The 144,179-nt window shown below is 47.8% G+C and overlaps 1 protein-coding gene across 1 annotated transcript; it reads left to right on the plus strand.

Annotated features, from left to right (window-relative positions):
• Positions 1 to 2,140: 2,140 nt before the first annotated feature.
• On the plus strand, positions 2,141 to 111,166 carry LOC144768893 (cell adhesion molecule CEACAM16-like). Its single transcript, XM_078652907.1, has 4 exons — positions 2,141 to 2,210; positions 8,996 to 9,346; positions 110,845 to 110,982; positions 111,063 to 111,166. The coding sequence occupies exons 1-4, from the start codon at positions 2,141 to 2,143 to the stop codon at positions 111,164 to 111,166; spliced, it is 663 nt and encodes a 220-aa protein (XP_078509033.1).
• The last annotated feature ends 33,013 nt before the right edge of the window (positions 111,167 to 144,179 follow it).

Raw genomic sequence — 144,179 nt, forward strand, 5'->3', positions numbered from 1 at the left:
TGGTTTCCAGATGGGGCAGTCAATTATTGGAGGGATGATCTGTTTAATGATATACATGCCACACAATTGAAATCACGTCCCAGTATCCTTGAAGCTGGCAAGGATATACTTAAGTGTGATGCCAAGGATTCCAGGAATGCGGTCTAATTGATACTGGGGGGCATAGATGCTGCCCACCTCCAAAGGTCTCTGCAAGGGTGCCAGCAAGCAGTACACGTGGCCCTTCATCGTCAGTGAGGTGGGACTCACAGAGGAAGTGTACCCCTGCACAGATCCATATGAGTATCTCCCTACGAAAGTGTTTCCTGGAGGAATGCGATGTCCACCCCCTCGGCACCAAGTAATAGTGTATCAGGTGTCATTCATGACCAAGTGCATCCCCATGACATTGAAGGTGAGGATCATGTCACAGAGGGTTTGCGTGGATATATGGGGTGTCTCCTGAGCATTTTAGTATCACCCAGCAGAAAGCCATGGGCCACAAACACATCGAAGCGAGGCCCAAAATTATGCCAAATACATCTCTACAAGTCTTTGTAGACATGAGCCTGTGACACAATCCATGGGTGGATGCACAGGCATGGCCATGAACCATTCGTTCAAAGCTTCCCTAAAGCAGAGTAATGCAAGGCATAGTATTGGCCGGCATTAGTGAAAAAGTGAAAAAGTTTACTGTTTCAGTTAATTATAACTATAACAATACATTTTATAAAATCAAGTGCTACAAATGAAACTCTTAGTGTTTGTCTACATTCTGTTTCCCTAAATCATAAAACTTTCTGTTTCTAGTGCGAATGTTTTCTTTTGGCCGGCATTACTTTTGGTTACAAACCAAAACAAATCACCATTTGGATTGGTTTGCGAAGAACAACCTGGATTTTGCTTCAGGTCTGTGTTAGATAAGTGATGCAAACTAGATGCGAAATCTTTCTGGATCTGGGATACAGGGTCTCCATGTCCTGTGTGATGTAGCAGGCCTGCAAAAGTTAAAAATATAACCAAAGGCGTGGGAACCGTTTCCTGCTAGAGAGGAGGAACTGACTATGATGGTAAAGTAAACCCACACAGAAGTTTTCTGCAGAAGAGTGACCAACTCTAACCACAGAACCTGGGTTTTGACAGCTGGTGAGAGGGGAGGAGGCATCCCTGCAGCAGAGTGCTGGACGAGACTGTCTGGAGACAGGGCAAGAGCAGGCACTCTCACCACACAGGAAAGGATCAGATTGTGGAAGGCTCAGGAGTCCTGTCTCTGCAGACAAGAAAGTATACACGGAAAGAGAGACACTAACTGCACACAGGACCGTGAAAGAATTGGATTGAGAAAAGCTCAGGAGTCATGTCTCTGCAGACAAGAGAGTACACAGCGTGAGAGAAACACTCTAACCGCACACAGGAAAGGATCGGATTGTGAAAGTCTCAGGAGTCCTGTCTGTCGGGACAAGGGAGTATACAGGGTGAGAGAGACACTCTCATTGCACACAGGATTGTAAAAGGATCGGATTGAGAAAGGCTCAGGAGTCCTCTGTCGGGACAAGGGAGTACACAGGGTGAGAGAGACACTCTCACCGCACACAGGATCGTGAAAGGCTCAGGAGTCCTGTCTCTGCAGACAAGGGAGTACACAGGGTGAGAGAGACACTCTCACCGCACCCAGGATTGTGAAAGGATCGGATTGAGAAAGGCTCAGGAGTCCTCTCTGTCGAGACAAGGGAGTACACAGGGCGAGAGAGACACTCTCACCGCACACAGTATTGTGAAAGGCTCAGGAGTCCTGTCTGTCGAGACAAGGGAGTACACAGGGCGAGAGAGATAAACCCACCTCACACAGACTTGTGAAAGGATCAGATTGTGGAAGGCTCAGGAGTCCTGCCTGTCGAGACAAGGGAGTACACAGGGCGAGAGAGATAATCCCACCACACACAGGATTGTGAAAGGATCAGATTGTGGAAGGCTCAGGAGTCCTGTCTCTGCAGACAAGAAAGTATACAGGACAATAGAGATACTTTCACTGCACACAGGTCTGTGAAAGGATCAGGAGCCCTGTCTCTGCAGACAGGGAGTGAGGACACAGGGCGGGTTCTGCACACTCAAGTCTTCTTCCAGCTCAAGAGTGAGCTCAGCTCGTGGTGTTTGAAGCACAATGGTGATTTCACTGAAGAGCTGGAGGCAGAGTGGACGAGTTAATGGCGGCTGGGGCTGGATTCACACAGGTAAGGCAAGTGGCAATGCGACACTATGACCGGTGCTTGTAGTTTCGCAACACACAGGAAATTCCGGGGGCATGCATTGCGTCATCTAGAGGTAGAGGACACTGACCTCACATCATTATTAATTAATTGCTATGTCTGTAGCTTCAAAATCTAACATTGTGGAAAGCCGTGTCTCCCATGAATGACGTAAGTATGACGTAGGCAGGGAGATAAAAGAGGCAGGCGTGTTTCTGAATTGTTCTTTAATATGTTCTTTCATTGTTTGTATAATGCACTTAAATGACCTTGAGAAGTCTTTCAAGAACATAGGTTGGGAATTAAAGAGGTGATGGAGTAACACAGGTTGAGTGTTCCTACAGTTAGTGCACTACTGTTACAAGATGTGCACTATTTGTGTGCACTATTGTTCCTAATTGTGAACTATTCGTGAACCATTGTTATAAGGTGACTTATGGCCTCCTAATCTCCAAGGTGACAGTTGTTTACTGTCCATGACCTCCATCCGGAGCCATGTGCCCTGTTATCTGGGAGACCTTCATCTCCTTGCATGACCTTCATGAGACCTTGATCCACAAGGAGATGAACTGGGAGAAAGGTGAAGAGTAGGGAGCCTGATGTGTGGACAGAGCCCTCTCCAGAAAAGGACCGCCTTCAAGAACAGTTGTGGGTGGTCTTTGAGACCACCACTCTGCACTGAGGATTCCCCCCACCATCCTAATTTGTCAGGCAGGGCCCGCCACCGCACGGCTGGCGGTGGCGGGCCATCTGACATCGTAATGATCCCCTATATTTTTACAAATGATATTAAACACTTCTATATCCACTTCAACCATCCAACCTGATCAAAACGCTCGATAATTTGCTAAAGGAAAGAATAAAAACATGGCGTCCTTCTGGGGTGGCGCGACCTGTGGTACACGCTGTGCCCCACAGGTGCGAGATTTGTCTTTGAGTGTGGGCAGGCCTTGGAGGAGCCGGTTGGCGGTAAGGGTGGTTGCCGGCCTACGGAATGCATCAAGTTCTCCTCCAGAGTGTTCATTACCATGTGGCTGCAGGCACACAGCACCGGGCTATTAGAGCAACCACATCACACAGAAGTTCTGTGCTCCGCCAGGGCTCCTTCAGATGTACCAATTATAAATTAACCTCCACAGCACTGCGTGCGCTAGGGTGTGAGTGTGTGCGTGTACTTGTGTGCGTGCCTTCGTCTGTGTATTTGAGTGTGCGTTCATGCACATGTGTGTATGTGTAGTTTTGTGTGTGTGCATCTGTGTGCACGTGTGTGTGTATATTTACGTGTGTGTGTTTGTGCTCTTCCATGTGTGTGCATGCATGTATGTATGTGTATTTGTGTGTGCGTGCATACCCCTGACTTTGAGTAACTGTACATGGTACAGTTCTGTGTTTCAGAATCATTGAAGTGGCCTTGGAAAACGTTTCCTCTAGTGATCACAATGGGAGCTTGGAGGACTTGCTAGGGCCTAGTTTGGTCCCATGTAATAATGGGGACTGTCCGAATGTAACATCAAGGTCAAAATTCCCTTGCCCGACCACAAGATGGCTGACACAGTGGTCCCTACCATGTTATGCTATTGGTTATGCTATTGGTCTCGTACAAAAACCGGACATCACCTATCCCCCATCAAGACGTAGAACCTGCTGAACTTTCCTCCGACCGAGGAGACCTAGCTATCAGGCCGATGCCCGTTGGAGCTACCTGATAGCTACAGAGAAGATGGGTTGTGGACTTCCCCCTCGACCTTCACCTACCCAGCCGGACTTTGGACAGTCTTTACTTCGTCTCTCCGTTGTACCTCCCCCTCACCTCTTTACCCTAACCCCCTTCCCCTCTACGTTCCTTTCATCTCATCTCCTATGCTCTTGAAATGTTTTTCAGTGGCGACCTAGCCATTTGGCCGATGGCCGGTGGAGCTACTGGATAGCTATTGAGGAGATGGGCTGTGGACTTCCCCCTTGGCCCTCACCTACTCAGCTGGACCTTGGGCAGACTTTCCCTTCGTCTCTCTGTCGTATCTCCCTCCTACCCCTTTTACCCTATCCCTTACCCTTCCCTCACTCCATTTCCTAGTCTTCTATGCGCCTTAAATGTTTTTGTCTGTTACTTGTGACAGTGGAGACCTAGTTTTCTGTCCAACGCTCGGTGGAGCTACCTGGTAGCTAAAGAAGAGATGGACTGTGGACTTTCTCCCTCGGCTGTCACCTACCCAACTGGACATTGGGCAGATATTCCTGCGTCTCTTTGTCATATGCTCCCTCCTACTCCTTTACACTACACCAGTACCCCTCTACGCTCCATTTATTTCGTCTTCTATTTTCTTTAAATGTTTTCCCATTGAGACCTAGCTATTTGGCCAATGCCCAGTGGAGCTACCTGATTGCTATAGAAGAGATGGGTTCTGGGACTTCCCCCCGACCGTCACCTACCCAGCCAGGCTTTGGGCAGACTTTCCTTTGTCTCTCCGCCATATCTCCCTCCTACCCCTTTACCCTTACCCCATTCCCCTCTACACTTTCACTTATCTCGTCTTCTATGCTCTTGTAATGTTTGTCTAGCAACTGCTGTAAATTGTAACTGATGTAATTTTGTAAATTTGTGGAACTTCATGTAAAGCGCTCTGATACCTCCGGGCCTAGCCAGCGCTACATACAACTCTTAAAATAAATAAATAACATTTAAATTGATATTACTTACCTAAAATCTATATTCTTGACCACAAGGATTTTTCTGTCGATATTCCTGACCCACGATATTTTTACCACGATATTATTACCACAATATTTGTGAAATTCGATATTTCTTCCACAATATTCTTTCTCTGCACCATAACTGCCCTATTGAACTCACACTCTTTCCCATAGTCAACAGATTCTTGAAACTCTTAGCCAGCACTTAGGCCATAACTTCACCACATATTTTATAAGATTCATCAGATAAACCCTCTGCCTTTGGTTTCTCTGTCTATCGGTCCTTGATAGCCTCCCTCATTCCTCTTCGGTGATCTCCGCCTGGATACCCTCATCGGGGACAAGAAGCGCTTTACAAATCTACTGATGATCAATTGATTGATCTCCCAAGCACCCCCCTATCTCTTGCCCAACCTTCAGAATTCTTACTTTTGAAGGTATTCCTGAATGTGAGTCGAGCCTTGCTATGATCTCTCTGACGTGTAAGGGGCCTGGTGGGAGTGGAGGACCCCCCCCCCCTTGTTCTCTTGTGTGGGTTGTACTCCTCACCTTTGTGTCTTGAAAGTGTGTATTGCCATCTCCCTCATCTTCAGTTGTGCTGCTGAGAACCGTCCTTCCTTCTCCTCCTCTTGTTTGATGCTCTATTCATTGCAAGGTCCTAAATTACAGAATTCACTTCCTTTTCACATTCAAAGCTCCATCGAGCAGTGGGTGTCCTTCTTTTGGATGTTTCTGCTGCGATTCTCACAGGAAGAGATTGCAAGTATTTGGAATGAACTCTACAAGCTACGAGAATCCATGGATCAATAACATTTATTGATAAACAACTCTCTGCTGAAGACAGGATAATGTCAGGCTTACTCAAGCAAGCTTAAGAACCATGTTCATCAAAAGGGGTTGAACCCACAATAGGATAGACATTGTTCCCGTCCAATGGACAAGCAGCCTGCCTGACATGCATGTCCCTCCACCAATGGGAAGTACAAGCTGTGGGTGGGCCGAGAGATGATTTACTGTTCGATGCTCTTCAGCTCTCCTTAAGTAACTAAGCGTGGATGGTCACGAAAGGTGACACAAGTACAACGCAAAGTCAACAGTAAGTTTTGCAATGCCGTGCAAGGGGCGATTTGTGCCACATCACACAGCTTTGTAAATAAATGTAACGCAATGCAATCACACGTGCTGAGTTATAATACATTTCTACTTGGGAGGCATTTCATGGGTAGAGCGTTGCCATGCGTCCACCCATGGATGTTGGCACATTCACAGATTTACAATGATGAGTAAACCTGGGAATGTGTGAAAATGGCCGCAATGAGGAGAACCATGTTTTTTTCTCCTTGTTGTTTTCGGTTTCCACTTGAGCCGCACTCTGCAGCACACATAGAAAGAGGACGAGGCCTCAAATGATTATTTATGTGCAGGAAGGTATCCCTTACCGTACAAAACCAATCATGTCTGTACTGCAGGTGCTATTGTGCACCATGGTGCCAGTGTTGGCGCTAGGCAGCACACCGTGCATCACTGCAAGGAGAGAGCAGGAATTATCCATATCTTTGTAAATAGTGCGTATTTCTGGTCCCTCCCTTTCACGCAGCGCAGAAGCATTGCTTGATGCGCTGCAGTGCGTGAAAGTTTAGTAAATGTGCCCTACATGTGGTGAGAACCTACAGGCAGGTCACTCTGTTCCAGAGACCCTCGGATCATCAAATCCACAGATTTATTGATCCAGCCCAGTGAGGCGGCTTCGAGGTAGGAATTGATGAGATGCAGACCCCTGTTATTGCCAATATCTGCCATCCGGTCTGGTGGAGGAAGTGACACATCTTTCATAGTAGATGTGGCCACCTCTGTGACCCTACAGCTCACTCGAGAGTCACCCCTTGTGTCTGTCCAGAAGTAAAGGTTGATCATGTTAAACTCCTGAAGCCTTTTTAATGGACATTAGGGTCTGGGGGTCAGTGATGCTGCCCAGGTTTGCGGAGAAAGAGCCACGTGTGGGCTGATGGGAGACTGGTCAAGGTTTATTTATTTTTTATTTATTTATTTATCAAGTTTTATATAGCGCAAACCAGATCCCGAAGGATATCAGAGCGCTTTACAAAAGGGTGGAAGGAAGGTCAAGACCCAATATCAACATCAAGTAATAATACAAAACATGAATAATCACATGATTCACATACAGATGACACAAAGGAGAATAATACAAAAATCAGGAATATAGGGGCATATTACCAACAATTAGCAATATTTATCGCTAACTAGGCTTAGCAACAAATTTTTTATCGCTAAGCATCGCCGGAAAATATCGCTGAGATAACGTGCTATTAGCAACGTTTATCTCCAAAGCGATACATTTTCCGGCGATAGCATGAATATCGCTGAGAATACAGCGATATTCACGCATTAGCGACAAAACAGAGATATTCACGCATTAGCGACAAAATGCTCTTAGCCATGTTATCCACCTCCCATTGGATAACATGGCTAAGAACTGGTCTGAGAAGGCGTTAGTTTTTGGAGATATTCGCGCTTACCATGAATATTTCCAACGCTAGGCCTGCCCTGTTAATAGGCGATAGCGACGCTATCGACTGCTTTCAGTCGCTAACAGGTTGGGTACGCCCACTTTGCATGTCATTAGCGATAAACATCGCTGACATGCAAAGCGGGCCCAAACCGCTCGCTATCGCCTAAAAGCTGTCGCTAACATCAGTTAGCGACAGCTTGCTAATAGGGCTATAGAATTATCGCCGCTTCCGCCGCTAAATCAGCGATAATTGTCTATCGCCCCCCTTGGTAATATGCCCCACAGTGAGCTACGAAGGGGGGCACACAATGCTGTAAAGAAGAGCAGAGCCACGTGATGGACCAGAGATTGTAGGAGCGATGATTTCGAGCCAATGGACCTCGCCCAGATTAAGGCAGGAATTTGTCCATAAGGAATCTTTTGGCTTCCAGTTTGAAAGCAGTCGTTGAGGGGATTCTGTGAACTTCCGGTGGAAGAGAGTTCCATCTCTTTGGGGCCGCCCCAGAGAAGGCTCGGTGACAAGTTCTCTTTTTGCTAAGGATGAGAGGTTTCAGGAGGAAAGTGTTAGCGCTTCTTGTGTCTCTCCCGCCACAGGATAATTCAAGCTTTTGCGCTAGATACCTGCGAGTTTTGAAATGCAAGGCTTTGTCCGGCAGAACGGCAATGGTGAGCAAAAAACGATTGACTGGGATGCGGCCCGAGGGTTCACCAGTCGCTGAGATTAATTCAAGCATTCCATACATCACTTTGCCTTTGGATGCCCCAAGTGTGAGGAGTCTCCCCAGACGTGGGTCCGGTGCTCACTGTGTGACTGGAATCTATCTATTCTTGGCTGATGAGCCAATAACAAGGAGGAAAACAGTCCTGGCTTGCTTGTATTCCGGAACAGGGAGGACATGGCCTGGCAGGTCGGCAGGACTGTTCCCATTGGAGCAGGGGCAAGGCTGATTTGCATATAGCTGGGTCCAAACTGAGGTAGCATGGTGGGTGAAAAACAATAGATTGGAATACGGCCCAGAGTGGTCGCCAGTGGCTGAGATTAATTCAAGCATTCCATCAATCACTTTATTTTTTGATGTCACAAGTGTTCAATTGTCTAAAGGAATTCTCACAACTCATAGATGTCATAATGTTTGCTATGCTAGGGTGAAGAGACAAGACCCTTGTTTACACCACACTCTCTGTGAGAGCAATACATATGCTGAGTTTTAGGGAGTTTGATTAAACTTTTTTTTTTTAGATTTTGTATTATACGGTAACCCTGGCATAGGATTATGAAATTAACTGGGGAACAATTATGTATATTTTGTCAGGTAGTTTTTCTCGAATTAGTTGGATAATTGGATATTTATTTAAAATAAGTTGTATAGGACGTCAAAGTCATTGTAGCTCTGGACTGATATTGTGATGCTTTTGTGTAATCCATTCATCTAGTTAAATTTGACTTTGTCTCTCCGCACCCACTGGGGTCTGTTGTTTTTGGGGTTCAGCCGCAGCGCCTCTAATGTTGTTTCTCGTCTGTGTTTTCTTTCAGCCTGGGTGACGTCAGTCTGGGTGACGTCATTGTTCCAGTGCACAGCGGCGCAGCTGTCAATCACTCCAGATGTGGTGACCGTGGCGGTGGGAGACAACGTCACCCTGTCTGTGCGGCACAAGGGGCGTTTAGAAGGTGTTATCTGGTTCAGGGGCGGAAGGACACGCAGAGATGACGTCATCCTCAGTCTCTTTGGCAGCGATCCTCCTTTCTATGGCTTTGAATCCACCGGCCGAGAGGCACTGCTCCTGGACGGGTCTCTGCGGATCACAGATGTGCAGACGAATTACACCGGAAACTACACTGTGCAAATGTACATGAACCCCGGGAGGTGGCAGGAGGCCACAGCACAGCTCAGAGTGCACGGTAAGGTCGGTCACACATGTCCTGTCACTGCCACCTGCAAACAGTTGTCTTACTCCAGGAGCTCGGGGTCTTGTGTGACCCTCGGACACTTGTCTCACTCCAGGAGCTCGGGATCTTGTGTGACCCTCGGACACTTGTCTTACTCCAGGAGCGCGGGGTCTTGTGTGACCCTCGGACTCTTGTCTCACTCCAGGAGCTCGGGGCCTTGTGTGACCCTCGGTCACTTGTCTCACTCCAGGAGCTCGGGATCTTGTGTGACCCTCGGACACTTGTCTTACTACAGGAGCGCGGGGTCTTGTGTGACCCTCGGACATTTGTCTTACTCCAGGAGCTCGGGTCTTGTGTGACCCTCGGACACTTGTCTCCCTCCAGGAGCTCGGGGTCTTGTGTGACCCTCGGACACTTGTCTTACTCCAGGAGCTCGGTGTCTTGTGTGACCCTCGGACACTTGTCTCACTCCATGAGCTCGGGGTCTTGTGTGACCCTCGGACACTTGTCTCACTCCATGAGCTCGGGGTCTTGTGTGACCCTCAGACACTTGTCTTAATCCAGGAGCTCGGGGTCTTGTGTGACCCTCGGACACTTGTCTCACTCCAGGAGCTTGGGGTCTTGTGTGACCCTCGGACACTTGGACACTTGTCTTACTCCAGGAGCTCAGGGTCTTGTGGGACCCTCGGACACTTGTCTTACTCATGGAGCTCAGGGTCTTGTGTGACCCTTGGAAACTTGTCTTACTCCGGGAGCTCGGGGTCTTGTGTGACCCTCGGACACTTATCTTACTCCAGGAGCTTGGTGTCTTGTGTGACCCTCGGACACTTGCACTTCTCAGTCAGTGGTGATTGTGAGCCCGGGTGATGGGGAGGATACAGGAGGCCAAAGCACAGCTCAGTGTGCACGGTAAGGTCAGTTACACCTGTCCTGTCATTGCCACCTGCACATACTTGTCTTACTCCAGGAGCTCGGGGTCTTGTGTGACCCTCGGTCACTTGTCTTACTCCAGGAGCTCGGGGTCTTTTGTGACCCTCGGACACTTGTCTTACTCCAGGAGCTCGGGGTCCTGTGTGCCCCTCAGACACTTGTCTCACTCCAGGAGCTCGGGGCCTTGTGTGTGATCCCCTGCTACTTGTCTTACTCCAGGAGCTCAGGGTCTTGTGTGACCCTCGGACACTTGTCTCACTCCAAGAGCTCGGGGTCTTGTGTGACCCTCAGACACTTGTCTCACTCAAGGAGCTCGGGATCTTGTGTGACCCTCGGACACTTGTCTTACTCCAGGAACGCGGGGTCTTGTGTGACCCTTAGACACTTGTCTTACTCCAGGAGCTCGGGTCTTGTGTGACCTTCGGACACTTGTCTCACTCCAGGAGCAAGGGGTCTTGTGTGACCCTCGGACACTTGGACACTTGTCTTACTCCAGGAGCTCAGGGTCTTGTGGGATCCTCGGACACTTGTCTTACTCCAGGAGCTCAGGGTCTTGTGGGATCCTCGGACACTTGTCTCACTCCAGGAGCTCGGGGTCTTGTGTGACCCTCGGACACTTATCTTACTCCAGGAGCTTGGGGTCTTGTGTGACCCTCGGACACTTGCACTTCTCAGTCAGTGGTGATTGTGAGCCTGGGTGATGGGGAGGATACAGGAGGCCAAAGCACAGCTCAGAGTGCAAGGTAAGGTCAGTTACACCTGTCCTGTCACTGCCACCTGCACATACTTGTCTTACTCCAGGAGCTCGGGGTCTTGTGTGACCCTCGGACACTTGTCTTACTCCAGGAGCTCGGGGTCTTGTGTGACCCTCGGCCACTTGTCTTACTCCAGGAGCTCAGGGTCTTGTGTGACCCTCGGACACTTGTCTTACTCCAGGAGCTTGAGGTCTTGTGTGACCCTTGGACACTTGCACTTCTCAGTGAGTGGTGATTGTGAGCCCGGGTGATGGGGAGGATACAGGAGGCCAAAGCACAGATTGGAGTGCACGGTAAGGTCGCTTACACCTGTCCTGTCACTGCCACCTGCACACACTTGTCTTACTCCAGGAGCTTGGGGTCTTGTTTGACCCTGGGACACTTGTCTTTCTTCAGGAGCTCAGGGTCTTGTGTGACCCTCGGATACTTGTCTCACTCCAGGAGCTTGGGGTCTTTTGTGACCCTCGGACACTTGTCTCACTCCAGGAGCTTGGGGTCTTGTTTGACCCTGGGACACTTGTCTTACTCCAGGAGCTTGGGGTCTTGTTTGACCCTGGGACACTTGTCTTACTCCAGGAGCTCAGGGTCTTGTGTGACCCTCGGATACTTGTCTTACTCCAGGAGCTTGGGGTCTTTTGTGACCCTCGGACACTTGTCTCACTCCCGGAGCTCGGGTCTTGTGTGACCCTCGGACACTTGCACTTCTCAGTCAGTGGTGATTGTGAGCCCGGGTGATTGTGAGGATACAGGAGGCCACAGCACAGCTCAGAGTGCACGGTAAGGTTGGTTACACCTGTCTTGTCACTGCCACCTGCACACACTTGTTTGACTCCAGGAGCTCGGGGTCTTGTGTGTGATCCTCAGACACTTGTCTTACTCCAGGAGCTTGAGGTCTTTTGTGACCCTTGGACACTTGCACTTCTCAGTCAGTGGTGATTGTGAGCCCGGGTGATGGGATGGATACAGGAGGCCAAAGCACAGCTTGGAGTGCACGGTAAGGTCGCTTACACCTGTCCTGTCACTGCCACCTGCACATACTTGTCTTAATCAAGGAGCTCGGGGTCTTGTGTGACCCTCGGACACTTGTCTTACTCCAGGAGCTCGGGGTCTTGTGTGACCCTCGGACACTTGTCTCACTCCAGGAGCTCGGGGTCTTGTGTGACCCTCGGACACTTGGACACTTGTCTTACTCCAGGAGCTCATGGTCTTGTGGGACCCTCGGACACTTGTCTTACTCCAGGAGCTCATGGTCTTGTGGGACCCTCGGACACTTGTCTTACTCCAGGAGCTCATGGTCTTGTGGGACCCTCGGACACTTGTCTTACTCATGGAGCTCAGGGTCTTGTGTGACCCTTGGAAACTTGTCTTACTCCGGGAGCTCGGGGTCTTGTGTGACCCTCGGACACTTATCTTACTCCAGGAGCTTGGTGTCTTGTGTGACCCTCGGACACTTGCACTTCTCAGTCAGTGTTGATTGTGAGCCCGGGTGATGGGGAGGATACAGGAGGCCAAAGCACAGCTCAGTGTGCACGGTAAGGTCAGTTACACCTGTCCTGTCATTGCCACCTGCACATACTTGTCTTACTCCAGGAGCTCGGGGTCTTGTGTGACCCTCGGTCACTTGTCTTACTCCAGGAGCTCGGGGTCTTTTGTGACCCTCGGACACTTGTCTTACTCCAGGAGCTCGGGGTCCGGTGTGCCCCTCAGACACTTGTCTCACTCCAGGAGCTCGGGGCCTTGTATGTGATCCCCTGCTACTTGTCTTACTCCAGGAGCTCAGGGTCTTGTGTGACCCTCGGACACTTGTCTCACTCCAAGAGCTCGGGGTCTTGTGTGACCCTCGGACACTTGTCTCACTCCAGGAGCTCGGGATCTTGTGTGACCCTCGGACACTTGTCTTACTCCAGGAACGCGGGGTCTTGTGTGACCCTCAGACACTTGTCTTACTCCAGGAGCTCGGGGTCTTGTGTGACCCTCGGACACTTGTCTCACTCCAGGAGCTCGGGGTCTTGTGTGACCCTCGGACACTTGGACACTTGTCTTACTCCAGGAGCTCAGGGTCTTGTGGGACCCTCGGACACTTGTCTTACTCATGGAGCTCAGGGTCTTGCGTGACCCTTGGAAACTTGTCTTACTTCGGGAGCTCGGGGTCTTGTGTGACCCTCGGACACTTATCTTACTCCAGGAGCTTGGTGTCTTGTGTGACCCTCGGACACTTGCACTTCTCAGTCAGTGGTGATTGTGAGCCCGGGTGATGGGGAGGATACAGGAGGCCAAAGCACAGCTCAGTGTGCACGGTAAGGTCAGTTACACCTGTCCTGTCATTGCCACCTGCACATACTTGTCTTACTCCAGGAGCTCGGGGTCTTGTGTGACCCTCGGTCACTTGTCTTACTCCAGGAGCTCCGGGTCTTTTGTGACCCTCGGACACTTGTCTTACTCCAGGAGCTCGGGGTCCTGTGTCCCCCTCAGACACTTGTCTCACTCCAGGAGCTCGGGGCCTTGTGTGTGATCCCCTGCTACTTGTCTTACTCCAGGAGCTCAGGGTCTTGTGTGACCCTCGGACACTTGTCTCACTTCAAGAGCTCGGGGTCTTGTGTGACCCTCAGACACTTGTCTCACTCAAGGAGCTCGGGATCTTGTGTGACCCTCGGACACTTGTCTTACTCCAGGAACGCGGGGTCTTGTGTGACCCTCAGACACTTGTCTTACTCTAGGAGCTCGGGCCTTGTGTGATCTTCGGACACTTGTCTCACTCCAGGAGCAAGGGGTCTTGTGTGACCCTCGGACACTTGGACACTTGTCTTACTCCAGGAGCTCAGGGTCTTGTGGGACCCTCGGACACTTGTCTTACTCATGGAGCTCAGGGTCTTGTGTGACCCTCGGACACTTATCTGACTCCAGGAGCTTGGGGTCTTGTGTGACCCTCGGACACTTGCACTTCTCAGTCAGTGGTGATTGTGAGCCTGGGTGATGGGGAGGATACAGGAGGCCAAAGCACAGCTCAGAGTGCAAGGTAAGGTCAGTTACACCTGTCCTGTCACTGCCACCTGCACATACTTGTCTTACTCCAGGAGCTCGGGGTCTTGTGTGACCCTCGGACACTTGTCTTACTCCTGGAGCTCAGGGTCTTGTGTGACCCTCGGACACTTGTCTTACTCCAGGAGCTCGGGGTCTTGTGTGACCCTCGGACACTTGTCTTACTCCAGGAGCTCGGGGTCTTGTGTGACCCTCGGCCACTTGTCTTACTCCAGGAGCTCAGGGTCTTGTGTGACCCTCGGACACTTGTCTTACTCCAGGAGCTTGAGGTCTTTTGTGACCCTCGGACACTTGCACTTCTCAGTCAGTGGTGATTGTGAGCCCGGGTGATGGGGAGGATACAGGAGGCCAAAGCACAGATTGGAGTGCACGGTAAGGTCGCTTACACCTGTCCTGTCACTGCCACCTGCACACACTTGTCTTACTCCAGGAGCTTCGGGTCTTGTGTGACCCTGGGACACTTGTCTTTCTCCAGGAGCTCAGGGTCTTGTGTGACCCTCGGATACTTGTCTTACTCCCGGAGCTCGGGTCTTGTGTGACCCTCGGACACTTGCACTTCTCAGTCAGTGGTGATTGTGAGCCCGGGTGATTGTGAGGATACAGGAGGCCACAGCACAGCTCAGAGTGCACGGTAAGGTTGGTTACACCTGTCTTGTCACTGCCACCTGCACACACTTGTTTGACTCCAGGAGCTCGGGGTCTTGTGTGTGATCCTCAGACACTTGTCTTACTGCAGGAGCTTGAGGTCTTTTGTGACCCTTGGACACTTGCACTTCTCAGTCAGTGGTGATTGTGAGCCCGGGTGATGGGATGGATACAGGAGGCCAAAGCACAGCTTGGAGTGCACGGTAAGGTCGCTTACACCTGTCCTGTCACTGCCACCTGCACATACTTGTCTTAATCAAGGAGCTCGGGGTCTTGTGTGACCCTTGGACACTTGTCTTACTCCAGGAGCTCGGGGTCTTGTGTGACCCTCGGACACTTGGACACTTGTCTTACTCCAGGAGCTCATGGTCTTGTGGGACCCTCGGACACTTGTCTTACTCATGGAGCTCAGGGTCTTGTGTGACCCTTGGAAACTTGTCTTACTCCGGGAGCTCGGGGTCTTGTGTGACCCTCGGACACTTATCTTACTCCAGGAGCTTGGTGTCTTGTGTGACCCTCGGACACTTGCACTTCTCAGTCAGTGTTGATTGTGAGCCCGGGTGATGGGGAGGATACAGGAGGCCAAAGCACAGCTCAGTGTGCACGGTAAGGTCAGTTACACCTGTCCTGTCACTGCCACCTGCACATACTTGTCTTACTCCAGGAGCTCGGGGTCTTGTGTGACCCTCGGTCACTTGTCTTACTCCAGGAGCTCGGGGTCTTTTGTGACCCTCGGACACTTGTCTTACTCCAGGAGCTCGGGGTCCGGTGTGCCCCTCAGACACTTGTCTCACTCCAGGAGCTCGGGGCCTTGTGCGACCCTCGGACACTTGTCTCACTCCAAGAGCTCGGGGTCTTGTGTGACCCTCGGACACTTGTCTCACTCCAGGAGCTCGGGATCTTGTGTGACCCTCGGACACTTGTCTTACTCCAGGAACGCGGGGTCTTGTGTGACCCTCAGACACTTGTCTTACTCCAGGAGCTCGGGTCTTGTGTGACCTTCGGACACTTGTCTCACTCCAGGAGCAAGGGGTCTTGTGTGACCCTCGGACACTTGGACACTTGTCTTACTCCAGGAGCTCAGGGTCTTGTGGGACCCTCGGACACTTGTCTTACTCCAGGAGCTCAGGGTCTTGTGTGACCCTTGGAAACTTGTCTTACTCCAGGAGCTCAGGTTTTGTGTGACCCTCGGACACTTATCTTACTCCAGGAGCTCGGGGTCTTGTGTGACCCTCGGACACTTGTCTTACTCCAGGAGCTCGGGGTCGTGTGTGACCCTCAGCCACTTGTCTTATTCCAGGAGCTCAGGGTCTTGTGTGACCCTCAGACACTTGTCTTACTCCAGGAGCTTGAGGTCTTTTGTGACCCTCGGACACTTGCACTTCTCAGTCAGTGGTGATTGTGAGCCCGGGTGATGGGGAGGATACAGGAGGCCAAAGCACAGATTGGAGTGCACGGTAAGGTCGCTTACACCTGTCCTGTCACTGCCACCTGCACATACTTGTCTTACTCCAGGAGCTCGGGGTCTTGTGTGACCCTGGAACACTTTTCTTTCTCCAGGAGCTCAGGGTCTTGTGTGACCCTCGGACACTTGTCTCACTCCAGGAGCTTGGGGTCTTGTGTGACCCTCGGACACCTGTCTCACTCCTGGAGTTCGGAGTCTTGCGTGACCCTCGGACACTTGTCTTACTCCAGGAGCTCGGGGTCTATTGTGACCCTGGGACACTTGTCTTACTCCAAGAGCTCAGGGTCTTGTGTGACCCTCAGACACTTGCACTCCTCAGTCAGTGGTGATTGTGAGCAGGGCAGGCCCTAGGGCGGTGCGTTGGTGCCTCCGCACAAGGCACTGACCTTTGGGGTGGGGCGGATCGGCGTGTGCGTTTTCAAGTACATTATGGTTTTAAAAGCACCTGCTGCGGCGCCCCTGGCCTCCAGCACCTTTACGGCACCAATAAAAGTGTCCAGACAACTCTGGTGATTGATGGGTCTGCTGCAGAGATCAGTGTTTTGTTTAATGCAAGTTTTGAGTTCTCATAAGGTAGCGCAGAGGGTTAATGTGCTTGCTGCAATGCACGTGTACCCTACAGATCACAAAGAGCATATAATGGAAACAGATCAGTGTGTTACTGCTTCTGTCAGAGGCCCCTATTGTTACTTGACGTTTATAAGTTTAAATCCTAACAAAGAACAGTGAGCTAATAGCTGGAGGGTTCCACTAGACAAACCTCCGTCTTTTTCCAAAAAGAAGATTAATCACTGGACTTCTCTTGACAATTTACTTAATGTCTGAAAGTTGCTGGAGGCCAGGAACTAGGCAGAAGGTACTTTTAAAATGATAATAGACATTTTGAAGAATGACGCCCCCACCCCAAGTCATCGCCCGGTGCGGTTGCACCGATTGCACCACCCTAGAGCCTGAAGGAGCTTACTTTTAAAACACATTGGGGCATATTATCAAGGGCTTTATCTCTGCTTTTTTGGGCTTTAGAAACCAAAGAAGCAGAGAAAAAAATATTGCCCTATCTAGAACAGGGTGCTAACATGCAAAATCACATGTCAGCACCCTTTTCCACTACGCTTCCCTTTGCATCTCTAATGAGATGCAAAGTGGGCGTTCCAGAGCAAAATAATAGGAGAAATGTTGCTAAGCAACATTTCTACTATTATCAAGCTTCACGCTAAGCATGTTAGAGACAAAAAAAGCAGCGCTAACCACAGTTAACGCTGCTTTTTTACGTCTGCTAATTTTCAGACTTAGCCAAGTAATCCAATGGGAGGTGGGATACATGGCTAAGATCACCCTGCCCTATCAGCAAGGTTTCGCTGGTTGCAGTGTGATGATAATCACACTGTTTACCAGCTAACGCATGGATTCCTCTCGCTTGGGAGATAAGCGTTGCTGATAGCATGCTATCTCTGCGATGGAATCCAGCGTTAGCCCGCAATAATTATCCTCCCGCTAAAAGTGCTGAGCGATAATTATCGCAGGACCTTGCTAATATGCCCCATTGTTCCAGTCTGGGACGAGAGGGAGACCCAGATGGATGTAAAGATAATCTTACAGAGGGCTTAGCACCCCTTCCATGAGGAGGGCCGCACCATGGGTTTTTTATTACACGCTTGTCAATAACATTCCTTAAAGATCATAGGCATTAAAGACAGTTGTGCTCGGCCTTGGGTTAACCAGAAATATATAATGAAGTAAGTAGAATATTGTGCATTTCCAAGAGTGTCCCACAAACCTTGACAACATTCAAAACATACTTAATGGAGGAGTTTTGGGTCATTGCATCTAAGTATTTGAGCGAGAATTAATGGTAAATTTGGATTTTTAGATTATTTTTTCAGTTTTATGTAGGGCACTCCTGGCCCAAGGGCAGTGCTGCGTTTCCCATCAGCACCAGATTACATTGCACATTTATTTAAGGATGGAAGTTTAACATAGTTCCCAGAGTCACAGGATGTTGATCCAAGGCTGGGGCTTGAACCTGCTTCTCCACTTCCAAGGTCGGCCACCCTGGGGTTCGCACCAGGCTGTCTCCCTGCAGGACGTGTTTCAGGCTTGTCTTTATATTCCGACTGATCATAATATCTGTTTCATATTTATAAGTGGCCTCGAAGCTCCACTCAAGAGACCTCCTGACCAGAGCTGGTGCCCGTCAGGGACCACCAGAAGTTCTGCTGAGTCCTGCCAGGACTTGAAGATGGCAGGCAAGGGCCACGGGGCCAGCTTCACTTTCACTGCCTGTGGCCATGTAGACCTGTCTGAGGCTCCGTGTTGTGTGAGAAGGGTGGAGGTGTGGCACATGTAAACATTGGAAAAAGGGTTGGTTTGCTTCAGTCCAGTGGCTTTGAACAGCCAATGAGAATGGAGCAAAGTCTATTGGGCGACAAGCAGCCTTGACACGTCATTGAGTCTGAACCAGTGATTGACAGGCCACAGCCTCAGCTGCATCAGCATCTTTATGTGATGTTGAGTCTGTGGTTTCTTATGATGGCTGCGAGAGGGGTCATTTAGATGTTGAAGAGGGTGGGCTTTACCTGTAGCACTATGTTGATGATGTATGGATTAGTTAGTTAAACCTATATAGTCGCTATTCTCCTTCGCCTGGCAGTGGCCTTGAAAAGCATAACAGATTGAATTCTTCTTGAAGCTCTAAAGAGCGATCATTCCTAAATTCTTTACGTCGACAAATCACCCTTACTCAGTCTCTCTGTCACAAGGGGTCCCTTAAGGCCCCACTCTTCCTCTAGCCCTGTTTAGCCCTTACAGATTTCCAGCACAGCGTACCACCGAAGTGCCGAGGACTCTCAGACGCACATCAATGTCTCCACCATGGAAGATCTACCGCACCTTGCTAATACCTTAGGGGACAAACAAACCTGGTTGACCGCCTTTGAAAAATTGTGTTGTTGGATGACTAGGGTGGGAGCCTACAGCCACAGGGTGAACCACAAAAAGTCACTAAATTAACCTGTGCTTAACCCTGGGTAGGTTGGTACAAAAGAGGCAGACGTACCTTAGAAGTAATGTGAAAAGTATTTATGCAGCACACAAACAGTAAGAAAGTGAAAACACCACACAAGAAAAATCCCACACAGATTAAAAAAAATAATCAAATGTCAAAAATGATTGGACACACAGTTACTCAATCATTGATCCCAGTGAGATTACATTACAGAGACTCTCATTTTACAGATGTTCTTAAAGAAAAGCCCTAAACTGCGCACCACAATTTGCATAGGGAGAAATATCTTCCACAATATCCTCTTCTGATCCCTCTCTAATGACTTCCTGTTCATCAACCATAGCCACTTCTGATCACTCTCTAATGGATCCCTATGCCTCAACCATAGCCACTTCTGATCACTCTCTAATGACTTCCTGTTCATCAATCATAGCCACTTCTGATCACTCTCTAATTGATCATTCAGCTTCAACCATATCCACTTCTGATCACCCTCTAATGGCTCCCTATGCTTCATTATGTCCTTCTAAACTGTGTTTCTTGTTGTTGTCCTGTCACCAAAAACCATGGTGTTTATTGTTGCATTGTTTCTTTTTTTTTTAAGTGTTTTTATTCAGATTTTTTCCCCATTTTATGTTTGTACAGGGCACATATTTACATATAGGATAATAGAAATTAACATATAAAATAATACAACATAACAAGTTAATCCAAAACATATGATCCGAGAATATATCTTAAGCTATACAGGATAAAGCAACATAAACAATCACATTACAATCCTAATATATCTTCATCAGGGTGTAGCACGGTTACAACAAATTTTTTACAACGCACTACCATTACATCGCAACTTTTACCACGCAAACCATTACAACGCAATGCGCTGGGGGGCGCTCTAGGATAGGGAATGTATTTAATATACTATCCAACACCTTCCCTGCTATCCACGGGGACTGGAGTTGGAATAGTAAATTAAATAATTCACTATCCAGCGCCTAAAAGCATTATGCGTTGTAATGGACTGCGTGGTAAAAACCGCGTTGTAAAGGCATGCGTGGTAAAAGCATGCGTTGTAGTGACACCAATCCCTTCATCAGATATAGTCAGAACATAAGTACCTCCTACCCTGGATCTATGTCTCTCCATCTTTGAATAGGTTCCCATATTTCCTTACCTATTTTCCTACCATTTATACCTTTCCTAGCATAAATTGCTTTTTCAAGATTATACATAGTCAATAGCTTCATTAACCATTGATGGAATGTGGGTGGTATACGGTCCAGCCAAGCTGTGGCAATACATAGTCTCAAAACAGCCATAGCCAAGAATATGAAATATTCATAAGGTACCTGGATATCGCTCTGTTTTATTCCAAACATCACCACTACTGGGGTAAGTGTGATTTCTATCCTTAATGAGTTTTTAAAAAATAGTTCAATTTCATCACAGGTGGTTTTTAAATGGGTACACGTCGCAAGCATATGGACAAGATCAGCTTCATCGCTATCACATCTTGGGCACATAATTCCAGTTGTCCCTCCTCATTGCGCTATCCTGGCGGGTGTATGATATAGTAGGTAGAGAGTCTTATAATGTTGTGCCTGGAGTGGTGCTGAGCACAGGAGTTTCTGACCTAATTCCAATGATCTATGAAAACACTTCTTCTCAACCCCCAGTTTCTGCGTCCACTTATTCTCAAACTTTTCCAAGTCATCAACTTGGTGCTCAATCAACTCAGAGTAGAATCTTCTTATTGTACCCTCTGTACCATTCTCTATGATGTCCAGAATGGGGTTCAAATTAAATCCCGCCAATCCTCCGGTTTTTGTCGTCATAAAGCTCCTTATTTGCAGATACTTAAAAAAATGAGTTGAATCCAAACCATATATTGCCTGCAAACCAGAGAACTGCATTACCCCCTGTGCTCCCATCATATCCCCCATTTTCGTAATCCCACGTCTTACCCAATCATTAAAAACCACTCCTGAGAATATATCATCAGGGAGACTGATATTATTTTCTAACCTAGTATAAGCGTTATATCTACCCAATCCAAACTTTTTCGCAAATGAAATCCAAATTCTATGTGCTGCTTTGACTGTTTTAAATTTAGTCCTCTTAAAATAACTATGGTCAGTAATTTTCAGACATAGATTCTCAGCATGATCTCCTAAAACCAATGTGTAAATTGCTTGGGGTCCTAACTGGTCTTGTCCTTCATTTTCTCCCCCTCCTAATAACCCTGCCATGTTTTGAAGGGCTGCCGCCCAGTAATATAGTTTTAAGTCTGGCAAGGCCCATCCACCACGTTCCCTAGGTAGTGCCATAAATCTCAATGCCCTTCGGGTCTTTCCATGCGACCAGACAAACCGGTTTATCATATGCTCCAGAGTTTTGAACCATTTCGCCTCAAATAATAAGGGTATAGCCCTAAATAGGTCTAAAAATTTTGGTAGATAAATCATTTTAATTATATTAGTTCGTCCTACTATTGAAAAATGGATGTTATGTAATCTGTCTAATTCCTTCTTGGCTTTGTTTATTATAGGTGCTATATTTGCCTCCACTAATTTGTCTAGATCCGCTGTGATTGTTACCCCTAAATATACTCCACTTCCCACCACCTGATTATCTGAGCAGTGTGCTTTGCAATTTTTAATAATCTGTGTTTTAGTAGTGTTAAGAGCGTAACCAGACACTTCTCCAAACTGTTGGGCTTCCATCTCAACCACTGCCATGGCTTCCATAGGTTTAGAAGTCACAATCGCTACGTCATCGGCGTAGGCCAGGATTTTGCATTGGGTCCCATAAGTACCTACTGGGCAGATATTATTATTTAATTCTATGCGGCGTATGTATGGGTCCAAATAAAGAGCGAACAGAAGTGGGGAGCAGGGGCACCCCTGTCGCGTTCCCCTCTTTATTTTAAATGGAAGCGTATATCCAGCATTTACTCGAATGCGAACGGTTGGAGCCTCATATAATACCTGTAATGCTCTTACCAGCCCCCCTCCAAAACCCAACCTCCTCAATATAAACCACAGAAAGTCCCAGGAGACCCGATCAAAGGCTTTTTCAGCATCCAATAACATAATCGCCATCGGTTCTCCTGTTACCTATGTAGCATCAAGATGGGTAATGACTTTTCGTATATGATGGGTGGTGCATCTCCCCGGTAATAATAATAATAATAATAGGGGGTTTTATAAAGCGCTTGGGGACGCACAACGGCGTGTCCCCGCGCTAAGGATCGAGTGCTGTGGGAGAAGTACTAGGCGGAAACCTGTTACCGGGTAAATAATAATGTTTTTAACTTGGCTCTGAAGATAAGTTCTGATGGTTCTAGACGCAGCGCCACAGGAAGTTTATTCCAGCTTGACGCAGCCAGATACCTAAAGGATCTTCCGCCCATCCGAGCTTTAGACACCTTGGGAATAGACAGGAGCCCCGTATAAACCCATGCTGGTTAATGCTCACAAGTCTGTTGATGACTTTGGCAACTCTAAGAGCCAATGCCTTCGAATATATTTTTGTGTCCGCATTCATCAATGTTATGGGTCTATATGATCCAGGTTGGTTAGGGGGCTTGCCCTTTTTCAAAATTATGACAATATCTGCCCCTGCCCAACTTTTTGGGATCGATATCCCTCCCTGCGCCTGCTGCATTGTAGTTGTCAGATCCTGTTTAATTATATCCCAAAATATTTTTAAAAATTCCACTGGAATCTAGTCAGGTCCTGCGGCCTTCCCAGAGGGTAAACTAGTCAGGGCAATAAAAATCTCATCGGAACTAATAGGGTCTTCCAGTCCCTTTGCCTCGTTTTCCAATAAAATTGTTACTGGGATATTTCGGAGGTAATCGCCTATCTTAGAGGCATCCGCTGGGTTCTCTTGATTATATAGTGAGGTATAACATTTTCTAAATACTTCTCTTCTTCCCTCTGTATCCGAGACCGTTGTTCCTACTTCATCCTGAACCTCACGCACTTGACCGGTAGACACATTCTGCCTAGTTCGAATAGCAAGAGTTCAACCCACAGATTCATTAAACTCGTAGCATCTCTCTCTATTTGCTAAGTATGTTTTAGCAGCTTTGTTGGCTATGCTCTCCTGCGCTTCCATCTTTGCCTTAGCTATTTTTATTAAAACCTGATCTAGAGGTGCTCCCCTTATAACGTTACTAGTTAACTCATCCTCCACTTCTACCACCGCTTTAATAAGGTCTTCATCTTTTTGCCTTTCCCTCCTCCGACTCGCTACACTATAGCTTATTGTCTCCCCTCAAATAGCTGCCTTAAAGGCATTCCAAACATTCCCAACTTCCGTACTGCCTCTATTGATTCTTTAAAAAATCAGTAATCCACTCTTTCATATGGGTAATATATGCCTCATCCTTTAACAATCCCCTCTCAAATGTCCAATTACGATCCGGTCTTTTACTGCTAGGGCTTACTGTTAAGATAAGAGGGTTATGGTCAGAGATTATACGTGGTAGCTTTTCGATTTTTAGTTTTGATTGAAGAGAGTTTGAAGCAAAGAAGTAGTCTAACCTAGCACATACCCTATGAGGTGCTGAGTAATAAGTGAACCCCTGTTTGTCAGGATAAAGTGTCCCCCATACATCCATCAAAGCATTATTCCTTGCGAGGTTACCCAATGAACACCAAACTCTCCTTTTTCTACCCTGATACCCCCTATTAGAAGCCAGTCCAAGGCCACCTGCCCCATTGATATTAAAATCCCCAGTTAAAATAATAGTTGGTGACCATGTGGACAACTCCAAATCCAGAAAATCCAAGATATCAGGATCATCCTCCGTTGAGCCATATACACACCCTAAAGTAAACCATTGCTCATTGATTTTATACTCTATAAGGACCCATCTCCCCCATCGATCTTCAAGTTTTCTCCTTATTGTAAAATCCCTTTGTTTAGACAAAATTGCCACACCTCTATTTTTGGCACCCTGCTTAGTGTAGGCTAGAACTTGATATCCCAACTGATCTAACAAATGCCCCTGCTCTCCCGCTATATGCGTTTCCTGGAGACACACCAAGTCCACATTTAAAGATCTTAGCCATGCCGCCACCCGCTGCCCCTTGGTTCGATCATTTAACCCTCAGACATTTACAGTAATTATACGCGTACCCATTAATGTAGATTGGTTACCTGCCCCACCAAATTAACCTCAACAGCACACAATATTCTGTCACTTCCTCCTCGAAGTGATCTATCCATCCACTGAATTTTGCATATTTCGTGAAATCTTCCCTGTACATAAATATTTAGACAAAAAACATCCAAGTGCCCTGTACCCCTCCCCCCCTCCTCACCCCCCACACCCCCCTTACAGGCAAATAGGTCAGTCCTGACCTATGCGTGACAGCTGTAGCCCCGGGTGCCACCCGCTCCTCCCTCCCTCCCTCCCCTGCTCTAGTTACCATCCATTTCTTTATGCCATTATACCATTGCTCTTTTATTTCAGACACATATTTTAAGTTTTTCCTTTCAAGTAATCCACCTTATTGTTAAACTCTTTGTTTTGTCTGGATTAGTGCAACTACCATATTTTCTCTTCTTGTGCCCCCTTTTCTTTGCTTGATCTCCTCAAGGTACTCCTGCGCTTTAATCTCAGAGAAAAAGATCTTGGTCTGTCCCTTATCTATTACCTTAAGACGAGATGGGAACAATAGATATGCTTCGCAACCCATGTTTTGAAAAGGGGTTATCATGCATTGTTTCTAATGTCTGACATGTAACTCAGTGCTTTGTAAAGTGCTGTAACTGTCTGTAGAGCTATGCCACTGATATAAAAATCCACAAAGAAAATAAAATCAATGTATCACTTACGTCATCCAGGGATTTAAGCAGCTAAAGGCAGGCATGGGAATTTTAGGCATTTTTCATGGGACAATATGCTGGCAGAAAGCATCTCCACTACAGTGAATGCTGTCAGTCTCACCAATCACACCTTAGGTGCTGCACATTTAAAAGAGTGTCAGAAAAATGGGTTGAAAAGTGACTTTTGATATCCATACTGGATAAAGACTGTAACAGAACATCCCTGCATTGTCCAGATCAAGCTTACACGGACACCGGACTGTATTCCAAAAATAAATAACTTAATTAACTATAATAGGTTAGTTAATGTTAAGCCAAGTTAAGGAGCCCCTGTCCTGGTAAGAGGCCAGTCTGATGCTCAGTGGACTAATGCAGCCACGTCAGGAAGAGAACTTCACAGTGGGAGCTCTCTTGGTGGCCAACAGAGCTAGGACTCCCACCCACCCCTATCACTCAAGTCAAGAACCTAAAGATCGTCATCAACAGCAAACTTAACATGACCACCCATGTCAAACTCATCACCACCTCATACTTCCATACGTGGAAGATGCTGAGGAAGATTTCAAATGGCTCCCAATCAACATTGTGAAAACCATCATGTATCTCTTTGTCACAAGAAAGCTGGACTACGGGAACATCCTCTATGCTGGGATCACCAAACAACTCACCAGAAGGCTGCAGACTATTCAGAACTCGGTGGCCAGAATCACTTCCCACCTCCTGCACCACATTCATATCACATCACACCTGAAGGAGGTTCACTGGCTCCCCATACATGAACGAGCACAATTCAAACTCCCCACCAACACTTTCAAGACACTAAATAACACTGCCTCAATTCAATTCCATTCAATTCAAGGAGCTTCTTAAGTGCATGGCTACCAATGGGCTTTCCAGAACTAAAAACCGGGGTTAAGAAATTTTAACGTTTTTAGTGTAAAACAGTGCCTAAAAGAATAAAGCACCAATCACGGGTATCTGGTTGTGCATGATCAGGGCAAAATCAAAAGTTAAGTCTGACCACGATGGGACCCAGTCTAGGCTTGCCTTCAGACTTAGAAGATAGAGTTCAGCAGGTTGGTCATCATCGTCATCGATGGGGTGCCAATCACTGTCGAGCTAAGTGAAGATTTTTACCATCGGACTTAGACAACTTATTGGAGTCAAAAACCTCCAACGAGACGGAACTGGATGGATACCATTACTGAGAGGTCCAGCTGAACAACATTTACTGCTACGGAGAAGAACATAGAGGAAGCTTCCATAAAGGCAGGCTGACCAGTGACACAACTTGGGTGGATCGGCTGGCAGGTGACCCAGACATCTGTTGTTTCTTCTGGCACTTTTTAATAAAAGTTTTTCTAAATCCCAAGTTTTAGGGTTAGGCGAGAGAATTACCTCTAACATCACTTCCAAAGGTCCAGCACCTGGGGGCACCACTTGTGGGTTAGGACTCACTCCAACAGAGGTCAGCAGAAGGGTTCAAGGTCTTTGGAGCTTACAGTCCTGTAGCTCACACAAGAGGCCAGCCAACCAGCCCATGAAGTCACTTCTAGCCATCCTCGGTTCAAGGAAATGGTTCAGTTCTTCATCAAGCGGCAAGACAGGTTTCCTACCAGCAGCAGGGCAGCCCCCTTTGGAACAAGCTAGGCCTCAGGCAGCAGAGAAATCCTCTAGTAACAGCAAAACAGTTTTCTAGGGAACTAGGGTGGTCTTAAGCATCAGGACAGTCTTCTTGGAGTCTAAGTAGTCCTTCTAAAGTCTTCCACAGGCTCAGGAGTGTACTGAAGAAGTGTTCTAAGGGTCCAATATTTACAAATCGTGCCATTCAGTGAAGTGGGTGAACACCTTGACCTATACCCACACCTGGCTCTGAAAATTACTTGTAATGATTCCAAGATATCTGGGGATAAGAAAAGGGTAGTGTCAGGTTACTTTATGTGTGTACGGGGAGCAGCCTTTTGAAGTGTAAGTGGGGCAGGGAACAGCTCCACCCCAGCCATCCTGGGAGGATGGCCCATCCTGCCAACACCTAGCCCCCTTTTGTCTCACTGTCTGGAAGGCATACACAAAGAACAGCAGCTAAGTCATTCACAGTCATGTGACCCAGGACACTGGCAACATGCATCAAGTGGCGGTAATGTCAAGTAAATTGTAACTTTCTTAAAGTGGCGTTTTCAGAACAAAAACAAATTCAAAAGAGAATTTGGGGAAAGGCCACACCAAGGATGTCAGGTCTAATGTATGTCCCTGTCCCCCAGTTGAAAGGAGGGAGAACTATCCACCCTCATGGAAGTTCTCCTCACTATTTTTTTTATTTGCAAAGTTTTATATAGTGCTGGCTAGACCTGGAGGTATCAGAGCGCTTTACATGAGGATCAGCAGTTTACAAGTTACATAGTTACGTCAGTTACAGGAGCAAAGTATAGACACAGGAAAAAAAAAAGAGATTACACAATAATATAGTAATTAACGTGTAGTATAGCCAAGACACTGGGAAGATGAGGGGCAGGGGAGGAAAACAAAGCAGGGAGACAAGGAAGACAAGGAAAACCATGTCAGATGTCCGGCTGGGTAGGTGCCAGCCGAGGCGGTGCACCCAAGCCAAACTCCTCCATAGCTGCATAGGGCAGCTCTACCCAGCATCAGCCAAGTTTGCTCGGGTACCGCTGTAAGTACGAACAGTTAGGTATCTGCCCAGGGGGCATCGTCATAGGAGTGCATAGGAAAGGGTACTTTATAGGAAGGAATAGAGTCATGCCACCTGCACATAGAAGGACCAGGAAGTGATCTTATACACAGGGAAGGGAAGACATGGGACACAAGCAAAGGGAAGGGGCAGAGTGAGGCGACCTACAGAGGGATACTAAAAGGAGTCCAATTGCACAGAGGATGGTGTAGAGGAGCGCGACCTGCTCTCATTGCATGGAGACTCCTCTTGAAGTGAGACTCTACAAGTAGAGGGAAATGTAATGTAATGTAGGGTGCACTTATATAGCTTGACTGTCACGCCAAGGGAATCCTGGCGCTTAGATTACCAAGCAGCGAGTGTCAAGGCTGAGAGAGGCACGGTCTACTCTCTTGGGAACAATTTGGTTTTCAATTACTTCCTAAAGCATGACAAGGTGTTCATTTGTCTAAGCTCCGGAGGAAGTGCATTCCAAAGTCTAGATGCTGTGTAGCTAAAAGATCTGCCTCCCATTCTTTTTTGACATGGGGAACACAGACCAGATTTGCGGAGGAGGAACGCAGAGGTCTAATCGGAGAGTACCATACAAATTTCCTTTGTAGTACTTTAGGTCCGATTTTGTGTACTGCCCTGTAAACAATACAAAGTGCCTTAAATTGTACTCTTTGTACAATAGGCAGCCAATGTAGGTCCCTAAGGGCCAGAGAGGCCGAGGCTCCGCATGGCCGGTTTAGTGCCAGCTTAGCCGCCAGAGTCTGTACTCTTTGTAGTTTCTTGGTCAAAGAGACTGGGGCACCTAAAAGAAGTGCATTACAATAGTCTATTCTGCTTAAAACAATGCTCCGAACCACTTGAGGTCTAGTACTAGTGGGCAAGAATGGGAGTATCTTTCGCAAAGCTCGAAGCAGAGATAGACAGGAGCTCACCGTTTTATTCACCTGGGAGTCCAATTGCAAATTGCTGTCAATCAATACTCCAAGATTGCGCACTGTGTTAGCGGGCACTAAGGAATTATTAGCCGAACCAGGCCAGAAGTCTTCTAGGAGAGGACGTTGAATTCTACCTGCTGTGCAGCACAAGACTTCAGTTTTTTCCTCATTAAATTGGAAAGAATTCTCTTTCAGTCAATCTGCCGTTTGATGCAAACAGTTGTGGAACTTTTCCAGAGATACTACATTGTTGCCCTCAACAGTGAAGACAAGCTGAGTGCCATCTGCGTAATTGAGCACATTGATGCCAAATGATTTTTTTAGAACAATAAGGGGACGAAGATATAGATTAAATAGGATTTGCTGATAGCCGAGCCCTGAGGAACCCCCTGCTTAACATCTCTATGCTGGAAGAGAAACGGTGAGAAAATCACTGCCTGCTGCCTATTAGAAAGATAGGAGTGTAACCAGTCACGCGCCCTACCCACAACACCCAGTTCCTCCAATCTCCAAATCAAGGTTTGATGGTTAACTGTGTCGAACACGGCCGACATGTCGAGCAGCACTAAAAAGATTGTGTGACCACTGTCGGCCCGCATTCTCAGGTCATCCAAGACTGCCACCAGGGCGGTCTTGGTCCCATGAGCAGGGCAGAAACCACATTGAACTTCGTCCAACAGCTCATTATCCTCTACATATTTTTAAAGAGATTTGGTCACTACCCTCTCCAGAATCCTAATTGGATAGGGTAGCAGGGAAATCAGTCTGTAGTTTGAGGGGCACTGGGGATCCAGTGTGGCCTTTTTTAGCAATGGGGAGACAACTGCCTTTTTCCAGCAGTCCTGAACTACAGCTGTGGTTAGAGATTGATTTCATATGTGATATAGAAGCGGAAAGAGCTCACCTCCAAACAATTTCCAAAACCTGTGTGGAATTGGGTCCATAGGGGAACCCAAGGAAACGCCAGCAGCAATTGCATAGAAATCCTCTTGTGAAGGCATCTGAAAATGGCCCAGAACTATCATGTGTTCCTTATCATATATACCATAATTTAATAAGGTATCATTACCTGTATGTTGGCGCCCATCCCCATTCCACGGTGATTTGAGCCTTGTTAAAATGTTACTAATTGTTTCCTCGAAAAAGGTTAACGAATGATCTTGTGAAGCCAGGATATTAGACTTAGCACAGTCTGGGTTGGACAGGCCTCTTACTAGGCTAAATAGAGTTTGTGATTTTTTAGCAGAGAGATGAATAGTTTCCTCAAGATATTTAGCCTTAGCTTTGCCTATTGACTCTTTATAAGTATAAAGCAGATTTTCTTAGCTCTGCCTTATCTATCTCTAAGTAGTTCTTCCTCCACTTCCTTTTCAGCTTGTTTACAGCTAGTCTTCATCAGTCTCAGCTATTCATTATACCATGGAGCAGAAGGCTTTTTGCAGCTTTTAACATACAACAAAAGTAACCACCATGGAGAAAGAAGCTACTGGGCTCATTCAAAAGAGTACACAGCACTCAAATGCGATAGAACAGTCTTTCTGAGAAAGTATAAAGGTATAGTTTGTGTATGGGGTGACCTCCATGGAAGCACCTTTTAGCCCATCAGGTTCAGCAATGGGTAGTACAAACAGCAGAGTGTTCAAGTAAGAAAGGTAAAGAAAAAACAACTCCATCCCCTTAAACATGCCTATTTCAAATCTAATACTTTTGCTCGAATAGCTTCCATTTTAAAGGCTGAAAAAAATTTTTTTTGAAGTAATAACATTCAATTGTGTGCTGCAAAGTTTTATTTTTGACGCTGCGAAATTTGCTAATCTATGACGCAATGTCTTGGAGCGTGGGGAGAGTCTATCTAGAGTCTTCTCGCCGGAGATGTGCAACTGGTAAGATCTTCTTCATGCTGTCAGTTACATTTTAGGAGAATAGATAGTTAAATGGCAAGTATCAACAAATATTAGCAAAACCAATAGATCCAAGATAAGAATTTGTTGCGTAAGGAACTACAAATTTAGACGCTGAGTAGCCTTAGCTAAATGGCTGAAAGTAGTATGTAGATACTGCCATAGACATCCAATGTGACTGTGTTCTAGGACCATGGTTACACCCTAGAACAGTCCTGTGATCAGTGCAATCTGTTGTCAACAACAATATTTATGCGTACTTAGCGGAAACAAATAAAAGAAAAAAATAGGAGGTGAAGGATAACCTCATAATTTCTTTTATCAAAATCATGTCATGCCTCACTCAACTGTATTGTGCTCAAACTAAAATATCAGCCATCAGCAGACTGATTCCATTCCAAACCTACTCACCTATTCTTTCTATTGCAAAGGTACTGTTATTACGAGCACACAATATTGTATAGTGCCTTTCAATGTCCTAAATGGATAAAGTAAAGCCATTAGTGCTCCCATATTTGACCAAAGTCCGAACCAATTGTAAGACCCCTAAGGTTCAACTCCTTACTGTATTCATCAATGCGGTTGTCAACCCAAATCATAGTCAACATTCCCCAAAGTCTTCCAAGTACACAGTCTGTATTTAAATAAAAAATATATGCATATATAATCCTATCATATCATCAAGGACTATACCAACACCAAAACATATCAGCACCCTCACTACATCTCCCCAATCCCCAATGCACCACATCCACGCAGAATGAATATGGCATATTTGGAAGACACAGTGAAGGTGTGGACGTGTTCCAGTGTCCATACAGTCCTCGGTGATATCACAGGACTACATGTACATATATCGTATCTACAGAGAGTATATTTGGAAGACATACAACGATTTAGAATAAAGAGGATAACATATCTACAGCAACTCGTTGTGGAAACTCTGTGATTTGAATATTGGTGCTCGAGATTACATTTTTTGTGGTTGGAGGCAGTATGGTCACCTACTTGAAGGGTGCAGTGGCTGCTTAACATCCCTGGGGCAACGTTTTGGACTTAGTGCATTAAATATTTAACACAATAGTGCACAGAAATTACCCTGCTACATTACTTTTGTACTGTAAATAGAGATACACCTGGAGGTACCTACATATCGTAGGCGGTGGCCTCCTAACAATAGGAAAAGGTGAAACCTGCTTACTGACACTGTAAGAACTCTAAACTACCTTTGCTATTGGTAATCTCAACCTACCCCATACCATTAAGGTTCTACTGGGATTCATCAGCAACATCTTTCATTGGGTCTCCTCCTGCCTAGTCAACAGACACCAGTTGGTTCGCATGACCACACCCAGGGTTCAGACGATCACTATCAGCTGCAGACAGGGTTCTATCTTGCTTGGTCATCTGCAGCATTTACATGAAACTGTATGGCAACGCCAACTGAACTTTAAAGTCTAATCAGCTCCACACATCCAACACCTCAAGCAGGCAGCACCTATACCAGAAATGGAATGTAAGCATCTACTTGAAGCTCAACCCCGCCATGATGCCATTTCTATTATGAGCTACATCTAGTCCAAACCTGGCTCAAAAAGACAAAGCTGAACAAAGAGTGATCCCAACAGTCACCCAATTTACTGGGGATCCTGACCTCACCCTTAAGTATAGGGTGTGGAGAGAGACTGACATTGCATCTGCGGATGCATCAGACATGACCATCAGCATTGGAGAGCTTAGTCTCAGGATGGTATTGCATCGTGAATTCCATTTCCTGTACCAAGATGGACCACCTCAACAATTTGAGATTCTCACTCCTTATCTGCATTAGCATTCAATGACAAAGCCGGGCCAGCAGAGCACAACTGCTCTACCAGTCTGCAGTGGCTGATTGGAAAACTTGTTTTACTTCTGGGATCTCCAGGGTGGCACAGCCATTGCTGCAATCAATAAGGTACCCCTCTAACTTACTGGTAAGTTTGACATTTCCAATTGGGTACAAACAATTCAACATGCACTTTGAGATCAGGACATTGGCATTGAGGTCTGATTAGCAGTGCACTGTGAATCAAAATATCAGAAGTATCATTCCAATAACTTGGGGATGACCTCGCAAAAAGAGGCATTACCTTAAACCCAGTAAAAGAAATCTTGAAGCCAAAACAAGGCCAACAATCGGAGTGATAGGAAGATATGGGCCTGGAGATGGACCATCTGGAAGACTAGGATACCAGAGCTACAAGGACCAGGGACAGGAAGAATCAGACCTAGGGAGACCTAATCCACAAGGGCCAAGGTCAGGAATACATGGACTAGAGGAACAGGACTTGGGAAAAGAGGACTGGGGTACTGGAACAGAGTGAGAAGGATCAGGGGGGCCAGAAGGATGTGGAAAGGTGGATAAGTGCCTGAAGGAAAAGAAGGACATGGGGTAAAAAATACCCTCTTGCACTAGAGAACTCATATCCCAGAAACAGGACACTGAGGTGGGCGATTTTTTAATTTCTTGAAATTAAATGTATAGCCCATGTTAGCAAACCCCAGGTTAATGTGATCTACTGGTCAAGTGCTCTATAAGGTAATTATCTGTCAAATATATGTCATCATGAATTTTCAACAATAGTTATGCACACCTGACTTGTATGTCTTATCTTCATATTTGTCCATTTTGAAACTAAATCCGTGCAGTTTGGCTATTGCCATGCCCAAAAGGCACCTGGGGAAATCACATTGACTGCTCGGGGCATCATCTCCTCCGTCCAAACGCACAGCTGAAGTCACCTGCTAGGCCATTATCTAGTGATGCCAATTTTATCCATGTAATCCATAGCAATCCATAGGAATAAACATTGTAGTTCAACTTAATTTCAACCTTTTTTCTCCACATGCGGAGTGGTTTTGCCAATTTTCACAGTTTCGAATGTTTAAGCTGGGCCATCCGAACCTCTTGCGAAAAACACAAAAAATGCAAATTCGTCTTAGGCAGTGCTGTTTATTTTATAACCCACTGCATTTCGGGCCACTGGTGCTCTTCATCAGGGGTCGCTACAACGACAAATACAATAAAATGACTATTAATATTTAACCTTCTAACATCATAGCTGTTTCACAAATAGTTATGCAAATGGTTATACAATTATTCAAAAATATTCCACGCGATGTAACCTGCTTTCTAATGTAACGCTTTAAATCAAACAACTGCCAAAATTCCCAATTATTTCCCAACTTATTGTGTTTCCCTCCCACATACTTCCCCTAAACCCATTGTTTGTCATCTCCCCTTTCTCATCTGTAAACGTATTCTTAATGTAGCTTCTAGGTCATTCCCGGTGCTTTAATCTATTACTTGATCCGCCTGACGCGCTTCTCTTTCAATCTTGCTCCCCACAAAACTCATATACTTACACTAACCAAACCCATTTTTAACCCAAATGCCATCCACACCCATGTGTATTCTACATTCAACAATCATATGCAGTCTCCTTGTCCCTACGATATTCACTCCGCTGCCCTACGCTCCCCTTAGATTTTGCGCCCTGTCCCCATGCACACCCCATTGCATTAACATATATCTGCTCATAATCACCTATGATTACATTCACCACCATCACAAACCTCTCACACACTTCATCTTGATCCATCAGCCCTTCCCCCTAATTTCGCCCCCAACATCCCCACTACATCACCCTAAAATGTTCCCCTGTAATCCTAAACCAAATGTAGCCAATTAATATGTTCTTGTTAAGTGAGAGGAACTTATATTCCTCATATGTAGTGTATTCATCTGGTATCTGATCCTCAGTGGATGTGTAAAATACCAGTGTTGCATTATCTTCAGCTGGGAATTAAACCCAAGAGTAAAACACCTCTGTTCTATATGCTTCGTGTGCCTCTACCATGAAGGTAACGTCCCCACCATCTTGTATGAGATCATTTTTGTAGTAGCTTCTGAGTGACTGCATATCTCCAGTTCTCAGTGATGTTTTGTGCCATGTATGCAAAATTGAAGCACAAATAAGGCCATCACAGTGGGAATTAGATCCTTTTAAGCTTGAATTACCAACACATCATTTCTGACACATCATAGGGTATTCCTACTCAGCTGAGGAGGATATTCCCTACCATTACAGATGTCTCAAATTGGCAGCACCATGTCATATAGTTTCCGCTAACCAGTAGGAACTGTGTGTTTGTGGATGACATAAACTTTGGGACGGGGCCAGACTGATTCTGTGCCCCCCGCAGGATATGTTGCCACATAGATCAGCTACCTCTCAGAGCCACCATAAGCCTTCTTAAACTATGCATAGAGTAAACAGTTTTGGCAACGACTGATCATGACTACTGGTGACAGATCTAGAACATTTCTCTCACCCACTCATGCTCTCTTTTGCTCAGAGAAATATGCAAAGGATACACAGAGGAACATTTTCAATGTTTATAGAATCAACATCATTCGTATATAGAATATTTGTCAATCAATCAATCAGTATTTGTTAAGTGCGGCCTGTGAATCAGCAACCTCGGGCCTAGGTGGCAGAGCCTGCCCGACCACATATTTCTGAGTTCGGTTTGATGGAGAGTTCATAATAGGCGAATTTGATAATAGTGATGAGATTTTGTTCGCTTCTGAAAGTATATCATTATACTATTATCATTGAGTTCTAGTCTGGTTTTGGTCTTGGAGGCCTCTTGTTTCCTATGGGGTGTGTCTCAGATGATATCCCCTTACAGTTGCCTTTCTAGCTGCCCAAAGTTTATTAGAGGAGTCAAATGACTCTTTATTATGTTCCCAAAAGACCTCGAGTTGGGAGCGTAGTTGAGTGTTGTCGTCGGGCAATTTGCAGTGAGACAGATTCACTCTTCATTGACTCTGAGGTGGTCTCAATACACCCAGATCAAGCCAGATATGTTTGTGATCTGAAACCCTTGGAAAGGCAGTGTCAAGTACGTGAGCCAGAAGGGTGGGGATAACAGGACGCGTAAGTGCAGTTCCAATTTGTGTGCTAAAGTAAACTCCAGGGGTCCACCATGGAGTTATCTGACATCATAAACCCAAGTAGCCTTCTTTCCGAGGCATTCTGAGAGCAAGGGTGGTCAGAATTCTCCATGTACAGATTCTGGACTAAGTTCCAGTCACCTCCTAATAGTGCATTCCTTTTTGGTTGCAAAATGGGCACCAGCCTACCATTGCTTGGAGGCCCTTTCTCATTCATGTCCGGATGAATAAAGCCTTCCTTCACACTATTTATCCAGCCGCCGGTCAAATATTACATAATCTCTCTATAAATAAACTGCAGCATGAAGATAATGAATTATCTTCAATAGAAATGTAATTGAGCCTACTTTGTCCCGAATAAGGCTCGATCTAAATTGGTTAAATTATTCATTTAACACATGGGGCCTCATTTATGAGAAATGACGCATCGCTGCGTGAAAGCAGCGATGCGTCACTTCTCAGTGCGCACTCCTTGCGACACCAATGATGCGTCATATTTAATGTATGACGCATCATGTCGCAAGGAGTTACAGATACGTCAGTATTTCTGACGTATCTGTAAGCGCAAAAGTCACGCAATGCTGGGGTGTGTCACAAAAGTGACGCAACTCCAGCAATGCGTCCTTTCACATGGGGAAAGCCCCATGTGAAAGGGCTTGCGTCAGTCTTACGCCTGCTGGGAGGCAGGCGCAAGATTTTGACGCAACAGCGTCCTAAAAGTGACGCAGTGAAATCTCATAGATTTCACTGCGTCACTATTACGAGGCTTTTTGCGGGGGAACGCCCCCTCTGCATACATTATACCTGACGCAGGTATAATGTAGCGCAGGGGTTTACAAAGTGACGCATCTGCTTAGATGCGTCACTTTGTAAATAGTGCGCAACAGGAGGCATGTTTTACGCTGCCGATGCGTCACAAAAAGTGACGCATCGGAATCGCAAAACTGACGCAAGGCCTCATAAATGTGGCCCATTGTTTAGAGCCTGCCTGCCCTTTAACGTCACCTCTAGTACATTTCAAAATATAACTTTCCTCTTAGCTCATAAAGGGGTTTAAAACCTTAGCCGTATTCCAGTGACCTTCCAAAACTCAAAAAAGAAAAGTGACTCTATCAGTTTGTTAAATGAAAATGTAGAAACAGCAGAACTGTGTACATAATCCTAAATAATTTAGTCCTCCAAGGTATTATGCCCTATTTTTTTTACAGAGATATAGCGCAAATTTGACACTACAGGTATCTGAGCGCTTTACATGAGCACAAGTTACGTTACACAAGGACACATTAATTTTTTTTAGGCACGGGGAGATGAGGTGATTTGCCCAGAATCACAGGATGTGTTGAGCAGTCATTGACAAGAATCAAATCTGATTTGAGATTCACAGACATAGCCTATTCGGCCACATCCTCTCCCCTAGTGCTTCAGTGAACTACTCTCCATTGCTCTTGGGTAGAAATGGGTTGCATAAATACATACACCATGTATTCCTTCACAATATATTTACTAGGAACATTTAGAATTGGATTGAAACTTTGGATTCTTAATGCTTAGAATGGACAATTAAAAGGCAAATGTAATGTGGTAAATGTGTTTTGACTGTTTGAAATTAGTGACAACTTGACAAAGTTTAATTACGCCATTGTATATAATTTCTCAAAGTTTAAGACATATCAATCTTTTTAAATTCAGAAGTTTGTAACTATTGATGGATTTCTTTCTGAATAATTATATTAAATGCAATAGATTAAGGTGGAGAGGGACTGTCTCTCCACAACGTTGGTTACTCTCAGGACATTGATGAGGGGTGGTGAGGAGTTTGTGATTCAGAAAATGGTGAGAGATGAGATCACATTTGTCAGTTTGGTTCTCTTCAGTACTTGATTCTTTGTTAGATATCCAAGGCATTGTCTGATACCTTGTGGTAATCCTCTGCCAGAGAGGAGGGAGACCTGGGCTGACAGACAAGAGGAGGATTCGCTGGAGGATTTCTGGAAATCTAAAGAGAGCATCACACGGTAGAGTTTGATTTTAAAATCAGAGAAAAACATGAGTGAAACCACACCAGTGAATTCGGTAAGCATTCAGTGGATCAGTCAAGTTTGTAAGTCTTTATTGAACAATTAATAAAAATCATTACAATCATGGAGAATAAAACCATCAAGTTTCTTAAAACACAGTTGTCAAAAATAATTTTGGAACAGATACATTACAAATTTTAAGATAATTCAGCGATGACATGCCATACTGGAGCCTTAACATCACATAAAACACCATAAAAGTAATATTTAGTCATTTCATTTCATTATGTAACCACTCTATATAATAATAATAAAACCTTCCATACGTTCAATGTTATCCGCCTTGCCCAGCCAAGTAATTAAACTGCCTTTGTGTAATCTCGTCAAACAAGCTATTCTTGATACTGACACATGTCACATTTAATAATAATAAACAATAACTTACAGCCTGATTCATGTACGGGCCGTTTTGCGTGGCCCTAATAGCGAATCATAGCGACTCGCTATTGAGGACACGCAAAACGGCATTCATGTAGGAATTGCTAAATAAATAGCGATTCCTACATGTTCTTTATTTGCGAGTAGCAATTTGCTACTCGCAAAAACTCCCCATTCATTCCTATGGGCCAAGAGGCCCATAGGAATGAATGGGGAGTATCCCTTATTTGCGAGTAGCAATTTGCTACTCGCAAATAAGATAGCGATTTTAAGGGTGCCAGGGGTGTCCAAAGGACACCCTGTAGCACCCCTAAAATGCACATTTGAACAGGTGTTGCGCACACACATGTCCAAAGGACATGTGTGTGTGCAACATGCAACTTAGAAAAATGCTTTTAAAAGCATTTTTCTGAGTTTTTGCTCTTTGAGTTTTTGCTATTTACCGAGAGGTCTGACCTCTCGGTAAATAGCGGCCCAAAAGTGCAAAATCGCAATTTTTTAATGTGTCATGAATAGCATTTGAGGAATCTCTAATAGAGATTCCTTAAATGCTAATCCTCGCATATTTGCTAATTCTTTAATAGCGATTTTTGCATTTGGGATCATGAATACCAAATGCAAAAATCGCACTCGCAAAGGGCCAGATTCTCAGAATCTGGCCCTTTTGCGAGCGCTGTTAGCTACATGAATCAGGCTGTTAATCTATAAAGGGCCTCTGTGTCTCTACTCGAAGCATAACAGCATTTTATTGGGATCATATACAAGGAAACCTATGTTTCAGAACACATTTCTGAAACTAGCCAAAGGAGGACTTCTTGATAAATTCAAATAAATATCATTAAAAAGTTTGAAATGTCTACGCGTGCCTTCGTTCTTACAAAAACATTTTTTAAAGGAGCAAGTTAAGATTGATACAAATTATTTGACTAATTTTGGGTAGTTCAGCAGCTTGATTATCTGGTCGTAATGAGCTTTACTAATTGCAAACAGTAAGGTTTTACCTTAACTGACACCCATCTTACATCGATACAATAGCAATAATAATACAACAACAAGGTTATTAATATAACCATATAGTATTCCTGTAACACAGGCAAAATCAGTCTGGGTCAGTTTTTTCTCAGCTATAAGGATGAACTTATAAATGGGTTGTTAAACCGGTGGTATTCCCTAGGAGGAATATATAGGAAGATATAATTGTTTTGCGGCACATTCTTACTCCTATTTCCTTAAAAATGTTTTTTAACAGTGTTTGTCTCTCTTGTCGCAATCCAGAGCAAATAAATACAATATGCAATAGCGTTTCATTGACACAACCACATAATCTACAATTTTGTACTCATCTCGGAGTCCCATCCTTTGTTGGATAGCGACCAAATCTTAACATAAGATATCTATCCCTTAAAACCAGTTTAAATGGGAGGTTAAATAGGGTTGGGGCTCGGTTTTATTGTACGAGTTAATTACCGGCCAAGCATGCTTTGTTTTGCAATCGCCACCTTATCCAATAAAAGCGGGAACAAGTTAGTTGATTGATTTAACTTCTGCTTTAAAACAATTTTGTTTCTATCCAAGTGTTCCAAAGACAGGAACTTAAAAGTGTTTAGGCTCTCCATTAATCCCTCACATGCTCACGGTGTCTGTGTTCTCGTCATAACGGCCGCAACGCTCGCACGCGGGGCTATTTCCCCCGCTGTGCTGAGCGTTCTAAAGAAATGGGTGTGGCCATGATGAGCTCAGCTCGTCATGAGCGCCGGGGCGCTGTGCGTGCCCCCGCCCCCAGCACAATGGGGGAATTCGCCCCGCAGGGAAAGGGTTAAATAGGATCTTCAACAACTAGCATAGTCTTTATTTATTCTTTCTTGCCAGCACAAGGTGACAAGAGAGACAGAATCTGATAGATAAAACGAAAATAGACATTTTCAAAATGCGGATTTTCTCACAAGAGTTTGGTTTATTAGGCAACATTCTAGTCTGCCATTGAGATTGTTTTAGGGAGTATGGGAGTAAATACAGACCTAAAGTCACTCTGCAACAATACAGGTCACGTTTTTTTTATGATGAATGTTTGCCGTGGGGACAATTTGAACAAGTGGATGATGAAGTATATTTAAAAAAAAAAAAAAAATTCCCAGTTGAGCAGATTATGACACCTTCTTGCGGAAGCTGGTGCTGGCACAGTGGATGATTGGTGATGGGAGCCATTGAGACTCCCTTGTGTGACAAACCATACAACTAAACTTTAAAGACACCTGGGCAGAATTACAAGAAACTGTACAAAGCCTGCGATACCCTTGTTCCACCATTTATGCGCCATATTTTCTATATGGCGTATCATGGCGCAAGGATTGTCAGATGCATCCGAAATTCTGACACATCTGTTGGCCCAAACGTCATGCGTTGCTGTCTTGCAAGCACAACACAACTCCAGGAATGCGTGGGGGGCCTATACTCTTTATACTGCGTTACTCCTTATGCTGCTTCAAGCAGGCGTAAGGTTTTGACACAGTGGCATCCTAAAAGTGGCACACTTTTATGAGGCTTTCCTGTGTGGGAATGCCCACCCTCCGCACATTATACCTGATGCAGGTATATTGTGATGCAGGGCTTTACAATGTGACACATCTCCCTAGATGATTCATGTTGTAAATTGTCTGCATTGTTTACACCACCACTGCAGAACAAAAGTGACGCAGCTGCAGCGCAAAAGTGTAACAAGGGGCTTGTAAATCTGCTCCTCCTTATATGTGATTACTTGTCGAGAATGGTTTTCAGTATGTCACTGACACAACTGTTGCAGATGTTAATTAAAACTGTTAGGTTGGATAGAGGCTGGAACCTTTAGTTGGGCCAAAAATAACTGATGGAAAGAAGAAAGGTTTTTGTGTAGTGGGGAAATTGCTTCCAAAGATAAGAAATTCAAGGCCCTTGTGATGCACTTCACAATTAAGTGCTCCAAAGATTCAGGAATTGAATTTCTGATTGCCTTGTAGCTCCTGAAGCTGGTGGAAATAACATCCGGAACTTCTCCCCAATGATCATCTCTATTCCTGAGAGAGGTATGTCGGAGTGAAGTTTGGTGTGAATTTCTTGTGTAACAAGGGTTGTGTGTTGCAGATTATAGGTGATTGTCACGGAAGAAGCATGAACTTCATGTCTCCTTTGGGAACTTACAAGCACTGAGCTGGACCTGCTAGTATGGGGAGCAGCACCCCAAACCCCAAAGTTTAGGCACTCTGCAATTCAGATCACCCCAAATTTACCTTTAGCGGTTCCGCTTCAACCCTCACTTTTTTAATAAAGAACCCCATCCTCATTATCAGACCTAACATTAGTTTGGCTGAATTTGAATAATTAACTGGGAACATTCAGTAACTGAGTTCGAGATCAAGAATAGGTAAAGGGTTTTATTACAACATCTCAAAATCAAGGGGTACAGAGTATTGCAAAATATGCCGTAAAGTCTCAAATCCATCATACATAGACAAAAATCCAATTATTGTAAGTCCCAACTGAACAGTTAAATTATAAGTGGAGAGAACTGGGGGGCATATTACCAAGGAATAGCAATATTTATCGCAAAATGCGCTTAGTGCATTTTTTTTAATCTCTGCCTATTGCTGGATTTATTAGCAGAGAAAACATGCTATTAGCAACGTTTTTCTCCATTGTGCTAAAATATCCAGCGATAGCGGCGAAATGCGTGAATATCGCTGAGAATACAGCGATATTCGCGCATTAGCGACGAAATGCTCTTAGCCATGTTATCCACCTCCCATTGGATAACATGGCTAAGAACTGGTCTGAGGAGGAGTTAGTTCTTGGCGATAGCGGGAATATTTCCATCGCTACACCTGCCTTGCTAATAGGCGATAGCGACGTTAGCGAATGCTTGCAGTCGCTAACAGGTTGGGTACACCCACTTTGCATGTCATTAGCGATAAATATCGCTGACATGCAAAGCGGGCCCCAAACCGCTCGCATTGCCTAAAAGCTGTCGCTAACATCAGTTAGCTTGCTAATAGAGCGATAGAATTAGCATCGCTCAGCGGCCGAAAACGGCTGCTAAACCGGCGATAATTGCCAATCGCCACCCTTGGTAACATGCCCCTGAGTCCTTGGTAGAAAAGGAAAGTCATCACATTATAATTGATATAATCACAAAAGAAACCAACAGCATCTCCAGCAGAAAAGGAAAGGCCTCCCAATAAATAGACATAGCCCCTACTAGACAGGAACGTCTTCTGGCTCACCCCCAAAACCAGGGTTTTATACACAATTTCAGAGTAATTAGCCCCTTCCCTGACTTGCCTTCCCCCATGCCACACCCTTTGGTGGCTATTTGGAGTATTTCGCGCTTAGGCCCCATACCTTTTTGTCAACATAAGGTATCCATGCCAAATTTGAGTCCTTTTCTTCCAGCATGCTGAAGATTCTAATGGTACCCAGGTTTGTGAATTTCCCTGGAGGGGACTGAGAAATTAGGCAAAATGTAGCTACATTTTGGATTTTTGGGGAAAAATGGGAAATAAGTGCTGCAGAAACCAGCATCTGTTTTTTTTCCTGCAAATGGTATCATCAAAGGGTTTGTGATGTTGACATTACCATCTTTCCAACTTTCAGGCATAGGCAGACTTTTGTCAGAAAACCAAAATGTTCGACACAGTTTAGGCATTTTACTGGGACATAGCTTATTTTTCCTATTTTTTTGTACTTTCAACCTCCTTCCGTTAGAGGTAGAAATGAGTGTAAAACCAATAATAGATCCCGGAAAGTTATACATTTCTGAAAAGAAGACAAAACTCTCAATTAACCAAGGGGTTATCTGTGTAGATCCTTTAAGGTTTTCCTATGGAAAGTACAGTTAAAATAAAAAAAAACTATTGAAATTGAGTTGAAAAAAACACCCATTTGTGCCTACATTTTCACCAGTATCTTCTTCTAACTTTGCTAGATATTTTAAAGCACTATACCATTATATCTGCAGGGCCCTTCTGGTTGTGGGGATATATCGGGTTTGTAGGTTCACTAAGAACCTGAGGTACCCAGAGCCAATAACTGTGATCCACACTAAAATGGTTTTTCATTGTGTACCGGGTATGCAACAATTTATTTGGTAAAATATAAAGAGTGAAAAATAGGTATCATTGAAACCTATGTATTTCCAAAATGGAAAGGAGATATGGAGTTTAGAAGCAGTGGTTATTTGCAAATCTATGAATTTGTGGGAAGCCATACTAGCCTCTAAATTAGGGGGAATTTTTCAAAATGTCTTTTTCTTAAACACTGTCTTACATTTAGAAGGCAGAAATACATAGAAAGACAACTGGTAATAACAGTAGTTCTACTATTCTGTATTCTCCTAAGTCTCCTGATAAAAATTGTACTTCACTTGTGTGGGTAGGCCTTGTGCCTACAAGAAGAAATGAGTCAAAATGCAACAGGGACACATCACATTTTTCCACTGAAAACTGGCCCTTTTTTGCAATGTGCCTAGCTGTGCATTTTGGGCCCTAGCTCAGCCAGCACCAGAGAAACCTAGAAAACTTGTACATTTATGAAAACTAGACACCCAGGGAAATCTAGGATGGGGTGATATGTGTGGCTCTCACCAGGTTCTGTAACCCAGAATCCCTTGAAAACCTCAAAATGTGTTAATAAAAAACACATTTTCCTCACATTTCTGTGATGGAAAGTTCTGGACTCTGTGGGGAGCCACAACATTCCAACCACCCAGCATTCCTCCCTGCCTTCCAATAAATATGGTACCTCACTTGTGTGGGTAGGGCTAGTGCCCGCAGCAGAAAAACAGCCCAAAGCACAATGAGAACACATCACATTTTTACACAAAAAACTGACACATTTTTTGCAATGTGCCTCCCTGTGGATTTTGGGCCCTATCTCAGCCAGCACCTAAAACCTAGCACATCTGTACATTTGTAAAAACTTGACACCAAGGGAAATCCAGGATGGGGGTAACTTCTTCAGCTTTCACCTGGTTCTGTTACCCAGAATCCCTTGCAAATCTCAAACTTTGTGAAAAAAAAACATTTTCCTCAAATTTCTGTGATGGAAAGTTCTGGAATCTGCGTGGATCCACAAACTTCCACCCAGCCAGCATTCTCCAAAATCTCCCAATAAAAACAGTACCTCATTGGTCTGGTTAGGCCTTGTTCCTGCGACAGGAAACAGCCCAAAACGCAACTTGGACACATCACATTTTTTCAGTAAAAACTGACCCTTTTTTCACAATGTGCCTAGCTGTGGATTTTAGACCCTAGCTCAGCCAGCATCTAGGAAAACCTAGAAAATCTGTACATTTTGGAAAATTAGACACCAAGGGGAATCCAGGATAGGGTGACTTGTGTGGCTCGCACCAGGGTTTGCTACCCAGGATCCCTTACAAACATCGAACTTTGTAAAAATGTTATGTTATGTTATGTTAAATGTATTTGTATAGCGCGTGGCTACCCCAGCAACGGGGCGTCCCAGCGCTAGCAAACGGACCAACAGTAGGGCATGGCAGGCGCATAATAGATAGGGAAGAAAGCGGTCAGTGTCCGGGAGGAGGGCCCTAGAAGGAGGAAAACAGCCACGTTTTGATTAGTTTTCGGAAGAGCAGATGGTTCATGGTATTACGTGCTTCCAGGGGGATGGAGTTCCAAAGTGTCGGAGCCATGCACTTGAAAGAGCGACCCCCAGCTCTACTCCTACGCACCCTAATGGTGCAGGCGAGATGGAGATCAGCAGAACGGAGAGCACGCGTGGGAGTGTAGAAAGTACAGAGTCCCTGCAATATTTGGGGGCCATGGCCATGAAGAATTGTGTCAGTTAAGCAGAGAGTTTTTAATTGAATTCTTTGTTTAATGGGTAACCAATGTAGTCGACGTAAAATCTGTGAGGTGGGGCAGTGTTTCGGCAAGGCAAGAAGAATGCGGGCGGCCGCGTTCTGAGCCCTTTGAAGTCTTTTTGTGACTGTCAGGTTTGAGCCAAGCATGAGCACATTACAATAGTCCAGATGAGATAGAACCATGGACTGGACTATTGTCTGACGGGTGGGAGGCTCAAAGAAACCTAAAATGGGCTTGAGAGAGCGTAGACGACCATAACAGGTGCCTGCCACTCTTTTTACGTGGGAGTCGAGAGCAAGAGAGTTGTCCAGGAGGACCCCCAGATTTTTTACTTCCTGTTTTGGAATCGGGGGTGAACCCAATGCAGGGTGCCACCAATGCTCATCCCACTTCTGTGGATCACGGCCAACCAAGAGCACCTCGGTTTTAGACGAGTTGAGTTGGAGACAATTCTCTGACATCCAGCCAGAGATGGCTAGTACATCTCCTTGAAATTTAACTCGGTCCATCTCGGCGTCACTGGAGAAGGTGAAAATAAGCTGTGTGTCGTCGGCGTATGTTGTTAATTTGATATTACGCTCCCTGGCTAACACGGCCAGGGGGCGGACGTACACATTAAACAGCGTGGGGCTGAGGGCAGACCCCTGTGGGACCCCACAGCTGAGGGGGAGCCTGCTGGATGAGTACGGTGGGGCGTGGATCTGGAAGGAACGGTCAGATAGAAAAGACGTGAAGCAATCCAGGGCCCCGCCCCCGACCCCGATCTCCCCAAGTCGCTTAAGTAGGATCTTATGGGAGACCGTGTCGAAGGCCGCACTCAAGTCCAGCAGGATCAGGACTGAAGTATCGCCCAGCTCTTGTGCAGCCCTCAGCTGTTCAGTGACTGCCAAAAGAGCGGACTCCTGTGATTAGCTCGGAAACCGTTTTGAGACTCAACCAGGATCCCAATAGTCTCCAAGTATTTGGTCAAGATGGAATTAACATGATATTCCGTTACCTTGGCCAGATACGGCAACAAAGAGATGGGTCTGAAGCTCTCTGGCCGCGAAGGATCTAAGGTGGGCTTTTTCAGCAAAGGGACCACCTTAGCGTGTTTCCAGGAGCTGGGGACTATAGCTGATTGGAGCGATCTATTGATCAGCTGCCATCCCTCGAGCAAGATGGAATCCTGGTGTAATCGGAACATCTCAGGTTTTACAGGGTCATCTGGTGACCCAGACTTCACCTTAGAGGCCAGGAGTTCCAGATCTGTCTGAGTAAGAGGTGGAAGAGTAAGAAGAGAGTAGGATAGATCATATGTGCCAGTGGCTTCACTGTAGGTCATAACAGACTCCTCAAGGTTTAATGAAGCATAGATTCCTTTTACTTTGTTAACAAAAAAACAGGCCAATTCATCACACTGAAAGTCGGAGATTATTGTGCTGCTTGTTGCCTCAGGCGTTTTAGTCATATATTTTATTAGGGAAAAGATGGTTTTCGAACGATTAGTGCTGGAATTACTCAGATCGGTATAATAGGTGGCTTTAGCTTTTTTTATCAGTCTGTGATAGGCTTTGGTGGCAGATCTATAGCTAGTTTTTGCTAGAGGGTCATAGGAGCGCCTCCAGGTACGCTCAAGGGTTTTGCAATGCTTTTTTTCGATTGCGAGTGCCTCAGAGTACCATTCCCATGATCTGACGGCTCTCTGCGATTACATCTTGTCCCCTCCTAAGAACATGTCTGATGTCCATGACCTTACAGACCATTATAACTGCTCCATGACAATTGTTTTAGATTCGGTGGCGCCGCTACAGCTAAAAAGACTGTCCTCCAAAGTCTTCAAACCAACATCTGGAGATAGTCAGCGTGCAACCACTACCTTGGTCTGATCATTCCGCAGTATATTTCACTATAACAAACCCTCATATGAGGAGGTGCCGTCGGGAAAGATCTGGTATGGTCAAATCTCGTTCTTGGAAATCCATCCAAAAAAGTGATTTGAAAACTGCTCTGGCGAGGGAGCCACCTGATGTGGCATCTGATTCCAATGCTGTAGCCAGAAACTTTGATATCTGGCTCAGTTCAGCAGTAAATACGCTTGCTCCTGTAACCACAAAGCATTCCTGAAACAAACAAGTTACCTCACCTTGGTACTCAGCTGAGCTCCAACAAATTGAAGTTAAATGCAGGCGCAAGGAGCATATTTGGAGATCGGACTATAGTGTGGATCATAAAAAGGAATATAATATCACCTTTGAGGAATACAAGGCAGCTATAAAACATGCCAAATCAGTCTATTTCGCCCCCTTTCTTCAGAATAAAGTCTGTACAGTCTATAATGCACTATTAACCTCAGAAAGTGATCCTGAAAAGAACAGTGCAGAGCTATTGGATGAGCTTCTATCACTGCATAGCTTGTCACGTTTTTCTGCTCTAGCAGCCGATCAAGTAGCAAATTTGCTGCTACAGACCAAGTCCAGTTGTCCGCTGGACCCCTGTCCCCTGCGCATATTGCATTTGGTTCCCGAGGAACTTAGTACTTTTTGACCAATCTACTAAATGAAATCACTAGCTCCAGGAAATTCCCTTCTTCCTGGAAAAAGGCATGCATCAGACCCATCCTAAAAAAGGCTTCTTTAGATCCTACGGCGGCAACACACTATTGCCCAATATTCTGCCTTCCGTTACCATCAAAAAGTCTGGAGAAAGCTATGAACTTGGAATTGACAGACTATTTGGATTCTAATAACATCCTTGACTCCACCCAACATGGCTTTAGATCTCGGCAATTCACTGATTCAGCCTTAAATATGGCCACTGAAGAGATCCTTAAAGTGATGGATGGAGGGGATAGAGCTGCTCTCATCCTGCTTGATCTGACTGCAGCTTTCAACACCGTAAATCATGCGTTTTTGCTATGCCGACTGAGGGCAGCAGGTGTTGAAGGTGCAGAGTTAACTCTACTTCATTCGTAGCATCTCGGGAACAACTGATTCACTGGGACAGCCTTCAGTCAGGAATTTTCCACCTCCCATGTGGAGTCCCACAGGGGTCGGCCTTGTCTCCGACACTGTTTAACTTATATGTTACACCACTGGCAAGATTAATCAAAGATCATTGTCTTATGTGGGGGCGTATGCAGACGATACACAGTTAGTGGTGTTGGTGATGCAAAGTGTGGATTTAACAGCTGACAGGTTTTGCAACTGCCTCACGGATGTGATGGCTTGGATGAACTCGAACTTCCTGAAGCTTAACTCTAAACAAACTGAGGTAATTGAGTTTGGTCAAAAAACGTCTGTATGGAATCAAGCATGGTGGCCCCCTGAAGCGGGTAACTGCTTGGTCCCTGTGTCCAAGGCTAGGAACTTTGGCTTTGTGTTCAATGAGGATCTGAAACTTGCCCCACAAATAAATCAAAACTCTTCTGCATGTTTCTTCACATTAAAAGTTCTGTGCAAAAATTCTCCCATTTATTCCTTTATCACTTAGCAAAACAGTAGTCGGAGCTCCGGTTCTTTCTAGAGTTGATTATGGTAATGCTCTATAGTTAGGTGCGAGCAAAGGACAGATCACTAAACTTGAGTCACTTCAAAACGCTGCTGCTTGTGTTTTGCTTGATTTACTCAAACATCACCCCATGTCTGCTAGTATTAAGCAGCTCCGTTGGCTTCCGGTTCGTCGGAGAGTGGACTTTAACGCACTCTATTTAGTGCATAAGGCGCTGTATGGAGGAGGAGCTGCGGACATTCAAACCCTATTTCCTCTATACCAGCTGCAACATTGTCTCAGGTCTGCCAATGCAGGATTGGTTCAGGTCCCTAAGATCAAACGAGCCAAATGAGGAGGAAAGGCTTTCTCATATCAAGCAGCAACCCTGTGGAACTCCCTCCCCCTGATGACTAGATTACAATCAAACAGGGCCCTTTTCAGTAAATCGATAAGACTTGGCTCTTCTCAATGCCCTAAGAGCCATCAGTACCTGTTTGGTTTCCACTCACCTCAGTGCCAAGACGCCTCAGCAAGACTGTGGAGATCCTATCCCTCCCTTGAACATCTCTACCTTATGAGATCACTAAGAAGCATGAGATGCTCAAAACCCACCTTCTTCAGAAATCAACTAGAGCAGGTAAACAACCGTCCCAAAAAACTGTTTGAACTCATCAAGTCTCAAGTTAATAGTCATCCTAGTCTCTCTGCATTTGGTCATGGGACACAGCCAAACTGCAAAGAATTTGCTGATTTCTTCACAGATAAGACTACTAAGATCGAAGCTGAGCTACGCTCAGCCCTTCAGCACATGTCGATCAGACTGCCAAACACCCTCCTTTCTCCATGGTTGGATGTCACCGTCCCTGCGCAGCCTTGCCCACCCATAAACAACGCATCTTGGAGCCTTTTTAAAACCTTGGATGAAAGCACTATACGTAAAACGCTAGTTACTCTGAAACCTTCTAATCACTACAACGACCCCCTGCCATTGAACCTCTTCTCTGAAATTAGAACCCCCTTACTATCATTTTGGACAAAGATGGTCAATGCTTCACTTCGGCAAGGTGCTATTTCGGATTGCCAAAAATCAGGGCAAGTTACCCCTATTCTAAAGAAACCATCTGCTGATCCCACAGACCTACTTAACTTCCTCCCAATCTCTAACATCCCCACGTTGGCAAAGCTCCTGGAGAAATGTGTGCTCGCCCAACTCTGTAACCACATAGATCATTTCCAACTCCTGGACCAATTTCAATCTGGTTTCTGCTCGGGTCATGGTACAGAATCTGCACTCACTCACATTGTAGATTATGCGCTAAGAATACTGGATCATAATGAATCTTGCCTATTGATCCTTCTCGACCTTTCGTCGGCATTTGACACTGTCAAACACAATAACCTAATTGACCTCCTGGAACACAGGATGGGGTTTCTGGGCCTGTACTAAACTGGTTCTCCTCATTCCTTCACAACAGAATGCAAAACTTCAAGGTGAACCAGTCTCTTTCTCATCCTTCTCCGGTCACGCTAGGAGTTCCACAGGGTTCGGCGCTCTCACCCACGCTCTTCAAACTGTTCATGGAGCCTCTAACAGAAATTCTAAAATCATACAACATTCACTATCACATGCACGCTGATGGTATCCACCTATACCTGAAGATCTCCTCCCCTAAGGACATCATGTCCCTCAACTGAGTCCTACTGAAAACACAAAGCTGGATGACACTTAACCACTTGAAGCTAAATGCTCTCAAATTGGAATTCCCCCTAATCGCACCACACAAGCAATGCTCGGTCATAGAACAATGAATAAATCAGCTAACTGCTCTGAACTGTACGTCGCACCTCGTTGATTCTGCAACCTCTCTGGGAACAATGCTAGACAAAAGTCTGAACATGCAGAAGCACATCAGTTCCCTCACCAAAGGAGCAAACTTCCCACTCAGCATCTTAAGGAAAATTAAAACTTTTCTCCCTCCTCATGACGTAAAGGTTACGGTGCAAGCCTTAGTGATCTCAAAGCTGGACTATGGCAGCGCAACCCTTTGCGGCCTTCCTAGAGCAAAGACGGACCCTCTAATGGCTGCCCTCAACTCTGCTGCCAGGATCTTAACAGGCGCTAAATATTCAACCTTATATGGCCAGATCTGCTATCCCTGAACTGGCTTCGATATGAAGCGTGGATACAGTTAAAAATTGCACGCATGGCACACAAAGCCATTCATTTCATTACCCCACTGTACCTCCCACAAAAACTGGAGCGCTCAGGTGGATAGAGAGCCTCCAAAAGCACCAGCACTATATTGCTCAAAACACAAAAATTCAAGAAAAGAAAAACCTACAATCAAGCCTTCTCAGGTATTGCAGCGGGGATTTGGAACTCCCTACCCCACCCTGAAGTCAGACTGAATCCTTCCACTGTCCTCTTAAAAGGGAAGTCAAAGTGTTTTTGATGAAGAAAATTAGATAGGCTGCTCTAATGGAGATTGAGGCCACCATCGCAGATTTGTGTCCTAAGCTGCCAGGTCTCCTGAGGATGCCTGGCTCTACACAAATGTTGTCCTTGTTTGTTATGTTTGGACTGCTTGTATTCTTCTTGATGTATAAACTGTAAAGCGCTCTGATACCCTCGGTGGTCATGTTCATGCTATATAAAACTTTCTAAATAAAATAAATAAATTTAGTTCATCTATCTTTAAACCAATATTTGAGGCCAAAAATAGAACCTTTTTGGGTTTTTAATTTTTTAAGTTATTTTGTAATGCCTTAAATAAACTGGGTGTTGGAACTGGCCCTTCTTGCAGGGTCATCCTCAAACTTTTTGCTTCTTCCTCCCTTATTTTTCCTGACCCGTGGCTGTTGGCAATAGGACTCTGCGCACTTTACCACTGCTGATCAGTGCTAAAGTGCATATGCTCTCCGTGTAAATTGTTATTGTAATTGGATATACATGATTGGCATGTTTGTATCACCAGGAAGTCCCTAGTAAAGTGCACTGGGTGTGCCAGGGCTGGTGATGACAAATACTACTAGTGGGCCTGCAGCACTGATTGTGCCACCCACATGAGTAGCCCTAAAATGGTGTCTCAGGCCTGCCACTGCAGTGCCTGCGTGCAGTTTAGAACTGCCATGTCTTCCTGGTCAGTGTCCCCACTGACCAGGCCCAACCCTTCCCTTTTTGTACACATCAGTCACCCCTATGGAAGGCCCAAGATACCCCCCTGGGCAGGGTGCAGTGTATGTGAAAGGTAGAGCATGTACTGGTGCAGGTAACATGTTCTGGTAGTGAATTACAGCCATTTTCGTTTTTCACTATTGTAAGGCTATCTTGCTCCATACATTAACATGGGGGATGCTGGCTACAGTGGTTAACAGCATTTCTTCTCATAGGAACAAGATAGGACATAAGTATCTAGTATCCCTGAACTCAGAATTTAATAACACATCTTTTAGGAAAGGTTGTTTTTAAATCCTGTGTTTGGGAACAGCACTTTTAGAAAGTTGCTGTTCTCTTGTCTGACCCTTCTGTGTGCCTGGGCCTGTTTGTGTATTGACTGTCTGGTTTGTGAGTGACAGGGGCTGGGGAATTCCCCAGCAGGATGGATGAGTCAGCACTAGGCTGAATTACTGCATCTGCAACTTGAGTAGTGGGAGGAGTTAGCACCTGGGCTGAATAGGGCTGTGCCTGCCTTCCACAAAGCTGGCTCCACCCCCCTGCTGGGCGGCTGAGGACCCTGCCCCTCACTCTGAAAGGAAAGATGCAGCCAGCAAAACAAAGTACTCAGGATCCACCCAGAACTGGTTCAGACCGGGCACAGGGCCCACATGCACAGAGAGAACAAAGACTTTAGGGGTATAAGTACAGGACCCCTGACAACAGAAAATTAGATCATCCTGGAATCAAGAAGGAACCTCTGCCAAGGAGAAAGCTGAAACTGAAGAAGGAAGATTGTCCTGCTGTTGCTCTGCTGGACTGACCTGCTGTTGCTTTGCTGCCAAGGAGAGGGGAAGGACTTTGCTGTGTGCTGTGTCCCCTGTCTTGAAGGAATCTCCAAGGGCCTGAGAAGAGCTGGCTCCCTGTTTTGAAGTCCCAGGAACAAAGGGACTTCACCCCCAGCTTCCCTGAACTCTGCTGAGAGAGTTCTGTCCCTCCTAGAGTGCTTGATCCAGTTGTGGGGCCTCTGGAGGTTGGACCTGTGCTGGGAAGCTTGAAACTAAGCTTGAGTGACTTTTGAATCTGAAAAGTGTCGCATCGCTCGCTTGCGGAGCGCATCCCCGACAGTGCGAGAAGTTTCCCGCCGCTACGGAGGTCGAGATCGTCGCAGCGCCTGACGCCGCTGCCAGAGACGTCGCATCCTTCGTTTGCGGGATGCACCAGACCGGTGCGGGAGAATCGAACATCGCTGCGAGTATAGTCGCAGAGCCTGTCGTCGCTGGGCGAGAACGCCGCACCGCTTGCTTGCGGACCGCATCACGTCGCTGCGAGTGTCGTCGCAGAATCATCGCATCGAGGAGCTGCGAGAGAAAGGATCGCCGCTGGACCGCGCATCGTTGCCCCGGAGATCGTCGCAGCACCTACGAGATTGTCGCATCGTGCCTTTGCGAGAACAGACTTCCTACGGAACCTACGCACCGGAATCCATACAAGTGGCCTTCCTCCCCATACAGACCGGATTCGTCGCAACACGCCCGCTGCTGCAGCGGGGCTGTCGCATCGCCTCCCCAGGGTCTCAGGAGCAACGCATCGCTTGTTTTCCACCGCACCAGCTTCTGCTTTTGGAACTTTGTTGCAACTAAAGGTACTGTGAGTAAACGTGACGCAACGGTGAACTTTTCACGCATCTGTGGTTTATTTTACCGCAACTTGAAGAATTTTAACGCAACCTTAAGAACTCTTTTTGAAACCATATTCTTGAACTGTGTATGTTGGATTTTTGTCGTTTTGGTCTTGTGTAGTTTAGATTAAAAATACCTTTATTTTTCTAAACTGTTGTGGAGTCAGTTTGTGGTGTTTTCACTGTGTTACTGTGAGTGTTGGTACAAATACTTTACGCATTGCCTCTGGTTAGCCTAGACTGCTCGCGCCAAGCTACCTAGAGGGTGAGCGGAGGTTATCTCAGAGGGTTATCTCCTTGCCCTGACTAGAAGCAAGGGTCCCTATTTGGACAGTGGTACCTACCTCTGCCAACTAGAGACCCCCAGATCTAACATTGGTGGTCAGGCGGTGGGATTTGAACTTGTATTTGTACTTGACCCACAGTAATTGGTGTACATCACTAGTGAGTGCAGACCACTACGCCACCACATACTGTTTGTTTTTTCCGGTGTCCTCCTGGAAGTATTTTGGGATATTGAGACTCTGGCTAAGTGTTGCACCTGTAAAATCCTGCCAAAATGGAAGTCAACTTTTTTCACCTGTGCATCTACACAGAAGAGGAGATAAAAGCCTTTTGCAAGAAAAGGGGGCTGCCCGTGGAGAAAGGTTCCACAAGGAGGGATCTGGAGGCATGCCTGTATTCCCATGAGGCCAGAATTTGGGAAGCAACATTAGCAGATGATTCTGAGGAGGAGGACTTCTCTGACAGTGAGGAAGAGAAAGATGATTGGCTCCTTGCTGCTGAGCAAAGGTGCAGAGAATTAGACAGGCTAAGCAAGGAAGGTATGATCCGGTGGGCCTTAGCCCTGAAAGAAAAATGGGATGCTCAAGGAAGGAGCTTTGCTGAGTTGGAGGTGGAGTCCAGCTCAGATGGTGGCAGCATGTTTATGATATCCAGTGCTGAGAGAAAGGTACAAACACCCAGAGATGTGGCGCCTGACTTGAGGGAGGGGGTCGACATACACCAGGGGGTTCAGGTTTATGATGTAGTTCCAGTGGAGTGCAGTGTCCCTGAAGTAGATTGGGGGATTGGCACAGGGGACCATATTCCTAGTGGTGGGAGGGACACTCTACTGACTCTAGATGAGAGGTACAGGGTGAGGGGTTCCCCCATGGTAGAAACCTTGGTGTGTGTGTGTGAAGACCAGCCAGAAGAGTGTGGGTTGTGTGACAGAGACAGTCAGATACTGCCTTGCCAGTCTCAGGAGAGTGGTGTGGGGTACTTGTGTGAGGCACTGGAGGGTGAGACAAAGGGTAGCTTGGTTAACAACTGTGGGGGGCTGTGTGATTCATTTGTTGGAGAGCATATTTTAAGTCCCTGTTTTTCAGAGCTATGCCAACACCCGGTGGAGTGTGAGTTCTCTGACCCCAGAGAGCTTGCGTTGGAGGCAGACCTCTTGGTGGATTCCAGAGAGTCTGAGGAGGCATTGGGGAGTGATCCCAAAAGGAGTGGCTTAGATATCTTCCAGACCTGTGAGGTGGAAGAGGTTCAGGGTAACCCGGTTAGGTCCCAGTGTAGTGGGAGGGGTGTAGGGGCTCATGTCCGGTCTCAGTGGAGAAGGAGTGAGTGTGGGACGGTGTGTCTCACGGTGCCCGAAACCCAGTCTCAGGGCCTGGAGGGTTCATTAAGAGAACACCAGGTTGGGGACCTAGACTGTACTTGTAGGCCATTTGAGGAGGATCTCCTAGTGTTTGTTGAACGGGGAGTGCCTGTAACCAGGCCTCCATCAGTTCTGGTGTCTGGCAGTGCCGCTCCATTTGGGAGGGTACAGAAGTCCAGACTGAGGGGTGAGAGGGGGAAGGAGTCCCCAGTGGGAGAACCAGTGGGTCAGGGACCAGTCAGAAGGGCTGAGTCCCCAGTGAGTGACCATGGTGACCTCACTTCTGTCCTGGGGGATCTTCCCGCGCTGTCAGGTGGACAGGGGTCGGGAGATCTGCGCCAGGCAGACTGTCACAGGACACATGAGTTGTGCGTCACCCTCATGGGGGTACTGTGTAAGTCCCCAGAAGTCCTGGCGTGCCAGGCAAGTGCACAACCGCAGGTATTGGTCCCTGGGTTGGGAGACCAGGTTCAGGATCTGCCTGACCTGGAAGGAAGGACATCTGTAACCAGTGTCCTGACCAATATGGTTCCCAGGGGTACCCCTCCAGTAGGGAGGGGGCAGCGCTCTGGAAGGGGGTGCAGAGGGAGGGAGTCCTTGCCTCTGACCCCGGTACAACCTGAGGGGTTAAACCCTAGGTTGGGAGACCAGTTGCTGGAGGGAGACCAGTTGCTGGAGGGAGGTCCTGAACTGGTAGAAAAGTTGTGTTCTTGGTTGTCTTGGTGGACAGGATCACCCCTGGAAGGAGGGCAGGAGTCTCACCCTGGGGGTGGACTAGGCAACACCCTTGTGTTTGCCAGGTGGGTACTGTCTACTAGTGTGGGCATATCTGTGAGTGAAGTCCTGGTGCGCCAGGCAAGTGTTCCACCGCAGGGGTTGGTCCCTGGGTGGGGATGCCAGGTTCAGGTGTTGTCTGACCTGGAGGCTTTGGAGCCTAGGTTTGAGGGCCAGGTCCGGGGTGTCCCCCCTGACCTGGAATACCAGTTGCAGGATAGAACCCCTGAACTGGTGGGTGAATGGTGCGGGACACCTGCCACAGGTGCCCTGGCTATTCTAGAAGGGGGTACCGCTCCAGGTGGGAGGGTACAGATCCCCAAGGAAGAGGAGGACCGGGTGTGGGGAAGCCCACCTCAGCCTCCTGTCCAGCCGCCGGATACAGGTCCGGGACTGGTGGGTCAGTGCCAGGATGTTAGACCTGACATGACAAGAGAGGGAGTGGACAAAGGGTGCCAAGCCCCTGGGGCTACTGCCCCCCACCCTCTGACGCCACAGGGGTTTGAGAGCCCTGAGAGGCATAAGGCCTGGGTCTCATCCCTGATCACTGGTGGTGGTCACTGTGGCTTGCTGTCAGTCTGTTGGGACACACCTGTGAGAAAATTAAGGTTAGGTGCTGCACAGGTGGTGTCCAAAGGTGAGGAGAAGGGTTCCACATGGATTGGCATGGTGGACCCTGAGAGTATGGATAGAGTGATCCAACTGGGTTTAGGATGGCGTAGAACAGGACTGCCCTGCTGTGTGGGCCAGTTTCCGTGTTCTATCTCCTTAAGCAGGGAATCCCATCGAGGTATCGTTTGCTCTACCCTGGCTTTAGGCTGGAAGGGGGTTGTGTTGGAACTGGCCCTTCTTGCAGTGTGATCCTCAAACTTTTTGCTTCTTCCTCCCTTATTTTTCCTGACCCGTGGCTGTTGGCAATAGGACTCTGCGCACTTTACCACTGCTGATCAGTGCTAAAGTGCATATGCTCTCCGTGTAAATTGTTATTGTAATTGGATATACATGATTGGCATGTTTGTATCACCATGAAGTCCCTAGTAAAGTGCACTGGGTGTGCCAGGGCTGGTGATGACAAATACTACTAGTGGACCTGCAGCACTGATTGTGCCACCCACATGAGTAGCCCTAAAATGGTGTCTCAGGCCTGCCACTGCAGTGCCTGCGTGCAGTTTAGAACTGCCATGTCTTCCTGGTCAGTGTCCCCACTGACCAGGCCTAACCCTTCCCTTTTTGTACACATCAGTCACCCCTATGGAAGGCCCAAGATACCCCCCTGGGCAGGGTGCAGTGTATGTGAAAGGTAGAGCATGTACTGGTGCAGGTAACATGTTCTGGTAGTGAATTACAGCCATTTTCGTTTTTCACTATTGTAAGGCTATCTTGCTCCATACATTAACATGGGGGATGCTGGCTACAGTGGTTAACAGCATTTCTTCTCATAGGAACAAGATAGGACATAAGTATCTAGTATCCCTGAACTCAGAATTTAATAACACATCTTTTAGGAAAGGTTGTTTTTAAATCCTGTGTTTGGGAACAGCACTTTTAGAAAGTTGCTGTTCTCTTGTCTGACCCTTCTGTGTGCCTGGGCCTGTTTGTGTATTGACTGTCTGGTTTGTGAGTGACAGGGGCTGGGGAATTCCCCAGCAGGATGGATGAGTCAGCACTAGGCTGAATGACTGCATCTGCAACTTGAGTAGTGGGAGGAGTTAGCACCTGGGCTGAATAGGGCTGTGCCTGCCTTCCACAAAGCTGGCTCCACCCCCCTGCTGGGCGGCTGAGGACCCTGCCCCTCACTCTGAAAGGAAAGATGCAGCCAGCAAAACAAAGTACTCAGGATCCACCCAGAACTGGTTCAGACCGGGCACAGGGCCCACATGCACAGAGAGAACAAAGACTTTAGGGGTATAAGTACAGGACCCCTGACAACAGAAAATTAGATCATCCTGGAATCAAGAAGGAACCTCTGCCAAGGAGAAAGCTGAAACTGAAGAAGGAAGATTGTCCTGCTGTTGCTCTGCTGGACTGACCTGCTGTTGCTTTGCTGCCAAGGAGAGGGGAAGGACTTTGCTGTGTCCCCTGTCTTGAAGGAATCTCCAAGGGCCTGAGAAGAGCTGGCTCCCTGTTTTGAAGTCCCAGGAACAAAAGGACTTCATCCCCAGCTTCCCTGAACTCTGCTGAGAGAGTTCTTTCCCTCCTAGAGTGCTTGATCCAGTTGTGGGGCCTCTGGAGGTTGGACCTGTGCTGGGAAGCTTGAAACTAAGCTTGAGTGACTTTTGAATCTGAAAAGTGTCGCATCGCTCGCTTGCGGAGCGCATCCCCGACAGTGCGAGAAGTTTCCCGCCGCTACGGAGGTTGAGATCGTCGCAGCGCCTGACGCCGCTGCCAGAGACGTCGCATCCTTCGTTTGCGGGACGCACCAGAACGGTGCGGGAGAATCGAACATCGCTGCGAGTATCGTTGCAGAGCCTGTCGTCGCTGGGTGAGAACGCCGCACCGCTTGCTTGCGGACCGCATCACGTCGCTGCGAGTGTCGTCGCAGAATCATCGCATCGAGGAGCTGCGAGAGAAAGGATCGCCGCTGGACCGCGCATCGTCGCCCCGGAGATCGTTGCAGCACCTACGAGATCGTCGCATCGTGCCTTTGCGAGAACAGACTTCCTACGGAACCTACGCACCGGAATCCATACAAGTGGCCTTCCTCCCCATACAGACCGGATTCGTCGCAACACGCCCGCTGCTGCAGCGGGGCTGTCGCATCGCCTCCCCAGGGTCTCAGGAGCAACGCATCGCTTGTTTTCCACCGCACCAGCTTCTGCTTTTGGAACTTTGTTGCAACTAAAGGTACTGTGAGTAAACGTGACGCAACGGTGAACTTTTCACGCATCTGTGGTTTATTTTACCGCAACTTGAAGAATTTTAACGCAACCTTAAGAACTCTTTTTGAAACCATATTCTTGAACTGTGTATGTTGGATTTTTGTCGTTTTGGTCTTGTGTAGTTTAGATTAAAAATACCTTTATTTTTCTAAACTGTTGTGGAGTCAGTTTGTGGTGTTTTCACTGTGTTACTGTGAGTGTTGGTACAAATACTTTACGCATTGCCTCTGGTTGGCCTAGACTGCTCGCGCCAAGCTACCTAGAGGGTGAGCGGAGGTTATCTCAGAGGGTTATCTCCTTGCCCTGACTAGAAGCAAGGGTCCCTATTTGGACAGTGGTACCTACCTCTGCCAACTAGAGACCCCCAGATCTAACATTGGTGGTCAGGCGATGGGATTTGAACTTGTATTTGTACTTGACCCACAGTAATTGGTGTACATCACTAGTGAGTGCAGACCACTACGCCACCACATACTGTTTGTTTTTTTCCGGTGTCCTCCTGGAAGTATTTTTGGATATTGAGACTCTGGCTAAGTGTTGCACCTGTAAAATCCTGCCAAAATGGAAGTCAACTTTTTTCACCTGTGCATCTCCACAGAAGAGGAGATAAAAGCCTTTTGCAAGAAAAGGGGGCTGCCCGTGGAGAAAGGTTCCACAAGGAGGGATCTGGAGGCATGCCTGTATTCCCATGAGGCCAGAATTTGGGAAGCAACATTAGCAGATGATTCTGAGGAGGAGGACTTCTCTGACAGTGAGGAAGAGAAAGATGATTGGCTCCTTGCTGCTGAGCAAAGGTGCAGAGAATTAGACCGGCTAAGCAAGGAAGGTATGATCCGGTGGGCCTTAGCCCTGAAAGAAAAATGGGATGCTCAAGGAAGGAGCTTTGCTGAGTTGGAGGTGGAGTCCAGCTCAGATGGTGGCAGCATGTTTATGATATCTAGTGCTGAGAGAAAGGTACAAACACCCAGAGATGTGGCGCCTGACTTGAGAGAGGGGGTCGACATACACCAGGGGGTTCAGGTTTATGATGTAGTTCCAGTGGAGTACAGTGTCCCTGAAGTAGATTGGGGGATTGGCACAGGGGACCATATTCCTAGTGGTGGGAGGGACACTCTACTGACTCTAGATGAGAGGTACAGGGTGAGGGGTTCCCCCATGGTAGAAACCTTGGTGTGTGTGTGTGAAGACCAGCCAGAAGAGTGTGGGTTGTGTGACAGAGACAGTCAGATACTGCCTTGCCAGTCTCAGGAGAGTGGTGTGGGGTACTTGTGTGAGGCACTGGAGGGTGAGACAAAGGGTAGCTTGGTTAACAACTGTGGGGGGCTGTGTGATTCATTTGTTGGAGAGCATATTTTAAGTCCCTGTTTTTCAGAGCTATGCCAACACCCGGTGGAGTGTGAGTTCTCTGACCCCAGAGAGCTTGCGTTGGAGGCAGACCTCTTGGTGGATTCCAGAGAGTCTGAGGAGGCATTGGGGAGTGATCCCAAAAGGAGTGGCTTAGATATCTTCCAGACCTGTGAGGTGGAAGAGGTTCAGGGTAACCCGGTTAGGTCCCAGTGTAGTGGGAGGGGTGTAGGGGCTCATGTCCGGTCTCAGTGGAGAAGGAGTGAGTGTGGGACGGTGTGTCTCACGGTGCCCGAAACCCAGTCTCAGGGCCTGGAGGGTTCATTAAGAGAACACCAGGTTGGGGACCTAGACTGTACTTGTAGGCCATTTGAGGAGGATCTCCTAGTGTTTGTTGAACGGGGAGTGCCTGTAACCAGGCCTCCATCAGTTCTGGTGTCTGGCAGTGCCGCTCCATTTGGGAGGGTACAGAAGTCCAGACTGAGGGGTGAGAGGGGGAAGGAGTCCCCAGTGGGAGAACCAGTGGGTCAGGGACCAGTCAGAAGGGCTGAGTCCCCAGTGAGTGACCATGGTGACCTCACTTCTGTCCTGGGGGATCTTCCCGCGCTGTCAGGTGGACAGGGGTCGGGAGATCTGCGCCAGGCAGACTGTCACAGGACACATGAGTTGTGTGTCACCCTCATGGGGGTACTGTGTAAGTCCCCAGAAGTCCTGGCGTGCCAGGCAAGTGCACAACCGCAGGTATTGGTCCCTGGGTTGGGAGACCAGGTTCAGGATCTGCCTGACCTGGAAGGAAGGACATCTGTAACCAGTGTCCTGACCAATATGGTTCCCAGGGGTACCCCTCCAGTAGGGAGGGGGCAGCGCTCTGGAAGGGGGTGCAGAGGGAGGGAGTCCTCGTCTCTGACCCCGGTACAACCTGAGGGGTTAAACCCTAGGTTGGGAGACCAGTTGCTGGAGGGAGGTCCTGAACTGGTAGAAAAGTTGTATTCTTGGTTGTCTTGGTGGACAGGATCACCCCTGGAAGGAGGGCAGGAGTCTCACCCTGGGGGTGGACTAGGCAACACCCTTGTGTTTGCCAGGTGGGTACTGTCTACTAGTGTGGGCATATCTGTGAGTGAAGTCCTGGTGCGCCAGGCAAGTGTTCCACCGCAGGGGTTGGTCCCTGGGTGGGGATGCCAGGTTCAGGTGTTGTCTGACCTGGAGGCTTTGGAGCCTAGGTTTGAGGGCCAGGTCCGGGGTGTCCCCCCTGACCTGGAATACCAGTTGCAGGATAGAACCCCTGAACTGGTGGGTGAATGGTGCGGGACACCTGCCACAGGTGCCCTGGCTATTCTAGAAGGGGGTACCGCTCCAGGTGGGAGGGTACAGATCCCCAAGGAAGAGGAGGACCGGGTGTGGGGAAGCCCACCTCAGCCTCCTGTCCAGCCGCCGGATACAGGTCCGGGACTGGTGGGTCAGTGCCAGGATGTTAGACCTGACATGACAAGAGAGGGAGTGGACAAAGGGTGCCAAGCCCCTGGGGCTACTGCCCCCCACCCTCTGACGCCACAGGGGTTTGAGAGCCCTGAGAGGCATAAGGCCTGGGTCTCATCCCTGGTCACTGGTGGTGGTCACTGTGGCTTGCTGTCAGTCTGTTGGGACACACCTGTGAGAAAATTAAGGTTAGGTGCTGCACAGGTGGTGTCCACAGGTGAGGAGAAGGGTTCCACATGGATTGGCATGGTGGACCCTGAGAGTATGGATAGAGTGATCCAACTGGGTTTAGGATGGCGTAGAACAGGACTGCCCTGCTGTGTGGGCCAGTTTCCGTGTTCTATCTCCTTAAGCAGGGAATCCCATCGAGGTATCGTTTGCTCTACCCTGGCTTTAGGCTGGAAGGGGGTTGTGTTGGAACTGGCCCTTCTTGCAGGGTCATCCTCAAACTTTTTGCTTCTTCCTCCCTTATTTTTCCTGACCCGTGGCTGTTGGCAATAGGACTCTGCGCACTTTACCACTGCTGATCAGTGCTAAAGTGCATATGCTCTCCGTGTAAATTGTTATTGTAATTGGATATACATGATTGGCATGTTTGTATCACCATGAAGTCCCTAGTAAAGTGCACTGGGTGTGCCAGGGCTGGTGATGACAACTACTACTAGTGGACCTGCAGCACTGATTGTGCCACCCACATGAGTAGCCCTAAAATGGTGTCTCAGGCCTGCCACTGCAGTGCCTGCGTGCAGTTTAGAACTGCCATGTCTTCCTGGTCAGTGTCCCCACTGACCAGGCCTAACCCTTCCCTTTTTGTACACATCAGTCACCCCTATGGAAGGCCCAAGATACCCCCTGGGCAGGGTGCAGTGTATGTGAAAGGTAGAGCATGTACTGGTGCAGGTAACATGTTCTGGTAGTGAATTACAGCCATTTTCGTTTTTCACTATTGTAAGGCTATCTTGCTCCATACATTAACATGGGGGATGCTGGCTACAGTGGTTAACAGCATTTCTTCTCATAGGAACAAGATAGGACATAAGTATCTAGTATCCCTGAACTCAGAATTTAATAACACATCTTTTAGGAAAGGTTGTTTTTAAATCCTGTGTTTGGGAACAGCACTTTTAGAAAGTTGCTGTTCTCTTGTCTGACCCTTCTGTGTGCCTGGGCCTGTTTGTGTATTGACTGTCTGGTTTGTGAGTGACAGGGGCTGGGGAATTCCCCAGCAGGATGGATGAGTCAGCACTAGGCTGAATGACTGCATCTGCAACTTGAGTAGTGGGAGGAGTTAGCACCTGGGCTGAATAGGGCTGTGCCTGCCTTCCACAAAGCTGGCTCCACCCCCCTGCTGGGCGGCTGAGGACCCTGCCCCTCACTCTGAAAGGAAAGATGCAGCCAGCAAAACAAAGTACTCAGGATCCACCCAGAACTGGTTCAGACCGGGCACAGGGCCCACATGCACAGAGAGAACAAAGACTTTAGGGGTATAAGTACAGGACCCCTGACAACAGAAAATTAGATCATCCTGGAATCAAGAAGGAACCTCTGCCAAGGAGAAAGCTGAAACTGAAGAAGGAAGATTGTCCTGCTGTTGCTCTGCTGGACTGACCTGCTGTTGCTTTGCTGCCAAGGAGAGGGGAAGGACTTTGCTGTGTGCTGTGTCCCCTGTCTTGAAGGAATCTCCAAGGGCCTGAGAAGAGCTGGCTCCCTGTTTTGAAGTCCCAGGAACAAAAGGACTTCATCCCCAGCTTCCCTGAACTCTGCTGAGAGAGTTCTTTCCCTCCTAGAGTGCTTGATCCAGTTGTGGGGCCTCTGGAGGTTGGACCTGTGCTGGGAAGCTTGAAACTAAGCTTGAGTGACTTTTGAATCTGAAAAGTGTCGCATCGCTCGCTTGCGGAGCGCATCCCCGACAGTGCGAGAAGTTTCCCGCCGCTACGGAGGTCGAGATCGTCGCAGCGCCTGACGCCGCTGCCAGAGACGTCGCATCCTTCGTTTGCGGGACGCACCAGACCGGTGCGGGAGAATCGAACATCGCTGCGAGTATCGTTGCAGAGCCTGTCGTCGCTGGGTGAGAACGCCGCACCGCTTGCTTGCGGACCGCATCACGTCGCTGCGAGTGTCGTCGCAGAATCATCGCATCGAGGAGCTGCGAGAGAAAGGATCGCCGCTGGACCGCGCATCGTCGCCCCGGAGATCGTCGCAGCACCTACGAGATCGTCGCATCGTGCCTTTGCGAGAACAGACTTCCTACGGAACCTACGCACCGGAATCCATACAAGTGGCCTTCCTCCCCATACAGACCGGATTCGTCGCAACACGCCCGCTGCTGCAGCGGGGCTGTCGCATCGCCTCCCCAGGGTCTCAGGAGCAACGCATCGCTTGTTTTCCACCGCACCAGCTTCTGCTTTTGGAACTTTGTTGCAACTAAAGGTACTGTGAGTAAACGTGACGCAACGGTGAACTTTTCACGCATCTGTGGTTTATTTTACCGCAACTTGAAGAATTTTAACGCAACCTTAAGAACTCTTTTTGAAACCATATTCTTGAACTGTGTATGTTGGATTTTTGTCGTTTTGGTCTTGTGTAGTTTAGATTAAAAATACCTTTATTTTTCTAAACTGTTGTGGAGTCAGTTTGTGGTGTTTTCACTGTGTTACTGTGAGTGTTGGTACAAATACTTTACGCATTGCCTCTGGTTAGCCTAGACTGCTCGCGCCAAGCTACCTAGAGGGTGAGCGGAGGTTATCTCAGAGGGTTATCTCCTTGCCCTGACTAGAAGCAAGGGTCCCTATTTGGACAGTGGTACCTACCTCTGCCAACTAGAGACCCCCAGATCTAACATTGGTGGTCAGGCGGTGGGATTTGAACTTGTATTTGTACTTGACCCACAGTAATTGGTGTACATCACTAGTGAGTGCAGACCACTACGCCACCACATACTGTTTGTTTTTTTCCGGTGTCCTCCTGGAAGTATTTTTGGATATTGAGACTCTGGCTAAGTGTTGCACCTGTAAAATCCTGCCAAAATGGAAGTCAACTTTTTTCACCTGTGCATCTACACAGAAGAGGAGATAAAAGCCTTTTGCAAGAAAAGGGGGCTGCCCGTGGAGAAAGGTTCCACAAGGAGGGATCTGGAGGCATGCCTGTATTCCCATGAGGCCAGAATTTGGGAAGCAACATTAGCAGATGATTCTGAGGAGGAGGACTTCTCTGACAGTGAGGAAGAGAAAGAGGATTGGCTCCTTGCTGCTGAGCAAAGGTGCAGAGAATTAGACCGGCTAAGCAAGGAAGGTATGATCCGGTGGGCCTTAGCCCTGAAAGAAAAATGGGATGCTCAAGGAAGGAGCTTTGCTGAGTTGGAGGTGGAGTCCAGCTCAGATGGTGGCAGCATGTTTATGATATCTAGTGCTGAGAGAAAGGTACAAACACCCAGAGATGTGGCGCCTGACTTGAGGGAGGGGGTCGACATACACCAGGGGGTTCAGGTTTATGATGTAGTTCCAGTGGAGTGCAGTGTCCCTGAAGTAGATTGGGGGATTGGCACAGGGGACCATATTCCTAGTGGTGGGAGGGACACTCTACTGACTCTAGATGAGAGGTACAGGGTGAGGGGTTCCCCCATGGTAGAAACCTTGGTGTGTGTGTGTGAAGACCAGCCAGAAGAGTGTGGGTTGTGTGACAGAGACAGTCAGATACTGCCTTGCCAGTCTCAGGAGAGTGGTGTGGGGTACTTGTGTGAGGCACTGGAGGGTGAGACAAAGGGTAGCTTGGTTAACAACTGTGGGGGGCTGTGTGATTCATTTGTTGGAGAGCATATTTTAAGTCCCTGTTTTTCAGAGCTATGCCAACACCCGGTGGAGTGTGAGTTCTCTGACCCCAGAGAGCTTGCGTTGGAGGCAGACCTCTTGGTGGATTCCAGAGAGTCTGAGGAGGCATTGGGGAGTGATCCCAAAAGGAGTGGCTTAGATATCTTCCAGACCTGTGAGGTGGAAGAGGTTCAGGGTAACCCGGTTAGGTCCCAGTGTAGTGGGAGGGGTGTAGGGGCTCATGTCCGGTCTCAGTGGAGAAGGAGTGAGTGTGGGACGGTGTGTCTCACGGTGCCCGAAACCCAGTCTCAGGGCCTGGAGGGTTCATTAAGAGAACACCAGGTTGGGGACCTAGACTGTACTTGTAGGCCATTTGAGGAGGATCTCCTAGTGTTTGTTGAACGGGGAGTGCCTGTAACCAGGCCTCCATCAGTTCTGGTGTCTGGCAGTGCCGCTCCATTTGGGAGGGTACAGAAGTCCAGACTGAGGGGTGAGAGGGGGAAGGAGTCCCCAGTGGGAGAACCAGTGGGTCAGGGACCAGTCAGAAGGGCTGAGTCCCCAGTGAGTGACCATGGTGACCTCACTTCTGTCCTGGGGGATCTTCCCGCGCTGTCAGGTGGACAGGGGTCGGGAGATCTGCGCCAGGCAGACTGTCACAGGACACATGAGTTGTGTGTCACCCTCATGGGGGTACTGTGTAAGTCCCCAGAAGTCCTGGCGTGCCAGGCAAGTGCACAACCGCAGGTATTGGTCCCTGGGTTGGGAGACCAGGTTCAGGATCTGCCTGACCTGGAAGGAAGGACATCTGTAACCAGTGTCCTGACCAATATGGTTCCCAGGGGTACCCCTCCAGTAGGGAGGGGGCAGCGCTCTGGAAGGGGGTGCAGAGGGAGGGAGTCCTTGCCTCTGACCCCGGTACAACCTGAGGGGTTAAACCCTAGGTTGGGAGACCAGTTGCTGGAGGGAGACCAGTTGCTGGAGGGAGGTCCTGAACTGGTAGAAAAGTTGTGTTCTTGGTTGTCTTGGTGGACAGGATCACCCCTGGAAGGAGGGCAGGAGTCTCACCCTGGGGGTGGACTAGGCAACACCCTTGTGTTTGCCAGGTGGGTACTGTCTACTAGTGTGGGCATATCTGTGAGTGAAGTCCTGGTGCGCCAGGCAAGTGTTCCACCGCAGGGGTTGGTCCCTGGGTGGGGATGCCAGGTTCAGGTGTTGTCTGACCTGGAGGCTTTGGAGCCTAGGTTTGAGGGCCAGGTCCGGGGTGTCCCCCCTGACCTGGAATACCAGTTGCAGGATAGAACCCCTGAACTGGTGGGTGAATGGTGCGGGACACCTGCCACAGGTGCCCTGGCTATTCTAGAAGGGGGTACCGCTCCAGGTGGGAGGGTACAGATCCCCAAGGAAGAGGAGGACCGGGTGTGGGGAAGCCCACCTCAGCCTCCTGTCCAGCCGCCGGATACAGGTCCGGGACTGGTGGGTCAGTGCCAGGATGTTAGACCTGACATGACAAGAGAGGGAGTGGACAAAGGGTGCCAAGCCCCTGGGGCTACTGCCCCCCACCCTCTGACGCCACAGGGGTTTGAGAGCCCTGAGAGGCATAAGGCCTGGGTCTCATCCCTGATCACTGGTGGTGGTCACTGTGGCTTGCTGTCAGTCTGTTGGGACACACCTGTGAGAAAATTAAGGTTAGGTGCTGCACAGGTGGTGTCCACAGGTGAGGAGAAGGGTTCCACATGGATTGGCATGGTGGACCCTGAGAGTATGGATAGAGTGATCCAACTGGGTTTAGGATGGCGTAGAACAGGACTGCCCTGCTGTGTGGGCCAGTTTCCGTGTTCTATCTCCTTAAGCAGGGAATCCCATCGAGGTATCGTTTGCTCTACCCTGGCTTTAGGCTGGAAGGGGGTTGTGTTGGAACTGGCCCTTCTTGCAGGGTCATCCTCAAACTTTTTGCTTCTTCCTCCCTTATTTTTCCTGACCCGTGGCTGTTGGCAATAGGACTCTGCGCACTTTACCACTGCTGATCAGTGCTAAAGTGCATATGCTCTCCGTGTAAATTGTTATTGTAATTGGATATACATGATTGGCATGTTTGTATCACCATGAAGTCCCTAGTAAAGTGCACTGGGTGTGCCAGGGCTGGTGATGACAAATACTACTAGTGGACCTGCAGCACTGATTGTGCCACCCACATGAGTAGCCCTAAAATGGTGTCTCAGGCCTGCCACTGCAGTGCCTGCGTGCAGTTTAGAACTGCCATGTCTTCCTGGTCAGTGTCCCCACTGACCAGGCCTAACCCTTCCCTTTTTGTACACATCAGTCACCCCTATGGAAGGCCCAAGATACCCCCCTGGGCAGGGTGCAGTGTATGTGAAAGGTAGAGCATGTACTGGTGCAGGTAACATGTTCTGGTAGTGAATTACAGCCATTTTCGTTTTTCACTATTGTAAGGCTATCTTGCTCCATACATTAACATGGGGGATGCTGGCTACAGTGGTTAACAGCATTTCTTCTCATAGGAACAAGATAGGACATAAGTATCTAGTATCCCTGAACTCAGAATTTAATAACACATCTTTTAGGAAAGGTTGTTTTTAAATCCTGTGTTTGGGAACAGCACTTTTAGAAAGTTGCTGTTCTCTTGTCTGACCCTTCTGTGTGCCTGGGCCTGTTTGTGTATTGACTGTCTGGTTTGTGAGTGACAGGGGCTGGGGAATTCCCCAGCAGGATGGATGAGTCAGCACTAGGCTGAATGACTGCATCTGCAACTTGAGTAGTGGGAGGAGTTAGCACCTGGGCTGAATAGGGCTGTGCCTGCCTTCCACAAAGCTGGCTCCACCCCCCTGCTGGGCGGCTGAGGACCCTGCCCCTCACTCTGAAAGGAAAGATGCAGCCAGCAAAACAAAGTACTCAGGATCCACCCAGAACTGGTTCAGACCGTGCACAGGGCCCACATGCACAGAGAGAACAAAGACTTTAGGGGTATAAGTACAGGACCCCTGACAACAGAAAATTAGATCATCCTGGAATCAAGAAGGAACCTCTGCCAAGGAGAAAGCTGAAACTGAAGAAGGAAGATTGTCCTGCTGTTGCTCTGCTGGACTGACCTGCTGTTGCTTTGCTGCCAAGGAGAGGGGAAGGACTTTGCTGTGTGCTGTGTCCCCTGTCTTGAAGGAATCTCCAAGGGCCTGAGAAGAGCTGGCTCCCTGTTTTGAAGTCCCAGGAACAAAAGGACTTCATCCCCAGCTTCCCTGAACTCTGCTGAGAGAGTTCTTTCCCTCCTAGAGTGCTTGATCCAGTTGTGGGGCCTCTGGAGGTTGGACCTGTGCTGGGAAGCTTGAAACTAAGCTTGAGTGACTTTTGAATCTGAAAAGTGTCGCATCGCTCGCTTGCGGAGCGCATCCCCGACAGTGCGAGAATTTTCCCGCCGCTACGGAAGTTGAGATCGTCGCAGCGCCTGACGCCGCTGCCAGAGACGTCGCATCCTTCGTTTGCGGGACGCACCAGACCGGTGCGGGAGAATCGAACATCGCTGCGAGTATCGTTGCAGAGCCTGTCGTCGCTGGGTGAGAACGCCGCACCGCTTGCTTGCGGACCGCATCACGTCGCTGCGAGTGTCGTCGCAGAATCATCGCATCGAGGAGCTGCGAGAGAAAGGATCGCCGCTGGACCGCGCATCGTCGCCCCGGAGATCGTTGCAGCACCTACGAGATCGTCGCATCGTGCCTTTGCGAGAACAGACTTCCTACGGAACCTACGCACCGGAATCCATACAAGTGGCCTTCCTCCCCATACAGACCGGATTCGTCGCAACACGCCCGCTGCTGCAGCGGGGCTGTCGCATCGCCTCCCCAGGGTCTCAGGAGCAACGCATCGCTTGTTTTCCACCGCACCAGCTTCTGCTTTTGGAACTTTGTTGCAACTAAAGGTACTGTGAGTAAACGTGACGCAACGGTGAACTTTTCACGCATCTGTGGTTTATTTTACCGCAACTTGAAGAATTTTAACGCAACCTTAAGAACTCTTTTTGAAACCATATTCTTGAACTGTGTATGTTGGATTTTTGTCGTTTTGGTCTTGTGTAGTTTAGATTAAAAATACCTTTATTTTTCTAAACTGTTGTGGAGTCAGTTTGTGGTGTTTTCACTGTGTTACTGTGAGTGTTGGTACAAATACTTTACGCATTGCCTCTGGTTGGCCTAGACTGCTCGCGCCAAGCTACCTAGAGGGTGAGCGGAGGTTATCTCAGAGGGTTATCTCCTTGCCCTGACTAGAAGCAAGGGTCCCTATTTGGACAGTGGTACCTACCTCTGCCAACTAGAGACCCCCAGATCTAACATTGGTGGTCAGGCGATGGGATTTGAACTTGTATTTGTACTTGACCCACAGTAATTGGTGTACATCACTAGTGAGTGCAGACCACTACGCCACCACATACTGTTTGTTTTTTTCCGGTGTCCTCCTGGAAGTATTTTTGGATATTGAGACTCTGGCTAAGTGTTGCACCTGTAAAATCCTGCCAAAATGGAAGTCAACTTTTTTCACCTGTGCATCTACACAGAAGAGGAGATAAAAGCCTTTTGCAAGAAAAGGGGGCTGCCCGTGGAGAAAGGTTCCACAAGGAGGGATCTGGAGGCATGCCTGTATTCCCATGAGGCCAGAATTTGGGAAGCAACATTAGCAGATGATTCTGAGGAGGAGGACTTCTCTGACAGTGAGGAAGAGAAAGATGATTGGCTCCTTGCTGCTGAGCAAAGGTGCAGAGAATTAGACCGGCTAAGCAAGGAAGGTATGATCCGGTGGGCCTTAGCCCTGAAAGAAAAATGGGATGCTCAAGGAAGGAGCTTTGCTGAGTTGGAGGTGGAGTCCAGCTCAGATGGTGGCAGCATGTTTATGATATCTAGTGCTGAGAGAAAGGTACAAACACCCAGAGATGTGGCGCCTGACTTGAGAGAGGGGGTCGACATACACCAGGGGGTTCAGGTTTATGATGTAGTTCCAGTGGAGTACAGTGTCCCTGAAGTAGATTGGGGGATTGGCACAGGGGACCATATTCCTAGTGGTGGGAGGGACACTCTACTGACTCTAGATGAGAGGTACAGGGTGAGGGGTTCCCCCATGGTAGAAACCTTGGTGTGTGTGTGTGAAGACCAGCCAGAAGAGTGTGGGTTGTGTGACAGAGACAGTCAGATACTGCCTTGCCAGTCTCAGGAGAGTGGTGTGGGGTACTTGTGTGAGGCACTGGAGGGTGAGACAAAGGGTAGCTTGGTTAACAACTGTGGGGGGCTGTGTGATTCATTTGTTGGAGAGCATATTTTAAGTCCCTGTTTTTCAGAGCTATGCCAACACCCGGTGGAGTGTGAGTTCTCTGACCCCAGAGAGCTTGCGTTGGAGGCAGACCTCTTGGTGGATTCCAGAGAGTCTGAGGAGGCATTGGGGAGTGATCCCAAAAGGAGTGGCTTAGATATCTTCCAGACCTGTGAGGTGGAAGAGGTTCAGGGTAACCCGGTTAGGTCCCAGTGTAGTGGGAGGGGTGTAGGGGCTCATGTCCGGTCTCAGTGGAGAAGGAGTGAGTGTGGGACGGTGTGTCTCACGGTGCCCGAAACCCAGTCTCAGGGCCTGGAGGGTTCATTAAGAGAACACCAGGTTGGGGACCTAGACTGTACTTGTAGGCCATTTGAGGAGGATCTCCTAGTGTTTGTTGAACGGGGAGTGCCTGTAACCAGGCCTCCATCAGTTCTGGTGTCTGGCAGTGCCGCTCCATTTGGGAGTGTACAGAAGTCCAGACTGAGGGGTGAGAGGGGGAAGGAGTCCCCAGTGGGAGAACCAGTGGGTCAGGGACCAGTCAGAAGGGCTGAGTCCCCAGTGAGTGACCATGGTGACCTCACTTCTGTCCTGGGGGATCTTCCCGCGCTGTCAGGTGGACAGGGGTCGGGAGATCTGCGCCAGGCAGACTGTCACAGGACACATGAGTTGTGTGTCACCCTCATGGGGGTACTGTGTAAGTCCCCAGAAGTCCTGGCGTGCCAGGCAAGTGCACAACCGCAGGTATTGGTCCCTGGGTTGGGAGACCAGGTTCAGGATCTGCCTGACCTGGAAGGAAGGACATCTGTAACCAGTGTCCTGACCAATATGGTTCCCAGGGGTACCCCTCCAGTAGGGAGGGGGCAGCGCTCTGGAAGGGGGTGCAGAGGGAGGGAGTCCTCGTCTCTGACCCCGGTACAACCTGAGGGGTTAAACCCTAGGTTGGGAGACCAGTTGCTGGAGGGAGGTCCTGAACTGGTAGAAAAGTTGTATTCTTGGTTGTCTTGGTGGACAGGATCACCCCTGGAAGGAGGGCAGGAGTCTCACCCTGGGGGTGGACTAGGCAACACCCTTGTGTTTGCCAGGTGGGTACTGTCTACTAGTGTGGGCATATCTGTGAGTGAAGTCCTGGTGCGCCAGGCAAGTGTTCCACCGCAGGGGTTGGTCCCTGGGTGGGGATGCCAGGTTCAGGTGTTGTCTGACCTGGAGGCTTTGGAGCCTAGGTTTGAGGGCCAGGTCCGGGGTGTCCCCCCTGACCTGGAATACCAGTTGCAGGATAGAACCCCTGAACTGGTGGGTGAATGGTGCGGGACACCTGCCACAGGTGCCCTGGCTATTCTAGAAGGGGGTACCGCTCCAGGTGGGAGGGTACAGATCCCCAAGGAAGAGGAGGACCGGGTGTGGGGAAGCCCACCTCAGCCTCCTGTCCAGCCGCCGGATACAGGTCCGGGACTGGTGGGTCAGTGCCAGGATGTTAGACCTGACATGACAAGAGAGGGAGTGGACAAAGGGTGCCAAGCCCCTGGGGCTACTGCCCCCCACCCTCTGACGCCACAGGGGTTTGAGAGCCCTGAGAGGCATAAGGCCTGGGTCTCATCCCTGGTCACTGGTGGTGGTCACTGTGGCTTGCTGTCAGTCTGTTGGGACACACCTGTGAGAAAATTAAGGTTAGGTGCTGCACAGGTGGTGTCCACAGGTGAGGAGAAGGGTTCCACATGGATTGGCATGGTGGACCCTGAGAGTATGGATAGAGTGATCCAACTGGGTTTAGGATGGCGTAGAACAGGACTGCCCTGCTGTGTGGGCCAGTTTCCGTGTTCTATCTCCTTAAGCAGGGAATCCCATCGAGGTATCGTTTGCTCTACCCTGGCTTTAGGCTGGAAGGGGGTTGTGTTGGAACTGGCCCTTCTTGCAGGGTCATCATCAAACTTTTTGCTTCTTCCTCCCTTATTTTTCCTGACCCGTGGCTGTTGGCAATAGGACTCTGCGCACTTTACCACTGCTGATCAGTGCTAAAGTGCATATGCTCTCCGTGTAAATTGTTATTGTAATTGGATATACATGATTGGCATGTTTGTATCACCATGAAGTCCCTAGTAAAGTGCACTGGGTGTGCCAGGGCTGGTGATGACAAATACTACTAGTGGACCTGCAGCACTGATTGTGCCACCCACATGAGTAGCCCTAAAATGGTGTCTCAGGCCTGCCACTGCAGTGCCTGCGTGCAGTTTAGAACTGCCATGTCTTCCTGGTCAGTGTCCCCACTGACCAGGCCTAACCCTCCCCTTTTTGTACACATCAGTCACCCCTATGGAAGGCCCAAGATACCCCCTGGGCAGGGTGCAGTGTATGTGAAAGGTAGAGCATGTACTGGTGCAGGTAACATGTTCTGGTAGTGAATTACAGCCATTTTCGTTTTTCACTATTGTAAGGCTATCTTGCTCCATACATTAACATGGGGGATGCTGGCTACAGTGGTTAACAGCATTTCTTCTCATAGGAACAAGATAGGACATAAGTATCTAGTATCCCTGAACTCAGAATTTAATAACACATCTTTTAGGAAAGGTTGTTTTTAAATCCTGTGTTTGGGAACAGCACTTTTAGAAAGTTGCTGTTCTCTTGTCTGACCCTTCTGTGTGCCTGGGCCTGTTTGTGTATTGACTGTCTGGTTTGTGAGTGACAGGGGCTGGGGAATTCCCCAGCAGGATGGATGAGTCAGCACTAGGCTGAATGACTGCATCTGCAACTTGAGTAGTGGGAGGAGTTAGCACCTGGGCTGAATAGGGCTGTGCCTGCCTTCCACAAAGCTGGCTCCACCCCCCTGCTGGGCGGCTGAGGACCCTGCCCCTCACTCTGAAAGGAAAGATGCAGCCAGCAAAACAAAGTACACCCAGAACTGGTTCAGACCGGGCACAGGGCCCACATGCACAGAGAGAACAAAGACTTTAGGGGTATAAGTACAGGACCCCTGACAACAGAAAATTAGATCATCCTGGAATCAAGAAGGAACCTCTGCCAAGAAGAAAGCTGAAACTGAAGAAGGAAGATTGTCCTGCTGTTGCTCTGCTGGACTGACCTGCTGTTGCTTTGCTGCCAAGGAGAGGGGAAGGACTTTGCTGTGTGCTGTGTCCCCTGTCTTGAAGGAATCTCCAAGGGCCTGAGAAGAGCTGGCTCCCTGTTTTGAAGTCCCAGGAACAAAAGGACTTCATCCCCAGCTTCCCTGAACTCTGCTGAGAGAGTTCTTTCCCTCCTAGAGTGCTTGATCCAGTTGTGGGGCCTCTGGAGGTTGGACCTGTGCTGGGAAGCTTGAAACTAAGCATGAGTGACTTTTGAATCTGAAAAGTGTCGCATCGCTCGCTTGCGGAGCGCATCCCCGACAGTGCGAGAAGTTTCCCACCGCTACGGAGGTCGAGATCGTCGCAGCGCCTGACGCCGCTGCCAGAGACGTCGCATCCTTCGTTTGCGGGACGCACCAGACCGGTGCGGGAGAATCGAACATCGCTGCGAGTATCGTTGCAGAGCCTGTCGTCGCTGGGTGAGAACGCCGCACCGCTTGCTTGCGGACCGCATCACGTCGCTGCGAGTGTCGTCGCAGAATCATCGCATCGAGGAGCTGCGAGAGAAAGGATCGCCGCTGGACCGCGCATCGTCGCCCCGGAGATCGTCGCAGCACCTACGAGATCGTCGCATCGTGCCTTTGCGAGAACAGACTTCCTACGGAACCTACGCACCGGAATCCATACAAGTGGCCTTCCTCCCCATACAGACCGGATTCGTCGCAACACGCCCGCTGCTGCAGCGGGGCTGTCGCATCGCCTCCCCAGGGTCTCAGGAGCAACGCATCGCTTGTTTTCCAACCCACCAGCTTCTGCTTTTGGAACTTTGTTGCAACTAAAGGTACTGTGAGTAAACGTGACGCAACGGTGAACTTTTCACGCATCTGTGGTTTATTTTACCGCAGCTTGAAGAATTTTAACGCAACCTTAAGAACTCTTTTTGAAACCATATTCTTGAACTGTGTATGTTGGATTTTTGTCGTTTTGGTCTTGTGTAGTTTAGATTAAAAATACCTTTATTTTTCTAAACTGTTGTGGAGTCAGTTTGTGGTGTTTTCACTGTGTTACTGTGAGTGTTGGTACAAATACTTTACGCATTGCCTCTGGTTAGCCTAGACTGCTCGCGCCAAGCTACCTAGAGGGTGAGCGGAGGTTATCTCAGAGGGTTATCTCCTTGCCCTGACTAGAAGCAAGGGTCCCTATTTGGACAGTGGTACCTACCTCTGCCAACTAGAGACCCCCAGATCTAACATTGGTGGTCAGGCGGTGGGATTTGAACTTGTATTTGTACTTGACCCACAGTAATTGGTGTACATCACTAGTGAGTGCAGACCACTACGCCACCACATACTGTTTGTTTTTTTCCGGTGTCCTCCTGGAAGTATTTTTGGATATTGAGACTCTGGCTAAGTGTTGCACCTGTAAAATCCTGCCAAAATGGAAGTCAACTTTTTTCACCTGTGCATCTACACAGAAGAGGAGATAAAAGCCTTTTGCAAGAAAAGGGGGCTGCCCGTGGAGAAAGGTTCCACAAGGAGGGATCTGGAGGCATGCCTGTATTCCCATGAGGCCAGAATTTGGGAAGCAACATTAGCAGATGATTCTGAGGAGGAGGACTTCTCTGACAGTGAGGAAGAGAAAGATGATTGGCTCCTTGCTGCTGAGCAAAGGTGCAGAGAATTAGACCGGCTAAGCAAGGAAGGTATGATCCGGTGGGCCTTAGCCCTGAAAGAAAAATGGGATGCTCAAGGAAGGAGCTTTGCTGAGTTGGAGGTGGAGTCCAGCTCAGATGGTGGCAGCATGTTTATGATATCTAGTGCTGAGAGAAAGGTACAAACACCCAGAGATGTGGCGCCTGACTTGAGGGAGGGGGTCGACATACACCAGGGGGTTCAGGTTTATGATGTAGTTCCAGTGGAGTGCAGTGTCCCTGAAGTAGATTGGGGGATTGGCACAGGGGACCATATTCCTAGTGGTGGGAGGGACACTCTACTGACTCTAGATGAGAGGTACAGGGTGAGGGGTTCCCCCATGGTAGAAACCTTGGTGTGTGTGTGTGAAGACCAGCCAGAAGAGTGTGGGTTGTGTGACAGAGACAGTCAGATACTGCCTTGCCAGTCTCAGGAGAGTGGTGTGGGGTACTTGTGTGAGGCACTGGAGGGTGAGACAAAGGGTAGCTTGGTTAACAACTGTGGGGGGCTGTGTGATTCATTTGTTGGAGAGCATATTTTAAGTCCCTGTTTTTCAGAGCTATGCCAACACCCGGTGGAGTGTGAGTTCTCTGACCCCAGAGAGCTTGCGTTGGAGGCAGACCTCTTGGTGGATTCCAGAGAGTCTGAGGAGGCATTGGGGAGTGATCCCAAAAGGAGTGGCTTAGATATCTTCCAGACCTGTGAGGTGGAAGAGGTTCAGGGTAACCCGGTTAGGTCCCAGTGTAGTGGGAGGGGTGTAGGGGCTCATGTCCGGTCTCAGTGGAGAAGGAGTGAGTGTGGGACGGTGTGTCTCACGGTGCCCGAAACCCAGTCTCAGGGCCTGGAGGGTTCATTAAGAGAACACCAGGTTGGGGACCTAGACTGTACTTGTAGGCCATTTGAGGAGGATCTCCTAGTGTTTGTTGAACGGGGAGTGCCTGTAACCAGGCCTCCATCAGTTCTGGTGTCTGGCAGTGCCGCTCCATTTGGGAGGGTACAGAAGTCCAGACTGAGGGGTGAGAGGGGGAAGGAGTCCCCAGTGGGAGAACCAGTGGGTCAGGGACCAGTCAGAAGGGCTGAGTCCCCAGTGAGTGACCATGGTGACCTCACTTCTGTCCTGGGGGATCTTCCCGCGCTGTCAGGTGGACAGGGGTCGGGAGATCTGCGCCAGGCAGACTGTCACAGGACACATGAGTTGTGTGTCACCCTCATGGGGGTACTGTGTAAGTCCCCAGAAGTCCTGGCGTGCCAGGCAAGTGCACAACCGCAGGTATTGGTCCCTGGGTTGGGAGACCAGGTTCAGGATCTGCCTGACCTGGAAGGAAGGTCATCTGTAACCAGTGTCCTGACCAATATGGTTCCCAGGGGTACCCCTCCAGTAGGGAGGGGGCAGCGCTCTGGAAGGGGGTGCAGAGGGAGGGAGTCCTCGCCTCTGACCCCGGTACAACCTGAGGGGTTAAACCCTAGGTTGGGAGACCAGTTGCTGGAGGGAGGTCCTGAACTGGTAGAAAAGTTGTATTCTTGGTTGTCTTGGTGGACAGGATCACCCCTGGAAGGAGGGCAGGAGTCTCACCCTGGGGGTGGACTAGGCAACACCCTTGTGTTTGCCAGGTGGGTACTGTCTACTAGTGTGGGCATATCTGTGAGTGAAGTCCTGGTGCGCCAGGCAAGTGTTCCACCGCAGGGGTTGGTCCCTGGGTGGGGATGCCAGGTTCAGGTGTTGTCTGACCTGGAGGCTTTGGAGCCTAGGTTTGAGGGCCAGGTCCGGGGTGTCCCCCCCTGACCTGGAATACCAGTTGCAGGATAGAACCCCTGAACTGGTGGGTGAATGGTGCGGGACACCTGCCACAGGTGCCCTGGCTATTCTAGAAGGGGGTACCGCTCCAGGTGGGAGGGTACAGATCCCCAAGGAAGAGGAGGACCGGGTGTGGGGAAGCCCACCTCAGCCTCCTGTCCAGCCGCCGGATACAGGTCCGGGACTGGTGGGTCAGTGCCAGGATGTTAGACCTGACATGACAAGAGAGGGAGTGGACAAAGGGTGCCAAGCCCCTGGGGCTACTTCCCCCCACCCTCTGACGCCACAGGGGTTTGAGAGCCCTGAGAGGCATAAGGCCTGGGTCTCATCCCTGATCACTGGTGGTGGTCACTGTGGCTTGCTGTCAGTCTGTTGGGACACACCTGTGAGAAAATTAAGGTTAGGTGCTGCACAGGTGGTGTCCACAGGTGAGGAGAAGGGTTCCACATGGATTGGCATGGTGGACCCTGAGAGTATGGATAGAGTGATCCAACTGGGTTTAGGATGGCGTAGAACAGGACTGCCCTGCTGTGTGGGCCAGTTTCCGTGTTCTATCTCCTTAAGCAGGGAATCCCATCGAGGTATCGTTTGCTCTACCCTGGCTTTAGGCTGGAAGGGGGTTGTGTTGGAACTGGCCCTTCTTGCAGGGTCATCCTCAAACTTTTTGCTTCTTCCTCCCTTATTTTTCCTGGCCCGTGGCTGTTGGCAATAGGACTCTGCGCACTTTACCACTGCTGATCAGTGCTAAAGTGCATATGCTCTCCGTGTAAATTGTTATTGTAATTGGATATACATGATTGGCATGTTTGTATCACCATGAAGTCCCTAGTAAAGTGCACTGGGTGTGCCAGGGCTGGTTATGACAAATACTACTAGTGGGCCTGCAGCACTGATTGTGCCACCCACATGAGTAGCCCTAAAATGGTGTCTCAGGCCTGCCACTGCAGTGCCTGCGTGCAGTTTAGAACTGCCATGTCTTCCTGGTCAGTGTCCCCACTGACCAGGCCTAACCCTTCCCTTTTTGTACACATCAGTCACCCCTATGGAAGGCCCAAGATACCCCCTGGGCAGGGTGCAGTGTATGTGAAAGGTAGAGCATGTACTGGTGCAGGTAACATGTTCTGGTAGTGAATTACAGCCATTTTCGTTTTTCACTATTGTAAGGCTATCTTGCTCCATACATTAACATGGGGGATGCTGGCTACAGTGGTTAACAGCATTTCTTCTCATAGGAACAAGATAGGACATAAGTATCTAGTATCCCTGAACTCAGAATTTAATAACACATCTTTTAGGAAAGGTTGTTTTTAAATCCTGTGTTTGGGAACAGCACTTTTAGAAAGTTGCTGTTCTCTTGTCTGACCCTTCTGTGTGCCTGGGCCTGTTTGTGTATTGACTGTCTGGTTTGTGAGTGACAGGGGCTGGGGAATTCCCCAGCAGGATGGATGAGTCAGCACTAGGCTGAATGACTGCATCTGCAACTTGAGTAGTGGGAGGAGTTAGCACCTGGGCTGAATAGGGCTGTGCCTGCCTTCCACAAAGCTGGCTCCACCCCCCTGCTGGGCGGCTGAGGACCCTGCCCCTCACTCTGAAAGGAAAGATGCAGCCAGCAAAACAAAGTACTCAGGATCCACCCAGAACTGGTTCAGACCGGGCACAGGGCCCACATGCACAGAGAGAACAAAGACTTTAGGGGTATAAGTACAGGACCCCTGACAACAGAAAATTAGATCATCCTGGAATCAAGAAGGAACCTCTGCCAAGGAGAAAGCTGAAACTGAAGAAGGAAGATTGTCCTGCTGTTGCTCTGCTGGACTGACCTGCTGTTGCTTTGCTGCCAAGGAGAGGGGAAGGACTTTGCTGTGTGCTGTGTCCCCTGTCTTGAAGGAATCTCCAAGGGCCTGAGAAGAGCTGGCTCCCTGTTTTGAAGTCCCAGGAACAAAAGGACTTCATCCCCAGCTTCCCTGAACTCTGCTGAGAGAGTTCTTTCCCTCCTAGAGTGCTTGATCCAGTTGTGGGGCCTCTGGAGGTTGGACCTGTGCTGGGAAGCTTGAAACTAAGCTTGAGTGACTTTTGAATCTGAAAAGTGTCGCATCGCTCGCTTGCGGAGCGCATCCCCGACAGTGCGAGAAGTTTCCCGCCGCTACGGAGGTCGAGATCGTCGCAGCGCCTGACGCCGCTGCCAGAGACGTCGCATCCTTCGTTTGCAGGACGCACCAGACCGGTGCGGGAGAATCGAACATCACTGCGAGTATCGTTGCAGAGCCTGTCGTCGCTGGGTGAGAACGCCGCACCGCTTGCTTGCGGACCGCATCACGTCGCTGCGAGTGTCGTCGCAGAATCATCGCATCGAGGAGCTGCGAGAGAAAGGATCGCCGCTGGACCGCGCATCGTCGCCCCGGAGATCGTCGCAGCACCTACGAGATCGTCGCATCGTGCCTTTGCGAGAACAGACTTCCTACGGAACCTACGCACCGGAATCCATACAAGTGGCCTTCCTCCCCATACAGACCGGATTCGTCGCAACACGCCCGCTGCTGCAGCGGGGCTGTCGCATCGCCTCCCCAGGGTCTCAGGAGCAACGCATCGCTTGTTTTCCACCGCACCAGCTTCTGCTTTTGGAACTTTGTTGCAACTAAAGGTACTGTGAGTAAACGTGACGCAACGGTGAACTTTTCACGCATCTGTGGTTTATTTTACCGCAACTTGAAGAATTTTAACGCAACCTTAAGAACTCTTTTTGAAACCATATTCTTGAACTGTGTATGTTGGATTTTTGTCGTTTTGGTCTTGTGTAGTTTAGATTAAAAATACCTTTATTTTTCTAAACTGTTGTGGAGTCAGTTTGTGGTGTTTTCACTGTGTTACTGTGAGTGTTGGTACAAATACTTTACGCATTGCCTCTGGTTAGCCTAGACTGCTCGCGCCAAGCTACCTAGAGGGTGAGCGGAGGTTATCTCAGAGGGTTATCTCCTTGCCCTGACTAGAAGCAAGGGTCCCTATTTGGACAGTGGTACCTACCTCTGCCAACTAGAGACCCCCAGATCTAACATTGGTGGTCAGGCGGTGGGATTTGAACTTGTATTTGTACTTGACCCACAGTAATTGGTGTACATCACTAGTGAGTGCAGACCACTACGCCACCACATACTGTTTGTTTTTTTCCGGTGTCCTCCTGGAAGTATTTTTGGATATTGAGACTCTGGCTAAGTGTTGCACCTGTAAAATCCTGCCAAAATGGAAGTCAACTTTTTTCACCTGTGCATCTACACAGAAGAGGAGATAAAAGCCTTTTGCAAGAAAAGGGGGCTGCCCGTGGAGAAAGGTTCCACAAGGAGGGATCTGGAGGCATGCCTGTATTCCCATGAGGCCAGAATTTGGGAAGCAACATTAGCAGATGATTCTGAGGAGGAGGACTTCTCTGACAGTGAGGAAGAGAAAGATGATTGGCTCCTTGCTGCTGAGCAAAGGTGCAGAGAATTAGACCGGCTAAGCAAGGAAGGTATGATCCGGTGGGCCTTAGCCCTGAAATAAAAATGGGATGCTCAAGGAAGGAGCTTTGCTGAGTTGGAGGTGGAGTCCAGCTCAGATGGTGGCAGCATGTTTATGATATCTAGTGCTGAGAGAAAGGTACAAACACCCAGAGATGTGGCGCCTGACTTGAGGGAGGGGGTCGACATACACCAGGGGGTTCAGGTTTATGATGTAGTTCCAGTGGAGTGCAGTGTCCCTGAAGTAGATTGGGGGATTGGCACAGGGGACCATATTCCTAGTGGTGGGAGGGACACTCTACTGACTCTAGATGAGAGGTACAGGGTGAGGGGTTCCCCCATGGTAGAAACCTTGGTGTGTGTGTGTGAAGACCAGCCAGAAGAGTGTGGGTTGTGTGACAGAGACAGTCAAATACTGCCTTGCCAGTCTCAGGAGAGTGGTGTGGGGTACTTGTGTGAGGCACTGGAGGGTGAGACAAAGGGTAGCTTGGTTAACAACTGTGGGGGGCTGTGTGATTCATTTGTTGGAGAGCATATTTTAAGTCCCTGTTTTTCAGAGCTATGCCAACACCCGGTGGAGTGTGAGTTCTCTGACCCCAGAGAGCTTGCGTTGGAGGCAGACCTCTTGGTGGATTCCAGAGAGTCTGAGGAGGCATTGGGGAGTGATCCCAAAAGGAGTGGCTTAGATATCTTCCAGACCTGTGAGGTGGAAGAGGTTCAGGGTAACCCGGTTAGGTCCCAGTGTAGTGGGAGGGGTGTAGGGGCTCATGTCCGGTCTCAGTGGAGAAGGAGTGAGTGTGGGACGGTGTGTCTCACGGTGCCCGAAACCCAGTCTCAGGGCCTGGAGGGTTCATTAAGAGAACACCAGGTTGGGGACCTAGACTGTACTTGTAGGCCATTTGAGGAGGATCTCCTAGTGTTTGTTGAACGGGGAGTGCCTGTAACCAGGCCTCCATCAGTTCTGGTGTCTGGCAGTGCCGCTCCATTTGGGAGGGTACAGAAGTCCAGACTGAGGGGTGAGAGGGGGAAGGAGTCCCCAGTGGGAGAACTAGTGGGTCAGGGACCAGTCAGAAGGGCTGAGTCCCCAGTGAGTGACCATGGTGACCTCACTTCTGTCCTGGGGGATCTTCCCGCGCTGTCAGGTGGACAGGGGTCGGGAGATCTGCGCCAGGCAGACTGTCACAGGACACATGAGTTGTGTGTCACCCTCATGGGGGTACTGTGTAAGTCCCCAGAAGTCCTGGCGTGCCAGGCAAGTGCACAACCGCAGGTATTGGTCCCTGGGTTGGGAGACCAGGTTCAGGATCTGCCTGACCTGGAAGGAAGGACATCTGTAACCAGTGTCCTGACCAATATGGTTCCCAGGGGTACCCCTCCAGTAGGGAGGGGGCAGCGCTCTGGAAGGGGGTGCAGAGGGAGGGAGTCCTCGCCTCTGACCCCGGTACAACCTGAGGGGTTAAACCCTAGGTTGGGAGACCAGTTGCAGGAGGGAGGTCCTGAACTGGTAGAAAAGTTGTATTCTTGGTTGTCTTGGTGGACAGGATCACCCCTGGAAGGAGGGCAGGAGTCTCACCCTGGGGGTGGACTAGGCAACACCCTTGTGTTTGCCAGGTGGGTACTGTCTACTAGTGTGGGCATATCTGTGAGTGAAGTCCTGGTGCGCCAGGCAAGTGTTCCACCGCAGGGGTTGGTCCCTGGGTGGGGATGCCAGGTTCAGGTGTTGTCTGACCTGGAGGCTTTGGAGCCTAGGTTTGAGGGCCAGGTCCGGGGTGTCCCCCCTGACCTGGAATACCAGTTGCAGGATAGAACCCCTGAACTGGTGGGTGAATGGTGCGGGACACCTGCCACAGGTGCCCTGGCTATTCTAGAAGGGGGTACCGCTCCAGGTGGGAGGGTACAGATCCCCAAGGAAGAGGAGGACCGGGTGTGGGGAAGCCCACCTCAGCCTCCTGTCCAGCCGCCGGATACAGGTCCGGGACTGGTGGGTCAGTGCCAGGATGTTAGACCTGACATGACAAGAGAGGGAGTGGACAAAGGGTGCCAAGCCCCTGGGGCTACTGCCCCCCACCCTCTGACGCCACAGGGGTTTGAGAGCCCTGAGAGGCATAAGGCCTGGGTCTCATCCCTGATCACTGGTGGTGGTCACTGTGGCTTGCTGTCAGTCTGTTGGGACACACCTGTGAGAAAATTAAGGTTAGGTGCTGCACAGGTGGTGTCCACAGGTGAGGAGAAGGGTTCCACATGGATTGGCATGGTGGACCCTGAGAGTATGGATAGAGTGATCCAACTGGGTTTAGGATGGCGTAGAACAGGACTGCCCTGCTGTGTGGGCCAGTTTCCGTGTTCTATCTCCTTAAGCAGGGAATCCCATCGAGGTATCGTTTGCTCTACCCTGGCTTTAGGCTGGAAGGGGGTTGTGTTGGAACTGGCCCTTCTTGCAGGGTCATCCTCAAACTTTTTGCTTCTTCCTCCCTTATTTTTCCTGACCCGTGGCTGTTGGCAATAGGACTCTGCGCACTTTACCACTGCTGATCAGTGCTAAAGTGCATATGCTCTCCGTGTAAATTGTTATTGTAATTGGATATACATGATTGGCATGTTTGTATCACCATGAAGTCCCTAGTAAAGTGCACTGGGTGTGCCAGGGCTGGTGATGACAAATACTACTAGTGGACCTGCAGCACTGATTGTGCCACCCACATGAGTAGCCCTAAAATGGTGTCTCAGGCCTGCCACTGCAGTGCCTGCGTGCAGTTTAGAACTGCCATGTCTTCCTGGTCAGTGTCCCCACTGACCAGGCCTAACCCTTCCCTTTTTGTACACATCAGTCACCCCTATGGAAGGCCCAAGATACCCCCCTGGGCAGGGTGCAGTGTATGTGAAAGGTAGAGCATGTACTGGTGCAGGTAACATGTTCTGGTAGTGAATTACAGCCATTTTCGTTTTTCACTATTGTAAGGCTATCTTGCTCCATACATTAACATGGGGGATGCTGGCTACAGTGGTTAACAGCATTTCTTCTCATAGGAACAAGATAGGACATAAGTATCTAGTATCCCTGAACTCAGAATTTAATAACACATCTTTTAGGAAAGGTTGTTTTTAAATCCTGTGTTTGGGAACAGCACTTTTAGAAAGTTGCTGTTCTCTTGTCTGACCCTTCTGTGTGCCTGGGCCTGTTTGTGTATTGACTGTCTGGTTTGTGAGTGACAGGGGCTGGGGAATTCCCCAGCAGGATGGATGAGTCAGCACTAGGCTGAATGACTGCATCTGCAACTTGAGTAGTGGGAGGAGTTAGCACCTGGGCTGAATAGGGCTGTGCCTGCCTTCCACAAAGCTGGCTCCACCCCCCTGCTGGGCGGCTGAGGACCCTGCCCCTCACTCTGAAAGGAAAGATGCAGCCAGCAAAACAAAGTACTCAGGATCCACCCAGAACTGGTTCAGACCGGGCACAGGGCCCACATGCACAGAGAGAACAAAGACTTTAGGGGTATAAGTACAGGACCCCTGACAACAGAAAATTAGATCATCCTGGAATCAAGAAGGAACCTCTGCCAAGGAGAAAGCTGAAACTGAAGAAGGAAGATTGTCCTGCTGTTGCTCTGCTGGACTGACCTGCTGTTGCTTTGCTGCCAAGGAGAGGGGAAGGACTTTGCTGTGTGCTGTGTCCCCTGTCTTGAAGGAATCTCCAAGGGCCTGAGAAGAGCTGGCTCCCTGTTTTGAAGTCCCAGGAACAAAAGGACTTCATCCCCAGCTTCCCTGAACTCTGCTGAGAGTGTTCTTTCCCTCCTAGAGTGCTTGATCCAGTTGTGGGGCCTCTGGAGGTTGGACCTGTGCTGGGAAGCTTGAAACTAAGCTTGAGTGACTTTTGAATCTGAAAAGTGTCGCATCGCTCGCTTGCGGAGCGCATCCCCGACAGTGCGAGAAGTTTCCCGCCGCTACGGAGGTCGAGATCGTCGCAGCGCCTGACGCCGCTGCCAGAGACGTCGCATCCTTCGTTTGCGGGACGCACCAGACCGGTGCGGGAGAATCGAACATCGCTGCGAGTATCGTCGCAGAGCCTGTCGTCGCTGGGTGAGAACGCCGCACCGCTTGCTTGCGGACCGCATCACGTCGCTGCGAGTGTCGTCGCAGAATCATCGCATCGAGGAGCTGCGAGAGAAAGGATCACCGCTGGACCGCGCATCGTCGCCCCGGAGATCGTCGCAGCACCTACGAGATCGTCGCATCGTGCCTTTGCGAGAACAGACTTCCTACGGAACCTACGCACCGGAATCCATACAAGTGGCCTTCCTCCCCATACAGACCGGATTCGTCGCAACACGCCCGCTGCTGCAGCGGGGCTGTCGCATCGCCTCCCCAGGGTCTCAGGAGCAACGCATCGCTTGTTTTCCACCGCACCAGCTTCTGCTTTTGGAACTTTGTTGCAACTAAAGGTACTGTGAGTAAACGTGACGCAACGGTGAACTTTTCATGCATCTGTGGTTTATTTTACCGCAACTTGAAGAATTTTAACGCAACCTTAAGAACTCTTTTTGAAACCATATTCTTGAACTGTGTATGTTGGATTTTTGTCGTTTTGGTCTTGTGTAGTTTAGATTAAAAATACCTTTATTTTTCTAAACTGTTGTGGAGTCAGTTTGTGGTGTTTTCACTGTGTTACTGTGAGTGTTGGTACAAATACTTTACGCATTGCCTCTGGTTAGCCTAGACTGCTCGCGCCAAGCTACCTAGAGGGTGAGCGGAGGTTATCTCAGAGGGTTATCTCCTTGCCCTGACTAGAAGCAAGGGTCCCTATTTGGACAGTGGTACCTACCTCTGCCAACTAGAGACCCCCAGATCTAACATTGGTGGTCAGGCGGTGGGATTTGAACTTGTATTTGTACTTGACCCACAGTAATTGGTGTACATCACTAGTGAGTGCAGACCACTACGCCACCACATACTGTTTGTTTTTTCCGGTGTCCTCCTGGAAGTATTTTTGGATATTGAGACTCTGGCTAAGTGTTGCACCTGTAAAATCCTGCCAAAATGGAAGTCAACTTTTTTCACCTGTGCATCTACACAGAAGAGGAGATAAAAGCCTTTTGCAAGAAAAGGGGGCTGCCCGTGGAGAAAGGTTCCACAAGGAGGGATCTGGAGGCATGCCTGTATTCCCATGAGGCCAGAATTTGGGAAGCAACATTAGCAGATGATTCTGAGGAGGAGGACTTCTCTGACAGTGAGGAAGAGAAAGATGACTGGCTCCTTGCTGCTGAGCAAAGGTGCAGAGAATTAGACCGGCTAAGCAAGGAAGGTATGATCTGGTGGGCCTTAGCCCTGAAAGAAAAATGGGATGCTCAAGGAAGGAGCTTTGCTGAGTTGGAGGTGGAGTCCAGCTCAGATGGTGGCAGCATGTTTATGATATCTAGTGCTGAGAGAAAGGTACAAACACCCAGAGATGTGGCGCCTGACTTGAGGGAGGGGGTCGACATACACCAGGGGGTTCAGGTTTATGATGTAGTTCCAGTGGAGTGCAGTGTCCCTGAAGTAGATTGGGGGATTGGCACAGGGGACCATATTCCTAGTGGTGGGAGGGACACTCTACTGACTCTAGATGAGAGGTACAGGGTGAGGGGTTCCCCCATGGTAGAAACCTTGGTGTGTGTGTGTGAAGACCAGCCAGAAGAGTGTGGGTTGTGTGACAGAGACAGTCAGATACTGCCTTGCCAGTCTCAGGAGAGTGGTGTGGGGTACTTGTGTGAGGCACTGGAGGGTGAGACAAAGGGTAGCTTGGTTAACAACTGTGGGGGGCTGTGTGATTCATTTGTTGGAGAGCATATTTTAAGTCCCTGTTTTTCAGAGCTATGCCAACACCCGGTGGAGTGTGAGTTCTCTGACCCCAGAGAGCTTGCGTTGGAGGCAGACCTCTTGGTGGATTCCAGAGAGTCTGAGGAGGCATTGGGGAGTGATCCCAAAAGGAGTGGCTTAGATATCTTCCAGACCTGTGAGGTGGAAGAGGTTCAGGGTAACCCGGTTAGGTCCCAGTGTAGTGGGAGGGGTGTAGGGGCTCATGTCCGGTCTCAGTGGAGAAGGAGTGAGTGTGGGACGGTGTGTCTCACGGTGCCCGAAACCCAGTCTCAGGGCCTGGAGGGTTCATTAAGAGAACACCAGGTTGGGGACCTAGACTGTACTTGTAGGCAATTTGAGGAGGATCTCCTAGTGTTTGTTGAACGGGGAGTGCCTGTAACCAGGCCTCCATCAGTTCTGATGTCTGGCAGTGCCGCTCCATTTGGGAGGGTACAGAAGTCCAGACTGAGGGGTGAGAGGGGGAAGGAGTCCCCAGTGGGAGAACCAGTGGGTCAGGGACCAGTCAGAAGGGCTGAGTCCCCAGTGAGTGACCATGGTGACCTCACTTCTGTCCTGGGGGATCTTCCCGCGCTGTCAGGTGGACAGGGGTCGGGAGATCTGCGCCAGGCAGACTGTCACAGGACACATGAGTTGTGTGTCACCCTCATGGGGGTACTGTGTAAGTCCCCAGAAGTCCTGGCGTGCCAGGCAAGTGCACAACCGCAGGTATTGGTCCCTGGGTTGGGAGACCAGGTTCAGGATCTGCCTGACCTGGAAGGAAGGACATCTGTAACCAGTGTCCTGACCAATATGGTTCCCAGGGGTACCCCTCCAGTAGGGAGGGGGCAGCGCTCTGGAAGGGGGTGCAGAGGGAGGGAGTCCTCGCCTCTGACCCCGGTACAACCTGAGGGGTTAAACCCTAGGTTGGGAGACCAGTTGCTGGAGGGAGGTCCTGAACTGGTAGAAAAGTTGTGTTCTTGGTTGTCTTGGTGGACAGGATCACCCCTGGAAGGAGGGCAGGAGTCTCACCCTGGGGGTGGACTAGGCAACACCCTTGTGTTTGCCAGGTGGGTACTGTCTACTAGTGTGGGCATATCTGTGAGTGAAGTCCTGGTGCGCCAGGCAAGTGTTCCACCGCAGGGGTTGGTCCCTGGGTGGGGATGCCAGGTTCAGGTGTTGTCTGACCTGGAGGCTTTGGAGCCTAGGTTTGAGGGCCAGGTCCGGGGTGTCCCCCCTGACCTGGAATACCAGTTGCAGGATAGAACCCCTGAACTGGTGGGTGAATGGTGCGGGACACCTGCCACAGGTGCCCTGGCTATTCTAGAAGGGTGTACCGCTCCAGGTGGGAGGGTACAGATCCCCAAGGAAGAGGAGGACCGGGTGTGGGGAAGCCCACCTCAGCCTCCTGTCCAGCCGCCGGATACAGGTGGGTCAGTGCCAGGATGTTAGACCTGACATGACAAGAGAGGGAGTGGACAAAGGGTGCCAAGCCCCTGGGGCTACTGCCCCCCACCCTCTGACGCCACAGGGGTTTGAGAGCCCTGAGAGGCATAAGGCCTGGGTCTCATCCCTGATCACTGGTGGTGGTCACTGTGGCTTGCTGTCAGTCTGTTGGGACACACCTGTGAGAAAATTAAGGTTAGGTGCTGCACAGGTGGTGTCCACAGGTGAGGAGAAGGGTTCCACATGGATTGGCATGGTGGACCCTGAGAGTATGGATAGAGTGATCCAACTGGGTTTAGGATGGCGTAGAACAGGACTGCCCTGCTGTGTGGGCCAGTTTCCGTGTTCTATCTCCTTAAGCAGGGAATCCCATCGAGGTATCGTTTGCTCTACCCTGGCTTTAGGCTGGAAGGGGGTTGTGTTGGAACTGGCCCTTCTTGCAGGGTCATCCTCAAACTTTTTGCTTCTTCCTCCCTTATTTTTCCTGACCCGTGGCTGTTGGCAATAGGACTCTGCGCACTTTACCACTGCTGATCAGTGCTAAAGTGCATATGCTCTCCGTGTAAATTGTTATTCTAATTGGATATACATGATTGGCATGTTTGTATCACCATGAAGTCCCTAGTAAAGTGCACTGGGTGTGCCAGGGCTGGTGATGACAAATACTACTAGTGGACCTGCAGCACTGATTGTGCCACCCACATGAGTAGCCCTAAAATGGTGTCTCAGGCCTGCCACTGCAGTGCCTGCGTGCAGTTTAGAACTGCCATGTCTTCCTGGTCAGTGTCCCCTCTGACCAGGCCTAACCCTTCCCTTTTTGTACACATCACTCACCCCTATGGAAGGCCCAAGATACCCCCCTGGGCAGGGTGCAGTGTATGTGAAAGGTAGAGCATGTACTGGTGCAGGTAACATGTTCTGGTAGTGAATTACAGCCATTTTTGTTTTTCACTATTGTAAGGCTATCTTGCTCCATACATTAACATGGGGGATGCTGGCTACAGTGGTTAACAGCATTTCTTCTCATAGGAACAAGATAGGACATAAGTATCTAGTATCCCTGAACTCAGAATTTAATAACACATCTTTTAGGAAAGGTTGTTTTTAAATCCTGTGTTTGGGAACAGCACTTTTAGAAAGTTGCTGTTCTCTTGTCTGACCCTTCTGTGTGCCTGGGCCTGTTTGTGTATTGACTGTCTGGTTTGTGAGTGACAGGGGCTGGGGATATCCCCAGCAGGATGGATGAGTCAGCACTAGGCTGAATGACTGCATCTGCAACTTGAGTAGTGGGAGGAGTTACCACCTGGGCTGAATAGGGCTGTGCCTGCCTTCCACAAAGCTGGCTCCACCCCCCTGCTGGGCGGCTGAGGACCCTGCCCCTCACTCTGAAAGGAAAGATGCAGCCAGCAAAACAAAGTACTCAGGATCCACCCAGAACTGGTTCAGACCGGGCACAGGGCCCACATGCACAGAGAGAACAAAGACTTTAGGGGTATAAGTACAGGACCCCTGACAACAGAAAATTAGATCATCCTGGAATCAAGAAGGAACCTCTGCCAAGGAGAAAGCTGAAACTGAAGAAGGAAGATTGTCCTGCTGTTGCTCTGCTGGACTGACCTGCTGTTGCTTTGCTGCCAAGGAGAGGGGAAGGACTTTGCTGTGTGCTGTGTCCCCTGTCTTGAAGGAATCTCCAAGGGCCTGAGAAGAGCTGGCTCCCTGTTTTGAAGTCCCAGGAACAAAAGGACTTCATCCCCAGCTTCCCTGAACTCTGCTGAGAGAGTTCTTTCCCTCCTAGAGTGCTTGATCCAGTTGTGGGGCCTCTGGAGGTTGGACCTGTGCTGGGAAGCTTGAAACTAAGCTTGAGTGACTTTTGAATCTGAAAAGTGTCGCATCGCTCGCTTGCGGAGCGCATCCCCGACAGTGCGAGAAGTTTCCCGCCGCTACGGAGGTCGAGATCGTTGCAGCGCCTGACGCCGCTGCCAGAGACGTCGCATCCTTCGTTTGCGGGACGCACCAGACCGGTGCGGGAGAATCGAACATCGCTGCGAGTATCGTCGCAGAGCCTGTCGTCGCTGGGTGAGAACGCCGCACCGCTTGCTTGCGGACCGCATCACGTCGCTGCGAGTGTCGTCGCAGAATCATCGCATCGAGGAGCTGCGAGAGAAAGGATCGCCGCTGGACCCCGCATCGTCGCCCCGGAGATCGTCGCAGCACCTACGAGATCGTCGCATCGTGCCTTTGCGAGAACAGACTTCCTACGGAACCTACGCACCGGAATCCATACAAGTGGCCTTCCTCCCCATACAGACCGGATTCGTCGCAACACGCCTGCTGCTGCAGCGGGGCTGTCGCATCGCCTCCCCAGGGTCTCAGGAGCAACGCATCGCTTGTTTTCCACCGCACCAGCTTCTGCTTTTGGAACTTTGTTGCAACTAAAGGTACTGTGAGTAAACGTGACGCAACGGTGAACTTTTCACGCATCTGTGGTTTATTTTACCGCAACTTGAAGAATTTTAACGCAACCTTAAGAACTCTTTTTGAAACCATATTCTTGAACTGTGTATGTTGGATTTTTGTCGTTTTGGTCTTGTGTAGTTTAGATTAAAAATACCTTTATTTTTCTAAACTGTTGTGGAGTCAGTTTGTGGTGTTTTCACTGTGTTACTGTGAGTGTTGGTACAAATACTTTACGCATTGCCTCTGGTTAGCCTAGACTGCTCGCGCCAAGCTACCTAGAGGGTGAGCGGAGGTTATCTCAGAGGGTTATCTCCTTGCCCTGACTAGAAGCAAGGGTCCCTATTTGGACAGTGGTACCTACCTCTGCCAACTAGAGACCCCCAGATCTAACATTGGTGGTCAGGCGGTGGGATTTGAACTTGTATTTGTACTTGACCCACAGTAATTGGTGTACATCACTAGTGAGTGCAGACCACTACGCCACCACATACTGTTTGTTTTTTCCGGTGTCCTCCTGGAAGTATTTTTGGATATTGAGACTCTGGCTAAGTGTTGCACCTGTAAAATCCTGCCAAAATGGAAGTCAACTTTTTTCACCTGTGCATCTACACAGAAGAGGAGATAAAAGCCTTTTGCAAGAAAAGGGGGCTGCCCGTGGAGAAAGGTTCCACAAGGAGGGATCTGGAGGCATGCCTGTATTCCCATGAGGCCAGAATTTGGGAAGCAACATTAGCAGATGATTCTGAGGAGGAGGACTTCTCTGACAGTGAGGAAGAGAAAGATGATTGGCTCCTTGCTGCTGAGCAAAGGTGCAGAGAATTAGACCGGCTAAGCAAGGAAGGTATGATCCGGTGGGCCTTAGCCCTGAAAGAAAAATGGGATGCTCAAGGAAGGAGCTTTGCTGAGTTGGAGGTGGAGTCCAGCTCAGATGGTGGCAGCATGTTTATGATATCTAGTGCTGAGAGAAAGGTACAAACACCCAGAGATGTGGCGCCTGACTTGAGGGAGGGGGTCGACATACACCAGGGGGTTCAGGTTTATGATGTAGTTCCAGTGGAGTGCAGTGTCCCTGAAGTAGATTGGGGGATTGGCACAGGGGACCATATTCCTAGTGGTGGGAGGGACACTCTACTGACTCTAGATGAGAGGTACAGGGTGAGGGGTTCCCCCATGGTAGAAACCTTGGTGTGTGTGTGTGAAGACCAGCCAGAAGAGTGTGGGTTGTGTGACAGAGACAGTCAGATACTGCCTTGCCAGTCTCAGGAGAGTGGTGTGGGGTACTTGTGTGAGGCACTGGAGGGTGAGACAAAGGGTAGCTTGGTTAACAACTGTGGGGGGCTGTGTGATTCATTTGTTGGAGAGCATATTTTAAGTCCCTGTTTTTCAGAGCTATGCCAACACCCGGTGGAGTGTGAGTTCTCTGACCCCAGAGAGCTTGCGTTGGAGGCAGACCTCTTGGTGGATTCCAGAGAGTCTGAGGAGGCATTGGGGAGTGATCCCAAAAGGAGTGGCTTAGATATCTTCCAGACCTGTGAGGTGGAAGAGGTTCAGGGTAACCCGGTTAGGTCCCAGTGTAGTGGGAGGGGTGTAGGGGCTCATGTCCGGTCTCAGTGGAGAAGGAGTGAGTGTGGGACGGTGTGTCTCACGGTGCCCGAAACCCAGTCTCAGGGCCTGGAGGGTTCATTAAGAGAACACCAGGTTGGGGACCTAGACTGTACTTGTAGGCCATTTGAGGAGGATCTCCTAGTGTTTGTTGAACGGGGAGTGCCTGTAACCAGGCCTCCATCAGTTCTGGTGTCTGGCAGTGCCGCTCCATTTGGGAGGGTACAGAAGTCCAGACTGAGGGGTGAGAGGGGGAAGGAGTCCCCAGTGGGAGAACCAGTGGGTCAGGGACCAGTCAGAAGGGCTGAGTCCCCAGTGAGTGACCATGGTGACCTCACTTCTGTCCTGGGGGATCTTCCCGCGCTGTCAGGTGGACAGGGGTCGGGAGATCTGCGCCAGGCAGACTGTCACAGGACACATGAGTTGTGTGTCACCCTCATGGGGGTACTGTGTAAGTCCCCAGAAGTCCTGGCGTGCCAGGCAAGTGCACAACCGCAGGTATTGGTCCCTGGGTTGGGAGACCAGGTTCAGGATCTGCCTGACCTGGAAGGAAGGACATCTGTAACCAGTGTCCTGACCAATATGGTTCCCAGGGGTACCCCTCCAGTAGGGAGGGGGCAGCGCTCTGGAAGGGGGTGCAGAGGGAGGGAGTCCTCGCCTCTGACCCCGGTACAACCTGAGGGGTTAAACCCTAGGTTGGGAGACCAGTTGCTGGAGGGAGGTCCTGAACTGGTAGAAAAGTTGTGTTCTTGGTTGTCTTGGTGGACAGGATCACCCCTGGAAGGAGGGCAGGAGTCTCACCCTGGGGGTGGACTAGGCAACACCCTTGTGTTTGCCAGGTGGGCACTGTCTACTAGTGTGGGCATATCTGTGAGTGAAGTCCTGGTGCGCCAGGCAAGTGTTCCACCGCAGGGGTTGGTCCCTGGGTGGGGATGCCAGGTTCAGGTGTTGTCTGACCTGGAGGCTTTGGAGCCTAGGTTTGAGGGCCAGGTCCGGGGTGTCCCCCCTGACCTGGAATACCAGTTGCAGGATAGAACCCCTGAACTGGTGGGTGAATGGTGCGGGACACCTGCCACAGGTGCCCTGGCTATTCTAGAAGGGGGTACCGCTCCAGGTGGGAGGGTACAGATCCCCAAGGAAGAGGAGGACCGGGTGTGGGGAAGCCCACCTCAGCCTCCTGTCCAGCCGCCGGATACAGGTCCGGGACTGGTGGGTCAGTGCCAGGATGTTAGACCTGACATGACAAGAGAGGGAGTGGACAAAGGGTGCCAAGCCCCTGGGGCTACTGCCCCCCACCCTCTGACGCCACAGGGGTTTGAGAGCCCTGAGAGGCATAAGGCCTAGGTCTCATCCCTGATCACTGGTGGTGGTCACTGTGGCTTGCTGTCAGTCTGTTGGGACACACCTGTGAGAAAATTAAGGTTAGGTGCTGCACAGGTGGTGTCCACAGGTGAGGAGAAGGGTTCCACATGGATTGGCATGGTGGACCCTGAGAGTATGGATAGAGTGATCCAACTGGGTTTAGGATGGCGTAGAACAGGACTGCCCTGCTGTGTGGGCCAGTTTCCGTGTTCTATCTCCTTAAGCAGGGAATCCCATCGAGGTATCGTTTGCTCTACCCTGGCTTTAGGCTGGAAGGGGGTTGTGTTGGAACTGGCCCTTCTTGCAGGGTCATCCTCAAACTTTTTGCTTCTTCCTCCCTTATTTTTCCTGACCCGTGGCTGTTGGCAATAGGACTCTGCGCACTTTACCACTGCTGATCAGTGCTAAAGTGCATATGCTCTCCGTGTAAATTGTTATTGTAATTGGATATACATGATTGGCATGTTTGTATCACCATGAAGTCCCTAGTAAAGTGCACTGGGTGTGCCAGGGCTGGTGATGACAAATACTACTAGTGGACCTGCAGCACTGATTGTGCCACACACATGAGTAGCCCTAAAATGGTGTCTCAGGCCTGCCACTGCAGTGCCTGCGTGCAGTTTAGAACTGCCATGTCTTCCTGGTCAGTGTCCCCACTGACCAGGCCTAACCCTCCCCTTTTTGTACACATCAGTCACCCCTATGGAAGGCCCAAGATACCCCCCTGGGCAGGGTGCAGTGTATGTGAAAGGTAGAGCATGTACTGGTGCAGGTAACATGTTCTGGTAGTGAATTACAGCCATTTTTGTTTTTCACTATTGTAAGGCTATCTTGCTCCATACATTAACATGGGGGATGCTGGCTACAGTGGTTAACAGCATTTCTTCTCATAGGAACAAGATAGGACATAAGTATCTAGTATCCCTGAACTCAGAATTTAATAACACATCTTTTAGGAAAGGTTGTTTTTAAATCCTGTGTTTGGGAACAGCACTTTTAGAAAGTTGCTGTTCTCTTGTCTGACCCTTCTGTGTGCCTGGGCCTGTTTGTGTATTGACTGTCTGGTTTGTGAGTGACAGGGGCTGGGGAATTCCCCAGCAGGATGGATGAGTCAGCACTAGGCTGAATGACTGCATCTGCAACTTGAGTAGTGGGAGGAGTTTGCACCTGGGCTGAATAGGGCTGTGCCTGCCTTCCACAAAGCTGGCTCCACCCCCCTGCTGGGCGGCTGAGGACCCTGCCCCTCACTCTGAAAGGAAAGATGCAGCCAGCAAAACAAAGTACTCAGGATCCACCCAGAACTGGTTCAGACCGGGCACAGGGCCCACATGCACAGAGAGAACAAAGACTTTAGGGGTATAAGTACAGGACCCCTGACAACAGAAAATTAGATCATCCTGGAATCAAGAAGGAACCTCTGCCAAGGAGAAAGCTGAAACTGAAGAAGGAAGATTGTCCTGCTGTTGCTCTGCTGGACTGACCTGCTGTTGCTTTGCTGCCAAGGAGAGGGGAAGGACTTTGCTGTGTGCTGTGTCCCCTGTCTTGAAGGAATCTCCAAGGGCCTGAGAAGAGCTGGCTCCCTGTTTTGAAGTCCCAGGAACAAAAGGACTTCATCCCCAGCTTCCCTGAACTCTGCTGAGAGAGTTCTTTCCCTCCTAGAGTGCTTGATCCAGTTGTGGGGCCTCTGGAGGTTGGACCTGTGCTGGGAAGCTTGAAACTAAGCTTGAGTGACTTTTGAATCTGAAAAGTGTCGCATCGCTCGCTTGCGGAGCGCATCCCCGACAGTGCGAGAAGTTTCCCGCCGCTACGGAGGTCGAGATCGTTGCAGCGCCTGACGCCGCTGCCAGAGACGTCGCATCCTTCGTTTGCGGGACGCACCAGACCGGTGCGGGAGAATCGAACATCGCTGCGAGTATCGTCGCAGAGCCTGTCGTCGCTGGGTGAGAACGCCACACCGCTTGCTTGCGGACCGCATCACGTCGCTGCGAGTGTCGTCGCAGAATCATCGCATCGAGGAGCTGCGAGAGAAAGGATCGCCGCTGGACCGCGCATCGTCGCCCCGGAGATCGTCGCAGCACCTACGAGATCGTCGCATCGTGCCTTTGCGAGAACAGACTTCCTACGGAACCTACGCACCGGAATCCATACAAGTGGCCTTCCTCCCCATACAGACCGGATTCGTCGCAACACGCCCGCTGCTGCAGCGGGGCTGTCGCATCGCCTCCCCAGGGTCTCAGGAGCAACGCATCGCTTGTTTTCCACCGCCCAGCTTCTGCTTTTGGAACTTTGTTGCAACTAAAGGTACTGTGAGTAAACGTGACGCAACGGTGAACTTTTCACGCATCTGTGGTTTATTTTACCGCAACTTGAAGAATTTTAACGCAACCTTAAGAACTCTTTTTGAAACCATATTCTTGAACTGTGTATGTTGGATTTTTGTCGTTTTGGTCTTGTGTAGTTTAGATTAAAAATACCTTTATTTTTCTAAACTGTTGTGGAGTCAGTTTGTGGTGTTTTCACTGTGTTACTGTGAGTGTTGGTACAAATACTTTACGCATTGCCTCTGGTTAGCCTAGACTGCTCGCGCCAAGCTACCTAGAGGGTGAGCGGAGGTTATCTCAGAGGGTTATCTCCTTGCCCTGACTAGAAGCAAGGGTCCCTATTTGGACAGTGGTACCTACCTCTGCCAACTAGAGACCCCCAGATCTAACATTGGTGGTCAGGCGGTGGGATTTGAACTTGTATTTGTACTTGACCCACAGTAATTGGTGTACATCACTAGTGAGTGCAGACCACTACGCCACCACATACTGTTTGTTTTTTCCGGTGTCCTCCTGGAAGTATTTTTGGATATTGAGACTCTGGCTAAGTGTTGCACCTGTAAAATCCTGCCAAAATGGAAGTCAACTTTTTTCACCTGTGCATCTACACAGAAGAGGAGATAAAAGCCTTTTGCAAGAAAAGGGGGCTGCCCGTGGAGAAAGGTTCCACAAGGAGGGATCTGGAGGCATGCCTGTATTCCCATGAGGCCAGAATTTGGGAAGCAACATTAGCAGATGATTCTGAGGAGGAGGACTTCTCTGACAGTGAGGAAGAGAAAGATGATTGGCTCCTTGCTGCTGAGCAAAGGTGCAGAGAATTAGACCGGCTAAGCAAGGAAGGTATGATCCGGTGGGCCTTAGCCCTGAAAGAAAAATGGGATGCTCAAGGAAGGAGCTTTGCTGAGTTGGAGGTGGAGTCCAGCTCAGATGGTGGCAGCATGTTTATGATATCTAGTGCTGAGAGAAAGGTACAAACACCCAGAGATGTGGCGCCTGACTTGAGGGAGGGGGTCGACATACACCAGGGGGTTCAGGTTTATGATGTAGTTCCAGTGGAGTGCAGTGTCCCTGAAGTAGATTGGGGGATTGGCACAGGGGACCATATTCCTAGTGGTGGGAGGGACACTCTACTGACTCTAGATGAGAGGTACAGGGTGAGGGGTTCCCCCATGGTAGAAACCTTGGTGTGTGTGTGTGAAGACCAGCCAGAAGAGTGTGGGTTGTGTGACAGAGACAGTCAGATACTGCCTTGCCAGTCTCAGGAGAGTGGTGTGGGGTACTTGTGTGAGGCACTGGAGGGTGAGACAAAGGGTAGCTTGGTTAACAACTGTGGGGGGCTGTGTGATTCATTTGTTGGAGAGCATATTTTAAGTCCCTGTTTTTCAGAGCTATGCCAACACCCGGTGGAGTGTGAGTTCTCTGACCCCAGAGAGCTTGCGTTGGAGGCAGACCTCTTGGTGGATTCCAGAGAGTCTGAGGAGGCATTGGGGAGTGATCCCAAAAGGAGTGGCTTAGATATCTTCCAGACCTGTGAGGTGGAAGAGGTTCAGGGTAACCCGGTTAGGTCCCAGTGTAGTGGGAGGGGTGTAGGGGCTCATGTCCGGTCTCAGTGGAGAAGGAGTGAGTGTGGGACGGTGTGTCTCACGGTGCCCGAAACCCAGTCTCAGGGCCTGGAGGGTTCATTAAGAGAACACCAGGTTGGGGACCTAGACTGTACTTGTAGGCCATTTGAGGAGGATCTCCTAGTGTTTGTTGAACGGGGAGTGCCTGTAACCAGGCCTCCATCAGTTCTGGTGTCTGGCAGTGCCGCTCCATTTGGGAGGGTACAGAAGTCCAGACTGAGGGGTGAGAGGGGGAAGGAGTCCCCAGTGGGAGAACCAGTGGGTCAGGGACCAGTCAGAAGGGCTGAGTCCCCAGTGAGTGACCATGGTGACCTCACTTCTGTCCTGGGGGATCTTCCCGCGCTGTCAGGTGGACAGGGGTCGGGAGATCTGCGCCAGGCAGACTGTCACAGGACACATGAGTTGTGTGTCACCCTCATGGGGGTACTGTGTAAGTCCCCAGAAGTCCTGGCGTGCCAGGCAAGTGCACAACCGCAGGTATTGGTCCCTGGGTTGGGAGACCAGGTTCAGGATCTGCCTGACCTGGAAGGAAGGACATCTGTAACCAGTGTCCTGACCAATATGGTTCCATGGGGTACCCCTCCAGTAGGGAGGGGGCAGCGCTCTGGAAGGGGGTGCAGAGGGAGGGAGTCCTTGCCTCTGACCCCGGTACAACCTGAGGGGTTAAACCCTAGGTTGGGAGACCAGTTGCTGGAGGGAGGTCCTGAACTGGTAGAAAAGTTGTGTTCTTGGTTGTCTTGGTGGACAGCATCACCCCTGGAAGGAGGGCAGGAGTCTCACCTTGGGGGTGGACTAGGCAACACCCTTGTGTTTGCCAGGTGGGTACTGTCTACTAGTGTGGGCATATCTGTGAGTGAAGTCCTGGTGCGCCAGGCAAGTGTTCCACCGCAGGGGTTGGTCCCTGGGTGGGGATGCCAGGTTCAGGTGTTGTCTGACCTGGAGGCTTTGGAGCCTAGGTTTGAGGGCCAGGTCCGGGGTGTCCCCCCTGACCTGGAATACCAGTTGCAAGATAGAACCCCTGAACTGGTGGGTGAATGGTGCGGGACACCTGCCACAGGTGCCCTGGCTATTCTAGAAGGGGGTACCGCTCCAGGTGGGAGGGTACAGATCCCCAAGGAAGAGGAGGACCGGGTATGGGGAAGCCCACCTCAGCCTCCTGTCCAGCCGCCGGATACAGGTCCGGGACTGGTGGGTCAGTGCCAGGGTGTTAGACCTGACATGACAAGAGAGGGAGTGGACAAAGGGTGCCAAGCCCCTGGGGCTACTGCCCCCCACCCTCTGACGCCACAGGGGTTTGAGAGCCCTGAGAGGCATAAGGCCTGGGTCTCATCCCTGATCACTGGTGGTGGTCACTGTGGCTTGCTGTCAGTCTGTTGGGACACACCTGTGAGAAAATTAAGGTTAGGTGCTGCACAGGTGGTGTCAACAGGTGAGGAGAAGGGTTCCACATGGATTGGCATGGTGGACCCTGAGAGTATGGATAGAGTGATCCAACTGGGTTTAGGATGGCGTAGAACAGGACTGCCCTGCTGTGTGGGCCAGTTTCCGTGTTCTATCTCCTTAAGCAGGGAATCCCATCGAGGTATCGTTTGCTCTACCCTGGCTTTAGGCTGGAAGGCGGTTGTGTTGGAACTGGCCCTTCTTGCAGGGTCATCCTCAAACTTTTTGCTTCTTCCTCCCTTATTTTTCCTGACCCGTGGCTGTTGGCAATAGGACTCTGCGCACTTTACCACTGCTGATCAGTGCTAAAGTGCATATGCTCTCCGTGTAAATTGTTATTGTAATTGGATATACATGATTGGCATGTTTGTATCACCATGAAGTCCCTAGTAAAGTGCACTGGGTGTGCCAGGGCTGGTGATGACAAATACTACTAGTGGACCTGCAGCACTGATTGTGCCACCCACATGAGTAGCCCTAAAATGGTGTCTCAGGCCTGCCACTGCAGTGCCTGCGTGCAGTTTAGAACTGCCATGTCTTCCTGGTCAGTGTCCCCACTGACCAGGCCTAACCCTTCCCTTTTTGTACACATCAGTCACCCCTATGGAAGGCCCAAGATACCCCCCTGGGCAGGGTGCAGTGTATGTGAAAGGTAGAGCATGTACTGGTGCAGGTAACATGTTCTGGTAGTGAATTACAGCCATTTTCGTTTTTCACTATTGTAAGGCTATCTTGCTCCATACATTAACATGGGGGATGCTGGCTACAGTGGTTAACAGCATTTCTTCTCATAGGAACAAGATAGGACATAAGTATCTAGTATCCCTGAACTCAGAATGTAATAACACATCTTTTAGGAAAGGTTGTTTTTAAATCCTGTGTTTGGGAACAGCACTTTTAGAAAGTTGCTGTTCTCTTGTCTGACCCTTCTGTGTGCCTGGGCCTGTTTGTGTATTGACTGTCTGGTTTGTGAGTGACAGGGGCTGGGGAATTCCCCAGCAGGATGGATGAGTCAGCACTAGGCTGAATGACTGCATCTGCAACTTGAGTAGTGGGAGGAGTTAGCACCTGGGCTGAATAGGGCTGTGCCTGCCTTCCACAAAGCTGGCTCCACCCCCCTGCTGGGCGGCTGAGGACCCTGCCCCTCACTCTGAAAGGAAAGATGCAGCCAGCAAAACAAAGTACTCAGGATCCACCCAGAACTGGTTCAGACCGGGCACAGGGCCCACATGCACAGAGAGAACAAAGACTTTAGGGGTATAAGTACAGGACCCCTGACAACAGAAAATTAGATCATCCTGGAATCAAGAAGGAACCTCTGCCAAGGAGAAAGCTGAAACTGAAGAAGATTGTCCTGCTGTTGCTCTGCTGGACTTACCTGCTGTTGCTTTGCTGCCAAGGAGAGGGGAAGGACTTTGCTGTGTGCTGTGTCCCCTGTCTTGAAGGAATCTCCAAGGGCCTGAGAAGAGCTGGCTCCCTGTTTTGAAGTCCCAGGAACAAAAGGACTTCATCCCCAGCTTCCCTGAACTCTGCTGAGAGAGTTCTTTCCCTCCTAGAGTGCTTGATCCAGTTGTGGGGCCTCTGGAGGTTGGACCTGTGCTGGGAAGCTTGAAACTAAGCTTGAGTGACTTTTGAATCTGAAAGGTGTCGCATCGCTCGCTTGCGGAGCGCATCCCCGACAGTGCGAGAAGTTTCCCGCCGCTACGGAGGTCGAGATCGTCGCAGCGCCTGACGCCGCTGCCAGAGACGTCGCATCCTTCGTTTGCGGGACGCACCAGACCGGTGCGGGAGAATCGAACATCGCTGCGAGTATCGTCGCAGAGCCTGTCGTCGCTGGGTGAGAACGCCGCACCGCTTGCTTGCGGACCGCATCACGTCGCTGCGAGTGTCGTCGCAGAATCATCGCATCGAGGAGCTGCGAGAGAAAGGATCGCCGCTGGACCGCGCATCGTCGCCCCGGAGATCGTCGCAGCACCTACGAGATCGTCGCATCGTGCCTTTGCGAGAACAGACTTCCTACGGAACCTACGCACCGGAATCCATACAAGTGGCCTTCCTCCCCATACAGACCGGATTCGTCGCAACACGCCCGCTGCTGCAGCGGGGCTGTCGCATCGCCTCCCCAGGGTCTCAGGAGCAACGCATCGCTTGTTTTCCACCGCACCAGCTTCTGCTTTTGGAACTTTGTTGCAACTAAAGGTACTGTGAGTAAACGTGACGCAACGGTGAACTTTTCACGCATCTGTGGTTTATTTTACCGCAACTTGAAGAATTTTAACGCAACCTTAAGAACTCTTTTTGAAACCATATTCTTGAACTGTGTATGTTGGATTTTTGTCGTTTTGGTCTTGTGTAGTTTAGATTAAAAATACCTTTATTTTTCTAAACTGTTGTGGAGTCAGTTTGTGGTGTTTTCACTGGGTTACTGTGAGTGTTGGTACAAATACTTCACGCATTGCCTCTGGTTAGCCTAGACTGCTCGCGCCAAGCTACCTAGAGGGTGAGCGGAGGTTGTCTCAGAGGGTTATCTCCTTGCCCTGACTAGAAGCAAGGGTCCCTATTTGGACAGTGGTACCTACCTCTGCCAACTAGAGACCCCCAGATCTAACACTGGGTGAAACCAAAAAACAGGGGCTTTGAACTTGAAAGGGGAAATTGAAAAAAATAAAATGTTATCACATACATACTACTATTATAAAGAGAGAGCTGAAACCTTTGAGGCGGGTAAACTCAAGAAGTACAGCACTAATCACAACACCCAATACAGCATTGGAAAGGGGAGTTGCAGCAGATGGAGATAGGCTATACAGGTGGCCACCATATACATTAGAAACGTCAAAGAACCTTAGGGGTAAAGTAGTCCCTTGTGGGCGTAGGCGTTGGCGTGGGCGTGTCGGTGGCGTTTTCGTGGGCGTGTCAAACTACACACATTTTACTTTGTGGCCATAACCGTTGTCAGAGGGGCGTGGGCGTGTCAAACAGCACACTCAGAGGGCCGTGGGCGTGTCGGGGGCATGGTCGTAGCCGTGTCAAAGTACACACATTATACTTTGTGAGAGGGGCGTACCACAACAGCGTTCTCAGAGGGGCATACCACAAATTTTATAACCAAAAAATGGCCGCGTCATTCAGTAGCGCGCCTTTCCATTCACGAGTTATAATCACTTCTCACATGTCTCTAGAGAAGACACTAGGTGTGCCGCATTCACGCACATTGCCATTCAGGCGGCTATAATAACATATGTTGCAAAGCAACCTTTGTGGGCATAAGCGTTACCAATCTCAACCGGGGATAAACGCAGGCGTCTCAGAATGCACATGCCCATACGTCTCAGAATACACACGCCCTCACACAACTGCTGAACAGCACGCACACCTCACGACGTACAAGAACACTAATCTCACTGTGATGAGGTTAGCATTCGTGCACGTCGTGAGGTATGCGTGCCCTTCAGCGTTGTTGAGTGTGGGCGTGTGCATTCTCAGACGCCTGCTGCATTGGAAAGCGGTCGGGTAGCATTTGGTAAAGTTTTCCATCCTTCAGGTAAAGCTTTTTTATACCCGAACAACGTCGGGACGGGCGGCTAGTATTGTATAAAGGATGGCAGGTTCTGTTTTGCAATGGAGACTATATGCATTTTAGGGCTTTGTGGCAGGTCTGCAGAGTCCAAAAACAGTATAAAAAAGAATGTACTGACATCTAGCTTCAATATTGTCTTATCTTCCTTTAAAAAACGAATTTGAATGTATGCCTGTATTTTACAGAGTTGAAAGTCGAATATTTAACTTTTTTTGTTGATTTCTGAAGTGCGTGAAAATCTCAAAAAGTACGTTTTGAAAAAACATAGAACAGGATGTTATAGTTAAGAGTTGTAGTAATATTTTAACTCACATTTAAAAAAAAACACAGAAATTAACTGAAAAAACCCAACTGTTACAGTGATGTCATAGTTAGGTAATGTAATTGACACATAACCTTTTGTTTAAAACAAAAAAACACAGAAGAGGAAGAGCACTAAGCCCAGTAATGGACAATGGACTATGCACCTGTGGAAGTGCGCTAAGCCCAGTAATGGACAATGGACTATGCACCAGTGGAATAGCGCTAAGCCCAGTAATGAACAATAGACTAGGCACCAGAGGAATAGCGCTAAGCCCAGTAATGAACAATAGACTATGCACCAGTGGAAGAGCTCTATGGCCAGCAATGGACAATCACTATGCACCAGTGGAAAAGCGCTAAGCCCAGTAATGGACAATGGACTATGCACCAGTGGAAGAGCGCCAAGCTCAGTAATGAACATTGAACTATGCACCAGTTGAAGATACACATAGAGGAAGGGTTGGGATGGGAAAGAAATAGGAGTGAGCATAAAAACGAAATCCATATTAAATAAAATGGAGATTCCAGCAAAATGTGAGAAGAAAACCACATTAATAAGCTCTGTTCTATACATTACTAAACTGATTTCAAGTGCATTCATATTAGATTGAATCACTGACAGAATATCGACTATAAAAATATCGACCTCAAAAATTTCGGAGTCGAAATATCGATGTCAACAATATCAAAGTCCTAAATATTGGGAAAAAAAATATTGTTATCAAAAATATCGTTGTTAAGAATATCATTTTTTATAAATGTTTAAAAATATTATAAAATAAAGTAAATAATACATATAATTAAAATAGACATAGTTAAAAATATATTTAAAATTACATATAATTAAAAAAATAAAAAACATACATATAAATTATAATATACACATGCAGTCTTCACCACCTCCGAATGAACGGCGAAATAAAGACACGGACCCCAGGCTGTCGGCAAGTTAGATTTATTGTTGACCTCTCAACGGGCGACGCGTTTCGAGCAACAAGTGCTCTTGTTCACACACCGTACACCCGGTCAGCTGACTATACTTATTTTTTGAAGTGTTGCTCCACCTCTCAAGTGAACAACATGGTCACATGATAAACATAAAAAAAGTACTTAATGGTACACCACGATAATTCATTGTGGAAACAAGGTACAATAATATTTCAGCATAAATGCCTGATCACACAAGAACTATACAGTAAACAAATGTTAGTTAAATAGTGTGGCCGATATATTCGTTACAGGAACATAGAAAAGTTAAAGATAATATATACAAATAAATATATATACATCCATCTACACTATCTACATAACAATTCATCTATATACAAAGGGCTATTAACAATCATGACCAAAGTTGATCCTATTCTTGTTACAATACTTTTTAATACTAACGAGTTTTAATATTACATTCCCTTATCCTGTATTCGAACATAGTTCCCTATTAGATGGGATAACTATATGAAATGGCCCCTTGTGGATTGAAAAATCCTATTGTACCCAAAAACAGATTTCATCTTATAAAATGTTTAACGGTATTTTTTAACCAAACGTGACTTGTGCAAAAAAATATATTTTTATAATTTTTTGTAGATATATCGTGATTAAAAAACACAAATCCTTTTTGAGCACACTTTCAAAAGAAAGATTAATGTCATAGAATTGATCATTTACACCCTGTGCAATATTGCTAACCCTAATAATTAATCGCTTAATACCAAAATATAGATGTCTGTGGTTTCTGGGGTATATAGATACATTAAACAAAGGTGAAGAAAAAGAAATACTAAACAAATATTACATATATAGACAATATTTACATAGTGCGATCTGGTTTGAAATAATAGCGGGTGAATTGATTCAGCTTCATTTTCTTTATGGTTGTGTCAAATCCATCCTGTTCACCAGTGATACACTAGATCGCCAAACAGTCCTCCAACAGATTCACATTTTTATTCGGACTGGAAATCCCTATTATCGGAAACATAAGTTGAATACTTGGTTCGGAAATGGGTTTACTACACATATATTTAAATTCACAGCTTAATATTTTACAGAAAGTGATGTAAATCCTCTGTGGTATTGAGCCCGTTAGGATATTTACTATCTAGCTCAACAATATATTGTGTCTCCTTCTGTCTTAAGAGTTTTTCTCTATCACCTCCTCGTTTGGGGGGGGGGGGCACTGCGTCAATGACAAAATAAGTCAGATTACTCAGATCATTATTGTGAGTAGATCTAAAGTGGCGAGCTACGGAGTATGTTTTGTCATTATTGACTATTGCTCGAAGATGTTGTAAAATTCTGACGTGCACCTGTAATTTGGTACTGCCTATGTATCGTAGGCCACTGGTGCACGTCAGAACATATATGGCAAAGTCGCTGTGACAGTTGTAATTACCTCTAATAGCTTTACTGACTTGACTGAAGGGGGTGTTATAATGCGTGGTATTGATACCAAATTTACACGCTCGACAAGATGAGCATTTGAAAAAAACATCTTTTTGTTTGAGCCAGATGCTGCCACCACCTAGCTCAGGGCTTGATTTAACTAAGCTGTTGTGCATACTTCTTGCTCTTCTGTATGTTATTATTGGCATTTCTGGAAGTGTGTCACTTAGAAACCCATCAGTCATAAGAATTGGCCAGTGTCTCTTGACAATCGATTTGATTTGTCTCTCTTGTTTGCTGTATGATAGGATTAAGCGAGGAGTAGCATTGTCGTTATTGGTCTGTTGAACCTCAGATTTCAACAGAGACTCTCTAGATCTTTCCCGGCTTCGTCTCAAAGCCCTTTGCAATGTTACATTGCTATATCCTCTAGCTTTCAGTCTGGTTATCATTACTTTAGCTTCTTGTTCGAATATTTCGTGTGTGCTGCTGATTCTTTTCAGTCGTAACAGCTCTCCATACGGAATATTTTCAACAACATGCTTTGGGTGTTTGCTGCTGGCATGCAGTATGCTATTGCCAGCAGTAGGTTTGCGAAAAAGTGATGTTTCTATAGTATTGTTGTTCACTGTGATGTGTACATCTAAGAAGTCTGCCTGCACTTTACTGATGTTGGAAGTAAAATAAAGATTTTCTTTATTGCAATTTAAGGCATTGATGAATTCTGAGGCACTTTGTTCGTCACCCTCCCATATACAGAACACATCATCTATAAATCGCATCCAGTATTTAACACCATTAAAACCGGGTGTGACGATGAGACCACGCTCCTCCCACCAGCCCACGTGTAAACACGCGTAGCTGGGAGAGAAGCATGATCCCATCTCCACACCCCTGACCTGTTTCCAGACTTCCTTCCCAAACATGAAGTAGTTGTTATGTAAGCACCAATGTACCAACTCACACAGCATCTTGTTGTGACTATAATACTCACACGTTCTTAAACCCAAATAGTGTTATACTGCTTCAATACCTTTGGAATGGTCTATGCAAGTATATAACGACTCGATGTCGAGAGTCATTAGGCACCAATTCTCTTGCCACTGAATCAAATTCAACTTATTCAAAAAGTCACCAGTGTCTTTCAAATAGCTCGGTAAGCTCTTAACAAGGTCTTGAAGAAAGAAGTCAATATATCGGGAAATATTTTCTCCAATGCTATTGATGGCCGATATAATTGGTCGACCTGGTGTTGGAACTTTCATTTTGTGCACCTTGGGGATTAGATATAATATCGGTATAACCGGATGCTCCACGTGCAAAAAGTCAAATTCCGTTGATGAAATGGAATTCTGTCTTTTATATGATATTAACATTTTTTTAAGTTCCTCTTTAGCTTTTTTGTAGGCCAAGCCATTTGATCTTATATAGCAATTGGTATCATTTAATTGTCTCATGGCTTCTGTGATGTAATCTTTTTTTTGCCACAAGACAATATTTCAGCCTTTATCAGACTTGTCGATTATTACTTCCTGATTTTGACTTAGTTTTTTCATTAACATCGTGTACTGATTTAATTCAACATTGCACTTGTACTTTTGTCCCTGTGCCATGCGGTGTAGTTTTTAAAAATCTTCTACTACGCATTAGTGATAAATGTCTACCGCGTCTTTAGGCATAACAGGCAAAAATGTGCTTACCGGCTTGAATAGACTGTCACCGGCTCCCTTCTGCCGAATATCAACATCCTGTAATTCACGCTGTGTACTTGGAATTTCGGTAGTGGTTGTATTTCTTGTGGGATTTCCAAATTCCCCTAGGTCACAAAGTGTTAATAACAATCTAGCATCTCGTGCAGCTGGAATTGTGGTAGTACGGCTTTTAGATGGCTCCTGGTTATTTATACGCTCTGTTGTTTTAGATGGTGGTTTGGAGGAAAAAAACTTCTTGAGTTTTAATTTACAAATAAAGCGGAACACGTCAGCCCTCGTATTGGTGTAGCTGAAGGTACTCTCTGGGCAATAATTTAACCCGAGGGCTAACAATTGCTCCTCCGCTGCAGTCAGTGTAACGTCAGATAGATTTGTAATGGTACAATCCTGCATTACTTTCTCTTGTTGTACCATTGTTTTTTCTTTTTTTGCGTTTGCTGTTGCTGTGGCTTTGCGCTTTTTTCGTCTGGCGTGACGTTTTGCGTTATGCTTTTTGCGTTGTAATTCTTTCGTAATCTTGGGCGCAAAGTTTGCAGGCGGTCCTCCACTAAAAAATCAATCTCTTCGCCGAGATCCAATATCTTGCCTCTCGATCTTCCGTCGATGCTGCTTGTTATGGAAAAAGAAATGCTGGAAGCGCTAGTTACTGAGGCTGAATCTGCATCTGAATCTGCGTTAACTGCGTTACTGCCAGATGATCGTTTCTCGCAGGTTCACCCACTTTACTGTTTTTGCTAATTCATTTCGACTGTTTGGCTTTGTCGAATTTGCGGGAAAAGGTATAGATTTGACCCAGTTCGTAATCTTTGAGGTCTCTCGCAAACTTGTGTACCTTCCTGACTTTTATTCTTTCCTCATGTTTGCGGAGTCGCTCACTGATCTCTTTGCGTGTAGCCGTTATAGATGATTTTATATCGGGATCAGTTATATTGTCTAACTCCTCGTCAAGTTTTTTTATTTCTTCCAGCAACTTTTCAATTGCAGCATACTTTATAAGCATTTTGACCAAGTTCATTGAGGCCAAGAGATTGCACTCCCCCCATTCTTTCAACATCGCGGGGTTGGGATCCTCGAAACTTGGTGCCAGCAGTATTCTTAAACATCGCTGCACTCTTCCCGCTTCCACATATTTGGTGAGCGATTTGTGCTCCCACCACTTTGTTATTTCGGCTTTGTTTTTTTTCTCAAGTGGTGTGAGCAGTTCCTTGATGTCATGTTGTGCACCGCTGGGTTGACTGACTTGCGTGACGGTGCTGTTACTGCTCTGATGAATATTGTTGAACAAGGCTTCTGCAGCATCCTCACGCTCCCTTTCCAGACTGGCTGACATGGTGCTTGTGAAAGGATTTAGAATAACAACCGTTGGCAGCCCGCCACTGACGGTCTTCTTGCCCTTTGAGCCTTAAACTCCTCACCTGGATTCTGTCGAGTAACGCCACTGGCCATTGGCTGTTCATGCTCCCAGCTAGCCTCTCGGACCTGCTGATTGCGTGTCCCAACGGCTTTTGCGGTTTAATGTCCAGTCCAGGGGGTCTTGCTTGTATTCCTCCTCGGAATGAAAACTTCTTGGGTAGTTGTAGAGCGAGGCCACTTTCGGAGAAGCGGGTACCGTGAACGGAGACAACAAACTTCCGTTACATATACACCAGCAATCTTACCCACCTCTGAATGAACGGCGAAATGAAGACACGGACCCCAGGCTGTCGGCAAGGTAGATTTATTTTTGACCTCTCAACGGGGGACGCGTTTTGAGCAACAAGTGCTCTTGTTCACACACCGTACACCCGGTCAGCTGACAATTTATATACTTATTTTTTAAAGTGATGCTCCACCTCTCAAGTGAATCCCATGGTCACATGATAAACATAAAAAAAGTACTTAATGGTACACCATGATAATTCATTGTGGAAACAAGGTACAATAATATTTCAGCAGGAGTGAGCATAAAAACGAAATCCATATTAAATAAAATGGAGATTCTAGCAAAATGTGAGAAGAAAACCACATTAATAAGCTCTGTTCTATACATTACTAAACTGATTTCAAGTGCATTCATATTAGATTAAATCACAGACAGAATATCGACTATAAAAATATCGAACTCAAAAATTTCGGAGTCGAAATATCGATGTCAACAATATCAAGGTCCTATCTACATTATGGTAAATACAAAAATATTGGGAAAAAAATATTTTTATCAAAAATATCGTTGTTAAGAATATCATTTTTTATAAATGTTTAAAAATATTGTAAAATAAAGTAAATAATACATATAATTAAAATAGACCTAGTTAAAAACATATTTAAAATTACATATAATTAAAAAAATTAAAAACATACATATAAATTATAATATATATACTTAATATTATTTACAAAGTATTGTTGTAATAACTTATAAATTGTTAAAAAAATTATAAATTATAAATACATACATACACATACAACAATAATATAAATATAAATATAAAAATTATATATAACAAATTCAAAAAACATTTTTTTAAATAAATTATACACTACATTAACTAAAACAGTAAACATTGGATAGCGTAGAGGTAAAAATTACTATTCCCACTCCAGAGAGTGCAAAAGTAGGGAAAGTGTTGGATAGCTTAGGGGTAAAAATTACTATTCCAACTCCAGATAGTGCAACAGTAGGGAAAGTGTTGGATAGTGTAGGGGTAAAAATTACTATTCCAACTCCAGAGAGTGTGACAGTAGGGAAAGTGTTGGATAGCGTAGGGGTATAAATTACTATTCCCACTCCAGAGAGTGCAACAGTAGGAAAAGTGTTGTATAGCGTAGAGGTAAAAATTACTATTCCCACTCCAGAGAGTGCAACAGTAGGAAAAGTGTTGGATAGCGTAGGGGTAAAAAATACTATTCCCACTCCACAGAGTGCAACAGTAGGAAAAGTGTTGGATAGCGTAGAAGTAAAAATTACTTACAAATAATTACATTTTTTTAAATAAATAATGATTAAATTATTAAATAACAATAAATTAATTAACAATACCGATACATAATTAATAAAAAATAATTACCAATACATAATTAACTAACAATTACATTATTGATAAATACCAATAACTACTACTTATTAAAAAATAATTACCAAATAATAATATAAAAACAAATAATTAATTGCCAATACCAAAAAATAAAAAGTATTAAAACGTATTTAGCAATTATTAATTAATTTGCAATACAGTATTGATAAATACCACTACATTATACTTAGGAAAAATGTATAAACACCTAATAATGAATGGACAATGAATTAATTTTCAAAACAAAAACATAGTAATTATTACAAATGTATTACCAATTAATAATTAATTAACAAAAAAGTATTTATCAATACACAGCAATAAAATAAATAATAACTTAATTAGAATTAAATTACTTCCCACCCTATTCCCCTATAAACTCACAACACACTCTAATAATAAATTAATACAGGAAATATAATTACCCATTAATAAAACTTATTTCCCAATTAATACAAACTAATTACCAATTAACAAAAATGAATTACTAATTAATGAAAATGAATTACCAATTAATAATTATTTAACATAAAATTAATTATCAATACCAATAAATAAAAATAAATAATTACTTAATTACATTTAAATTACTTCCCACCCTAATCCCTTATAAACCCACCACCCGCTACAGAACGAAAATGCAAAATGTACTTACAAATAGTTACAAATTCCTAAAATGTTTTAATTCATTTACTATAATTAAATTACTTCCCACTATAAATCCACAACCCCCTACGGTAGTAAAGCGCATTGATTACTTTAAAAAAAATTACTAACTTGTAAAAATGTTATACATATATTCTGAAACCAATACAATAATTACCGAAAAATATAAACACAAACATATAACATACATAATAAAATACATAACTCTAATATAAATCTTGATATTAGTAACATCGATATTTTTGCTATCGATATTACTAACTTCAATGTTAACAAAAACAGTATTTCTTACCTTCAGGTCGATATTTTGGTCGTCGATATTCTTCATTTCGATATTCTGTCCCTACGATATTTACAACTCAATAATACTGTAGGTTGAAATAAAAACTCGATATTTAGACTGTGCACCTATTAGATTATCATTGCTAGATAAATTCTAAACTCTCATCAACATACCCATTTTGACAAACTATATGCTGCTGTTAAGGAGTGACGATAACCAGCTCAGAACCTTTCATCTAAAGTACTGGTGTGTTTGATGAATCTCTTAGACCTTTTTCTCTCTACTCCTTTTGTTCTTCCATTTTTTTCTACATTCTTCCTGCACCTGCCAAGAGCCGGACGAGCCTGACACTCACAGGTTGTCTCTTTTCTTCAGGGGCTCCTCCTGCTTCAGATGCCCCCATATCTACCTGGTGGGTCACCCTGGCGGTGGCTTCAGGGATGCTCCTCGGTGCTGTCGTAGCTGTCCTTGGTGTGGTTCTCTTCTATGAGAGACGCTTAAGGAAAGCAAATGGTAAGAGTCTATTTAAGTCCCATTTCAAAGTTTAAAGCAGTGAAAAACCAGATATTATAGAATGTGGTCTCTTATTTCAGACGTGACCCCTGGTGGCAGCCCCAGAGTCATCTATGAACCTGCAGTAAATTATGTGAACGTGGAGAATGCAAACCGAGCACAGCCTGCAGTGAGTGCATTATAATAAATCTATAAATATATATGTACAACCTGTAACCAAGAGTCCACTCACAAAGTGCAAAGTGTAACACTTAGGCCCCCATTAGGATGGCGGGCGCGCCCCCCTCCCTTGCAGAAAACGGGACCGCCCGCCTTAAGGGCGTGGGTCCCGATGTGTGCATTAGGATGCCCCGCCACAGTGGCGGGCGCATCCCCCATTTTTAACATTGAGGCGCCACAATGTTAAAAATGTATGCGTGCATTTGCATAAACAAAGCGGCAGGCACCGCGCGGTGCCTGCTGCTTTGTTTATGCAAATGCTGGGTGGTACCACAGGTCCCCCCCGTGTGCACACCCCCACCCCTCCTTCACTCTGGGGGCTCGCAGGGGGCCCCCAGAGTGAAGACCGCATGCCATGCCACAGAAAGGCATCCGATTTGGCCCATTATAATGTGGCTGGCGGTGTCTATTAGACACCGCCACCATATTAATCCTTTCCCGCCCCGGCTGCAAGGCGACCTGGGGTGGAAAAGCGGCAGACGGTCTTTCCGTCCGCCGCGGTCCCCCCTCCATACTAATATGGCGGTGGGCATTTGGGAGTGGATGCCAGGCAGATTGCCCCCGCCAGGCCAGCGGTGGCTATCGCCAGCCTGGCGGGGGCAATCCGCCCGACATCCTAATGGGCCCCATAATATTATCATAGACCGGTATGTACAGATAACAGGCTCGTAGCAGAGCACAGACCAAGAGACCGCTCACAAACTGCAAAGCTCTCTGCACTCGACCCATGCTCCAATGTTGTCTGCCTGAGCTTTTGGATTTGGCCGAGTGAAGTACAACCAGAAAGCCCCGTGTGGCGCTATCAGCTTCTTAACACTACAGAACTGTGTATTCTTTAAAAGTTTATAACTGAACTTCTGATAATTGGATTTTTGTCGTTTTGATTTTGTTTCATTTATCAAAATATGGTCTGTATTTCTAAACTGGTGTGGAGTCCTTTGTGGTGTTTTCCCTAATTTACTGTGTGTTATGAGCACAAATACTTTGCACATTGCCTCTTAGTTAAGCACGACTGCTCTGAGCGTTTTACTGATTACCCTGACTAAGACGGTGGTTCCTGCTTGGACAGGGTGCATACCTCTACCAACCAGAAACCCAGAGCGTCATTTATGGAAAATTTTGCATTGCTGGTTGAAAACAGCGATGCAACACTTTTCATTGCGCCCTCCTTGCGACACATTGGATGCACCATATTTACAATACAGCACTCTATGTCGCAAGGATTGACCAGTTTTAGCAGGCAGTGGTCGCTGGTGACGTTTGAAAGTGGTAAGGCGTAAACGTTGGGCATGACTTTTATATGGTGAGCAATGTTAACAAGTTCAATGGACAAAACTGGGGTCCAGGGCGAGACCCTCTATTGAGAAAGAAATGAAAAAAAGATTGGTGAAAGGTGCATTTTAAAGCAAATGAATGTAGCGATAAAGCAAGGCTTGTAATGTGTAAAGTATACAGCATGACAAATGTAGACCCTTTAAAATGTACGCCTGCCCAGTGTCTTGTACTGTAGCATCATTAACTTTGGAAAAATGTGCTCTAACCAGACTTCGAGAAGCACCCACAGTTGCTGGCTGCAACCAGTCATATAGAAATATGTTCAGACAGGTCTTTAAGTGAGATAAAAAAAGTGGGGGTTCTCCATAAAGGAACATGTCAAATACATTTCTGTGATTCCCATAGTTTGTCACCTGACCAGTATTTTGGTTTCTCTCTGAGAAATGGAACAGCAACTGACATACGCCTAATGCCTGTCAGTATGATTGGCTTTGTCACTGGGGGTATCAGTTTAAGATAAATGAGTAACAACAAGGATTTGTTATGAATACTTAACATTGGAAATGTTTACATTCTGAAAAAGTGGGTCTGTGAACCAAATAGCAATGAGGCCTGTGGAAGTACTTTTGGCCTTCAGTTATGCTTTATGTTAGATACGTATCCTCTTTTTCTCTGCATATCTTGTCCATCTGCATTTCTCTAACCAGCTCTTTCCTCTTCAGCATCCTCTTTTCACTCGTCCTCTAATGCACATCCTCGTATCTTTGTCACTTCACCGCCCCAACATGCACTGCACTCCCTCAATTGTAAGCACTTTAATTTCTCTTACTTTTACCTTGCAAATATTTTGACATCACTGTACCCCCTTCACACACATATCCACAGACTTTCAGTAGCAAACGCAATACATAAACATTGTCAATCAATCAATTTAAACTTTATTCGGATTCAAACATGTATCCATAAAAGCACAGGTCAGATAAATCGATATTTAAATACAAAATATAGATATAAAAACGGCAAACTTGTTCAGAACAATATCCATAAAAAACATTCCTATTGATACCAAAATAGCACTAAAGTATAGCTCATAAGTACTGTTAATTACATGTATTCTTTATAAGACACCTCAGTTATGTGTGGTCCCAAAAAGGATAACATGTAAAAAATGCAAACATGGAAAACAACCTTCATTTAGTGCTCATAGAAGTACGTGAGCCGGCTGCCGCTTTCAGGAAAGAACCTACGCGAAAAACCAGATCATCCTCTTCTAATTTAAGAATTTCTGTGTAGGCTATTTTGTGATCAATAATATCAGTTTTCTTAAAATAGGGAATCAAAAACAGTTTCGTACACATTTGATAAAAATTACAAAAGAATAAGAAATTTGGCATTGTTTGTCTTCTATGGTTATCACATGGGCATAACATTTGATCAAGCTTGACATTAAACCCTAGGGGAAGACAGAGCATATATTTCATAGTACCCGCTCTTAAATGAAACAACATTCCTCTTTCCCAGCAGCCAATATTTTTCAAAAGATAGCTAGATGGCAGATGTGATGGCAACAATCGTACATCTTCTAGAGACAGGTACCTTACTACTGAGGGTATCAGGAGCTCTTTATCATATCTTGCCTTGCTATATTTGTCATATAACACCTCCTGCAGCAATTTCTTGCTTACCCCGCCCATATTAGTTGGATTTACGAAAATATGTTCAAGGTTTACACTGATCAGACTTTCCCATACGGAAAAGAGACACGGTATGTCCACCCCCTTTTCACATTTAAGGCAATCAGAGATTTTGTTTCTTGTGAGTGTTGCTGCGGGGTTCTGCCAAATTTTAAGCCAAAATATGCTGGGCCGTGCCCTAATGAAATCCTCAATATATGACAATTTTAACTCTCTGTGGCAGATATACTGTGAGGCAGAGATCGGGGCCCCCAGCAATTTTCTGCAAAATCTATTTTCCTCACCCTGAATACCACTGCAACCCATGAAGCCCCAAACTTCTGCCCCATAGGTTGCAACAGGCATACATTGTAATTACATTTTTTAGCATTGGGTAATACCACCTCGGCTTTTTTCGGCTGTGGTAGTGACAATACCGAATTGATTACTTTACCGAATTTTCCCCTGCTGTGTGCCACGTGAGTGGTCCAGGAGCCATTGGCTGCAAATACCAGCCCCAGGTATGGGAAAGTACAAGTGCGTTATTACCGCTTAAAAGCCCGCGCTGATCACTAGCGCGCCCTCCTAACTGACTCCTGAGGCGGATAGCCGGGAGAGCCGATTTTATCTGTTTTTTTAATATTGTATTGTATTCCTACCTGTGTGCTTTAAACTTTAAACTTGACCGGCATTTGGAGCTCCCTGACAGCCGACTTGGGCGCTGCCTCGGGGAGTCCTCCCTCGCTGCCGCCATCCATCGCGGGCGAGTAAGCCCCGCCCATTTTGCTGGCCACGCCCCCTTTTCCTCCCCTTCTTCCCTTGGATCCCTGTATAAAAATATGTGTTTTGGCCGGAGGCGCAGCGGATGGGCGCAGCGGGCGCGACGATGGCGCGCCGAAGGCGCGCCAAAGGCAAGCCCGTCTGCGCCCGTCCGCGACTGTCCGGGGCTAGGGGCATGTCACTCTGCCCCCCACATCGCCTATACCCCTGACCAGCTCTACCACCTCCAGGGACCATGGCCTATCCCTGCCCTTACTTATTCTTATATTTCCCGTCTTGGTCTTTGTCCAGCTTCTGCTCCCCTGATTTCCTCATCTACAGTCGACCCCTTATATTCATTTGAAGATACAAATTCATCGACAGCTCCCAAACCCCTCACAGCACTTTACCTTAATACTAGATCTGCTGTCGCCCATGCGCATGAACTCTCGGTCCTGTTGGACCTTCATGCACCAGATCTCCTCTTTTTAACGGAGACCTGGTTTGGCGATGACTCTCTCCCTGCCCTTCTAGCCACTCTACCGGCCCAATATTATGCCTTACGTGCAGACCGCTCTACTGGCAGAACCGGAGGCGGTGTAGCGGTCATCGGCCGTACTGACCTCCCTTTCCAAATCTTATCTATGCCCGCCATTTCAACCTCCGAATACTTGGTCATTCGCACTACTGCCACTACTCCCTCTTTGACTTGTTTTCTTATTTATCGTCCTCCCCAATCTCCCTTGTTGTTTCTTCACGATTTTTTGGAAGTGCTGGCCACTATCACTGTTAACAATTCTTCCATTTTACTCCTTGGTGATTTTAATTTTTGGCCCTCTGACCCTGCCGAATGCCTTTCTTCCAAGGAGTTCTCTGAAACCCTTCAATCCTTTAGTTTCATCTCACATGTTCATTCCCCCACCCACATTAAAGGTCATGTACTTGACCAGATTTGGTCCTTGAACTGCCCTGTGGACTCTCTCTTAATCTCCCCTTGCACTTGGTCCGACCATTATATCATTTCATTCTCCCTCCCTGTGCACTCCCCTGCCAAACCCCCTCGCCCTAAAAACATCTGGGTTCGAGCTTGGGGCCGAGCCAATCTGGATGATCTCTCCTCCTCACTCGCTGCCTCCCCCCGCTTTTTAAAGGGCTTATCCACCCTCTTACAGGTTAAGGCTATAGAACAGTGGCTGTCTTCAGGTTGTGACGCTGTGGCACCGCTCAAACGTATCACTTCTAAGCGCGACAAAGACGCTAACCGCTGGTTTAGTAAAGAGCTTAAGGCCACCAAGTTAGCGGTACGACGCGCCGAGCGAGCCTGGAGGAGAAACTATAGCCCCACTGTACGTTTGGAGTATGTTACCATCTTGACCAAGTACAAAAAAGACATCTTGGAGGCCAAAACCACCTACTTCTCCTCCAAAATATTGGCTGCTGAAAATCAGTCCAAAGAAATATTTGCCATTGTTCACAACCTGGCGTTCTCGGACAGGTCCACCCTTAAGCCTGCCCCATCCGAGGAACTCTGCTGTTCCCTCAATAATTATTTTATCCATAAAATTGTGACCATTAAGGCCAATATTCCCCCTCCTTCTCCCTCTTTTGTTGACCCCCTGTGTCCCCTTCCCAAGGGCGAACTCACTTCCTTTCCCCTCATGACTAGAGAAACCTTGTCCACCTTAGTTCCCTTGGTTAAGTCTGGTTCTCCACGCGATCCCTGCCCCGCTCATGTTCTTCGTCACATCTTTACCTCTTGCCCCGACCCTCCACTTCATCTCCTAAACAGTTCACTTGCCCAAGGTGTGGTACCTGACCCTTTGAAATCTGAAGTGATTGTGCCCATCCTGAAAAAACCCGGTTCGGACCCCTCTGTGCCTGCCAATTTCCGTCCCATCTCCCTGTTGCCATTCCTGGCAAAGGTGCTCGAGCGCCACGTCACCTGCGCTATGAGCTCCTTTGTGGAGATGCATGGAGCCCTTGCCCCCCGTCAGGCCGGCTTTCGCCCCGCACACTCTACGGAGTCCGTTGTCATTTCTGTCTTAGACAGCCTCAGGGAGGGTATGGACACTAATCAACGCCAGGCCCTGGTGCTCCTCGACCTCTCAGCCGCTTTTGACACGGTGGATCATAACATCTTACTTTCCCGTGTCAGGGCGGCGGGGATCGGGGGGACGGCCTTGGTCTGGCTTTCCTCCTTCCTGAGGGATCGCACCCAGGCTGTTCGCCTGGGTGATTTTACAGCGGACGTCCGGAAAGTTCAGTGCGGGGTCCCACAGGGGTCCTCCCTCTCCCCCCTTTTATTTAATCTTTACATTGCTCCCCTTATTTTTTCCCTGCAACAAATGGAGGTCGCCGTGTTTAACTACGCGGACGATCTCCAGCTTGTGTTTGATCTGTCTTCTTCTCCCTCTTCCACTCTTAATTTTCAATCTATCATGCTTCACATCCGGGACTGGATGAACCACAACCACCTTAAACTCAACCCGGACAAGACAGAGTTGGTGTTGACAGGTGGTTCATCCAGCCCCTGGACCCCTCTGTTTTGGCCCCCTTCTCTTGGTCCCTCTCCCACTCCTGCTACCTCAGTTAAAACCCTTGGCATCAAAATTAATTCCCAACTGTCCCTTCACTCCCAGGTTAGTTCTGTGGTTTCTGCCTCTTTTCTTGCACTGCGTACTATACGCAGGGTGTCCCGTTTTTTTTCCTTTTCTGCCCTCAAGCTTATCATTCTGGCCATGGTGGTGTCCCGCCTGGACTATGGTAACGCCCTATATGCGGGTATCCCTGCATACAGTTTACGGCGTCTCCAACTCATCCAGAACCAGGCGGCCCGCCTGGTCTTTAATCTTCCGAAATTTCATCACTCCACCCCCCTCCTGAAGTCTCTACACTGGTTGCCTGTACAAGCCCGAGTCCAATTTAAGATCGCTTCCATCGCCTTTCTTGCTCGTCTAGGCTTAGCCCCAGCTTTTATCTCTTCTGAGATTACCCATTATGCTCCATGTAGAGAGCTCCGTTCGTCCTCCCAGGCCCTTCTTATGGTTCCACGTTTCCGGAGAAAAAAGTGGGGAGGCTCTAAATTTGCCACCCTGGCCCCGTCCCTGTGGAACTCTCTCCCTTTGGAAATTCGATCCCTCACTCTGTACCCACTATTTCGGAAACAACTCAAGGCCCATCTATTCAAGAAATCTTTTTAATAACCCCTCACGGCCCCCTTCCTCTTTCTTCTCTCAGTAGTTTGTTAGTGGTAGCGCCAAGAAACCGCTGGTGTATGTGCGCTCTTACAAATAATTTTTTTTTAAATTCAAATTCAAACGTTCATTGCCTATAGTGATTGATTTAACAAGGTGCTTTTTTGGGCCACAGGCCATTAAAAAAGATTTGTTAAAATTTGTGCGGAGATCTAAGGCAGCCATAAAATCAACAAAGCCCTGTATTAAAGTGCGCAGTGCATTTGGTGTGCGGCCCATCTGGACCGCATCATCCGCATATAATAAGGTGGGTAGGATATTACCATTGATAATGGGGATGTCTTTAGTGAGCTTAGTCAGGGAGTCATGCAGATCGTTAATGTATAAAATGAATAAAAGTGGACCTATACGCATCCCTGCCTGACCCCTCTGCCAATAGTGATATCCTGTGTGACCTCACTGCCTTTACCAATCCGCACCCGGGCCTTTAAGTCCCTACGTAGGTACGCCAAAAAATTAACTAAAACTTTGTCCAACCCATATTTTAAAAGATTAGACCAAAGGTGTGAACTGTTAACAAAATCAAAAGCTGAAGTAAGGTCCATAAAGGCCAAATAAATAGGTGATTTTCGTGCTACGGTATATTTACCGAGGATCAAGTAAAGGTTTAGGCACTGTTCTACAGTGCCTATTTTGCTTCTGAGACCTAGCTGACAAGAATTTAAAATATGTTCATCCTCGGCGCAGGACCTAATCTTGTTAAATAGGATTCTCCTGAGTATTTTTTATGTATTATCAATCAGGGAGATCGGTCTGTAGCAGCTAGGGTTGGAACAGTCGCCTTTTTTTAAACATAGTCAAAATAATACTGGTAGACCATGTGCAAGGAATTGAAGCAACAGTTAGATTATTAAAAACATTCAGTAGGAGGGGTGCCCAGAAATCAGGTTTGTGTTTGATAAGATCCATCGGTAGCCCATCGGGCCGGGGGCTTTATTGCCCACGCTTTGGTGTATAGCATCCTCAACTTCTGATACAGATATCTCGATCTTAGAGGGTCTTCCTTGGTGTGGCTTGATAGATCTTTGAAAAATGAAATACCCACGCTTCACTAGAAATTGTACAACTTTTGGAAGTTAATGTGAGGCCTGCAGTTCTCATATCCTTCATTGCTAACTAAAAGCCATTCCCATTATTAAGTGTAGCAGCGCACGCAAGGCTATCCCATCTGTCTTTTAGCACCACGTCTTTCCGCTGTTTCATGAAACACTTGTATTGATTTCTCAGAGATTTTACAAGTACCGGGTCCCTCGGATTCATCGCAAGGGCCTAGCGAAGAACTCTATTAGCTCTAGAGCAAGCACTATTAAACCAGCGTGGGCCTTGATTGGGCTTAGTTATTGGTCTGGATAACATTTGTATAGTGCCCCCACATAGTTGGACAAAGGCCTCAGTTACCCTAGGGTTATGATCACCTTGTGACAAACAACATTCAATGAGTGTTCAATGAGTTTTTATCATTCTAGGAAACAGGTCATTATTATGAACAACACACCAGGTCAATCTTAGGTAATCAGTTGAGGGCATTAGGTTACTAGCCCCGCACTCTTTTACAAATTTTGGCCTAGGGGCGACTCTTAATATTGTGGCAATAGGATTGTGATCGCCCAGAAAGGTTGGTATAACCTCAGCCCTTAACAGACAATCTTCCAGTGGGGCAGATATAAACAAATAATCAATAGTGAAGGCGCAACCTTGCCCTCTGTATGTTGGTACAGTATAGCTATCTTTATGGGATAAAGCCGCAATTTCCATTACATTTATCAAATTGTAATTGGACAAATGGACCAACAATTCAGGCCCCCTAATACATGGAAGTTTAGCTGTGGTGGGTTCCTTGTCTAGTGGGTTATGGCTTGAAATCCTGACATTAAAATAACCACCTAGACATATACCAGCTAGCTTATCAAACAACCATTGCCTTTGTAAATTTAAAATAAAATTAAAGAAATTTGTATAATTCACGTTTGGGCTAGTATGGAAATCATTATTATAAAAATTAATAAAACAGATGGAAACGGCCGGGTATAAATTAATGGCTGGAAGATGTTGTTGTCAGTTGTTAGGACCCTAATGCTGCCACCTGCGGAGATTTTGATCCAAATAGAAAGACCGCCTGATGGGCAGGCGATCTTAGGGATAGGGGCAAATATATTATAACATTTGTACCCTTCCTGATGTAATTCCCGTGTTGCGCAAGTTTCTTGCAACATAAGAATGCCATATGCTTGAACTGTTTTTGCCCATTCATCGAGTTCGATTTTGGAGGCCAGGCCGGCAATATTCCTACTCAAAGTATTTTTACTAAGTTTGTTCTCAACAATGGGTTGGACATCTTGGCATGGACATACGGACATGGTCGGTGAGGGAATAATCATGTCAGGCAATGGTAGAGGTGCCAGTCAATCCTGATTATCAAGACCGGACAGGGTGGAAAACCTATTATGCATAGTCAATGGAGGGGCCTCATGAACTACTGTCCCCGGCACTGGCTTATAAAAATAACCCAGAGACAATGACCAAAAAAGGGTGGAATTCACTGTATTGGGCTCCTCCATGGTTAATAATATTTTTTTTTACCAGTACAGGTTTTCTAAAATTGATGACTATGCAGTCACCCCTGAAGTTCTTTGAGGAGATACCAACCCACCCTATCCTCCGTACCATGAAAATATCATTAATGTTTGCTGCCTGCAGCCCTCTGTGTTTCCCAAGCCAGTCAGCACATTTATTGCGCAACTGGACCCCAAATTTTGTCTGGTCGTTTCTGAGTGGAGGTACTCCAGCTAAGACCAAAACATATGGGCAAGCTGCCGGGGGGGAAACTGAGAACTTCCCTACTGCCTTCTGTCATTTCCCTATTCGGGCAACTGGGGACTCCACCACTTTGTATATTATGCATGCTATATGGGCTGTCCCTCGAACTCCCCGAATTTACTCGCGCTGCAGTGCACACTCAGGCATTATGTGGAGCTGATGGCCCACGTAATGGAATAACAGGTGAGATAACAGGTGGGATAGCAAGTGGGCAGCTCATTAACCCTGAACTAGGTTGTTCACCATTAATATAGGTTGATTTAGATAAAAAACATTCCTTAACTTTACGGCATGTGATACACGTTTCTGAAAAGGCGGTAGCTGTTGTGACTGGTGTCTGTGAATGCTGACCACCGGACGATACACCAACAAGACTAGGATTTGACCCATGTTGTGAGATAGATTTGGGGGTGGTTATTTGGGAAATTGACTTGTCTAACAGTGACACCAAATGATCTAATCGTCGCCAAAGAGCAGAAAAGTTATTATCCACAATGTCTTTAAAGCGTTCACACACAGTATCCACAACAGTGTCCACAATGGAATTGATTGAGGCCTCACCCGGTCCGCAGCTGGTGGAAAAGGTCACAGCGGCATCAGTTTGTGTACAGGTGGAGCAAATTGTAGCCTTAGTTTGTGTTGGCTCTACTATCAAATCAACCGTAGCGCTGTTGGAAGCGCTTGCAGAACCCTGGATCCATGCACTGATAGCTGTGCAAGGATTGGTTACACGGGGCGGTTGTTTCCTCTTGGAGACAATAGGTTTAGTTGGCTTCCTTTTTCGTTTTGCGCCTGTTGATGTTGTTATGGGAAGGACAACACCATCCAAGGCGCCATTGCGGGGTGCCACCAATACATCCTTATTACAGTCACTAGAGCTTGTTGGTGGCTGGGTAATGGGCATATTGATCTGTGTATTAAGTTCCATTAGATTATCGGCATTGTCCACTGAGGCTTCCCCAACAGTGAGGCAGCATGGTGGTGCCACTAAACCCAATGACAAGTGCCTCTCAGTTAATTCTATGTCATTAGTGACTATATTGACTGCTCTCTCCAACATGCTATTGATACTTGTCGTAGTCTGAGGGTTTAGGCTTAATACTCCATTGCGTTTCCCCATATCTGTGTATTTGGCAGCGCTTCTAATAGTGACAAATACAAAAGCTCACCTTGATGTGCTTGGAGTTGCACTTCAACGAGTGATGGCCCGGCCCGGCCTCCTCAGGGCTCTGACAGGCGTAGGTTTTGCCCTTGCGCGCCAGCACGCATCCCGCACTGCAGGAGCTGAAAGCAGGCTATATGCGCCGGTGGTGCGAAAGTGACGCGGCTCCTGCCGCGGTAACCTCTGGACGCTGGAGTCCTCTGATGCGGGCTTGACTTGGATATTTGGATCAACTTTGCAAGGTAGCCCCCCCAAGGGTAACCCCCTGCCCCCCCAGGGCCTTGAGACCCTACGGGTGAGTAGCACGCTTGACAAGTTCATGATTGATTGATTGAAGGGAACAAGAACCCAGCTCGTTATTTGGATCCATTTTGCAGGGCAACAAATGCCGCAGCTCCGCTCCACTTCTAACGGGGCCAGCGATATGCAGCGAGAGCCTGGGTGTCACAGTGGGGTGGGTTAGTGTGATGAGGGGTCTCAGCACAATATACATAACACAAGATTACTATGCAAACACTTACCATTACTGAGAACAAGGCACAGGATCAGATGTTCTTGCACCCACTCTCACATACGGTGAAAGGGTGGGATCTACGCCTTCGAATGACGGACGTCTGAAAGCACGCAGGGATTAAGTCTCCGCCCAAAACCGTGAAGCTTATTGCATCACTGGTCTACAGATGGCATACAACCCTAGACCACAATGGCAATGAAGGGCTTTAAAACAGAAAGCCCCGCGTCATGCATCACAGATCAGAGAGTTGATTTATGCCTGGCTTCCGTCACCTGCTTCAGAGCGAGGCAGGGCAGGCATCCTTTAACAGACAGCCCAAACTGAAAATACAGTCAGATTTACAAGAAAGTGACAAATCTGTAGAGATGTGTCACTTTCCCTACACCACCCTGAAAAATCCTTGCGCCACCATGGATTTACAATACGGCGCACCCTGGCGCAAGGATTGACTGATGTGTCAGATATTCTGACGCATTTGTTGACCCAAAAGTGACGCATTCCTGGAGTTGTTCATTAAAGTGACACAAATCCAGCAATACATCAGAACAGAGAGATGAGTCCCCTTTAAAAAGCTGTGTGTCATTCCTAATGCCCATTCTCAGCAGGCGTAGGAATTTTGACGCAGTGAAGGAGTAGAGTGATGCAGTGAAATATTGTACATTTCACTGCGTCAGTTCTACGTTGGTTTTTGCGTGGGAACGCCCACCCTGCATACATTATACCTTATGCAGGTATAATGTGACACAGGGCTTTACAACATGATACATCTACCTAGATGTGTCACGTTGTAAATGGTGCAAAAACAAAAAACGCAAACACAACAGTTGATGGACAGAATGCAGAACAATGTCATACATTTTCCCCAGGACAGATATCTGGGCCTAAATCCATCGTTTTTTTGCACTCCAAACCACCCCAGTTCAGACATGGCCATATGCAAATCAGCCTTGACCCTCCACACCACTGGAGTCAAGCTACCCTGGCTGAAGACGGCTGATAGCCAGAAACCGGTCCTAGGATGCTTGATTCCGGTCCAGTAAAGACATGGCTTGGCAGTTCGGGTTGAACTGTTCCCATGAGGCACAGGGTCAAGGCTGATTTGCATATGGCCATGTCTGAACTGGGGTGGTGTGGAGTGCAAAAAAACGATGGATTTAGGCCCAGATCTCTGTACTGGGGTGAATGTATGACATTGTTCTGCATTCTGTCCATCAACTGTTGGTTTTGCATTTGTCACCCCGAGTGGGACGGGTATGCTCAGACGTGAGTCCCATGCTCTCCACACCACTGGAGTCAAGCTATCCTGGCTGAAGACAGCCGATAGCCAGAAACCGGTCCTTGGATGCTTGATTCCGGTCCAATAAAGACATGGCTTGGCAATTACGGGCTGGACTGTTCCCATGAGTCACAGAGTCAAGGGTGATTTGCATATGGCCATGTCTCACCTGGGGGTGGTGTGGAGTGCAAAAAAATGATGGATTTAGGCCCAGATCTCTGTACTGGGGTGAATGTATGACATTGTTCTGCATTCTGTCCATCAACTGTTGGTTTTGCTTTTGACATTGTAAATGGTGTGCATTTTTTTACACCACCGCTGCATCACAAAAAGTGACACAATGGTGGCGCAAAAATGACACAAGGAGGTTGTAAACCTGCCCTGATGTTTTTATGTAAATGTGTAGGAATTTCAGAGGAGTGCAGCCCTTAAGCCCTAATGGAGAATACGTCGCTGCCATCAGGAATCCTGACGTATCTGTTGGCACAGTAATAGCGCATTGCTGGAGTGTGTCGCAAAACAGACACAACTCCAGCAATGTGTCCTTACACATGGGTGAGTCCTATGTAAAAGTGCCTGCATCAGTCCTTACACCTGCTGTGAAGAAGGTGTTAGGATTTGATGCAGTGTACTGATAGAAGTGTTGCACTGAAATCTCATAGATTTCACTGCACCACTTCTACAAGCCTTCTTTATGGGGGGACGCCCACCCTGCATACATTATACCTGGTGCAGGTATAATGTAGCGCAGGGGTTTAGAAAGTGACGCAGTGACCTTGATGCGTTGCCTTGAAAATAGGGCGCATTGTGATGCATTGTTTACACCACTGCAGCGTCGTAAGGCCTCATAAAAATAAGACCCCCATTTTCTAACATTTACCATGGTCCACGTGCTTCCCCTGCCTCGCCCGCCTCGCTTCTATGGTTCATCTTTCCCTGCTCCTCTCACCTGCCCTTCGATGTACGCTTGCTGTCTCTGCACCTATGGCCTGCCCTCTGTGGTTTATTGTGCTGATCCTGACTCTCTGCCTTGCCCTCTGGGTTAGCTTGTTGACCCTACCCCTGTTACTTGCCTTCATTGGTCAGTGTGCTGTCCTTGCCATCTTCCGCCTGCCATTTATTTGTTTTGTTGCCTCTACCCTACTTGTCTACCCTCTGAGATCAGCTTTCTAACCCTACCCCAGAAACTCTGTCTTTGGTCCATGTGCTGCCACTTCCCATCCCACCAGCCCTCTGTAATCCCTTGAGCTGCCCCTTTCACTCCAACCTGTCTCCCATGGTCCATGGGATTCTACAGCCCCTCTCACCCGGCCTGCATTGTGTGTATTCTCCCTCACTTCTTTCTGGGCCTGGTTGTTTTGTGTCATTAATTTCAGTGTGCAAAAAATTACTAAAAGAAGGGCAGCTGATGGCACAGGACCTGTCCCACAAATAATGTTTTTTAACATTTTTAACTGGATAATATGTCTCTTTGTAACTGTGGCCTTGGGGGTCAGGGTATGCCTACAGTGAGTCTTAATAGGCTATTTTTAACTATTTTTCAGGGCTCTGTGATGAGTCCTCGAGATTTGCAATGTCTGCCGCAATATTTTGTTTCTTGTTGTGGCCAGCAAATCAAATTCATGGGAACTGTTTGACCAGTCTTGGTCCCACTATACCACAAAGACACAAGATAGAAAAAGTTCTCTGGCCAATCAGAAGGCCACTTTTAAAACTGACAGTTCCAAGGGACTCCTGTGGGACCTACTGTCCAAGTGATTCACCAAAACGCATTTTGCACTTGGAATTTTCCACAGGAATTTTAGACAGTAATACATGAAAAATTGATGAACAAAATTGCACCAACTCTGGCAGTAAGCTAGATCTTTAATCAAAAAGCTTGCTTTTTGCGATTTGGTGTAAATCCATTCTGCACTTTATGAGAAATTGAGGTTAAAAAAATTAAAAATCTAGATGATTGATCCCACCTGGAGTCCTGCAGTACTTCTGCGGTAAGGCGATAAAAACACATTGAGTGCTCTAATGGCCTAGAGACCTTTTTTTTCCTGCCCACCTTCTAGGTTAATCCACCATCTACACTGATCCTTCACTACCGAGCAATCTGAATTTGTGGCTGTAACACTGAGGGAAATGTTGCAGTCAACATTATAGACACAAGTACACAACCTCATGCCCTGAATTTGTTAGAGTAAATAGTACATAGCAGGGCAGGGTAGGAGCACCCAGAACCGTTGGTTCTTGTGGTATTGGTAGGCAGTCTCAGAGCAACCCACCATGAGATCAATTTAAAAACAATCATCAGTTTCTTCTCCTGGTGAACTGCAGTGGGAGCCAGTGAGGCCTACTGTGTTAAAACAAATACCTCAGATTCCGAAGTCACTACTACACACTCCCTTCACCTTATACAGAACTTTTCACTGAGAGCCCACTCTCCTTCCAGAGACCCAAGCGCCATTAAGTAGCCAAGTGTCTACTATACACAGCCTTTATTCTCTAAACAGTTCATCATCGAGAGGCCTGTCCATCTCACACCCAAGCCTATGCACACGCTTCTCCTTGTACAGAAGTCTTCATGGATAGTCCACTCCCTCCAGACACTCAAGCACCATTAGGTGGATAAAATCATACTACACACTCTCTTCGCGTCCTACAGAAGTCTTCCCCGAGAACCCACTCACCCTTTTGAGACCAAAACCCCATTAAGTTGCCCAGCATCTACTGCACACAGCCTTCATTCTGTACACAGCTCCTTATCGAGAGGCCAGTACATCTCACACCCAAGCCCCAACACCTGCTACTCACACTCTTAACTTTGTACAGAAGTCTTCAAGAAGAGCTCACTTCCTACAAACACCCACGCTCCATGGATCATTGATATAGTATTGATGTATACTATATCAGAAAATAAATATTGGTAACAAAGATATCGACTTACTATACTTATACAAAACAACAAATATCGAAAATGCAATTATTGTTACTAAAAATATGAGTTAATAATTATACCAAAAACACAAATATTGGAAACAATTATATTGTCACCTTTAAATAAACATATAATACGTCAAAAACATAGACTCACACAATATAGAGTACAATAATAACATCAAAATATTTAAGTTATCATTAATACATTAAAAAAAATAACTTTCTATATAAAACAATCATTAGAAATAAACCTAAAACATTTAATAAATAAGTTTAAATGAAATAAAAAGACATATATGACATCACCAAAATATTTAGCAATCATTCACACCAAAAAATATGAGCCTAAAATCATAGGAATACAATCCCCCAAAAATATTAGCATATTAGCATTAACCATAAACACTTAGGCAACAACCTAAATAATTATATATATTTATATTACCTACTTGCAGTCACCAGTGCGTAGTTATAGTTAGGACCAAAAAATCCTTTTTGACTTGCCTATATTTTTGGTGTCATTGACAAATCTTCGCAAAATTTTTAAAACAATGTGTGTCATTGTGCATGAGAATTTTTGGGGTGATCCGTTAAGTGCCCCCCTCCCGGGCCATGCCATGTACGGCCTCAGGGACCACCATCTCTCTGGGGTTTTGCTATTTATTTTAGAAGGAAGTGCACTGCGTGGCCCCCCTCCTAGACTGTTTTAGACCCCAGGGACCACCCCAACCTGGGGCAGGCCCTACATGAACAAAGGAGGGTCGCAGGCTCCCTATGTCCCAGGGTTCCCACCCTTGGGATATAGCTGCTTGCTCTCAAATCGCAGGAGCTCTGGCAACTCCCGCCATGTGAGTGAAAACTCCAAGTCCGCTTCCCGTGAGCGGGAGCTGGAAAACTGCTCCTGCTAGCTGGGAGCAGACTTTTTATCTGTTTTCATGACTGCAATTAAACGGGTACGCATGGAGCAGTATTTTTGGCTTCTCCCTATGCACCGGAGCAATACTGCCTCCCACTGGATATGGGGAGCGGGGAGGGACCGTGGGGTCATTGGGTCTCCCGCGTGGTAACGAACATTGCACACTGGGTTCCCTGGGTGGGCTCCAGGGCACCCAGCATGAAGAGGCCAAGGCCCTGGGTGATGGGATCCCCTGGCCCAAAATTGGCCTGGGGAGGGGGGCTGTGCAGTCTCCTTCCCCAATAATTTTTGCCCGGTCCCTGGAAGATTGCGCCCCCGGGGTTGAAATAGGCTCATGGGGGGAGGGGTGCGTAGGCCCCCCCTTCACTTCTATAAAGAACACATGAAATTGATTTCCTGGGTTTGGGGAAGGCAAAGCAAGTATGTTTTGTTGGCAATTCCACATTGAATAAGCATTAGAAATGTAATAGGTCTCACATTTTATTTGGTTAAAACTATTGTATGTTTCGCGTGAAATCTGATGCCATTTGTTGTCTGGAGGTGCATGTTGCAGCATCTCTATGTGATTGTCACCATATTTGTGCCTGTGATCTGGTTAAAACTATTGGCATTCTAAATGGCAATGTCTTTTATAATGTGTTATTGAGTGCATAAATGTGGTGTGTAGTAGAAATACGTGGGTTGGATTGGATGCTAGTTTTGGTACGGAATGGCATGAAATTGTGTGGTGTAAAGTGTGTTTGTGTAGTGTGCATGGTGTACTATATAAATATGTGGAAGGAAATGATGTGTTATTGAATGTAGTGGACTTATGTGTAGTGGGATTGTGTGTTATGGAGTATAATCATGTGGAATGGCATTTTGTTTTGTGGAGTGGTATGTAGTGAGGGTTAATTATGTGGTGTGCTGCTGAATTTTGTGGCATGATGTGGAATTTTGTTGTGTGGATTGGATGTATGTGGTGTGTTGTGTAATTGTGTTGTTCAAATGAATTGTTGTTCAACGTGGTTTGGTGTTGAATTATGTGGTTGGATTGGAAATGTGTGGAGTTGAATTGTGTGACATGGAACTGTGTGGATAGCTGGAACTGTGTGGATAGCTTTTCCTTTTTGGTGAGCTCCAGATCTGTGTCTTTGGGTGTTAAAAAAAAGGACAAGGTTCTTCAAGTGTACTAACCTTAACTTTGAGAAGGTTTTCGTTTCATGTTCCTGCTTTCATCTGAAGTAGTTTTGCTATGTGACAATAAAACATTACACCCATCACAAAAGGTCATTTTGTTATCCTGTCTATCTGCATCTATATTTCTCCTGGCCAATAGCTAGATCTATGAAACAGAGCCCTATTTTGAAAACAAGGGCATTAGCAACATTAGCTAGATATACTGCTATGGACCACTGAGCAACGTCAATAAGTGTTTACCTTAATGTTGTTCTTTTTTTAAAGATACTGTTAGTGGGTAAGCAATGGAAAATAACTAATTAGCATCTGAGAAGAAAAAATCAGTTACCATGCTGTGAAGCTTGCAAATCCTACCTATTTCAAAAACATGCTCCAGACCAATTGCCTTACTCTGTATATTGTATGCAACAGTTTTCCATTACATTAGAGGCCCTGTTAAGCCTAACTTCAAAGAAGAAGCACACCATGAGTGAATGACGTGCAAGGGCACATTGAGGTATTTGTCGACACAAATGGGACAGTATGAATTACTTATATGAATTTATTTTATTTATATTGCACAGTTACCTAAAACCATTTGCATTACATCTTGCATGCCAGTTAAAAGAAGGTTTAAAAAGAGAACTAGCAACAAAAAAAAACAACAATTCTAAAAGAAGACATTTGTATGGAACACTCTCAAAACAGTATATAAAAGACAATACATACATAAGTATATATATCTATACATTTGGTAATTACTAAAATGATATCTTCTCTGTCTGGTTAATGGGGCAAGTTGGCTTATTGAACTGAATTGGCTTTTATCTTGCCTAACCCCTCGTCTTCCATAAACCTATTTCGAATGGGACAGTGTGTAAATAGAAATTTGATAGCCTTCTCCCTCCCAACTCCAACTCTGCACAGCAGAGTCTTTCTCACCTCCACAATTTCTATAGGGGCAGCGATTTGCTCTGCAGTCAAATTCCTAGACTCAGAGGCTAAAAAATGCCTCCCGGGACATTAACATCCACAAATAGCAGATAGTTCAGCAGAGAAGCATAAATGAGGCGAGAGGAGCAGAGCAAAGCCACACGTCAGGAGTCAGGACAGTAAGAAGCGCACAAGGTTCCACTCTGAAACTGAAAGTGTCTCAAACCTGGCAAAGAAGCCGAGGAGCATGCTAACATGTCGGCCATATTACAATACAGCGTCTCTGCCCAATGCACAATACATTTCAATGTGAAAGTGCACGCTGATGCAACAGTTCATCTCTAAAACAATGTAAAGATATTTCAAAAGAATATTTTCTCTGTAATTGAAATTATGCAGGGACACTTTTCAAAGTAAGCAGATTTTAGAAATGATATAGATCATGTATACATAATAATTTATTGTTTTGTTGCTGGAAAAATGTTATAGAGATAAAGTCCCTGTTGGAACTTCCTCGTGAGTAAAGGGCACTGCTTGGTAATATGCCCTTGTGAATTCCTATAGAAGCCCAGGTTAACACCAGAACCTGGGCTGCTATGGGAATTCACAAGGGCATATTATCAAGCCCATTATCGCCGCTTTAGCGGCAGTTTCCTGCCGATAAAAGCGGCGATAATGTATTGCCCTTTCGTGATAATATTGCCCAAAGTTCCAACATCCCTGATGCACCAACAAGAGTCTAAAAGAAGGTTTAAAATAGGCCTGAAGCACTCCAGTGGGTTCCTGCTTGTGCCGGGGGGAGCTTGGTCGCGCGGGCTTTGTTTGCAGTGGGGAAAATGACAAAAAGCACGTTGGAGGATCCCCACCGCGAAAATAGCAGCGCACTGAGCCAACGGAACTCAACAGTGCCGCACAGACAAATTGAGAGAAACCATATGGATATTTGCCACAAGCTGTGAATTTTTTTTAATTCAAAGCCTCGGAGGGATGCTGTGTAAACAAAAAAAAATCCCTAACCAGAACGTCAAAAAGCAGACAAGTCCTGCAGCAATTCTCCAGAGCCCACAAAGTACATACAGTCCTTCCAGACAGAGCAAGCGCTGTCTAGGCTCGACCTAAAAATATCAAATGAATCAAACAATCAGGGGTTTATATAGCGTGGCAACTCACCTGTGAAGGTCTCAAGCTCCCGGCTGGGGTTGCTGATCTGTCTGGCCGCCTGGGTTCTGTCCAAAGCCAGGTCTTGAGATCCTTCCTGAATTGGGTCAGCGACGGGGATTGCCTGAGGTGGAGAGTCAGGGTGTTCCAGATCTTGGTGAGAGAGGATCTTCCTCTGATTTTGGTCTTGTTGATCGATGTGATGGTGGCAAGGGCTAGTTGGGTGGAGCAAAGGTGTCAGGTGGGTACGTGGAATAAGAGGTGGTGGTTCAGATATGCTGGTCCTGCATCGTGGAGAGCTTAATAGGCATGTGTGGGGAGCTTGAAAGTGATTCTTTTGTTGACTTGCAGCCATTGGAGTTCTCAAAGGTGTTCAGTAAACTGGCTGTGGTGGGGGATGTTGAGGACCAGTCTGGCTGCAGCGTTTTGAACTTTCTGTTGTTTCCTGAGTGTTTTCTGGGTGATACCGGCAAAGAGTGTGTTGCCATAGTCGAGTCTGCTGGTCATGAGTAAATGGGTGACCTTCTTTCTGGATTCTGTGGGGATCCATCTGAATGTCTTTCAATACAGGCAGAGCATGTGGATGCAAGATGAGGAAATGGCGTTGAACTAAGTCATTGTGAGCGAGGAATGTCCTATTACTTACCGGTAAACTTCATTAGTCCGGGTCCCGTAGTCCTCGACACCTTCATTAACTAAATGAGATATTCCATCTCACTGACAGAAAAAAATAAGAAAAAGGAATGCTGGACCTACCCTCCCCCTCCCACCGGGAGGACTAAGCATACAGGTCCCAGCATACCCTCTGAAATACCAAGCCAAGGATGAAGGCCGACAGTTCAGGAGGGAGAGAGGGAACTAATGAAGGTGTCGAGGGCTATGGGACCCGGAGCAATGAAGATTACCGGTAAGTAATAGGACATTACCCCCAGGTCCCTCCGTCCTCGACACCTTCATTAACTAAATGAGAAATACCAAAGCAAACCCCGGCATTCATCCCAAAAAAACACAACAAACCACCAGGACCGCAAGGAAACCCAGAGATTTATTGAGAAAACAGAAATCATGGGCGAACACAACCCAACACCCCCAAAGCAAAACCGCCCTCATCACCCAGCAAATTGAGAAGGCGGTAATGCCTGATGAAAGTATTGGAAGAAGCCCAAGTGGCCACCCTACAAATCTCAGAGAGAGGGACCCACCGGACCTCAGCCCAAGAGGCCGCCACCCCCCTCGTAGAACGACCCTGAACACCCACCGTAGGAGGGGTCCCAGAAAGAGAGTAGGCCAAGGAAATGGCCTGCTTCAGCCAGCGACCTATAGACACAGAGGATGCCCTACGCCCACGGGAAGCAGCCCCAAAGGAAACAAAAAGGGAATCAGTCACACGAAAGGCCGCCGTGCGCTCAAGATAAACGCGCAAAGCCCTGCACACATCCAACAAGGACCAACAAGGACCACCGGGGGAATCCAGAACAGAGCCCAACGCAGGCAAGACCAACTCCTGGCACTTGTGAAACTGAGAAGCAACCTTAGGCACGAAGGACGAATCAAGGCGAAGCACCACCCCACCCTCCGAAAAGGTCAAGAAAGGCACACGTGCCATCAAGGCCCCCAACTCAGCAAGGCGCCGAGCAGAGGTGATGGCCACCAGAAACACAACCTTCAAGGTAACGAACTTCAAGTTCACCTCCGACAGAGGACCATTCAAAGCCCGAAGGACCAAGGGCAAATCTCACAGGGGAAAGGAAGGTCGGGATACGGGACGAGAAAGAGAAAAGCTGCGGAGCAGACGAGAAACTAAGTCCTCAACATCTGAAAGGTTACCCCACGGGGAACGAAACACCCGAACAGCCGCCCACTGAGCACGCAATGTGGACACAGCCCAACCCTTCTCAAAACCTTCCCACAAAAACTGAAGCAAAGCCTGCAAAGAACTGTGCAAAGGGGCAAGGCTCAACGCCGAACACCAATGACTGAAGCTACCCTAATGCCGATCATAAGACCTGAGGGTAGAAGGCCGACGAGAACCCTGAAGAGCCACCGCTAAATGTTCCGGGAAACCTCGCCGCCGCCACCCCTGCCTCTCAACCTCCACACCGACAGCCGCAACCGGAGAAGAGACAGGGACGTGGAGGACCGCATGGAGACGGGGACAGGGGGAGAAACCAAGGGCCCCGCACAGCCAAAACACGAACCGTCAGAAACCACGACCTCCGAGGCCAAAAGGGCAGAACCACAACCACCTCCCGATTTTCCAGACACAAGCGGGACAGAAACCGGGGAATCAGCGCCAGCGGAGGAAAGGCATAGAGCAGGCGGGATGGCCAAGTAACCGACAGGGCCTCCACCCCCAACAACCCTCCTGCAGAAACCGGGAGCAGAAGCGGGGAAGCTGCGCATTGTGCCGGGAGGCAAAGAGGTCCAGAAAGGGAAACCTCCCGCACACAAGCCGAAACGCAACCCGTGTGAGAGTCAGTCATAAAACTTTTATTCGGTTACCATGATTTTTGTAGCCATAAAAAGTACATATAACAAATAAATAATACAATGCAAAACCATAAAAGAAACAAACAGCGGGAAGAATAGATACATCCCAAAATTTAAAATGTTTAACATTTTGAAAAAAAGAAGTTGCAAGTGATATTCTGACATTGAAAAATACATTGACACATTCTGGAGAGTTGGAAAAGTGAAGATTGCATTAATCAAAGGTTACATCGATGTTTAATACATGATTTTAGGAAATTAGATACACACTTTGCTAAGTATTCAGATTCCAAATATTGCAACGCCAGGTAAGCCGGGCGAGGTTGAGAGACAACTCCAGAGTACCCGAATAGCGGCGACTCAGGGCATCCGCCGCACAGTTGTCCACTCCCCTGATATGAATCGCAGTCAGAGACAGCAGATGACCCTCCGCCCAACAGAACAGGGGAATGACCACCGCGTTCAGGGAGGCCGAACGGACCCCGCCTTGATGATCGAGATAGGCCACAGCCACATATAGTCCGACCTCACCAAAACGTTCCTGCCGAGCAACAGGCCCCAAAAACCCATCACAGCACGGGACACAGCCGTTAACTCCCTCCAGTTGGAAGACCGAAGACTTTCCAGGACGGACCAACGACCCTGATGGGACCGGAACCCCAAGGTCGCCCCCCACCCCAAGGAGCTGGCATCCGTCGTCAAGACCAGTGAAGGAGAAGGCTGAAAAGGGAGACCTCGAGACAGATGGAACCGCGCCGACCACCAAAGAAGAGTCGGGAGGACCACAGGAGACACCGATAGAAGAAACTCCAAATCGCGGGACAACGGATTCCAGTGGGACAGAAGATACCTCCTCAGGGGGCGTAGGTGAAAACGAGCCCAGGCCACCGTAAAGACAATCGCTGCCATCAGACCCATAAGACGCAACCAGAGGCGCACCGGAAAGGAACCCCCCGCCCGGAACCCCCGAGCCAGAGGCACCAGGGTCAAGATCCGAGGATCGGGCAGGAACACACGGTTGAGGTCTGTACGAAACCGAGCCCCAATGAACACCAAGTCCTGAGACGGAGTTAGCTGGCATTTGGGCAAGTTGATCAGAAACCCGTGCTTACTCAACGCAGAACACACCAACTCCCTGGCCTTCAACAACAGGACCCGAGATGGAGCATGGATCAACCAGTCGTCGAGGTAGGGATACACCATCACCCCTTGAAGATGAAGCCAGGCGACCAAGGGAGCCACGACCTTCGTAAAGACCCGAAGGGCAGACCAAAGACCGAAGGGCAAAACCCGGAATTGGAAGTGCCGCCCCCGAACACAGACCCGCAGGAAGCGACGGGACCGAGGATGCACCAGGACATGGTAGTAAGCATCCTGAAGATCCAGGGCACACATGAAGTGACCCTGAAGCACCAAAGGAATCACCCTTTGCAAAGTCTCCATACGAAAGGGAACCCGCAATGCCCACCAGTTCATCACCCTTAAATCCGGAACCAGGCTGAAACCGCCCGTAACGTTGGGCACCAGAAAGTTCAGGGAATAGAAGCCCGACCCCACCTCCGAAGGAGGAACCTCCTGAATGGCACCCTTCAGAAGAAGAACCTCCACCCCCTGAGACAGATGAGCCCTTTTGCACCGGCAAGCAGGCCGGGGAGTCGGGCGAAGGACATCCAACACCCATTCGTCGGAACATGACTGAACCCAGGCATCCAGGAAGAAGTGCAGTGCCCTCCTACCAACAACCCAGGAACCACAGCCAAAGAGTTAGGAACGCGGCTTAGGAGGAGGAGGGGACCTAGCCTTATGATCCCGACCCCAGCCAGAAGCAAACCTCCCCTGGCCCTTCCTAAACTGCCTACGATAGGAAGGACGAAAGAAAGGCCTAGGCTTAGAAGGGGCAGGAGCAGCAGAAGAACCCTTAAAAGAAGAAGAGTGTTTCTTCTCCTTAAACAGCTTATGCAATTTGGACTCCAACTCTCCCCCAAAGAGCATAGAACCCTGGAAGGGCAAACGCAAGGCACAGGCTTTCTGCGCAGAGTCAGTCTTCCAGTCCTTAAGTACAAGACAGCGACGAGCTGCCACACAAGCCCCACCGGACAGTGCAGCCGCACGCACGTCAAAAGAGACATCTGACAGAAGCTCCACCTGACGCTCAATGTGTTCAAGAAGACCGGAACAGTCAGTGGCATCATCCATCGATTGATAGAGAGACTTAATGTCAGACATCAGAGACTGCGAAACATAAGTCCCATAAACACCGGCCCTCAAGGCCAGGTGGGAACCAGAATAAACCTTCCTGAGAGCAACATCCGCCTTTTTGTCCACTGGATCCTTCAGCACAGCGTCCTCCGCCAATGAAGTGCGACCCACCAAACTAGCCACAAAGGAGTCAATGGGGAACGAATCCGGGAGTTCCGTAGCCATCTCCTGCAGGGGATAAAGGCGAGCCATAAACCGCGGAACCAAAATTTGATCCGGATCAGCCCACTTCCTCTTCAGGACATCTTTAATGAAGGGATGCACCGGTACATCAACAGGGGCAGAACTCCGGAATTGCCGCAACAAAGGACCCCTAGAGGTACTGGGAGCAGCCTCATGTGGGAATCCCATGTTCTCCTTTACATGTTTCAAGATGCAAGGCAGGGCGTCCTTGTCAATGTATTCCCCCTTCAGGCCAGAGTCCCCAGCCCAGGCAGACTCATCGCCAGAAGACACAGAGGAATCCGGAACCGGCCCTTTGCGGCGGGCCCCACCGTCACCCATCTCCGTAATGGTCTCCCTGATCAAGCGCTTCAAGCGTGCATCCTCTCCCCACCGGCCTGGACCGGGCAGGAGACGGAGAGCGAGAATCACTCGAAGAAGAGGAAGAGGACCTCTCCCTATGACTCCTTTTTCTCGAACTTTTCCCCATCACGAAGAAGGTACACGAGGAACAGCACACTCGGCAAAATAGTAAGCACCACAATATCACAGAAACCGCTATGCGGTACTCACCCACTGCCCCGGTTTTTAAATCCTCAGAAAAACCCCGGGACAGAAGTGCCTGACCCGACTCAAGCCGGAAGACAGGCAGCGGCAAAACCGGAAGGCGTCAGCAAGGTAAGCCAATCCGGAGTCACGAAGGAGGCCACGCCCCCCAGTAAGCCCGGCAGACTAGGAGGGGCGGCCATCGGGTAAACGCTGAGCCCACGCTGTCCAAACACCAATGCGCGGCCCGGAGAAGCGTCCATAGCAGCCCGCGCCACTCCCCCCAAGCCCGGCAGGGAGGGAGAGGCAATCCACCAGAGGGAACAGAGCCCTCCAGAAGTAAGTCCAGCGCAGGAGCGCCCACGCTCTTCACACTTCAAACATCCTGTCAGAATGACAGAAAAGAAGAAAAGAGGGAATGCTGGGACCTGTAGGCTTATGTATTCCCGACGGGAGGGGGAGGGTAGGTCCAGCATTCCTTCTTCTTCTTTTTTTCTGTCAGCGAGCTGGAATATCTTATTTAGTTAATGAAGGTGTCGAGGATGGAGGAACCTAGGGGTAATGCAGTATGATGCTGAGGTTATGTGTGTGGTCCAAAAGGGTGGGGGGTTTCTCAAAGCGGCAGCCCACCAGGAGTGGTCCGTGGCTGAAGGGGTGTGTCCCAGGATGAGTACTTCAATCTTGACAAATTAAGCTTGAGGCAGCTATCTTTCATTCCGGTTTCAACAGCCTTTGACCCGCTTAGGAGTCTGATCCTGGCAGCTGTGGGTTTGTTGGTAAGGGAGAAGATCAGCTTGGTGTCATTGGCGTAGGAAACGAGGTTCAGACCATGGTTCCTGACAATGGAATTGAGGGGGGCCATATGAATGTTGGATAGGGTCGGGTTCAGAGAGGAGCCCTGGGGCACTCTGTAGATGATCTCTGTAGGTTCTGAGTGGAGCGGAGGTAGACTGACTTGCTGTGTTTGGCTGGTAAGGAAGGAGTGGATCCAGTGCAGGGCCTTGTCGCCGATGCCGGCATCGTGGAGTCTCATGAATAGGGTGCGGTGGGAACTGGTATTAAAGGCAGTGAAGAGGTCCAGTAGGATGAGGGCTGCGGTTTGGCCTTAGTCAAAGAAGGAGCGGAAGTCATCAGTGGCAGTGAAGAGTGCAGTCTTGTGGTGTGGTTGCTTCAGAAGCTGGATTTGGAGAAGTCCAAGACGTGGTTCCCTTCAATGAACTCAGAGAGTTGGGCATTGATGGCCTCTCAATGACCTTATCTGGGAAGGGTAGAGGGAGATGGGTCTGAGGTTCTTGAGGTCTGTTGGGTCAGTGGATGGCTTCTTTAGCAGGGAGTTGTACTCGGCTTGTTTCCAGTTGTCGAGGAAGTTGGCAGTCTCGATGTAGCAGTTAATGGTGCGGCGCAGCTCGGGGATGATGGAGGTGGCGCTCTATGGAAGATGTGGTACGGGTAAGGGTCAGAGGGGGCTCAGGAATTAATGCTCTTCATGTTCTTGAGTGAGCAGGGTCCAGTTCAGCAGGATCTGTTGGAGTGTGGGGTGGTTGCGTGTGGTGGTCCCGAGCATGGTGGAAAGGTGTTGTGGTCGAAGCTATCGTAGATCATCCTGATCTTCTGGTGGAAGAAAGTACAGAGTTTATTGTAGAGGTCTTGGGAGGAGGGACGTCTGTGGTCTTGCTGTTGGGCCTGGTGAACTCTTTGATGATGATGAAGACCTCTTTGCTTTTGTGTCGTTGGCTTCGATCCTGTCTTAGAGGGCCGTTCCACCGCAACACCCACTGATTTTGATGCTGTCCCCTATGTACAAGGGTGGCATGAATAGGAGGCAGTGCCAAAATTAAGACTAGGGAAATCCTGGTCTTAACTTGACAAAATGAGGAGAAATACTTTATTTATCCTCGATTTTTATTTTTCTATGTGTGCTGATTTGTGCAGCACACTTGAAAAAAAGCAAAATGCCTTGGATTGTTTATGTCCATGAAGGTGACCCTTCCTGCACTTAAACAATCCTTTAAAAAAAATAAAAAAAATTCATGTGTGCTGCATCAAGCAGCACACCTAAAAGTGACAAAATGGCAATTCAGAATTGTTTATGTATAGGAAGGGACACCTGCATGCAGACACCCTTGCACTAAAGTGCAAGGGTGCCTGCGTTGGCGCTACACTGCTAAGTGTAGCGCCAACGCTGGGGGAAACGCAAGACTGCACCATAGCCTTTTAAATATGGTGCAGCCTTGCTTTTCTGAAGTGGCAGAGTGAGGCGTTAAGCATGACGGCTAGCGCCTCACTCCGCCACTTCTTTGTAAATACCCCCTTTAGTTTGGTGTGTGTGGAAATCTTGCATTGCGAATCCCTGGTAAGTTGCTCTAATACTGCTGAAACAAGGCCAATGGATGGAACCAATAGTTGAGGCGGACTGGCCACAAGGGTCTTGTAACCTCGGTGAAAGAATCACTGCTGCTCTAGGGTGTGCTGTTGAGTAGGTCTGCTTACAAGACTCAAGGTGAACTTCAGTATGGATGGTGGTGGACAGGCCTTCAAGGTTAACCCACACTTGCCATTGCTAGGGACCACCTGCTGGTGCTAAGACACCAGGGCTTCTAAGTTCTAGCATGGGAATGTGTGCCCTCAGGAGATTGGACTGGTCATGAAGGCTGAACCTGGTTCCCCAGCTCCAAGTTCGGCATATCGGGCCATAGTGCCACATCTTCTCCCCCACTGAACACATTACCGCCCTACTGAGAGAAAATTGCACCGCCTTCAGCTGCAACCCGCTTGTGCCCCGCTATAAACACTTGAATGTGACTCAATTCATAATATGCACTAATTAAGAGTAATATGCGGCCAGAAAAGAAAAAGTAATAACATCCTGGAAAAAGTAAACACTCATAGGGAATGCAAGGATAAGTAAGCACGTGAGATGTAAGCAGGAACAACATGGTTACCTTGACTCGTGTACATTCATTATTCAAAAATCAATGAGTGTTTTTGTCTGAAAAGTTAAGGACATGACTACAGGGCCCAGGAGTGACTCGTTTCAATATCCAGTGCTTGTATCCAACCAAAACGTAAGCAGAATAGTTTAAAAAGACCACATCCCTAAACACAGAGCTGCACACATCTTATAAACTAAAATAATGAAAACAGCTGATAAGGATCACATTAAACATTTTCCACTCCATGCATCAACCAGGTAGTGCAGTACACCAGGAATGCTGACTTCTCCAGCTGAAGAAAACGATGCTGTTAAAAGAAATTACAAGAAAACGAAAGTAGCGCTTCCCTGGCAAAATCTGTAAAGTGGCGCTAATGTGTTTGGTTGCGAATAAACCAATCTGGATACCATGCATCCACCATGTCTTGCTTTATGTAGTTATTTTTCATATTTTGAACCTTTTTTTTACTTCGTTCCGAGTTTGCACTTTGGAATAGAAAAATGTAAAAAAAATACAACATTTCTAGCAAAAGTGTTTCTTTTTTGGATCAATTTCACAGGGAATGAAGGGAGGAAAGGAGAGGAAAGAGAGGTTAAAAGCTGTTTGTTGAAGTCATAGTTTTTAGCAAGTGAGGAGAAGCGAGACAGAGAGAGTGGGAATAAGAGGAAGAGGAAGAAACAGAGAGAGGGGGGCAGCTGACCACGGCAGAGCAGGAGAAGTAGGCACTGTCTTTGTCTTCTCTGTGCAAGAAGGAAAAGGCAGAGTCCTTTCCCGTCTCTGCCCACCCTGCCTGACCACATACAGCCACAAACAGCTGAGCCTTATCTATAGGCCTTGGCTATTTCTGTTGTCCTGAGAAGCATTTATAAATAAAAAAAGTAGGGGAATGGATTTGATTATATTATAAAAGTAGGGGCACGCTATGCCCTGTCGATCCCGCCCACTTCGACCACTGGTGGTATCTATGAGATATGGTGCATTCCTGTCCTTTTCCACTGTGCTGGTGCACAATGGGCTGCCATGTACCAATGCAGGCATCCTTTCAACATTAATCAGTTCAGGCAATTTCCTCTTTCCATGTGTGCTACACAATTCAGAATAGAAAAAGAAAAAAAACATTTCTCCTTGTTACGTCTTTCCAGGGCCAGTTGTAGGTGGCTTGGGCCGGGTCTTCATCAAGAGAGGTTCCAAAGTAGAAAGCCGGTGAAAACGTATGTACACTAAGCCCAAAGTGTGTTGTATGAATCACAAGGCATTACAAGATAGCCAACATCTACAGGAACTTCGACCCTCAGCCACCCCCATGATCCATCCTCCATCACCGGCCCTCATCACACGAGCCTCTCCACTCACCAATCGGACCCCAATGACCACTGAAGAAGTGACAGCAAATATGGCATCCCCTCACTCTCGTGTCCCCACAGATTATCCTCTGGCAGGCGCTCCTCCTGCGGGTTCAACCTCAGAGGTTAGACGGTAAGCTCTGTACCCTAGAACATCATCAACTCATCCATCACCACAGCCATGTTCCAGGATGCCTGGAAACACACAGATGTCACCACACTCCTCAAGAAACCATCCGTGGACTGGGAAGCCATCAGCTACAACCAACACATCTCACTGCTTCCTTTCCCAGCATAAATCATGGAAAAAGCAAACAACTTCTGCCCTGCCCGCTACATCGAACAGCATGAACTCCTGGACCATTCACAACCAGGCTTCCACTGCAACCAAGGCACCAAAACGGCCCTCATTGCAGCAATGAATGCCGTTTGCACCATCATGAACCAAGAACACTTGGCATCCTCTACTCTTCTTGACCTCTTCACCACCTCCGACTCGGACTCCCACATACACTCAACACCAGACTTTACCATACAGGAAACCAAGGTTCAGCCCTCCAATGGTTGTCCTCCTTCCTGACTAGAAGAACGAAACAGATCAGATTGCCTCGCTTCACTTCTGAACCTAAAGACGTCATCTTGCGGAGTCCTGCAAGGCTTATCCCTCAGCCCCACCATCTTCAACATTTACCTGGCTCCTCTTGCAAAAATCATCTGCTCCCACCGACTCGACATCATCTCTTACTCTGATGAGACTCAACTCATCCTGTCCCCCACAGATGATTCTGACAACACCAAAAACAACTTCAAAAGATGCACGATGGAAGGGGTGGCTTGGATGCTCACTAACTGCTTAAAACTTCACACTGAGAACTAAACATCCTGATCATTGGATCCAATATTTATCTTTGGGACACCACCTGGTGGCCTTTTGAGCTCAGTCCCACCCCCACTGACTGGGTGGGAAACCTGGGCATATTCACTGGAGCAGCCAACACCATCCACCTGTCTTACTGGGGCAGCCAACACCATCCATCTGTTTCACTGGAGTAGCCAACACAGTTGTAGGTCAACATCCATCATGGTACAATCAAGAAGATGAGATAGCCTGTCTCTCCATCCATCTGTCTCACTGGGGCAGCCAACACCAACTATCTGTCTTACGGGAAAGCCAACATCATCCACCTGTCTTACTGGAACAGCCAGCACCATCCGTCTGTCTCAATTGAAAAGCCAACACGATTCATCTCTCTTACTCAACACCATCCACGTTTTTCACTGGAACAGCCATGAGGAGGAGATAGCCTGCCTCTCCATCCATCCATCTCACTGTGGCAGCCAACATCTATCAGCACACAGCCAACAGAAGGAGGTAGTCTGTCTCTGCAACCGTCAGTCTGTCTAGGAGACTGTGTTAGACAGTAGAATATCTCCTCGGGATAGCTACCTACATGCATCTGACACCTGGAGATTCTACAAAAGTAGAGAAATATAGCTTCTAAACATCTATTTTATAGGTTTGGTTTATGGTTATTTTTATTAAATGTTTGAGAGAATAGCTTAGATCATCCTTGGATTTGTTATTTTAGGTTAGAAAAGTGTGCTACGAACAATAAAGGTACATATATTAAAAGTGTCAGGGTATTTTCTTCAGAGTAAACCCTTTGCATTTAACAATCGCCAAGTTAAAAGTCAAAAACACTTCGTCAAAGGGTAGGTGCAGCCTTCTCTACCTAATTCATCTCCACACTGCTGCATAATAGACACGATGTCCTCGCGGTGCGGGTTATTTCAACGCATATCCACAATGCAACTGCTGCATGCACAAAGTCCCTGGGAATGCTGGGAATTGGAGTCCGATTAGAGGTGAGATCGAGGAGATCAAGGAACCATTTTTCTCTGTTTGATTATTCATGAGAGGGGATCAACATATCACCTTTATTTTATTCTTACTTAGTAAAGGACCATTATTGGAGAATGAAGTGTAGAATAGTCTATGATAGTAACTGGTTGTAAAAAAGGAATATCACAAATGCATGGGATAGTAGACTTAATTACCTATAACCTATATTACGGAGGTCGAAAATGTAAGCCAGTGATGGGGAAGACTACAAGCCCAGAACACAAGGTGAAAATGTTATGTTAAAATGTTTATAGAGCGCATGGCTGCCCCAGCTACAGGGCGTCCCAGTGCTGTAGCCAGCAGAGCAGGCAGGCAGCAGCAGCTAATGATCAGAGAATAGTCTGTTGCCGTCGGCCGCTGGACGTCGGGAGCACTACCTTCATAGTGCTGCGCACATCCAACGGCCGACGCAGCCCCGCCCGCACTGCCACGAAATCGCGGCCGCAGCAAGCGGGTTAAGGCCCTTCTAAAGGCCCAGTGATTCTGGATGCACTGAGTGGGAGGTAGGGAGTTCCAGAGGGCGGGGGCTGTCTTCCGCAAGGAGTGCCATCCTGCGCAAGCCCTATACACCCGGGGCACTAGGGCAAGGTGAACGTCCATTGTGCGCAAGGCACGGGCAGGCATATAGGGAAGACACAAGTCACCCAGAATGAGGGGGGCAGAGCCCATGAGAACTTTATGAGAGATACAAAGGACCTTAAAGAGGATTCCTTGCTCTACTGGCAGCCAGTGCAGCTGGTGGATAAGCCCAGATACAGAGCAGTGCCTCAGAAGAATGAAAAGTGTCCGGGCTTCGGCATTCTGGGCCCGCTGGAGCCTTTTGATCACCCTCTTGTTAGACCCAAGGAGTAGCGCATTACAGTAGTCCAATCTAGCCAAAATGGTAGATTGAAATATTATCTGACGTTTGACGGAGTCGAAAATCCCTTGCATGGGCTTTAAGCCCTGTAGAAGTCCAAAACAGGGCCTGCTGCTGATTTTGCCTGTTTTTTTGTTTTTTATATCCTAAAAAATATCCAGTGGCTCTGATTCTCAAACAAAATTACTCAAATAATGAGCCGATGTCGTGAATTTACAAGCGTGTGTGACTTATTCTACTTTTCTTAAAATTTTTTTGGAAAAGTTGAATTCATTCATGTCATGTCATCATCAAGGATAACAAAAATTAAACAATTTTGGTTATACAAACATTTCACAAGTGTACATGTTTTAGAAGTGCACATTAAACATCAACATATAGTACAAAATACATAAGTCATGCACAGTTGGTTGCTAAACGTAGGACACTAGTCCTGACTAAAGGATAATAATCACACTTGGGCGGAGAAAAAACAAACTATTCAAACACTAAATGGGACCTCTAATTTAAGTGCTATCAAAAGGAGGGCAATTAGTTATAAGCTTTCTCCCAGAGCACTTTGAGGATTTGTTGTCCCAGATGCCGGCGTCAATGTGTTTCCAACCCCGCAACCATTATGGGGTTTTCATCAGGACCTGGCTGTGATAGTGTCTGTTAAAA

Source organism: Lissotriton helveticus, chromosome 7, assembly GCF_964261635.1.
Source record: "Lissotriton helveticus chromosome 7, aLisHel1.1, whole genome shotgun sequence".
In the NCBI taxonomy this organism is placed as follows: domain Eukaryota; kingdom Metazoa; phylum Chordata; class Amphibia; order Caudata; family Salamandridae; genus Lissotriton; species Lissotriton helveticus.

What these genes read in the sequence shown, in the direction of transcription:
- LOC144768893 (XM_078652907.1), top strand. Translation starts at nt 2,141, where the DNA reads ATGGTGATTTCACTGAAGAGCTGGAGGCAGAGTGGACGAGTTAATGGC. An exon ending in CTGGGGCTGGATTCACACAG is followed by an intron (nt 2,211 to 8,995) that starts GTAAGGCAAGTG and finishes GGGTGACGTCAG; the next exon opens with TCTGGGTGACGTCATTGTTC. An exon ending in AGCACAGCTCAGAGTGCACG is followed by an intron (nt 9,347 to 110,844) that starts GTAAGGTCGGTC and finishes TCTTTTCTTCAG; the next exon opens with GGGCTCCTCCTGCTTCAGAT.